Genomic DNA, 144,179 nt, shown 5'->3' on the forward strand with positions numbered 1-144,179 from the left:
AAATACATGAAATAAAATTTAAAAAATAAAACAGATACATGTATCTATAGGGTGGTGTTACAATTTTTTTGTACTTCAAAATATGAGATTATGTCAAATCTTCTATTAAGATTACACTTTAGGCCAAAAAAAAAAGTATGTGTGGTTCCAGTTACATCTGAAAAAAAGTTAGGGTAGGTAGGTAGGGATTTTTTTTTACATTGAGTCAATGGGAGCAACATTCTGACTTTAACAGTGCTTAATGAAAAATGAAAAAGTAGGGAAGGTAGGGTCACTGGAATCACACATATATTTTTATTTGGCCTTAAACTTAATTTGTCTTAAACAAGTAAAAATAGCCAAGAGCGGCATAACATTACATTACTGTTAAAAATGTAAGAAATGTATACATTTTTATACCTGTTCAAATGTAAAAAAATATGCAAGAAATGCATAGATTTTATATCATTGGTTATTCAGAAACAGCATGAATAAAAACTTCATAAGAACAGATTGTTGTACATAATGAAAAATGAATATTTCTTCCTAATGTATATTTGAGGCTATGTATCAACATCAGGTCGGAAGACTTGTGAAAGTTTCCGTGTGTGGAGTCTTGCTGATATACAATGGAAGTTCTGACAAGTACTCAGCAATTGTTCTATAACTGTCCAACGATTTGTGGCAAAGTCAAGTTTACATACAATGTTATAGCGACATATTCTGGTTAATCGCCTATATTCTACAGTCCCACAACAATAAAGAGCACCGTTTACCATGCTCAGTCCTACATTGTACATCTCGTCTGGTAAATCTGGACCCTGACGCCACTGATTGTCCGATATATTAAATATTTCAACTGATTTCAGAGCTTCTCTACTTATTGTTTGTGAGGCATGTGAGTAAATCTGGCCTCCTGCTACATAAATCTCACCATGCACTAAACATGCACCAAATTTAAATCGTGGAGTTGGCATTCCTGCTCTTGAAATCCAGTTTCCTTTCGTTGGGTGGTACATTACGACTAGATTATGAGCACCAACACCAGTTCTGCCACCTAACAGAAATATATACTCATCATATACAACTGAACATAAGTCTACAAGTGTTGTAGGTAACATACCCTGATAACTCCATCGATTCTTCTCAATGTCATAAACCTCAATAATTTCTGTTGGATGTTGGTTCTCTGTAACTCCACCAAAACAGTAGATTTTCTTGCCTAAGCTTGCCAAAGTAAAGTTTGACTTCGGGAACAGCATTGGTGCCATGGATAGCCATTTGTTGTGATCATTGTCATAGCAATAGAAGTCTTTTCTAACAATTCTCTCCTCTAAATCATCAAAAGAATCGTCAGAATCGAAATGTTCTGAGGGAAAGTCATGATAAATGTAGTTACCTCCCCCTGAGTATAACATTCCTTGTTCCGTAACAACACACGATAAATCTTCTACTTCATAATCTCCTAGGCGTTTGGCAGTTGGATAATCTTCCATATAAAATGTTTCTCTAGTTAATGGATTGTAACAATTGATAGAAGTGTTCCTGCGACCATGATCAGTCCCTCCTACAAAAAGAAGGCAGTGTTCAGGTTTAATCATTCCAGACCTCAAGGCCAAACTGAAGTTGTGTTTCCCACAATAAAGTTCAGGATTACTTTCTAATTTAATCAAACTTTCTAGAAGATTAATACAAGTATCAGAATCCTGAATATATTTATTGTTCATGACATTGTCTTTCAAATACTTAACAGACAGGAGTCCAAGTCTAATATGGGGCAGCAAACCACCAATAAAAGATCGTCTATCTTCTTCTTTCTCGGAAATCCATGTCATAACTGCTTCAAACACAATTTCTTCACGTTCAACGTTTAATTCATCACTTGATATCAAATCTTCTACTTTATCTAATGACAGACATAAAAATTCTTCTCCTCGACAAACTTCTGTGAAATTCTTCTCAATATGTTCTCTAGCCTTTAATCGTAGACTATCGCAATTATGAATATGTGCAAAATTGAATATACCAATACAGTTAGAATTATCAACTTGTGTTTCTAAGAATTTGGCGCAAGCTTTTTGCACTGGTAAAATTTGAAACAGGGAAGCAGCTCCTAATAGATTTTGTACATTATCCTGGTGAATATTTATGGAACCAGTATAAGAATAGTCAACAATAAAACTAACAGATTCAAAATCAATTTCATGTAACTCAATATGTGATTGTTTACTTTCATTTAAATCTAATGTAAACATGGCCTTGAAATATGGACTAGCAGCAGCCAAAACGACCTTGTGACAAGACAATGATTGACCTTGAACACAAAGAGTGATATCCTTCAGCAAATCATCTTCATACAGTAAGTTCATTTCCTTCAGAAAATTCCCAGCATGCATTTCATTTTGGAACATAACAGATCCAACATTTTCATATTGTAGCTGGCATTCAATGTCATCCCTTTCCGAGGTGGACGATTGACCACTGATACTGGTATCCATGATGTACAACTAACTCATGCCTTTTGTTCTTATTTTCTATAGATATTCATCTCCTTATTCTGAAATATAAAAGAAACTGTTTAATTTACAACCTTTTAAAATCTTTCATTGAAATTAAAGTTTATGTCTCATGTTAAAAACTTTTCTGATTTCAGCTGGGCCGAAAAACACCAATAAAAGATTTTTATCTTCTTCTTTCTCTAGACGTTAAAGCCATGTCATAACTGCTACAAAAACAATCTTTTCAAACTAAAGTTAAAACTTTACATTTTGAAAGGAATTTCATCCTTGCCAAAGTATAATTTAAGGAAATTTATTCAGAAAAATTAGTATGATCTATAGGTCCAATGCTAATCCTTTGATGAGGACCAATTGGAGGAACCTGTACCAACCAAAAATGATTTAAAGCTATTTGAATTATATTCAAGGGTGTTCCATATCATGCAATCTATTTACAAGTTTTAATTGGTTGATATAAAGATATCATATCTTCAATCAGTTTTAATATATATGCTTTTGATGCTTCAATATATGAACCTATTTTTGTGTCATTATTAAACAGCCTGAGGCAGACATTATTGTGTCATAACCCACAAACATTATACATTTATTAACTGGCCATGTCAGGACAATAGCAAATGTGTTGTCCTTGGGACATTAACTATTTAACGTAATCATCACAGCTACCACTATCATCACTGACATTCACACTAATAAGCTTTTCTAAGGTTTTTTTAAAAGTCCTATCAAATTTATCAAGAGCATTATCATGTACCTATTTTCTTTTATTACTCTTTAAAAAAATACTTTTAGCCAATTGTTTAGTATATTTGTATTATCATATGCAGATCCAGGGCAGTGGCGGATCCAGGGGGGGTTCTGGGGGTTGGAACCCCCCCTTTTTTTTGGCCGATCAATGCATTTGAATGGGAGCATATAGTTGGAACCCCCCCTTTACTCTGGGTTGGGAACCCCCCTTTTTAAAATGGCTGGATCCGCCACTGCAGGGAGATTTTCGAGGGGACAATTTAAAAAAAATAATAATAGTTATGTAATAGTTTCATGGTGTTCCGGAAGTTTAAATATCTCTTGTCAAGACACATCGAGATACAAATGTAGATTATATATTGACATCATGAATACTATAATATATGGTATTAATGTATGTCATATACTGCTTGCTTGTTTGTTTTAATTGTTTATTTGTAGGCAAATAAACAAACAAATATTTTATTCGCCAATAATAGCGCACAAAATGAGCAAGTATTTTCAAACATAATATAAAAGAAAATGATAAATAGGTTAAACAAAGTACATAATATGATAAATTTTTATCTAATTGATTTACATTAAAATTTAAGGTTTAACTGAAATAAGAAAGCTGTAATAATAAAAATATTTAATGAACTACATGCAAATATGACATGTAACTATATGAGCTGGGCTTCACATAAGATTACTGATTTGAATTACCCTCTTTCAATATAGTATATTAATTATCATTACTACTTGAAGAAAGAAATCCCATCACAACAAAATAATATAGGATTAAACGCCTTTTTAAAGGAATTTATTGTTGTATAAACTCGACCAATTCACTCACAAACAAATAAATGTTTATTATACATGTATGTTATATGTTTGAGAATGACTTGGTCCAGTTTATACACCAATAAATTCCTTTAAAAACATTGAAAAAGGCGTTTAATCCTTATAATTCTTTAAAATTGGAGAAAAGGAATATATATGTTTCCACACTTGTAACCTCTATCACACGAAAATTGCATATATATGTGTCATTGAATAGGCCTGGCACCTGAATATATTTGTTGGTTAACGCAAAAATATGTACGCAATAAAATTTGTTATCTGATAAACAAATAACTACAATCAAAGTGATGGAAATCACTCATGGAAAGATTAGAAGAGTAGTTTGAATTATTTCATATTAAGGTATGGTGGGGAAAAATGAACATTTATAAAGCACTATTGCTGAAAATTGCATTTACAGCAGGTCTTTAGAAGGAAACTTGCTTTTCCAGTATGAGGATAAAATGAGCTAAAATTAAATAATATGGGTTTCTTAATTTGCACAATTTTATTTAAACTGCAGTTTATATCTTATCGAAATTATGTTGCAGGTTCTGAACATGTTTCAAAAAAAACAAAAAAATGCAAAAATTCTTCTAGTAAATGTTACCAACTATCCTTGTAAGACCTAAATCTGGACCAACAGCTAAAACCTTAAAGTGTCAACAAAAAAAATTGAAAAATGTTGTTTTGGGGCATTTTTTAAGTTGAAACAGAGGTTATATGGCATTGAAGATTAAAAGTTTTAGAGTGCCTTTTTATCAATTTTTAAAGTATTTTTCAACACAGGGCATTGAAAATACACTTTTTCAACGTAAACCAATTAAAAAACTTATCTTATTGAAATGTGGATTCTTTCTTGATTGCAAAAATATATATTCACTTCTTATAAAAATTCAAATGACTAAAATAGACATAATGATTGATGGGAAATAAACTAATAAACAATGGTTTGTAATAATTAAAAGTTTTAAAATTTTTAAACTGTTTCAAGCCAATTCCTGATAAAAAAAAAGTGTACTTATTTAATTGTTGATTAATTACAGATGATTATTGGCCTTACTTGAATACCTTTTATTAATTCGCGTCATATTAATATTCATATTTCATTTTTTTTTAGATCTTGTTAATCCATTAATCATTTATCTTTCAGATATAATTTACAGAATCACTTTATGTAATGTAGATCAAAAGGAATTGGCAATAAATAAATCTATCATCCTTATAAATATTAAACATCTAATATACACATTTGCGTATTCAATTATGAGGTCAAATACTTGTGTATTAAGAATTATATGTATAGAGTGGTCTGTATAATTATGTAAGACTGAGGTTGATAGGTAATGTGGTCAATTTGATTGGCAGTTTAGGAGGTGGGGCATTTAATTAAAGGTCCACCTTGTCTCTGATTGTTTAGTGATAATGACAGTTGTCAATCATACTAGTTGAAAATCCGACCGTGCAAGGGCTGTATAGCCAGTCAAGGTCGTTAAAAACTTCCATTTGTTGTTGTTGTGTACTAGTTGAATCAATACCCAGTTACCTAATCAAAATGTTTTTTAAAAAGCCTGCACATCAACACACCTTAATGACATACATTCTTGAATGAACTGCTCCAATAATATACCCAGTTTTTTTCAGTTTATATATGTATTATGTGCACAAACATGAGAACCATAGGGAACTATATTTCAGTGTGAATACATTTAGTAACAGTAGCTAACCTGTCCTGTTGTTAGGGAGGCCAGTGCCTAAGTAAAGATTTAGAACAAGTTCTAATCTTTCCAAAAACTTTTATTGTCATTCAAAGGAATGTTTTTGTGTTTATTATCTAATTTAACAATTAACGTGCAGTGAAAATAAATTTTGTTAACATTGGTGTTATTAATGTCGCCATCTTGTTTACATTCGTTACGAAAAGAAGTTCAGTCAACGTTGTCTATCAAAAAATAAACAACGTCAAGATCAACTACCGGTAGTCCTCTCGACCAATCATATCTATGTATTCCCATATATCATGTATATATATGCAAATCATATAAGAATTATACCTCTATATACTGTAAATTCAGAAGTTATTGCAGTATTTTAATTATTGCGAAAAATGCCACAGGGTAATAATTAAAATATTTTATGTGAATTAAACAGGATTTTTCTCACTATAGCAATTTTTAAATTAAAATCACATTTTAGTCTCAAAAGAAAATCGCAATAATAAACTGCAGTAATAATAATAAAAATCCCAAAATCGCAATTATAAACTGCAATAGTTTCTGAATTTACAGTAATATATCCAACAAACTAGCAAAACATTTAAAAATTTTTTGCAACATTCAATAACTAGTTATATTTTAAATTGAAGTAAGTAAGTAAGTACATTTGAAGTAAGTAATGACTTTATTTAAAGAGGGTGACTCTATTAGCTTTGGCTAATGTACCTTGAGGCCCTCAAGCTTGCTTGTAATCACATTAAAACCCCATCACAACATGCAAAGAATATTCATCTCTTTTACTCAGTAGCCATTACAGAGGGGGATAAGACCTTTATCGGGACTCCAGGATCAGGTGTTTTTAAGCTCGGGATTTCAGGATTGACCCTTTTGGGGTTCAAATTTCTGGACCTAAGGATTTGTGTTTTTAAGGCCGGGATTTCGTGTTTATAAGCCCGGATTTCGGGATCATGACCCCTCCTATCCCCCCTCATTACAGAAACACCTCTATTCTCTATCTGTCCACTCATAAATTTAATTTTGATACTTGAGTCGACTGCATCATGCACACTACTTTTTTGGGAATAAAGTGTTATTGCAAATTTTTACTGCATGAACACATATCTGTTTAAACAAAATGTCTAAATCATTAAATGATAATAAAAGGGGGAGGGGTTCATTCTAAAAATTATGGTCATCAAAACCATAATCTTCGATTTTTACCTTCTGTTTTTGTTAGGTCATGATGTATTTTCTCACTCTTTATAATAAATATTGATGTTAAATGCTTATTACAAGTAAGTTTTTGAGTTGACATTTCATCCTGTTGTCATCCAACAGTTTGTACAGAGTTGTCTCCCTTTTGAATACATTTTTATTTCCGGAACTTTGTTGTAGGTGCACTGAAAGTGAAAGTTGCAAATATCCCTCCTGGTTAGCTTAAATTTCACTGTATTTGTCATAGCTACACAACCAATTAATATGCATAGTTAAAAATATCTAAAGAACTGCAAAGGGTTCGAAATTGAGTGACTTACTTTTTGCCAGTCTGCCAGTCGACCGGCATCACGTTTTCCCACAGTAAATACCGTTGTTTTCAGTACATTCAAAGAAAAAACAACTTACTTAAAGTCAAATTAGATATGAATACAAATAAATATACCCCGCTTATACCACCGCTTTGAAAAATGGGGGTATACTGTTTTACCTCTTGTCTGTCCATCCATACACCCATCAGTCCGTCTGTCCCATGAATATTTTTCGTTGCTTTTTTCTCAGGATCTACAATACAAGGATTTCTGAAAATTTGGTTTCAGGGTTTGTTTATGTCAGATTTACCGTGTGATGCGTTTTCAGATTCATCACTCACCAAATTCCTGTTTACCGAACACTTGCATCATTTTACACATGATAGCAAAGTTGAAAATATCGTCACATTCTCATGAACTACAATACAAGCATTTCTGAAATTTGTTTTCAGAGTTTATACAAGTCAGCTATACAGTGTGATGCATTTTCAGATTCATCACTCAACAACTTCCTGTTTAAAGAACACTTTTACACTATTTAAATTATTCCCTTACAGCAGGGGTATCATCAGTGAGTAGTAGCAATGAGCGCTGCAAAGGAGCAGAAATATAAATTCCAATCCAAACACAAATTATACAAAACACAAAATTCAATATGGATTGGTACAATATTGATAAAGTTATTAACATTGATATAGAATAGCATAGGGAAGGGAACATGAGAACAGGTGCATGTAACAATAAAATATTTTTATATTACAAAGTAAAATGCTTCATTCTAAGTATTCAACAATTTTAACTTTTCATTCTTTAAGTTGCATACATGTATTAATGTATATAATTGATCATATTATATATGGTTAATGTCCTCTGAAGATCATTATATATATATATATATGGACCATAATTTGGTATTCGGCCTTTGGTTTCTTTTTGTATCCTTTTTTTATAAATTCTAAAATTTTAACTTTTATTTTGTGGATTGTGTTGGTGTTAGAATAGTATGAATTGAACAATTGAGTTTTTCGAGAAAAAATTAATACATTTTGATTCACCGTTTACGTGACAGGAAACCAAACAGGAAACCAATCTTTATTTTCTTTATTTTGCACAATATAATTCAAAAGGCATACATAAACACCATTACTAGTGTTACTTGCTTCATGTTAATATTTAAAATCTATTTTCAATGTTATATTAAAGTTTTTTTTAAACATGACAGGAAACCATAAGAAACCGAAAGCATTTTTTTAGTTTTATTTTATTGCAAAATCTGCTTAAAATAATCTGAACAGTATACTTTTTCTTAAAATCCATCTTAAATGTAACAGTATTATAAAACTCCTAAATATGTGCTTGTTTTGAAAACAATTAGTACAATTTATTCAGAATTTTCCATATTTTCTTCATTGATACAGGATACCATAATCGTTGTATCTTGATGTTTTGGCCAAAAAAATATATTTATATTTGGTTTTGAAATTCCAGTTATATAAAATTTATTCCAAATCATTGGCAATGTAAAATTCTTTAAATCCAGTAAAGAAAAAAACTTTTAACTTGGAATTAAAATCTTTAAAATAGGCACCATGTGATATTTGTGACCTGTACACCATCTACATGGTTTCCACATTTTAACCTACTTTAGTGGGCTAAAATCAATAAAGTACTTCCTTTCAAGTCATGCCTGGTAAAAGTTTACTTTTCCTTTGACAAGTTTATTGCGTTTCTGAAAAGTGTTTGCAGAACATGAATAAAAAAAAATAATTAAAAATTGTGACAAAGTTACCAACTTTGTACATTCCTAGTGTAACAGTATATTAACATGCATTTTTCATTTAATTATCTTTATTCACCTAAAATATCCAGTAATATTTACTGCTGAAGCAAAATCAATCCAACGAACATCGGCACCATGATAAGAGACGTAATTTCGATTGAATTTTCCAAGGACCCTTTACATCGTTATTGGGAAACGTAGTGTGTTTAAACGTCGGTCAAATTTGAAATCGATTTTGTCAAGTCATTGGGCATTTATTTTCACACAAGATCGTATGTAACATTATGCACATAGGAATAATAATAGACCCCCGGCGCAATCTCTTTGAAAATTGTATTTTCCTTTTTTAAACAAGTCGAAACAAGTCTACAGATTATGTTTGCTAACATCCCGTTGGAAACAAAAACAATGTTTAGAACTAGTATATCGTATGTCCGGCTGTAAGGGCGTGATCACATGTTAGTCACATGTTTCACGTATGACCGGAAATGATTAGAACTTAAGGACAAAAACAATTTTAATAAATAACTGGACTTCTGTTTCGTGTGAAATGTAACACATAACGATAACGTCATTTTCTTACTTAATTATTACGAAGATCAAAACAAGAATGTAAATCATCTCTGATTTACCTGTTTGAACATCTCGCGAGAGTTCATATTTGCATATTGTTTTTAAGAATTCTATTACAACAAAGCAGATTACATCATCTAAAATTTGCGTTACGAAATCAGACACAAAAATCACGCCACTGTTCTTACATCTGCTACATAAACACTTATAGTTCTCGGCATTTTCTTCTCACTATTCTTATTGGTCGATGTTCTTTGTTATTTGAAAGCAAAAGTTACGAATTTTCCGGTGACGATTATCTATAAATCAGTCAGCGTTATGCTCTTCGGAAGCAAAAAGTAACGCGAGAAACGACACAAAAATACGGTTGTAGAATCTTTGAAATTCGTATATTTCAATTTTTTTTCTAGGGAAGAGTAGCATACACTTGTATGTTAATAAAAATAATGGCATCTTTAGATGTAGTTACAACTTTTCTTACAGTAATTCAAATTTTATCACTTTTCTATAGTTATAGGAAACGGAGCCCAATAGCAAATTGTGTTCCATATATATAATGATCTTTAGAGGACATTAACCATATAAATTTTTCATCGCATTTTAGCTGGGGTAAAATGTAGATTTGGGCTAATATCTCTGAAAACAAAGCATTAAGAGTAAATCTCACACGGGTAAAATTGTTTATCAGGTTAAGATCTTTCTGTCCTGAAATTTTCAGACGAATTGGACTAACCGTTGTTGGGTTGCTGCCCCTGAATTGGTACTTTTAAGGAAATTTTGCAGTTTTTGGTTATTATCTTGAATATTATTATAGATACTAAGAGATAAACTGTAAACAACAGTAATGTTCAGCAAAGTAAGATTTACAAATAAATCAACATGGCCAAAATGGTTAAGGAGTCATTGTCCTTGTGTCCATGTAGTGTCTTTCTACAGACTATAACCTTGTGGATTATACTTTAAAAAATATCAGCTAAGCTTGTTTTACCACATTAAATTCTTTGTTCAGTGTAAAAATATTCGAACTATTTTTGATAAAAGATGTTTTTGTTATATTTTCAGCAGTAGAATGAGTACAGACATATCTCAGTATATTATCCCCAATGACACAGGGGTCTGTCTGTTGGACTGTATCACAGCCTTTGAGGGTCTGACACCAAAAGAAAGACTGTATGCTCATTACATAGCACAGGCATCATGGTATGGTGGACTTATAGTTCTGGTCCAGGTAAAGTAATAGATCTGTGAACATGGGTCTGTCTAGAAAGGACTGCGTTCATTGTAAAATTTACCTCCATTGTTAGGTGGACTGATTAAAATGTCCTGTTCCAGGTATTATAATCTGTCAACATAGTTCTGCCAAAGAGGGGACTTTCTCCATTGTAAAACTTTGACACCAAGTGAACCAATAACACATGCACAAGTCCAAAACAATAAAGAATTGTGCCTTAGGTATTGTTATGTGATGACTGAATAAAAGTGAGGAATGTTATTTGTCAGTTTTGTTACTCGAGAAATGCTGACTTCTTGATTAGATATAAGCATATAACATACAATATATTTTATTTTTAAAATAAGATCCCCCTGTCATCCAGGTTTGTGGGGTGAGGGTGGATGCACATACACAGAATATAATCTTTACAACATACAGAAGAATTTTACACGACATTCACATATTTTAAACCTAAAATATTGATATACAATGATACAGGCTATTATATGTTGAATGAATAAAGTATTTAAGAGATAAATGTCATCTCAGTTGATATTGCAGTTGTGTTTATTTTATTTTTAATGTTTTTGCAGGAAATGTCAATAAATGTATCTGTCTTCAGCCTACCATCTGAGCACTCATTATTTTATCTTTTTATTTAACAGACATCTCCAGAATCTCCTGGCATCTTTATTTTACTGCAGAAGGTATTTAGAACACAGCCAATCAGTGAGGTGAAATCTCTGGCACTAAAACAAGGGATAACAGAAGAGGAATGGCAGGTATAAACCCATTAGAGATGCATTGATTCTTTGATCTATTAGTTTGATTTATTGACTTTTCCATATGATAAATTAAAGAAAAAACATTTTGATTTTTATACGACCGCAAAATTTGAAAAATTTTTCGTCGTATATTGCTATCACGTTGGCGTCTTCGTCTGCGTCGTCGTCGTCGTCGTCCGAATACTTTTAGTTTTCGCACTCTAACTTGAGTAAAAGTGAATAGAAATCTATGAAATTTTAACACAAGGTTTATGACCACAAAAGGAAGGTTGGGATTGATTTTGGGAGTTTTGGTCCCAACATTCTAGGAATTAGGGGCCAAAAAGGGCCCAAATAAGCATTTTCTTGGTTTTTGCACAATAACCAGTCAGGGGTGCTACTTAAACAAGTGATTTCAAAATCACTCCTTTGAGTGATTTTGGCTGTGAAATATTTAAAAAAATTTGCACAGACTTTTCAAAATCACTGAAACAAGTAATTTGAGAAGTTAAAATTTAATCACTTCAATAAGTGTTTATAACAATTTTTGGATAATTTTCACACAAGCTTGATTTTTTTATTGGTAAAAAGACCAGAATTCCATTGAAAAAACAACTATGTACATGCAGAAATTGTCATTTGCTTGATAAGTTTTTACAGTTTATTTGAATATGCAAAAACTAGAATAATTTGTAGATCAGGACATAACTTCAAAATAAATCATTCTAATTCTAAAGGAAACCAATCAGGTCACCTAATATTGTTGACCTTTGTCTGATAGTAAGAGTAGTTAATGAATATTTGATTACAGAACAATTCCCAAGGGTATTTTTAAAAGCTTTAGCGCACTAACTTACTGCCCAAGCGCACTGGTGAAACTGATATATGAAGATAAAGGGATAATTGATTTATGTACGAAAATTACAGAAAAGTGTGTGAAAATATGGAAAATCACTGAAATTAGCATTTGAAGATCAAAGAAAACACCAAAATCACTTAAATAGGTGATAACTGAATAAAAAAAATCACTGAAATAGGTGATACATTGTAATGAAATCACTTGTTTAAGTAGCACCCCTGACTGATAACTTTAGTTTAAGTTAATAGAAATCTATGAAATTTTGACACAAGGTTTATGACCACAAAAGAAAGGTTGGTATTGATTTTGGGAGTTTTGGTTCCAACAGTTTAGGAATTAGGGGCCAAAAAGGGACCCAAATAAGCATTTTTCTTGGTTTTCGCACCATAACTTTAGTATAAGTAAATAGAAATCTATGAAATTTAAACACAAGGTTTATGACCATAAAAGGAAGGTTGGTATTGATTTTGGGAGTTTTGGTCCCAACAGTTTAGGAATAAAGGGCCCACAGGGTCCAAAATTAAACTTTGTTTGATTTCATCAAAAATTGAATAATTGGGGTTCTTTGATATGCCGAATCTAACTGTGTATGTAGATTCTTAATTTTTGGTCCCGTTTTCAAATTGGTCTACATTAAGGTCCAAAGGGTCCAAAATTAAACTTAGTTTGATTTTAACAAAAATTGAATCCTTGGGGTTCTTTGATATGCTGAATCTAAAAATGTACTTAGATTTTTTATTATTGGCCCAGTTTTCAAGTGGTCCAAATCGGGGTCCAAAATTAAACTTTGTTTGATTTCATCAAAAAATTGAATAATTGGGGTTCTTTGATATGCCAAATCTAACTGTGTATGTAGATTCTTAATTTTTGGTCCCTTTTTAAAATTGGTCTACATTAAAGTTCAAAGGGTCCAAAATTAAACTAAGTATGATATTAACAAAAATTGAATTCTTGGGCCTCTTTGATATGCTGAATCTAAACATGTACTAAGATTTTTGATTATGGGCCCAGTTTTCAAGTTGGTCCAAATCAGGATAGAAATTATTATATTAAGTATTGTGCAATAGCAAGAAATTTTCAATTGCACAGTATTCAGCAATAGCAAGAAATCTTCAATTGCACAGTATTGTGCAATAGCAAGAAATCTTCAATTGCACAGTATTGTGCAATAGCAAATATTTTCAATTGCACAGTATTGCACAATAGCAAGAAATATCTAATTGCACAATATTGTGCAGTAGCAAGAAATTCCAATTGGATTTCAATTGGAGTTATCTTTCTTTGTCCAGAATAGTAGTTGAATCAACTTAAATCATTGTTTTATACAATATACAATGTATATTCACTTTTACTACCAACTGATAGATTAAAACAATCTTTACCATTCAGTGATAGCAAGCACTTTTTTATGATGTATTTAAATGAGTAGTTATTGTTGCAAACTTCATTAGAAATTTGAATTGAGATCAGTTTTGAAATAAGGGAAAGGGGGATGTGAAAAAAAAATTGGAGGGTCAATTTTTTTCATTTCAGATTTCATAAATAAAAAGAAAATTTTCTTCAAACATTTTTTTGAGAGGATTAATATTCAACAGCATAGTGAATTGCTCAAAGGCAAAAAAATTTTTTTAAGTTCATTAGACCACATTCATTCTGTGTCAGAAACCTATGCTGTGTCAACTATTTAATCACAGTCCAAATTTAGAGCTGAATCCAGCTTGAATGTTGTGTCCATACTTGCCCCAATCGTTCAGGGTTCAACCTCTGCGGTCGTATAAAGCTGCGCCCTGCGGAGCATCTGGTTTATGTGTGTATTAGATCTCTTTGTCAGCTATAACTCTTTCTCAATATTTATGTACATATGTATTTATATTGTTCATTTTATGCTCTTTGTGAGTTTTCTTGAATAAAATAATTTGAATTTGAATTTAAGAAATAGTTCAAATTATATTTTTGATAAAATAACTAAATCATAACTTTTTAATTATGATATTTTAATTCTATTTGAATTATTTGATTGTAATATTTAAACCTATGATGTAACCAAGACTAGTTTTATCAATTAATTCTGTGTGTTGTTGATTATCAGACGGCTGTGGTAACAGATTGTCATCCTAATGTATTTGTCATCTTATTGAACAATGTGATGATCTAATCAAATATTTACAATGTCAACTAATACATGAATGAGTTGGTTTAAAGTAAAGAAGTTGTAGAAGTTGAGGTACTGTTTTATATTTTCTGATCTTTAATGCAACTTGTTCAATTTGACAAAAACATTTAATGTTTGGACCCAACATGCCCAATAAGTTATTCATACTCATGGAAATATCAATGTTTAACTTTCAAGTTATGTTTGATGAATGAGTATAACATAATCAATTTGCAGTTCACAATATGCATTATTAGCATACTGCCACGTGTGCTTAAGGGAGAAAATCTTCATTTCAGTCCAGCTTCATGTTCCAAGAGGAGATAATCTTCATTCTACCCCAGCATCATGTTCCAAGGGGGATCTTCCTCATTCCAACCTAGCATCATGTTCCAAGGGGAGATAATCGTGGTTCCAACCTAGCTTCATATTCCAAGGGGGGATAATCACCATTCCAACCTAGCTTCATATTCCAAAGGGAGATAATCATCATTCCAACCTAGCTTCATATTCCGAGGGGGATAATCACCATTCCAACCCAGCATCATATTCCATGGGGAGATAATCCTCATTCCACCCAAGCATCATGGTTCAAGGGGAGATAATCCTTATTCCAACCAAGCTTCATATTCCTAGGGGAGATATACATCATTCCATCCCAGCTTCATATTCCAAGGGGAGATATACACCTTTCCAACCTAGCTTCATATTCCAAGGGGAGATAATCACCGTTCAACTTAGCTTCATACAAAAGTTATATCAATTCACAACAAATCTGCTGGTGTTATTATTGATTATAGATCTACATTAATTAACAACTAATCACTGTCAAGTTAGTGTGTCATTAGGGTCATTCTAACATTAGAAGTTGTCTCCCTTGTTCCACCCAGTATTTTGTCATGTATGTTGAGATAGAGGCACATTGATTCACAATAATCATTGGTCAGCCTGGTCAGAAGTTCAATAAGGACAGTATTTCAATATATCACCTGATCAATCTGATAACTGGTCATTTCCTGAGACAACTTGATTCTTGTCTTTGGACATTTGACAACTAAATAAATAATGTTTTGATGCATGCCTTGTCCAATTTCTGTTAATGAAAGTAAATGTTTGAGTAGAAACAGAAAAATATATCGCCACCTTTCAGTTGCCTTCTGACAAAGTTATTTACAAACAACTATTTCTCTTGAGCACAAGTGTGTGACTTTAGAGATTTAATTTCAAGTAAATACAACTCAACTTTTACTCAAAAACACTGAATATTGCCTCCAGATGCTGGTTTTATACGACCGCAAAAATTGAAAATGTTTTGGTCGTATATTGGTATCACGTTGGCGTTGTCGTCGTCCAAAGACATTTGGTTTCGCACTCTAACTTTAGTATAAGTTAATAGAAATCTATGAAATTTTAACACAAGGTTTATGACCACAAAAGGAAGGTTTGGATTGATTTTGGGAGTTTTGGTCCAATTGAATTAGGGGCCAAAAGGGTCCAAAATTAAACTTTGTTTAATTTCATAAAAAAATGAATTATTGGGGTTCTTTGATATGCCAAATCAAACCGTGTATTCAGATTCTTAATTTTTGATCCTGTTTTCAATTTGGTCTACATTAAGGTCCAAAGGGTCCCAAATTAAACTTAGCTTGATTTTAACAAAAATTGAATTCTTGGGGTTCTTTATGGGCCCAGTTTTCAAGTTGGTCCAAATCGGGGTCCAAAATTATTATATTAAGTATTGTGCAATAGCAAGAAATTTTCAACTGCACAGTATTCAGCAATAGCAAGAAATCTTCAATTGCACAGTATTGTGCAATAGCAAGAAATTTTCAATTGCACGGTTTTGCGCAATAGCAAGAAATCTCCAATTGAACCGTATTGTGCAAAAGCAAGAAATCCATGTGCAATAACAAAAAATATCTAATTGCACAATATTGCACAATAGCAAGAAATTTTCAATAGCACAGTTTTGCGCAATAGCAAGAAATATTAAATTGCACAGTATTGTCCCGTTTTCAAATTGTTCTACATTAAGGTCCGAAGGGTCAAAAATTAAACTTTGTATGATTTCAACAAAAATTGAATATATGGGGTTCTTCAATATGCTGAATCTAACCATGTATATTTGGGCCTGGTTATCAAATTTGTCCACATTAAGTTCTACAGGGTCTAAAATTGAACATTATTTGATTTCATCAAAAATTAAATTCTTGGGTTTCTATGATATGCTGAATCTAACCATGTATTTAGATATTGGATATTGGACCATAATAGGTAAATGTCTAATTTGAAATTTTTAAGTTTTTAAGTTTAAGTTCTTAGACCACATTCATTCTGTGTCAGAAACCTATGTTGTGTCAACTATTTAATCACAATCCAAATTTAGAGCTGTATCAAGCTTAAATGTTGTGTCCATACTTGCCCCAACTGTTCAGGGTTCAACCTCTGTGGTCGTATAAAGCTGCGCCCTGCGGAGCATCTGGTTTTTTATACCACCGCAAAAAAAAATTTGGTATCGTATATTGGTATGATGATGTTGTCGTCCGAAGACACATTGGTTTCCAGACAAAAACCTTAGTTTACGTAAATGAATCTCTTTGATATTTAATAACAAGGTTCTGTACCACAAAAGGAAGGTTGTTCAGGGTTCAACCTTTGCGATCATATCCGGCTGCACACAGCGAAGCAATTTATTTCAACCTGGCTCATTCAGTTGTAAAGGTCATTTTCTTCATTGAAGAGAACATATTTTTACATTTGGTGAAGTGAAAATTGTTTTACATTTGTACCAGTATTGAACTGTAGATATTCTCTTGCTTGATAATATCTGTCATTTATGTAATAGAAGAATTTTAGATGTGAAACCCTTTTCAGATTAATAAATGGGGAACTAAAAATTTAAAGAAATCATAAAAAATACCTCCAATAAAATTCATTTACTAGACTTGTTTGGAAATTTATAAATAGAAATCTAATTCATATCGAAACTTGAAGAAGCAGTTATGCTTAAAAAAAAGACCTACAAACAAATGAAATACTTCTGGTGGCAAAAAATATCTAAACAAATTTGGACAAATATTCTGTTCAAAGTGCAAAAATGAAAATGAAAAAGTTGCATTTAATTTGATATCAAATTCTAGATTTCAAGATTTGGTAAGAGTTCCAATGAGACCATACTCTATCCAAATCACAATGTGTAAAAAAAAACCAATTATAGTTCAAAGTACGACCTTCAACTCAGACCCTTGACCCTCACTGAACAGCAAGCTATAAAGGGCCCTGAAATGACTAGTGTATGACAATTCAGACAGGAAAACAAATGATTTATAGATATAAGAACATGTGGTATGAGTGCCAATGAGACAACTCTCCATCCAAGTCACAATTTTTTAAAGTAAAATAATCTATATGTAAAGGATGAGAAACAAGGTACATTTATGAACATGACTTTTCATTTCAGGCCATAATGATATATAGTGCTGCTTTCCATGCCAACTCGGGAAACTACAAATCATTTGGAGATACCAAGTTTATTCCTAATGTGCCTAAAGTAAGTATTGTAAATGCAGTCGTCTTTCTTTGCTTCAAATTTGGTTGACTAGCAAGTTTAACTAACCAGAAATTATCTTACTATCTAGATGATGAATTACAGTTATTTATATAAACTTACTCTGTTTGAATCCAATTTTGATCAGTTAAAATTTAATGTGATTTATACTGAATCTACATTCTGAAAGATAAAAAAGAAACTTTGTAAATTTTGTTCATTATATTGAAAGGTTAAAATTCATTTGTTTATTCGTGGATTTAGTGAAAACATATTTTTCAAAGTAACCACAACGTTCATTGTTAAAGACTAAGATGATCTATCATTGCTTACTCCACATCATTTGGACTCTGGTATATAGCTCAATCATTTAAAATCTTGCCACCTACTTATTTTGACATTATAAGCAGAATTTGTCAAAAAAACAGAATTAACTATATACCAATGATTTGTTTCGTCTTAGTATTAAAACAGCGTTCAATATATATTAATTGAATCTATCTCTTTACAGGACAAATTTGAATCCTTGATATTGTGCTGTAAAGCAGCAGTTGATGACCCAAAAGGTATTAAGGCATTATGGGATAGCGTGTCAGACAGAATGTTTTCATTGGTTACTAGACAGAAAGAATTAGGTTTGGGAGAAAAGGTTAGTATGCTTACCTTTCTGGGATTTATTTATGCTGTGGTGTAATAAATGGTTTTGAAAAGTATTTCAGTGTCAGTTCATAAGATGTCCAATACAAAATTGTCAGATTTAATTCCGAAAATTTTAATGTCAAATTAGACAGGAACATTTAAAGATAGTTATTTAGATTACATAATTTTTCTACAAAAAGTTCCTGCTATGACAGGAATCTTTGATAATTAATTTGAATCAAAAATTGGATAGTTAAATAAGAGAAGGTTTTTTTTCTCTAGTATTGATAAAAAAAGACTTGCTTACAAGTTATAAGAATATACCTGAAGTTTTATTTTTTGCATGATTTTGGATTGAAATTGATAAAACATAATTATTATAACTGGTTAATACTTAAAAGATAGCTTGTTATCAATTTTTTTAATGGTTTTTCAACTTTTATTTGTTTTCCTAATATGGCTTACAAGTTATAAGAATATACCTGAAGTTTTATTTTTTGCATGATTTTGGATTGAAATTGATAAAACATAATTATTATAACTGGTTAATACTTAAAAGATAGCTTGTTATCAATTTTTTTAGTGGTTTTTCAACTTTTATTTGTTTTCCTAATATGGCATTAACTTTGAAATTGATATTCTCTTGTATTAAAATTCCTAAATATTACTTTAAATGCAATGCAACAGGTAAACCAAGTTGTCCATATGCAATAATTTGCTCTTGTTTATCGATGTGACTTTTATCCAGTTAGAATCAAATGTTGCACTCTTTCTGATTTTAGGGAACCACAACCTATTTTTCAAGTAACTGCAATCTAGATGATGCAAAGCTGTGTCAAGAATTTATGGATAGCAAAGTAAGTAATTTATACTTTTTATTTGATTTACACAATTTTGTCCATCTATAGGGCTTGGGTTTGAACTTTAGATATATAATCTTTCCTTTAGGCCATCTAAATTCATTTTAGTATGAGGTCTTCCTTTTTACCAAATTTTAACAGCGGAAGTTTTGAAAGAAAAAGTAATATTACGGCAAATTCTTAAGATAATAACACATTCATGGTAATTTATATTTGAGAAGAAAGATCAATTTTTCTGAGGTTATAATTAGTATAGACAAGAAATTGGAACTCTAATATATATGCTGATTTTTAAAAAAAATGTTATGATTGTCCTGTAAGATGATTTTAAATTAAGACATATTTGGTATACATCAACTTTATATTTTTAGACTTGTAAGTTTATTGTACTCCGATAACTGGAACACCTTTTTTTCCCCTTCATTTCTATAAATAGATATCAGAAGATGTGGTATGAGTGCCAATGAGACAACTCTCCATCCAAATAACAATTTATAAATGTAAACCATTATAGGTCAATATATGGCCTTCAACACGGAGCCTTAGCTCACACTGAACAACATGCTATAAAGGGCCCCAAAAATTACTGGTGTAAAACCATTCAAACCGTAAAACCAACAGTCTAATCTTAAATGTATATATATACTCACTTCTAAAATGTAATAATTCTCTATTATTGGTTGAGAGAAAGCTAGCAAATTTATTAAAATGTGAATTAATCTATATTTTAACAGGATCTTAGTGCCTATAATACCAGATTATTTAAGACAGAAAAGAATGGACAAACCTGTTATGAAGTTCGTTTAGCCAGTGCATTAACAGAAGGTAAAACTATTTCAGATGTGTTCTTGCTGGGTTCATTCATGTGTCAAATCCAATATTTGTGGGTTGAAAAAAAAACAGCATTTGATATCTTGTTTCTATAGTTTATACAAATTTGGCATGCAGGAAATTTGTACATTGTGACAACTGAATCTATGGTTAATTTTAACTAATAAATTACTCATAAAGTGGTACCCTACAAAAGATATAGAATTTACAGTAGTTGTTGCAGTTGAGTTAATATTTAATAAATATATAACTTCATCTCTTTCTTTCTGTATATAAAACAGCATTTCTCATTGAATAAATCAGTTCAATTCTCTGCACAGTAAATTTACACTGTTTTCTTTATTTTTCTAAGGTTAAGTTGAGATTGATTTAGAATTTTAAAAGTACTGTAAACCAACTTATTTTCGCGGATACTTAATTTCGCATTTTACCCTTTTTAGACCAATTCGCGGCTATTTAATTTCCCGATTTTCTGAAGTTCAATAAGAAATGATCCATGTATAACATATTAGGGACGATTAACATTCTCGTTATTTTTCTATTTGCGAAGGTTGCGAAAATAAATCGCTTGCATAATATGTTGGTTTACAGTAATTGAAGTAAATTTAATTTTGACATTTAAACCTATCAAAGGTTGTGGAAAGAATCTTTAATTTCAAGAAGAAGGGCTTGGGATCACCTTAGAGAGGCAGCAGTTCAACAAAAAATACAGTAGACATGTAAGTTCAATGGTTCTAATTGACTCAAGTTGACTAGAAAAGTTGATATTGATTAGTTAAATTAAAGAGTTTAATTGTGAGTGTAATTTTGTACAATTAACATTATTTTTCTAGGAGATTCCATTGAGGGTTGCCCTGAGGGAATATTAGGTACACACCAGTTCACATCATCAACATCAAAGTCCTACTCATTTACAGTAACAAGGGGAGATTACTCTAAACTCATGGCAAAGGTTGCTGAGAATCTTGGAAAGGCCAAGGTAGGTTTTCTGTACTTGAAATTCCTTATAGGTTTCATTTTAATAAATAATTCAAAACTTGTCTTCAGTGGGATGTTAACTATACATTAAAATCCAGCTCATTCCTAGAGTACACATATTATTTTTGTATTTCATCCTAACCATTTGAATTACTGTACAAATATTTTTATACGACCGCAAAAATCAAAAAAATTTGGTCGTATATTGGTATGACGTTGGCGTTGTCGTCGTTGTCGTCCGAATACTTTTAGTTTTTGCACTCTAACTTTAGTAAAAGTGAATAGAAATCTATGAAATTTTAACACAAGGTTTATGACCACAAAAGGAAGGTTGGGATTGATTTTGGGAGTTTTGGTCCCAACATTTTAGGAATTGGGGGCCAAAAAGGGCCCAAATAAACATTTTCTTGGTTTTCACACTATAACTTTAATTTAAGTATATAGAAATCTATGAAATTTTGACACAAGGTTTATGACCACAAAAGGAAGGTTGGGATTGATTTTGGGAGTTTTGGTTCCAACAGTTTAGGAATTAGGGGCCAAAAAAGGGCCCAAATAAGCAATATTCTTTTTTTTGCACAAAAACCTTAGTATAAGAAAATAGAAATCAATGAAATTTAAACACAAGGTTTATGACCACAAAAGGAAGGTTGGGATTGATTTTGGAGTTGAGGTCCCAACAGTTTAGGAATAAGGGGCCAAATAAGGGCCCAAATAAGCATTATTCTTGGTTTTCGCACCATAACTTTAATAAAAGTTAATAGAAATCTATGAAAAATTAAACACAAGGTTTATGTCCATAAAAGGAAGGTTGGGATTGATTTTGGGAGTTTTGGTCCCAACAGTTTAGGAATAAGGGGCCAAAAGGGTCCAAAATTAAACTTTGTTTGATTTCATCAAAAATTGAATAATTGGGGTTCTTTGATATGCCAAATCTAACTGTGTATATAGATTCTTAATTTTTGGTCCCGTTTTCAAATTGGTCTACATTAAAGTCCAAAGGGTCCAAAATTAAACTTAGTTTGATTTTAACAAAAATTGAATCCTTGAGCTTCTTTGATATGCTGAATCTAAACATGTACTTAGATTTTTTATTATTGGCCCAGTTTTCAAGTTGGTCCAAATCGGGGTCCAAAATTAAACTTTGTTTGATTTCATCAAAAATTGAATAATTGGGATTCTTTGATATGCCAAATCTAACTGTGTATGTAGATTCTTAATTTTTGGTCCCGTTTTCAAATTGGTCTACATTAAAGTCCAAAGGGTCCAAAATTAAACTAAGTTTGATTTTAACAAAAATTGAATTCTTGGGCTTCTTTGATATGCTGAATCTAAACATGTACTTAGATTTTTGATTATGAGCCCAGTTTTCAAGTTGGTCCAAATCAGGATCCAAAATTATTATACTAAGTATTGTGCAATAGCAAGAAATTTTCAATTGCACAGTATTCAGCAATAGCAAGAAATCTTCAATTGCCCAGTATTGTACAATAGCAAGAAATTTTCAATTGCACAGTATTGCGCAATAGCAAGAAATCTTCAATTGCACAGTATTGTGCAATAGCAAATATTTTCAATTGCACAGTATTGCGCAATAGCAAGAAATATCTAATTGCACAATATTGTGCAATAGCAAGAAATTTTCAATTGGAGTTATCTTTCTTTGTCCAGAATAGTAGTTGAATCAACTTAAATCCTTGTTTTATACAATATACAATGTATATTCACTTTTACTACCAACTGATAAATTAAAACAATCTTTACCATTCAGTGATAACAAGCACTTTTTTTACATTTTAATATTTTGTGCTGTATTTAAATGAGTAGTTATTGTTGCAAACTCCATTAGAAATTTGAATTGAGATCAGTTTTGGAAAAAGGGAAAGGGGGATGTGAAAAAAAAATTGGGGGGGGGGGGGGGTTTCAATTTTTCTCATTTCAGATTTTATAAATAAAAAGAAAATTTCTTCAAACATTTTTTGAGAGGATTAATATTCAACAGCATAGTGAATTAGTTCATTAGACCACATTCATTCTGTGTCAGAAACCTATGCTGTGTCAACTATTTAATCACAATCCAAATTTAGAGCTGAATCCAGCTTGAATGTTGTGTCCATACTTGCCCCAACCGTTCAGGGTTCAACCTCTGCGGTCGTATAAAGCTGCACCCTGCAGAGCATCTGGTTAATTTTTTTTTTCAATAGCTGTGATTTAATTTGAGTGGGAAAGAGTGGTGAGTAAGTGAAAATTGCAAAATCTAAGCAATCTGTAGTGTATCATTAATTTGATTTAATTTAATTTTTTCTGCCCCATTTATGGGCATAATGCTTTCTGGTCTGTTAGTCCATTCATCCCTCTGTCTGTCCTGCTTCAGGTTAAAATTTTTGGTCAAGGAAGTTTTTGATGAAGTTGAATCAACTTGATACTTAGTACACATGTTCCCTATGATATGATCTTTCTAATTTTAGCGACAAATTACAGTTTTGACCACAATTTCACGGTCCATTACACATAGAAAATGATAGTGAGAGTGGGGCATCCGTGTACTATGCACACATTCTTGTTTTCTTTTAACTTGTATTTTTGTCCATTTGATGAGTTATGCCTTTTTCAGCTGATTTTTATAGTTCGTTCTTATGTTGTACTGTTATACCACTGTCCCAGGATAGGGGGAGGGTTGGGATCCCCCTAACTTGTTTAACCCCGCCACATTATTTATGTATGTGCCTGTCCCAAGTCAGGAGCCTGTAATTCAGTGGTTGTCGTTTGTTTATGTGTTACATATTTGTTTCTCATTCATTTTTTTATTTGAATAAGGCCGTTAGTTTTCTCGTTTGAATTGTTTTACATTGTTTTACATTGTCATATCGGGGCCTTTTATAGCTGACTATGCGGTATGGGCTTTGCTCATTGTTGAAGGCGGTATGGTGACCTATAGTTGTTAATGTCTGTGTCATTTTGGTCTCTTGTGGACAGTTGTCTCATTGGCAATCATACCACATCTTCTTTTTTATAATTGGCAATCATACCAAATCATCTTATATTTAATTAAAATTATATCTCTACTTATAATTTACCTATATTTTACTTGTTATTTTTAGGAACATGCAGCAAACGACTTTGAAAAACAGATGTTGACAGAATATATCAAAAGTTTTACTACAGGGTCCATCCCAGCTCATAAAGATGGGTCCAGGCACTGGATTAAAAATATAGGTCCAATTGTGGAAACGTAAGTTTATACCTAACCAAAGGGCCAATCCCAGCTCATAAAAATGGGTCCAGACACTGGATTAAAAATATCGATCCAATTGTAGAATCTTAAGTTTATACCTAACCAAAGGGCCAATCCAAGCTCATAAAGATAGGTCCAGACACTGGATTAAAAATATCGGTCCAATTGTAGAAACTTAAGTTTACTAACTGGGTTCATACCAATACTACAGTTAAGGTAGTATGGGAGTCTTTCACCATCTTGGATTGTAAATAACAGAGAACTTAAGTTCCATATTTTCAATCTGAAGTAATCTACATGAAATTTTGTTAATTTATATTTTAGCAGGAAAAAACGTCAAGGTGACCCTAAATTTTTTCTTTTGATACTCTCAAAGCATTCTTTAAAAGCTATCTTCTTGTAAATTATTTAAATTAAGCTTCTAATCACAAAATGATGTGTTTCCTGTATGATCCATACAAACTGTGTCATTTTCCTGTAGTTTAATAAAATGCTCTGTGACCTATAATTTTTATTATGTTTTTGAACATATCATAATATATAATACGTTTGGGCAAAGTATGAACAAATTCTATCAATTTAATTTATACTCCCATACCACCTTAACTGCAAACATTGATTCAAAGGAACAATTTTCAAAAATGTTGATGTTAATTACAGACATACTCATTAGAATATAAGACATTTGAGCTTCCACTTGGTTAATTTTACTAGCATATAATTTAAACTGGTAAATTTTGTTTTATATTGCAGTTATATAGGTTTTATAGAATCATACAGAGATCCTTTTGGTGTTAGAGGTGAATTTGAAGGTATGTTTACAATCCCTATCCCATTGTTAAGTAAAGTAAAAAAATAAAACAAAGTACATTTGCATAAAGTTTGGTTTTGTTTTTCTATAATGTTTGCCTTCAGGAAACGAACTGCGGTTTGTCCTACATCCTTGAAAAATTTTGTCAGAAAAGCTAGATATAGTGATTTTACATTTTGTCTATGGCAGGCATAACACAGAGTTCCACAGAAACTAAAAGAGTTTGTTGTTTTGACAGTAGCACAAATTTTAATGAAACACTAGTTCAAGTTACTGTTCATTATTAAAGACATATATATAACAAGTATCTCTTTCAAAGAAATAGAAACAAAACAAAAAATAATCTTTTAATTGTGAGTGAAATCCAAACAGTTGTGCCTCATTGTTAGTACACAAACTTTTAAAATCTATAATCAATAATGTATGTGTAAGTTTGATAATATTGATGAACCGATGAATTTATTATATAATTTTTTTTAAAGAAGTCTGGGATAGGAAATCCTAAGAATCTAATACTAAGACAACTAAATGCTTTTATTTGGCAGGCAATACATTCAAGTGTGTCCACTCTTGTTTTCTTTGACAGGTTTTGCAGCAGTAGTTAACAAGGAAATGAGTAAAAAGTTTACTGAGTTAGTGAACAATGCTGAACATCTGTTGGCATTACTCCCATGGCCAGCAGCGTACGAGAAAGATACATTTTTGAAACCTGATTTCACATCTCTGGATGTTTTAGCATTTGGAGGATCAGGAATTCCTGCTGGAATTAATATTCCTAATTGTAAGCATGAATCAATGGAAAAAGATTTAATCTTCCAAAACACTTCAGAGTGTGTATAGATGAGGGGTTTATTATCTTATTGTTAAACATGTTCTCCTCGATATGACTGAAATATTTACACCTAAGAAATATATAGGTTCATCCCTAATAAGAAATTGAAAAAAACAAAACAAAGGTATACATAATGGATAACTTCTCAATGACACAAAACTTTAAAATATATCTAGAGGTCAAGATAGTAATTTCAACAACCGTTACTTGTTTCTTGGAGGTTAAAAGGAAAAAGATTCATAGCAAATCTCATTTTTTATCATAAGTGCAAATAATTAAATGTTCATTTTTAGCTCACCTGGCCCAAAGGGCCAAGTGAGCTTTTCTCATCACTTGGCGTCCGGCGTCCGGCGTCCGTCGTCCGGCGTCCGTCGTCCGTCGTCGTCGTCGTCGTCGTCCGTCGTTAGCTTTTACAAAAATCTTCTCCTCTGAAACTACTGGGCCAATTTTTACCAAACTTGGCCACAATCATTATTAGGGTATCTAGTTTAAAAATTGTGTCCGGTGACCCAGCCAACCAACCAAGATGGCCGCCATGGCTAAAAATAGAACATAGGGGTAAAATGCAGTTTTTGGCTTATAACTCAAAAACCAAAGCATTTAGAGCAAATCTGACATGGGGTAAAATTGTTAATCAGGTCAAGATCTATCTGCCCTGAAATTTTTAGATGAATCGGACAACCCGTTGATAGGTTGCTGCCCCTGAATTGGTAATTTTAAGGAAATTTTGCTGTTTTTGGTTATTATCTTGAATATTATCATAGATAGAGATAAACTGTAAACAGCAAAAATGTTCAGTAAAGTAAGATCTACAAATAAGTCAACAGGACAAAAATGGTCTGTTGACCCCTTTAGGAGTTATTGCCCTTTATAGTCAATTTTTAACCATTTTTCGTAAATCTTAGTCATCTTTTACAAAAATCTTCTCCTCTGAAACTACTGGGCCAAATTAAACCAAACTTGACCACAATCATCATTGGGGTATCTAGTTAAAAAATTGTGTCCCGTGATCTGGCCAACCAACCAAGATGGCCGCCATGGCAAAAATAGAACATAAGAGTGAAATGTAGATTTTGGCTTATAACTCTGAAACCACAGCCTTTAGACTATATGGGCCAAGTTCATTATAGATAGAGATAATTGTAAGTAGCAAGAATGTTCAGTAAAGTAAGATGTACAAACACATCACCATCTCAAAACACAATTTTGTCATGAATCCATCTGCTTCCTTTGTTTAATATTCACATAGACCAAGGTGAGCGACACAGGCTCTTTAGAGCCTCTAGTTGAGGAAAGCCCTCTCTCCTAGAAGTTCTCAGGATACTAAAAATTGATTATCTAAGAATAATGTAATGTAATAACATTTGCCGATTTTATCATACAGATGATGACATCAGACAATCAGAAGGTTTTAAGAATGTGTCATTAGGGAATGTATTAACAGCTGCTTATAAAGATACTAAAGTCAGTTTCCTTGACGAAGAAGATACAGTAAGTTAACCTACATGACCTCGGGTAGAATACAACAAAACAGGATTGATAGATCTAATAAAATTTATGGAAGTGATAGATAATGATTAAAATGTTTGTGGATTATTTTGATAAAACACTTTCATGGCAAAAGAAAAGAAATATCATTTCTTGAAAGTACTTTTCTGGATTTTTGCTCATCAAGAAAAATTTCTCACCAAATTTAAACTATAATTTTATGTTATCTCCCTTGGATAAATAGGAGATATATTTCATGCTGAAGTCTAGAACAAAAATTTCGAATAAAATAATTAAAAATTCTAGAAAATATATGGTTTGTTACTAATTGATTTAGCTTAATATGGAAACACTGTCAATGAAATACCAGTTGATTTTTTTTACATAGGAGCAGTTGTAGAACAATGTTATTAATACTGATAGATTTCTTTTTTAAATTACATCAAACAAAATTTGACAGTAATTCACACATTGCAATAATATTATATTTGAACTAAGAACGGTGTTGGTAAATGCCAAGAGACAGCAACACAACAACACAGCTTTATCAACACAGAGATCTTACATTATGAAAATATGTTGAGCATATTTAAGTCCATTTAAAGTATGATTGTAAAGAATGTTTCCTTCTTTTTAGGAGCTGTTTATTAAGTTAAAGGTACCATCTTTTGAGGTTCAAGTTGGTCTTCATGAACTTCTTGGACATGGCAGTGGAAAGTTATTTATAAAGGTAAATATAAATAAACTTTGAAATTTTTTTTTATACCATTTTTAAAAATTCTTCTTCTACAAACGGGGAGGGTGTGAATTTTTTTAGTCCCGTCTGTTTATCCTGATTGATTGTTCTCAGAAGCTGTGAATCAGAGCACCTTGACTGATATCAGCATTCATATTAGCATGATTATCTGTGTATACGGGTAATGAGTTTTCATATTCATTGCTCTTCCATTTTCTGTTTTAAATACTTAATACTAGTAACGGGCACTAGTGAGCATTATCCCACAGTTCGAAAAGTTATTAAAATGTTATTTGTATAAAAAACACAATAAATGGAACATCTTTTCTATATATTTTCAAGTGTGCAGGTTTCCTGTAAATACAATCGATGAATCTCGTTTTTCATCTAGATACAAATTAATGGAGATTTGGCTGACTATGCGTTAATGTGACTGCAATTTTCAGTGTGGCAGCAACCTCACAACATGATTTATACAAATATATGTTCACCATATGATCTTCTATGCTAGATTGAAGTTCACACTAGATTACAAGCTCTATGCAAATCTTAATTGAATTCCACTGAAAATCATGCAATATCTAACAATAGTCAAATGTGGCTAAATCTAAATCGCCTCAGGTCCTCTAATAACAAATCATGTTTTAAAAAATATTTATTGTAGGGAGAAGATGGCAAATTTAACTTTGATGTTGATACTGTAGAACATACAGAAACTAAAGATAAGGTTGGTTTTTAGTAATTATTATTAATGCTTTTTCAAATATATCTAGTATTTACATAGATTAGATTCGTTTTTCTGTTTGAATTGTTTTACACTATTCATTTTGGTGCCCTTTATATCTTGCTGTTCAGTGTGATCCGAGGCTCCGTCATGAAGGCCGTACTTTGACCTATTATTGTTTACTTTTTACACATTCTGACTTTGATTAAGAGTTGCCTCACTGGCACTCATACCACATTTTCTTATTTCTATAGTCTAATATATAGTAGTATTTTAACACACCTTATCAAGGATTAATTTGGTTTATATGTTAGCATGTGTAAAGTCTCTTAAATTCAGTTGTATAGTCCCTCAACCAATAACCAATAAGACCAAATCTCAAAGGGATGAAAATTGGTTATTTTCTAGTATGATGGTATAAACAGATTGACTTAGAATTGTTAGTTTTAAAAGGAAACTGATTTAATATAGAATACAGGACCAAACTTTAAAGGGGCACTAGCTGTACAAATCATGTTCACCAATTTGTCTCAAATTCTCTTATTTGATTTATAACATACTAAAACACATATTCAAATTACAGCAAGTCTGAATTACCGTTAACAATTCATAAACTAGATTAAATTGAGAATGGAAATGGGGAATGTGTCAAAGAGACCAAAGAGACAACTACACGACCATAGAAAAAACAACAGCAGAAGGTCACTGACAGGTCTTCAATGTAGCGAGAAATAGATAATATACATAAGAATTTTGTGTGTGAAGGTCTTGATGCATGAAATTGGTTTATTGTTTCTAGTATAAATGGTACATGTAACAATGTTTGATTTATATTTAGATAACCAAATGGTACAATCAAAATGAGACTTGGGACAGCAAGTTTACAACCTTAGCCTCTACTTATGAAGAATGTAGAGCTGAATGTGTTGGCATCTATCTGTGTTTGTCTGCTGATGCACTCAGGTAAGGCCATTGTTTTACTTATAAATTTACAACCTTAGCCTCAACCTGACGTACTGTAGATTCATTTAAAATTGTGGGTACCAGTTTTCTTTGATGAAAGCAACATTGTATTTTCGTTAATATTTTATTCAACCGACACCTGCATACAAACCAATAGAAAAGGTGTGCTTTGTTAAACATTTATTTGTGTGGCATACCTTTATCCTATTAATCCATGAAAATTGGTATCCATGAATAATAGATGCCATTTTTTGCCATTATTTGCTGTCAACCTTTTTTTTTAAAAAGCTGTTGAAGAAACAATTTGTTTAAAAAAGTTATTGCTTATTTGAGTGTTTCAAACCAATGATATTTTACCACTGAGTTAGAAAAATTGAGTTAATATATATTTGTCTGACAATTTCAGAATATTTGGGCACAAGGAAGATACTGCTGATGATTTAATCTATGTTAACTGGTTAAACATGGCTAGAGCTGGTTTACTGGCATTAGAATTCTACTCCCCTGATACTGGATCGTGGAGACAGGTAGGTTAACTGGTTAAACATGGCTAGAGCTGGTTTACTGGCGTTAGAATTCTACTCTCCGGATACTGGATCTTGGAGACAGGTATATGCCTATTTGATATTCTTATATTCAAAAACAATGGGAGCTTGTTAAATCTGTGCAGTTTAAATTGCGAGAAATTTTAAAATGGAAGACCATTTCGATGGTCTGATTAATGAGTGAATATACACAGTCCTGTGGTAAGCTGAACAATGCCATAAGTGAATAATGGGCCATAGAATTGTTTCAGTTGATCTAATTATACTGCATTAATATCTGAATAATCTTTTATTTAAATTTATAAAAAAATAACTTTGTTAGTCCACATCAATTAATCAATGATGTAGTTTTAAGGACTGAAAGCTTCAAAGCTTCAAAAGTATTTATATACTGTATATATAGTTAAGTAAGGGGGTGGGGGATTGTTCCATGGATTATCTTTAGCTGTTTATATTTGTGTCCTATGGTCTTTGGTGAAAAGTTATCTCATTTGCAATCATTCCTCACTCACTTATTTTTATTATGATGATGACATCAGCGTATCATTTAATGCAGTCTCCAAGACAATTGATAATGATGGGGAGAAATTGACCTTTAACCTCTCTGTTGTAGGCTCATATGAACGGCCGATATGTTATATTACGAGTAATGATAGAAGCTGGACAAGGACTAATAACAATCACCAAAACAACAGGGGATGATGGGAAAGAAGATATACATTTAAAACTGGATCGTACTAAAATTTTACCAGTTGGAAAACCCGCCATTGGAAATTTCCTCAGAAAACTACAGGTAAATATTTTTATGCCCCATTTAGGGGCATTATGTTTTCTGGTCTGTGCGTCCGTTCGTCCGTCTGTTCGTTCGTCCGTCTGTTCGTTCGTCCGTTCGTTCGTTCGTCCGTCTGTCCCGCTTCAGGTTAAAGTTTTTGGTCGAGGTAGTTTTTGATGAAGTTGAAGTCCAATCAACTTGAAACTTAGTACACATGTTCCTTATGATATGATCTTTCTAATTTAAATGCCAAATTAGAGTTTTGACCCCAATTTTACGGTTCACTGATAGAAAATGATAGTGCAAATTTCAGGTTAAAGTTTTTGGTCAAGGTAGTTTTTGATGAAGTTGAAGTCCAATCAACTTGAAACTTAGTATACATGTGCCCTATGATATGATCTTTCTAATTTAAATGCCAAATTAGAGTTTTGACCCCAATTTTACGGTTCACTGAACATAGAAAATGATAGTGCAAATTTCAGGTTAAAGTTTTTGGCTTCAGGTTAAAGTTTTTGGTCTAGGTAGTTTTTGATGAAGTTGAAGTCTAATCAACTTGAAACTTAGTATACATGTGCCCTATGATATGATCTTTCTAATTTAAATGCCAAATTAGAGTTTTGACCCCCAATTTTACGGTTCACTGAACATAGAAAATGATAGTGCAAATTTCAGGTTAAAGTTTTTGGTCAAGGTAGTTTTTGATGAAGTTGAAGTCCAATCAACTTGAAACTTAGTATACATGTGCCCTATGATATGATCTTTCTAATTTAAATGCCAAATTAGAGTTTTGACCCCCAATTTTACGGTTCACTGAACATAGAAAATGATAGTGCAAATTTCAGGTTAAAGTTTTTGGTCAAGGTAGTTTTTGATGAAGTTGAAGTCCAATCAACTTGAAACTTAGTATACATGTGCCCTATGATATGATCTTTCTAATTTAAATGCCAAATTAGAGTTTTGACCCCAATTTTACGGTTCACTGAACATAGAAAATGATAGTGCAAATTTCAGGTTAAAGTTTTTGGTCAAGGTAGTTTTTGATAAAGTAGAAGTCCAATCAACTTGAAACTTAGTATACATGTTTCCTTTGATAAGATCATTCTAATTTTAATGCCAAATTAGAGAATTTATTCCAATTTCACAGTCCTTTAAACATAGAAAATGATAGTGTGAGTGGGGCATCCGTGTACTGTGGACACATTCTTGTTTAAAGATACTGTGGATTCATTTCTTTTAGTAGATATCAATTTTCATAGATTGAGGAAAAGTTGCATTTTCATGGATATTTGATTTCGTGGTTTTACCAATGTCTCGATTCAAGCCTATATAGAATTTAACAATTAAATGTGTGGTTCACTGATAGCCATAAAACCAACTAAAATCGATATCCAACAATGAACAAATATCAATGAATCCACAATGCATGATATTATGCTTTAATATTATAAATCATTGTGCTGAAACTAGGCTTAAAGAAATATAAATCGTTCAGGAAAACCCTTTTTCTTAAGTCTAGAGGTCTGCATAATAATTTATATTACATTGATTTATGACGAAATTTTCACACTTACCCTCCACAATGGTGAAGAAGGGAAGAAACTTGCTCAAGTTGTGTCAATTTAAACATATCAAAGTTGTGCTCCAAATTGGGGAAACAAGTCTACATGTGATGTGGAGGGTTATCTGTGATTATTAGATCACTTATTATACCCCACGCAACGAAGTTGCGGAGGGTATAATGTTTTTGACCCGTCCGTCTGTCAGTCAGTCCGTCCGTCCGTCAGTCCGTCCGTCCATCAGTAATCCTGTTTCTTGTCATTGCAACTCCTCTCAAACCACACAACAGAATTTCACGAAACCTTTTCAGATAATAAGGACATACTATGTAGTTGTGCATATCAACGGGAAATTGAGATTCAATTTTTTTTCTAGGAGTTACACCCCTTTGAACTTATTTACTTTAATGTACTACTGCAACAGTTTGTCATCGCAACTCCTCTCAAACCACACAACAGAATTTCACGAAACCTTTTCAGATAATAAGGACATACTATGTAGTTGTGCATATCGACGGGAAATTGAGATTCAATTTTTTTTCTAGGAGTTACGCCCCTTTGAACTTATTTACTTTAATGTACTACTGCAACAGTTTGTCATCGCAACTCCTCTCAAACCACACAACAGAATTTCGCGAAACCTTTTCAGATAATAAGGACATACTATGTAGTTGTGCATATCAACGGGAAATTACGATTCAATTTTTTTTCTAGGAGTTATGCCCCTTTGAACTTATTTGCTTCAATGTACTTCTGCAACAGTTTGTCATCTCAACTCCTCTGAAAACACACAACAGAATTTCATGAAATTTTGTAGATAATAAGGACATACTATGTAGATGTGTATATTGACAGGAATTTATTATTCAGTATTTTTTCTTATACAATTTTTTTTTCTTATACTTATTTCATTTCTCCAATGACAATGTGGGGACATGGGGTATGTGAGCGTGCTCACTAAGGTTCTTTAATTTTAGCATCCTTTGTTTACAGGTATACAAGTCTACCGGTGATGTTGAGGCAGCTACTGCTATGTATGGTCATTACTCTGAAGTCCACGATGATGAAGAACCACATTTCCTCAGTTTAAGAAGTGTAGTGTTAGCTCGTAAAACTCCAAGGAAAATGATGGTTCAGCATAATACCACAGTAGAAGGTAAGTAAGCTTTTACCTAATTTAGCTAAAAAAAGTGCCAAAATATTCATTAAGAATTGATACTTGCAGGCAGAGTTCAAAATTTGGACACTGAGACTAAGTCAATTACTGTTTTAGAGTTATGCCCCTTTTTTAACTTTGAAAATAATTTTTACATTATTGTTCATTGATTGAAAACTACCAATACAATTTTGAATGAAAAATTAAGATACATCAACAGTAAGGTAACAGGGATTTGCAATATTTTCTAATATTTTCTTTTTGTTTGCTTCTCTTATCTTGATATAAACCTTTATCCTCAAGCATTATTTTTTTTATTCATTACACTTTTTCGAGTTCAAAAAAAATCTATATAGCAATCATTCTGTTTTAAATTTTTGACATTGCAGTTTCTTAATTTAAATGAAAATAAATTACCAAAATTCTTAATTTTATTGGTTTGTCAAAATTCAATCAGAGTTATCTTCCATCTACAATGATGGAATTGTTTCAATTCTAATGTAACAAAGTGCAATAATAAACTATTTTCTACACTTTAGAAAGGAGTAGGTCCGGAAAGGGCCGATTTTGGCCTCAAATTTCAGGTTCATCTGATGGAAGATTTTGGACACTTTTTAAACACTTAAGTGTCTATTTCAGTTGTTTCAATTAGTTTATGTGAACGATTTTAACTGATTGACTCATTAAAAAAGCTCCGATTCAAGCTTAAATATGAAAAATCTATCAAATATGCAAAAAAATGTCACTTTTCAGATGGTTTTTGCCAAAAATGAAAGTGGCCACATTCGTGTTCATCCTCAACCTTTTTATATGTTATGTATTATCATTGAATACAACTTACATTTCAATATTAAGAATGAACACAAATGCGGCCACTTTCATTTAAGAAGGCAACCGTCTAAAATTTAACTAAAATTCTAATAATGTGAAGATTTCAGTAATTTAACATGACTTAATGATGCTAGTACCTGTTGTATGTGCATTGTATTGTCAAATCAGCCCATTTTTGTGTAGCAGAAGCATTCTACTTTCCAATAAATAACTAAAATTTTACATTTTAACAATTTTGTAAAACTGTTATATTTTGGGACCAAAAAGGGGTCTTACTGGACTTACTCCTTTCAATGATTCATTCTGTGGAACCATTTACCTATATTTTGTTATGTTTGTAATTACTGGGACTCCTTTTTCTCTAATTTCATGCTAATTTCAAGTGTCCTGATCGGTGTGAGAAAAATATTTCTCCTCTCTAAGATAACTTTGTTCTCTGTAAACGATAGGTTAAAATTTCAATTACGACATCAAATATTCTTTATTCATTCTGATTTTCCTATTGTGATGTCATGAATAAAGATGACCATGTCTGATGACATCACATTCAAAGATGTTGCTTCTCTTCCTTCCACAATATATTATTCATCATGCCATTGTGTCCTATAGGTGCCATGCATAGTCACATTTGCCATCCTTGCTGAGGATTATACAGATTGGGTTATTTTAGGAGAAAAGCGAATATAGTTTCTGTCATCAGATGGACTTTTAACTGGTCATGGACAACAAATTGAAGTTTTTAACCACCATGACTGGCTATATTATTGACAAGACTTCCATTTTGGACTGTTTTAAAATTACACATCATTTTCATAAGTACTTTGGGACAGCAATAATTATTTCGCATTTTTCAGTATATTAATTGTGATCATTTATACTATAAATAAAGTGTATTTGATATTCCAATTCCAAGTTTACAATCTGTGGCTGTCACATATATATTAAATAGAGAGTCTCCATAATAACTAGATCGCCTAGGATAGTAAACTTGGAATTGATAGTAAATAGCAAATTCACTTTATGTATAGTAAATGTTTCTTCATAGTATACAGAAAAACAGAAAAAAATTAACGGACTTTAGAAAAAAAGGGGGAGGTATAAATCAAATTAATTAAAAACTAATTAAAGTTTGTGTTATGTTCTTCTGGGTATCTCATTCATGAATTGTATCAGGAAATATGCTTAGTCAGCAACCATGACTACTGTTGCTAAAAATAGAAGGAAAAACAAACACAAGCTGCTTTTTTTTAGTTATAAAAACCAGATTAAAAATGATGAGCAAGTCAAGATTTGTGTAGTGGTTTAATTAAAAGTGTGCACAATTTTTGGGGTTATTTCAAAGCGACTGAAAATATTAAAGCCATTCCTAAATATGATTTAATTCTAAATTACATTTTTTAAAGAGTAAATCATGAAAAAAATGTTGATGACATTGTCTAGGAGCTGATAGATAAAAAAACTTCCTGCCAATCTGAAGACATGTTACATTCAAAATTGAATTATATAGTGAAAGGGAGTCTTTACATTCACTCCATCTTCTGTCCATCTTGCAATTAATTCAACATTCTACCCTACTTTTGTACTGCTACTGAAATACCGATAACTCTCGTTATCTAGAACTCTGTTGACTAGAAATTTTTGGATGAGTTGAAGTTATCTTATGGTCCTGAGCTTTGTACAATATTAATATATGTACTTAGACTCCTGATGAGTCCCAATTTTGGTTGACTCGAACTATAATTACGGTTCCAAATTTGAAATAATTCAAATTGCATTATTTATCTCAAACTAATACACATATGTCAAAACATCACCTCAGAGATTTAATTAAATTGATTGGAGAGTTCACCTGCTAATACATGTGTACTTAAATTTCCAGTCACTGACCACTGCAAGGTCTTAATCTACTAGTGTTTACCTGAGATAATATTTAATCACATGATGAATAATTACTATTAATGATACATTGATATAGTTTAGAAAAAAATATTCATAAAGTTTGTAAAATTTAATTATAAGTTCTTGGAATCTTCATCTTTGAATACCCTTTTGTTTTGTGGTCCAAAATGTTACAGGGTTTCTCTGATCAAATAACAAACTTTAAATTGCTTCATTTGAGGAAACCCATTATGTATCTACAACTCTCATCAGAAGTAACTTGATGATAAAACCATATGTCTAATATTCGATTAACTAATTAAAAAAACCTGATGTCTAATATCCCACAAACTAGTGGAATTCGTAAATCATGAAAAGTAATGTCCAATGGCCTAACCCTGTTTCCTGAAATTTTTGGTTTTATTCTAAAGTTTAATATACAAATTTTAAATCATCTAAAATTAATGTCCAATGGCCTAACCCTGTTTCCTGAAATATTTGGTTTTATTCTAGCAGCTTTAATATAAGAATTCTAAATTATCAATCATCAAAAGATGAAAAGAAACAAAAACCTACTTCCTATTCAAACACAAGTCAAAACAAATCATTTCGCGAAAAAGATCACTTCAATGTTCTAACCTTATTTCTAGAAATGTTTTTTTCTGACAATTTGATATAAGAATTATGAAATAGATTAACTACATGTGGAAAAACTATATTAAACATTTCAAGCACTTAAAATAACTGCTGATGAATTACAATTTACACAATATGTTCAGATATTAATGAAATCATTAGGCTAATTTATTGCAGTGTCAGTATTGATGATATAATAAACTGTTTTAAAATTGATTTCATATTTTTATGATAATGACTATTAATTATGTCTATATTCACTCTTATAAATTCTCCTTGTCTAAAAGTGCTCTGTCCTCATTTTTTGGCACTCTAAATATAGATAATCACCCCTTCAGTAAAGTTTATTGAATGGTAAGAATGGGATATAAGAAATAAACTGAACTCCAAAGTACTTTACACTGCAAAGGCGTAAACATCAATGAATAATTTAATTTTGGATGTAACGCGTCTTTTGATGGGCTGACGTTATCCCATAGACATAATTTAGTCATGTGACCGTGACGTCAATAACGTTTTTTCATGGTTTTCTACGGTTTAAAATGGAATTTAGAATTAAATTATAAAAAATGACTGTAATATTTTTTCTGTCTATTCGAAATAACATAAAAAATGTAGTGCACACTGTTAAATAACTCGCTACACGCGTTATTCAGTGTGCACCACATTTTTTATGATATTTCTTCATAGACAGAAAAAATATTACAGTCATTCCTTAAATAACAAATTTATAGTCCGAAAATTTTAAATATACCTGCCTTATTTCATTTTTTTTCTTCTTCAATCATGCTTTGAATTTTCTCATTTGAATTGTTTTACCATTGCTATGTCAGAGCCTTTTATAGCTTGCTAAGCAGAATAGGTTTTGCTCATTGTTGGAGGTCACTGTGAACAAAATTGTGATTATCAAAGTGATCCATCAGAAACTTTTCTAGTGCTCATCAAAGCCCATCCTAGTTTCCAAAAAAATTAGATGAGGCTCTTTTCTGTCAAAATCTTATTCATTGTTTTTTATTAAAGCTTTCTTGTGTCATACAAGGTAAATTATATTCAGGTGATTTTCAACATGTTCAATAAACGTATTTCAAGTCTTAAAATATAGAAAAAAAACTAAACTAAAAAGCTTTCTTTCATGGTTGTCACTATCAAAAATCCTTCAAAAAGTTTTTTTGGATCAAAGTAAACTTTTGGCAGTGACAACAGGCCATATTTGAGAGTATATTATGATATAAACATTATAAGAAATGAGTCAATTGATTTGTAACTATGATGATCACAGAAACCAACAGATCGTATATCTTATAATTATACAAATCTTATTTTATTTTCATGGAAACTTATTTTTGTGGCTTCTTGAAAAATGTATTCTTATGATTTCTTTGTTTAATGATAGTCAAAGCCTAAGTTATAAACCTGCATCATTGTACAGGAAATTTGAAGGTTCAATAAAGCCATAAAATGTCCCCTGTTCTACCAATAATTGTCCCTTGTATAACGAGTTATGGTGGACATGGAACTGTCAGGCGTCTGTCTGTCAGTCTGTCTTGTTAGCGCTCTCACAGGTACAATTCTTGCTAGATTTTTATAAAACTCAAACTATAGGTTATTATCAGCAATATCTCATGCTAGTTTTCTAAGGGTGGACTATAAAACTTTTTTAAGAGTTATGTCCCTTGGAAATAAAAATTATGGAAAATGGCTTCTTTAGCGCTCTCTCTGGTACACATTTTATCAAATTTACACTATATGTTAATATCAGCAATATCTCAGACAAGTTCTATAATGGTGGATGATTGACTTTTTAAAAAAGAGTTTTGCCCCTTGGAAATACATGTATTAAATATGTGAAATGTGGGGGATATTGGAACTCTGTTCTTATTTTCAAATTAGGATTTATTGACCAATATCACAATGAAACATAGCTAACAGAATGACTAGATAAAAAATATGTCTTTTAATTGAAAATTTCCAAACTTGTATTCAATTCATGTGATTCTTGTGTAAACTTTGTTTGTATTTATCCTTTTCAAATTGTTTCATTTAAATAATTGATTCCCCAACTGATCATTCCTTTAATTGATTGATTGGTTGTTGGTTTTTTAGCCACTTTAAGCACTACTTTTGGGCTTATTTGTGGCAGACAGTTTTTATTGGTGGAGGAAGCTGGAGTGCCTGAGGAAAACTGACAATGTTAGTCAATTCAGGTCGGCTTCTAACTGACAACCTCTTTTACTGGCTATTGATTACAGTAGTAGAACTACATAGACCACTTGGCCACCGAGGCCCCAAGATTCCTTTAAAAAAAACTTTTTTTTAAATAAGAACTAATTCATTTTTTGTGAAAATAATTAGAAGGGAATGTCAGAAACATCCATACTACACTCCCTCAGTGATATATGAAATTTATCAATCAATAAATACAAGCACTCACTAGGTTCTAGAATTTAGACTGGTACATAGCTATACTTTCTATTTGACCATAAAATAATAAAACTTCTATAAACAAGCACTTTCATATGCGGATCCAGTGTGGGCCCTGGGGGTCCCGGGCCCCCCCCCTTTCGTGGGAAAAATTTGGTTGATTATATAGGGAATCATTTAAGCATGACTGGAGCGGGCCCCCCTTAGAAAAAGTGCTGGATCTGCCACTGACTTTCACTTTTCTATGTTACATATCCTTACGTTACCAAAAGGTTATGTGCACTTTTACTAGTGATTATTTTTACATTTAATTCTCTGATATCAATAAAATAAATGACCCCAAGTGGCCAATTTGTTTGATTACGATATCAAAGGTCATATTTGTATATATAGTTTTGGCTTGCTTTTCCATATCTTGGTCAAGGTTATATATACTAAAAAAACATCCTTTCAAAAACATGTGTTTATGATTAAAGCCTCTCATGTTTTACCATATTTTTATTTAGCAAGTTATAACAACAAGTTAATAAATTAGAAAAGTGGAAAATATAAACAACATATCTTTATATATACGTTTATTTTTAACTGACCTTGTAGGAAAGTTGATATTGTTATAAAGTAGATAGATCACATGGTTTTCTTGTTTATATATCAGAGGTGTGCTCTCTGATACATGGGCAGTATTTTGAAATATGGTACATTGTATTACAAAATATGAATTTGTACATCAGTAGTGATTTTCTTGTTTCATACTAGACCTTTTACCAAACTTTTAGGACTTATTCTTATTTATGCATAAGAATGTTTCTTACCTCTCCTTTGATTCAGTTTTTTTGTATCTCTCTATTTAGAAGTTAGCCATTATTCATTATGTGACCATTATGTTTTTGTAATTTACAGTTTTTTTTCTATTTTAATAAATTAAAATGTCCATCACAGTAAATTTTTTATTATTTTTTATATTTAATCATTCATTGAAGATTTTATGATTTGACCTACACCCCCAAAAGGCTAGAGAAGGTCTGGTAACCACTCCAATCCATATGTTCATATACGTGAAAGACCTTTTGTAGAAAACTTTCGTTAAACATTTCCTGACTTCCATGGGGGAGTGATTTACTTTCAGTCTGAATTTGAAAAATTTGAGTTATAGTGTGTAAGCAATTCTAGAATCAAAGTTGATCAATAGTTTGAAATTTTACAACACTCACTGCACAACATGTACAAGGAATATTTTGATTTAACTATCTTTCTTATGCTTATTTTTTCCAAGTTTACCAGATTTTATTATTTTATACACATGTTATTGCCTTGAACTGTCAGTCTTCTAAAACATCAATCACTTTCCATCTCCATCAAGACAATTACAACTGATTCTAAAACAATCATTCAAAATACAAAATAATACAAAGATAAGAGATGCACAATGTCATTACATAAGAAACAAAAGAAAATGGTAAAAAGTAGTAGTCAGCACAATACAATGAGTATTGCTAGACAACAAAATGGTCACAATTATAACTATACACCCTTTCCACTTCAGTTGTGACTTAACCTAGGTTTAGAACTTCAAGAAAATTAAGCTAAATGATGGCTTCAAAACCCTTTTTTAGCTCACCTGGCCCGAAGGGCCAAGTGAGCTTTTCTCATCACTTGGCGTCCGGCGTCCGTCGTCCGTCGTCGTCCGTCGTCCGTCGTCCGTCGTCGTCCGTCGTCGTTAACTTTTACAAAAATCTTCTCCTCTGAAACTACTGGCCCAAATTAAACTAAACTTGGCCACAATCATCATTGGGGTATCTAGTTTAAAAAATGTGTGGCGTGACCCGGCCAACCAACCAAGATGGCCGCCATGGCTAAAAATAGAACATAGGGGTAAAATGCAGTTTTTGGCTTATAACTCAAAAACCAAAGCATTTAGAGCAAATCTGACATGGGGTAAAATTGTTTATCAGGTGAAGATCTATCATCCCTCAAATTTTCAGATGAATTCAACAACCCGTTGTTGGGTTGCTGCCCCTGAATTGGTAATTTTAGGGAATTTTTGCTGTTTTTGGTTATTATCTTGAATATTATTATAGATAGAGATAAACTGTAAACAGCAATAATGTTCAGCAAAGTAAGATTTACAAATAAGTCAATGTGACCAAAATGGTCAGTTGACCCCTTTAGGAGGTATTGACCTTTATAGTCAATTTTTAACCATTTTTCGTAAATCTTAGTAATCTTTTACAAAAATCTTCTTCTCTGAAACTACTGGGCCAAAATAATCCAAACTTGGCCACAATCATCTTTGGGGTATTTAGGTTAAAAAATGTGTGGCGTGACCTGGCCAACCTACCAAGATGGCCGCCATGGCTAAAAATAGAACATAGGGGTAAAATGCAGTTTTTGGCTTATAACTCAAAAACCACAGCATTTAGAGCAAATCTGACATGGGTTAAAAGTGTTTATCAGGTCAAAATCTATCTGCCCTGAAATTTTCAGATGAATCGGACAACTGGTTGTTGGGTTGCTGCCCCTGAATTGGTAATTTTAAGGAAATTTTGCCGTTTTACGTTATTATCTTGAATATTATTATAGATAGAGATAAACTGTAAACAGCAATAATGTTCAACAAAGTAAGATCTACAAATAAGTCAACATGACCAAAATGGTCAATTGACCTTTTGAGGAGTCATTGCCCTTTATAGTCATTTTTTACAAATTTTTCGTAAATTTTTGTAATCTTTTACAAAAATCTTCTTCTCTGAAACTATTGGGTCAAATTTAACCAATCTTATCTACAATCATCATTAGGGTATCTTGTTTAAAAAATGTGTGCTGTGACCAAGCCAACCAATCAAGATGGCTGCCATGGCTTAAAATAGAACATAGGGGTTAAATGTAAATTTTGGCTTATAACTCTGAAACCAAAGCATTTAGAACAAATCTGACTGCTTTTAAATTGTTTATCAGGTTAAGATCTATCTGCCCTGGAATTTTTAGATGGATCGAACAACATGTTGTTAGGTTGCTGCCCCAAAATTGGTAATTTTTAGAGAAATTTTGCTGTTTTTGGTTATTATATTGAATATTTATATTATAGATAGAGATAAACTGTAAACAGCAATAATGTTCAGCGTAATAAGATCTTAATATAAGTCAACATGACCAAAATGGTCAGTTGACCACTTAAGGGGTTATTGCCCATTAAAGTCAATTTTCAACAATTTTCCTCTGTATCTAAAGGGCCAAGTTTAGAAAATTGTAAGTTTTTTAAATATTATTATAGATAGAGATAAAATTTAAACAGCAATAATGTAAGTATTTTGGTTTCTTGTTCAACAGATTCTGAAGTTTGAATGTCAATTTCGAATTCCAAAAATTATTTATATATATTTTGTCCCCTTTCACAAGTAATAATTATATGCATGTGTCAGGGGCAGATCCAGACATTTAAAAAAGGGGTGTGTGTGTGTTCCAACTTTAAGTCCTGATTCAAATGCATTGATCATTAAAAAAAGGGGGTGTTCCAACCCCTGGAACCCTCCCCCTGAACCCTCCCCTGGAATCACCACTGTGTGTGCCTCATATTATTGTTTAAAACTTTAATAGAATAACAGAAATTTTGAAAGCTAGATTTTTCAACAACACAGGATCTTAAAATTAATTTATATTGTTGAAAATATCAATTTACTATTAAAAGACATTTTTTCTCATAAAAATAAAAGAAAGAATATAGTTCATCATTTTATATTTTATTGCAAGTTTAGGGTATTTTTTATAAATAAATATAATTGTGTCCATTGTTCTCATTTCATAGGATAAATCCAATATAAAGTATTGGTATTGAATTGATATTTAAGAAATGATTATACTTAATATAAAAATATAACTTTACAAGAAAATCATACATGTGAAAAGTAAAATCACAAAAATACTGAACTCAGAGGAAAATCATTTCGGAAAGTCCATAATCACATGGCAAAATAAAATAACAAAACGCATCAAAAACGAATGGACAAGAACTGTCATATTCCTGACTTGGTACAGGGATTTTCAAATGTAGAAAATGGTGGATTGAACCTGGTTCTAAAGCTAGCTAAACCTCCCACTTGTATGACAGTCGCATCAAATTCCATTATATTATCACCGATGCGTGAACAAAACAAACAGACATAATAGGTAAAAATGTCAAAAATAGGGGTACAGCAGTCAACATTGTGTTATTATCTTAATCACTATAAAAACAACAAATGTAACGAAGAAGCACAAATGGACTGTGAAACTCAGATCAGGAGATTGGGAAATTTTGGTCAGGAGATAAGGAGGTTTTTTATCAAGATAATTTTGTCATAAATGTATACCGTGGGATGTAGATATTGTCTTTAATAAAAGTGATTTGTTTTTCAAATTTCCATCAGAAAGTAATGTTTATCATGTTTATAGTACCCTTGTTGCCTTTCTATTTGAATGATACCACTTTTAATCATTAAGTAAACAATATTCAGTTTCTATAAGTGTAAAATATTTTGTTATATTTAGTTAAATGTAACAATATTCTGTAAGGATTTATATGAATATAACAATATTCTTAAAATCAAATTCAAGGTTATGCTCCTTGAAGATTATAACACAATAAATACTATTACTTAATCAGATTTTGAATATAATTTTCAATTTAATCCTTGAAAAGAAGTCTAGATTCCTAAAATAATTTATAAATTTATGTTTTTTTATTTGTCCCAAAACATTTAAATTCATTTAATTACCACCCTTTTATGATTATTTTATTAAAATATAACTAATTTATATTCTTTTTACAATTTACATTTTTAGAGAAAAATAACTTAAAAAAGGATAATTCAAAGGGAAGTAACACTTTTTTCAATACACAAAAGTTTTTATTACACATGATACACAAAGGCAGTTAGCCAGAGGTAAACATTGTTGACTACCAGTATGTTCGACACCCAAGCTGTCAAGTGAAGCCATATAATTATACATCTTCTTTGATTTACAGGTAAAATTTAATACCCTACTGTAGTCATAAAAGTAAGAAATTATCAAAAATGGCAGCTGAAAATGTTCATTCATGAAATATTTCATACAGAGGAATTTTTTTCTCCTTAACAGGAGGAGACCCTTAAAAATGAGATTATTGTACTCTCGTTGGGAGGTTCACATTCTTAGAATAAAGACCCATGTTTTCAGTGTCATTGGTTTCAGTCATCATATTTATTGGACTTTGTTGTTTAAGTTTTTTTTGTGGTATTAAGATATAGGCAAAAAGAAACTCTTCAATGAAAAGTCAGAATTCTTCCATGGTCAACTTCTTGAAGGTACAGTAATGGAACAGTTTGCTCAAGTTTAAAACTAAAATAGGGGCACATAAACTGCTTTGTATTTTCGGATATAATATAGATGAATATGATCAACATAGTTAAATGAAAAATTTGATTAGCTAGCATTCTAAATTTAGAATGAAAGAAGCTAGATAACGATGAACAGGTTGGGAACACATGATCACAAATCCTCTATATGGTGATTACATTGTATTCCTAAGCTAAACAATAGATTGCATGTTTTGTCACTTTTTGCATATTATGCTAGAGATTGTAGCCAATAAAACTAGAAAATGACATTCTGCCCTAATTTGTTTTAAATCCAATCTAAACAAAAATACCCCTCTATAGATGGATAATTGTATGCCTCTTTAAAAGAAGTACCTCTATACAGGTATAATCGCCATATAGAGGGTTTGTTCCCAACCTGATGAAAGGGAAGAAATTATACAGATTTATAAATGACAGCAAATAATATTACCTGATGAAAATAGTTTACACATTATTTTGCTGTTAATATTTATTTTACTGCGTTGTGCAGTTGAAAATATAGTAGCATACAACTAAATGTATCTAATTTGCAAACCCTTATACATATTCTCAAATTATGATGTTGTCGTGAAAACATATTCTGGCTAAAGACTTAAAAGAGAAGGATGAAGCGAAAAACAAGTTTTCAATGGAAATATTAAATTCATTAAAAATATTTTAACCATTTGAGTTTTGTTTGTTGGAACTTGTGTACTGATATACTTTATTTGTAATTCTACAAAATAACAATTGAAACATCTGTTATCAGACTTGCCAACTATCCCGATTTTTGCCGTATCATCCTGATTTTCATACCTTTACCCGAATCCTGATATCAGGATCATAAATCAGGTCAAAATCCCAATTATTGGTTTCCAATTTTATTTTTTTCTGGTCCATTCAAATGAATGTTTAATTTAATATAATGACAAGTTTAAGACCCTACGCTAATCAACAGTCACAACAGGTGTCATAATTTGTTGTTGCATGTAATTGGATTACCTGATGGGTCAACAATCCTCACTAATTAATATTTGCTGGGACTATTATACTTTCCTTTAGTATAATATATACCCGGTGCCCACCCGTCCAGATATTTGTAAACAGAAATTTGTTCATACAGCCTTTCATATTAAATGAATTTATCATATGAGCACAATTTGCACCGTTTACCGTATGTGTAAGCCTACTCTGGTAAGAGCACCTCTGAATACAACATACTTTTTATGCCCCACCTACAATAGTAGAGAGGCATTAGGTTTTCTGGTCTGTCCGTCCGTTTGTCTTATTTCAGGTTAATTTTTTTGGTCAAGGTAGTTTTTGATGAAGTTGAAGTCCAATCCACTTGAAACATAGTACACATGTTCCCCATGATATGATCTTTCTAATTGTAATGCCAAATTATAGTTTTGAACCCAATTTCATGGTCCACTGATCATGAACATAGAAAATGAAAGTGCAAAATTCAGCTTAAAGTTTTTGGTCAAGGTAGTTTTTGATGAAGTTAAAGTACGTCACGTCTACTTGAAACTTAGTACACATGTTCCCTATGATATGATCTTTCTAATTTTAAATCCAAATTAAAGTTTTGACTCCAATTTCACAATCCAGTGAACATAGAAAATTATAGTGCGAGTGGGGCATCCATGTACTATGAACACATTCTTGTTTTCTAAATGCCTTCAGATGTTGGCCTGATTTTTAGTATGTGAGTTAACCGTGATGAGTTAAGTTTAACTTTTGTTCCGCCCTGCTAATTATTGCAGAAATTATGTACTTTGGACTTCTATAAATTGTTGAAAATAACAGTTATACAGACTTTTTATACGACCACAAAAATTGAAAATTTTTTGGTCGTATATTGGTATAACGTTGGCGTCGTCATCGTACGAATACTTTTAGTTTTCGCACTCTAACTTTAGTAAAAGTGAATAGAAATCTATGAAATTTTAACACAAGGTTTATGACCACAAAAGGAAAGTTGGGATTGATTTTGGGAGTTTTGGTCTCAACATTTTAGGAATTGGGGGGCCAAAATAAGCATTTTCTTGGTTTTCGCACTATAACTTTAGTTTAGGTAAATAGGAATCTATGAAATTTTGACACAAGGTTTATGACCACAAAAGGAAAGTTGGGATTGATTTTGGGAGTTTTGGTTCAAACAGTTTAGGAATTAGGGGCCAAAAAAGGGCCCAGATAAGCATTATTCTTGGTTTTTCGTACAATAACTTTAGTATAAGTAAATAGAAATCAATAATTAAAACACAAGGTTAATGACCTCAAAAGGAAGGTTGGGATAGATTTTGGGAGTTGAGGTCCCAACAGTTTAGGAATTAGGGGCCAAAAAGGGGCCCAAATAAGCATTATTCTTGGTTTTCGCACCATAACTTTAGTATAAGTAAATAGAAATCTATGAAATTTAAACACAAGGTTTATGACCATAAAAGGAAGGTTGGGTTTGATTTTGGGAGTTCTGGTCCCAACAGTTTAGGAATAAGGGGCCCAAAGGGTCCAAAATTGAACTTTGTTTGATTTCATCAAAAATTGAATAATTGGGGTTCTTTGATATGGCAAATCTAACTGTGTATGTAGATTCTTAATTTTTGGTCCCGTTTTCAAATTGGTCTACATTAAGGTCCAAAGGGTCCAAAATTAAACTTAATTTGATTTTAACAAAAAATGAATCCTTGGGGTTCTTTGATATGCTGAATCTAAAAATATACTTAGATTTTTGATTATTGACCCAGTTTTCAAGTTGGTCCAAATCGGGGTCCAAAATTAAACTTTGTTTGATTTCATCAAAAATTGAATAATTGGGGTTCTTTGATATGCCAAATCTAACTGTGTATGTAGATTCTTAATTTTTGGTCCCGTTTTTTAGTTTTTTGGTCTACATTAAAGTCCAAAGGGTCCAAAATTAAACTAAGTTTGATTTTAACAAAAATTGAATTCTTGTTCTATTTTAGTTTAAACATATTTATTTATAGTGGATTAGGAAACAAGTTTTGCAACTTATATTAATCCCTTTCCACTTTGCGGGTGTGAGTGCTGCCTTGTAGCGCCATTAGCCTGCTCTTTTTCGAAATCTACCAGGGTGTCTTTAACATGCAAGAGATATGGCTTTCTCTTAACACTGGTCAGCCATTTATCGTCCCCTTCTGACGGACTATCATCGTTTCCTCGAGACCATACACTCGCAAATGGCGTCAAGGGAGAGCCAAAAATTCAGTTCCTGAAATTTTCATCCCAGACAGGAATTGAACCAGGAACCTTTGTGTTAGTAGTCCGATGCACTAACTACTACACCACGGCTCTCTTAATATTGGGCTATTTTGATATGCTGAATCTAAACATGTACTTAGATTTTTGATTATGGGCCCAGTTTTCAAGTTGGTTCAAATCAGGATCCAAAATTATTATATTAAGTATTGTGCAATAGCAAGAAATTTTCAATTGCACAGTATTCAGCAATAGCAAGAAATCTTCAATTGCACAGTATTGCGCAATAGCAAGAAATCTTCAATTGCACAGTATTGTGCAATAGCAAATATTTTCAATTGCACAGTATTGCGCAATAGCAAGAAATATCTAATTGCACAATATTGTGCAATAGCAAGAAATTTTCAAATGGAGTTATCTTTCTTTGTCCAGAATAGTAGTTGAATCAACTTAAATCATTGTTTTATACAACATACAATGTATATTCACTTTTACTACCAACTGATAAATTAAAACAATCTTTACCATTCAGTGATAACAAGCACTTTATTTTATATTTTAATATTTTATTATGTATTTAAATGAGTAGTTATTGTTGCAAACTCCATTATTAAATTTGAATTGAGATCAGTTTTGGAAAAAGGGAAAGGGGGATGTGAAAAAAAAAATGAGGGGGGGGGGTTAAATTTTTCTCATTTCAGATTTCATTAAAAAAAAGAAAATTTCTTCAAACATTTTTTTTGAGAGAGGATTAATATTCAACAGCATAGTGAATTGCTCAAAGGCAAAAAAAATTTTTTAAGTTCACTAGACCACATTCATTCTGTATCAGAAACCTATTCTGTCTCAACAATTTAATCACAATCCAAATTTAGAGCTGAATCCAGCTTGAAAGTTGTGTCCATACTTGCCCCAACCGTTCAGGGTTCAACCTCTGCGGTTGTATAAAGCTGCGCCATGCACTAGCAATACCAATTTCTAAAATGTTCATTTTTTTACATGCAAAAAAAAAAAAAAAAAGGACATAATATTAATCATGATAACAAGGACATAATATTAATCATGACAAAAAGGACATAACATAACTTTTCCTTATTTAACCAAAGGCTACATGTTTAGAAACTATAAATGCACTTTTATAAATTATTTATTCAAATACACGAAGCATAAAATATTCTAGACACATATATAGATATAGCTATAAATATGTCTGAACAAGTGACCACTCTATGGCAGAAAACACATATTATATTCATGATATATATAAAGGTACTATGTCTACCCCAATCATATTAGCTCTCATTATGTAATTGTTCATCTAGCCTTTCTTTTATCACATTATGCATTTATAACATTTTGTCCTCATTATTGTACATTGTTTGCATATATATGTATTTTTAGATTTTTAAAGATGCCAAGAAGAAAAAATTGGAGGGCAGCTGAGGCTAAACGTGGTGGGAAAAACCCAAAGAAACAGAGACTGACGGACTTGACTAGGGATACTGGCCCCATTAACAGTACAGAGTTAGACCTTGACATAGGTGATACTGACACCCTCAACAACAGTAACTCAAATAATATGGGGGATACTGACCTCCACACAAATATAAACAACAGTAACTCAAATAACATGGGGGATACTGACCTCCACACAAATATAAACAACAGTAACTCAAATAATATGGGGGATACTGACCTCCACACAAATATAAACAACAGTAACTCAAATAATATGGGGGATACTGACCTCCACTCAAATGCAAACAACAGTAACTTGAAACTACTTGAACAATCTGAATTGAAAACACTTGAAATATCTGAACTGAATATACTTGAAAAATCTGAATTGAATAAACTTGAAATATCTGAACTGAATATACTTGAAATATCTGAATTGAATGAACATGAACTATCTGATTTGAATCAAAACAGTAACAATAACTGTGCAAAAGAATTGAATCAAAACAGTAACAATTGCTGTGCAAAAGAAACTTGTCAAATACAAACAGATATTCTGTCAAATGAATCAAACAATAGTTATGCAAGAAAAGATTCTCATAGTAATATCCAAACTGATCTGTTGCAAGACCAAAATGAACAATCTAAAAATAATTTAGAAGAGATATCTGATTATTCCAATACACCTTATCGCTATTTGTCCGCCATTGCTGGAAATCACACAGGTTCCCGTAAAATTTTGACGTCATAAAACAAAATATCTGACGCCACAATGGAAAAGTGATTGTTGTTGACGTCAAAAGTTCAAGCGGGCGGGTCAGCCGGGATTAGCGATAAGGTGTATTCTTTTAATGCAAAATTTCTGAAATTTGGAACTTTTGACCAATATGCCACAAAATTTGCTGATCAAAGCAGGGGAAACCAATGTACTTGTAATTGCTTAGTTTTCTTGTCACTTTCTACATCAAATTTTGATTCAAACACACTGAACCTGGATTACATTTTGAATAAAGGTGATGAAATTTACAGGAAGCATGTTCAAGAATTAACAACACAGGGATTATTTAAAAATATGCTTTTAAATTTTGATGAAATTCCCATCAAAATAGAAATTCCTGAAGGGACTTTTATAATTAACAAACAAAATATTCTGTTTGGTCTAGCTTTACAGTACCAAGAGTTGACTGGATTTCTAACATTACAAGAAGCAATTCAAAGTTGTATAAAGCAGTCTAACAAATTTCTTATATTGATTGGAGCCATATGTTCGGCAGTTTATTATTTTAATCATACATACTATTTTTTTGACACTCATTCTCATTCAGAATGTACACTGAATAATCCATTAGATTCCTCTGGCAAAAGTATTTTGATTGGATTTGCTGACTTGCATGACCTCCTCAGTTACTTATATGCTTTTTACGCAAGTTTACAAATTGATTTAGACTCTCAATTTGAAATTTTACCTGTATGTATCAGTAGTAAAGATACTGACAAAGATGTGACCAAGCAGATTAAGAATTATTTCGATGATCAGAAACTAAGGAACACAAAACAAAAAAAAGTTTCCTACCAGTATATGAAGGTACCCAAATTTGTATATATGAAAAACTACATGCAAAATAGAAGAAAAAATAAAACATTCAAGGAAAAAGAATTAAATGCAAAAAGATATTCCAGAAAAGATAAAAATTATAGAAAAACTGAAGCAGATAAAAAAAAGTCTCAGAGAGATGATTCTGATATAAGGCAGAGAGAGAGACAAAGAGAACTTTCTTCTAAAAGAGAGGCTAGAAAGAATGAAGATTTCAAAAAAAGAGAACTTGCTGCGAAAAGAAAAGTTAGAAAGGATGAAAATTATAGAAGGGCTGAAGCGGAAAGTAAGAAGTCTCAAAGAGATAATTCTGATATAAGACAGATGGAAAGACAAAGAGAACTTGCTTCTAAAAGAGAGGCTAGAAAGGATGAAAATTATAGAAGGGCTGAAGCAGAAAGTAAGAAGTCTCAAAGAGATAATTCTGATATAAGACAGATGGAAAGACAAAGAGAACTTGCTGCGAAAAGAGAGGCTAGAAAGGATGAAAATTATAGAAGGGCTGAAGCAGAAAGTAAGAAGTCTCAAAGAGATAATTCTGATATAAGACAGATGGAAAGACAAAGAGAACTTGCTGCGAAAAGAGAGGCTAGAAAGGATGAAAATTATAGAAGGGCTGAAGCAGAAAGTAAGAAGTCTCAAAGAGATAATTCTGATATAAGACAGATGGAAAGACAAAGAGAACTTGCTTCTAAAAGAGAGGCTAGAAAAAATGAAGATTTCAATAAAAGAGAACTTGCTGCTAAAAGAAAAGTTAGAAAGGATGAAAATTATAGAAGGGCTGAAGCGGAAAGTAAGAAGTCTCAAAGAGATAATTCTGATATAAGACAGATGGAAAGACAAAGAGAACTTGCTTCTAAAAGAGAGGCTAGAAAGAGTGAAGATTTCAAAAGAAACGAAACAGAAAAGAAAAAAATTGCCAGACAAGATGAAGACTACAGAAAACATGAGTCTGAACGAGACTTCCACAGAAAAAAAGAATATAGGTCAAATCCAGAAAATTTAGAAAATGAGCGTTTGAAGAAACAAAGTTCTAGACAGAAAAACCTAGATATAGACAGATGTTATGAAAAGACAGCCAAAAGTACTAAAAGAAAAAACATTGATTTTACAGATCATGAAAAAGACCTGAAAAAGAAAAGAACTCAGGGTATAACCCTTGATGCTTGCATAAGAAATTTTAAAACAAAAATAAATCAAGGTCCTACATATATATGTACTTCATGTCATCAAACTTGGTTCTGTGATTCTGTAGTAAATTCTAAAACTGTCAAAACGAACACTCCTGCTAACATGACTCATTGTTTTACTAATTTTAAATCTGTACAGCACATAGAATGGATATGCCACACTTGTCTAAATGCAATTAAAAGAGGAAAAATACCTCGTTTTGCAATAGTAAATAAAATGGGATTTCCTCAAAAACCAAAAGAATTAAATTTGTATCCTTTAGAAGAGAGACTATTATCATTAAGAATTCCTTTTATGCAGATTCGACAGTTGCCTAGAGGTGGACAGTTATCAGTTAAAGGCAATGTTGTAAATGTACCTGTTGAAGTTCAACCTACAATAAATTCTCTTCCACATACAATAGAGAAATCAGGTACAATATCAGTCAAATTGAAGAAAAAGCTTGAATTCAAAAAATGTGATTTTAGTGAAAATGTCAGACCATTTGCTGTCGTTTGTGCATTACATTATTTAATGAGAACAAGTGACTTGTACAAGTCTTCTGGGATTGAAATAAATGATAATTGGATTACAGAAATAGCAAAAATAAATGAAGAAGAAACACAAAATGAAAACAATAGTACAGAACAAGAGAATGACCAAGATGAAAATGATTCAGACGATGACTCCGATCATTTCAGTGAAGTAGATGAAAGTGAAACGCATGTTGGAAACACAGATACACTGTTAGATCACATTCCAGACGACAATCCACTATGTGATACAGGTTTAACTTTTGCTCCTGGTGAAGGTCAACGACCAATTAGTCTCTACAGTGATCCTGATGCAGAGTACTTATCTTTTCCAACTATATTTTGTGGTCAAAGAAGGCCAGATAACAAAGACAGGTCTGTTTCTGTTCACTATACTGATATTGTTAAATGGGAACTAAGGTCCATGGATAGGAGAGTAGCACAGTCTGTACCAAACATTTTTTTTAAGTTAAAGAAAATTCAGTTAAAAAACATAAGTGATAAGGTCAATCTTGCTCTGAGAAGGTGTCAATCAGAAGGAAAACAATGGACAGCAAAAGATGTACTGAATCCTAACACTGTGAATGATCTTGTAAGATTGGATGAAGGTTATTATATCTTTAGAAGTTTAAGAAACTCTCCAGTTTACCTTGAAAAGAGGAAAAAAGATTTGTTTGCAATGATTAGACAGTTGGGTCTTCCAACATGGTTTGGCTCTCTTTCATCTGCAGACACTAACTGGAAAGATTTGTTACGAATTCTTGGCAAATTAAATGATGGCAAAGAGTATACTGACAACGAATTGGAAGAAATGGATTGGAATCAGAAATCTAAACTTGTTCAGAAAGACCCTGTGACGTGCTCTAGATATTTTGATTATCGTGTCCAACAGTTTATCAACTTGGTGTTGAAAAGTGATCATGATCCTATTGGAAAATTGACAGATTTTTTTTATAGGGTTGAATTTCAACAGAGAGGTTCACCACATATTCATATCTTAATTTGGATTGAAAATGCACCAGTGTATGAAAGTGATTCAAATGAAGATGTTGTAGCATTTATTGATAAATATGTCTCCTGTTCACTTGTAGAAAATGACAGTTTAGTCAATTTGCAAGTTCATAAACATTCAAAAACGTGCAGAAAAAAAGGTCACCCAATTTGTCGTTTTGGTTTTCCCCTTCCACCTATGAAAGCAACAGTAATTTTAGAACCTTTGGGAGAAAATGATGACATAGAAAAATACAAGGCTATATATAAAGAAATACAAAACGAAATTAATACACTTCACAATTTTGAAGATATAGACCAGATGACATATGACATGTTTTTAGATGACGTGTTACAAATGAATGATGAAAATTACATTAAAGCCATTAGAAGCAACTTGAATGGTCCAAAAGTTTTTCTCAAACGAAAACCATCTGAAGTCCGTGTTAATGGTTACATGAAAACTGTGTTGGTAGCCTGGCAAGCCAATCATGATTTACAGTTTGTTTTAGATGCATTTGCATGTGCAGTGTATATTGTTTCATACATAAGTAAGTCACAAAAAGGTATGAGTGCATTACTAGACCAAGCAGCAAAAGAAGCACGACAGGGAAATTTAGACTTGAAGCATCAAGTAAGACACATTGGGAATTACTTTTCAAATTCTGTTGAAACAAGCGCACAAGAAGCAACCTACTTAACACTACAGATGCCTTTAACAAAAGCTACAAGACAAGTTGTATTCATTAACACATCTCCACGTCACAAAAGAACTTTCCTCCTAAAGCAATCATCAGCCCTAGAAAAACTAGGCCCAGACTCTACTGAAATAGAATCAGACAATGATATTAAAAGATACTCGCGTAGACCAAAACAACTGGAGAACTGGTGTCTAGCAGACTATGTATCTGAACTTGAATTGCAGTATCCTAAAACTTCAGAGTCCTCAGATCATGAAACAGAACAGCAGGACAATGGATCTGAAAGTGAAAATGAAGAGGCAAATACAGATGTTATAGAAGAAAACAATAACAAAATTGACTTAACTCTGAAGAATGGTATTAGAATATACCAAAGAAAAACACCTAAGGTTATAAGATATGTTAAATACAATTACAAGACTGACTCTGAAAACTTCTACAGAGAACGCTTAATGTTATTTTATCCATGGAGAAATGAACTTTCAGATTTGCAATGTGGACATGAAACATTTGAAAAAATGTACTTGACTGTTGCAAGACTATTAGAAAAAAAAGCCAAGCAATATGAGGGTAAAGTAATAGATCTAGAGAAAGCTATAGAAGAGGCAGAAAATGAATGTAATGAGAATGATCAAATAGCACCTGCCACACAGCAAGTAGAAATGGAAGATGCTGAAATAGGCCCAACAGAATCTGAACAGTATGTTCATTTCAATCCAGATAGACCAACATAACATAGACTGTATGATATGTCCCGTGAAGTTGGAATAGAAGCAAGAACAGTAGAATTGACAAATCATGCCAACAGAATAAGTGAGAGTGATTATTTTGCATTGATAAGATCCTTGAATAAAAAGCAGTGGGAATTTTTCCAACATGTTGTCACATGGGTTAAAACAAAACATGAACCATTTTATACATTTTTGACAGGTGGAGCAGGGTGCGGAAAATCTGTAGTTGTCAGAGCAATATTTCAAGCTTTACATAGACACTTATGTTCTATTGAAGGTGAGGACCCTGACGATATAAGAATTCTTCTTTGTGCTCCTACTGGAAAGGCAGCTTACAATATAAATGGTCTGACTATTCACAATGCTTTCCAGATACAACCAAATAAAGGACTTGACCAGTCACTGTCATGTGATGTTCTCAATACACTCAGAATGAAATACAGAAATTTGTCTCTGATTTTGATTGATGAAATTTCAATGGTTGGAAACAAAATGTTCTCTTTACTGGAGAGAAGGCTGAAAAAAATCAAGGGAAGCAACTGTTCATTTGGTGGCGTCAGTATCATAGCTATTGGTGACTTTTTCCAACTCCAGCCTGTATTTGACAGCTGGATTTTCAATGATCTTAGCAAAGGATTAACAGCATTAGCCCCTAATTACTGGAAATTATTATTTTCTTTTCATGAACTTACTGAAATAATGAGACAAAAAGATGATTTAGAATTTGCTCTTCTACTAAATAGGTTGAGACAAAATCAGCTGACTGAAAATGATTTTGCAGTTTTAAGTACAAGAACTGTTTCAATCAGTGATACAACATACAGAACTAATGCTACACATTTGTTTGTTGAAAATGCTTTAGTGGATAATTTTAATTTGCAATACATATCTAAATTATGCTCACCAAAAGTTAAAGTTAAAGCAGTTGACACAGTTTGTGGGGATTTACCAACATCTGTAAAAACAAAATTACTTAGTTCTTTACCAGAAAAACAGTCTGATACAGCCAATCTTGCAAAAGAAGTAGTACTAGCAATTGGGATGAAATATGATCTTACAGCTAATATTGAAGTCACTGATGGTCTCACAAATGGTTCAACATGTGAACTTAAATTGATTGAGTGCAAAACTACATCTTTAAGACCAAGTATCATATGGGTTAAGTTTGAAGATGCCAGAATAGGTGCTAACAATAGAAAAAAATATTCACACTTGTACGGAAAAGATGTTGAAAAAACATGGACTCCAATGTTTGACATTAAAAGATCATTTACTTATAAATATAAGACCTTTGAAAGAATTCAGTTTCCTCTTCGCCCAGCAGCCGGAAAAACAATACATAAATCGCAAGGAGATACATTACACGAGGTTGTTGTTAGTCTGAAATCAAAACGTAAAGGGAAAATACCACATATTCACTATGTTGCACTAAGCAGAGTAACATCTTTAACTGGATTACAGATATTAGATCTTAATCAAGAAGCAATAGCTGTAGCAGATTGTGTTCGACAAGAATTACACAGACTAAGGACAGATGCAACTCTACAGTTGTGCTTTAAGCCATTGTATAACTTATCAAGTAACTATTTTAAAGTAGTTTTTCACAACTCAAGGTCATTGCATGCTCACTTTAATGATCTTAAATCAGATCCTAACATCTTGGATGCTGATGTTATTGGTATTGCTGAATCAAGACTTATTTCAACAGATGAAAATGATGATTTTCATGTACCTGGTTTTGAACCACCAATTCGATTAGACCAAAAGCAAACAAACTTTAATACAAGACCACCTCATGGATTGGTATTATATTATCGAAATGATTGTATTCTTCACAATACAGTCACTTTCTCAACTCCATCTTTAGAGTTTGTTATAGCAGACATAATATCACCCAGCAAAGGTCTTTTTCAGGTTGTCTTTGTTTACAAAGCACCAAACTGCAAATTGCAACAACTTAAAGATACTTTCCTTGCAAGCCTTCTTCCTGACGTGTATTTAAGACATCCAAAAATTATCCTAATGGGAGACTTTAATATTGATTTAAACACTGGGAACACTTCTTTTTTAAAGTTCATGAGAGATTCATTTTGCTGTTCACAAATTGTGTCTAAACCTACTACATCTTATGGTACATTGTTGGACTTAATTTTCCTAAATTTTGATAGTAAGGTAAATTTTGAAACAGAAGTTCTTGATTCCTATTGGTCCGATCATAAAGTTATATATGTAGCCATTGAAACTCAATGATTCAGTGTCATAATTATTTTATATGCCGAAACCAGCTTTGTTTGAAACAATGAAAATTAAACCCGCTGAAAAACATGACACATTTGCGGTTGCTGAAAATGCAACCTCAAATGTGCAGGAGTGGTTTTAAAGGAAAATGGGTTTCCACTCCAACAGATTTGCCTTTTTTTTAGTAGGAATAGAAATGAGTTGGCTTCAAGGCTCTTGATATCCAGTTTTACCTGTTTAGAAGAAAGCTTCTTTACAAAGCTTTCTTCTTTATAGGTACACTGGATTAAAGGTAGCAGAGGTAAAGAAATTTGAAACTGTGTTGCTTTGACTTCCATAAAGCAGAAAGGCCATTGGTGATTAGTCCACTATTTGCTATGGAAGAAAAGTAGAATTCCATTCATTTCAAGTCAGTAATGATTGGAGACATCAAATTTTACTACCTGAATGCTCATTGTATCAGTGGAGAGTTGTGTGCACTTCGCATGTGAACACTCCTGATATTTACTTATTATAAATGTATATATATATAATTCTTGAAATATTTGTTTTTGAATACAATCAAAAGCCATTGCTTTAATATAGATGTAAAAAGGGAGTTTTGAAGACCACAAGTTCCATGCCTCATTTCTCTTCCTACAAAATTATTAAATTTAACTGGCTGTTTGATGAACTATGATTAAATAATCAAAATGTTTATGAATGTTGAAATCCTTGCTGTTATATACATATATTCATTGTAATTTTTCATATAGATAACTTGATACAATTTACAATACTTTTGTTCACTATATATATATATGATATACTAAACATTTATCATGATTAAGTATGTACAGTTTACTTTTTGTAATGCCAAATTAATCTGTATATTTATCTCATCCAATATTCATTGACTTTTCTGTTTAAGAAATGCTCTCATGTTCATGTCAGACATAATAAATCAGTTTCTGTACAAATACCACATATTTTATTATAATATTATAATTACTTCGAGTTCTCCAAATTGAAAAACAATCCATAAATCCAACATTTTTGATTTCTTATGATTTCAATTATGTCTTATTCTAAGTACACGTTTATCAAAATGTGTAAATCATTAATTTATGCAAAGGGTTAAATGTTGAGAAAAAAAATCAAATATTGCATTAATTTGTCATTCTGCTCAACTATGTGGTTGCATTTTTGCTTATACATTTGATAAATATGTAGAAGTCATTTATAAAACAGAAACTAATGAACAATTCATGTAAACATTTGCTTCATAGAGAAAAAAATTGTGAACATTTGCTTAATAGAGAAGAAATTTGTGACATTTGCCTATTAAAGAAGAATTTGTGAACATTTGCTTTCATAGAGCAGAAATTTGTTACATTTGCCTATTAGAAAAGAATTTGTAAACATTTGCTTAATAGAGTAGAAATTTGTGAACATTTGCTTAATAGAGCAGAAATTTGTGAACATTTGCTTAATAGAGCAGAAATTTGTGAACATTTGCTTAATAGAGCAGAAATTTGTGAACATTTGCTTAATAGAGAAGAAATTTGAGAACATTTAATGACTGTTTTATAATAAGCCAATGTAAAGTGAATAGTAAACTAATTGCTGAAGAAAATAAGAATTATATAGATTGTTTCAGTAACATCATACAACAATTAATAAACGTATGGAGTAAACTCTTGAATCTTGCATTAAAGCAAATCCACCAGAACTGATATGAATAAAGTTTAATACAGAGATACTATGGTACAACTCAGTATACCATGATTAGAAATGAAACAACAATGACAATTACTTTGACAGATAGTTGTTAAATGCTCAAGAGAAAATAAATTATATATAGAATCTAAACTCTTTAAGTTGTAAAAAACTGTTAAATATTCTTCTCAACAAGTCCTTACAAATTACCTTCAAGAAATTTTGAAGGTCAAGTTATGGAAACAATAATCATATCATAATATAATCTCTGTGTTGCTTTTTATATATACTGTTTTTACTGTCATATTTTGACTTTGAATATGTGTTGTTATAGAATGTAAATATTGTTCTATAAGTGAACTGTTTTAATGCACATATATAAAAAAAAATGTATAAGACAATGAATATTATAATGCATTATTTGAAGTATTTGATGTGTTCAAATTTTTCGTAATAAACAATTAAATTTGATGTCTTTTATTATTTTTCACACCCCTTGAAATTGATAAGAACAAAACTTCCAGTCAAGAAGAGAAATAAAAATGAGTCACAACCCAAAAATGACAAACAAATAGCAGCTTCACACATGTTAGAACTACTATAAAGGTCGTCTCTATTTAAGCTAGCAAAAACTTAGTTCTCTGTGTCTACCTTGTTCAATTCAAGTAATACCTATTCACTTTGAATCTTAATTTAAAGGTCAGGTCACCACTCATAAAAGATGATAATCTTGGGTCCAGTAAAAAGATTGATACAGTTGATCTGTTGCCATTCTCCATAATGATCAGTTACTTTGCTGTCATAACTAATTGAACAACTTATATATATTGAACAAATCAATTAAAGTTTCCTTAATGGTCCTTGACCAGTAATGATAACGTCTGGCGTATATACAAAATGTAGTCTTGGTATCGATGATGAGTTTATATAGAACAAATATATAAACATGTATGTTCATGAGAGAACAACACAATACTTGAAAAGTGTGTTTTATACCTCAAAACTGAAAATAATAAACTTGTTGAAAGTGGTTCAATCACAAGAAAGATTAGATTTTGGTTCACAAAGTTTCCTTTAACAAAAAGTATTACTGTTATTTCATGCATCAAATGTCAACAAAAATCTAAGGTGAGCGACACAGGGTCCTTGGACCCTCTAGTCTTGTTCCTTAGTGATTTGATGTTACAAGGTTTTTTTTTAATCCTGGTATCTAGACTATGATGAGTTTATTCAAATTTATCATCCACATCTTTTATACTCTGGGCTATTTGAAGCTTGCGACATAAGGTATAGCTCAATCTTAAAATATAATATTATCATATAATTGGAACAAAAAAAACAAAAAAAATATGATGAGTTTATTCAAAATTATCCACATCTTTTATACTCTGGGCTATTTCAAGCTTGTGACATAAGGAATAGCTCAATCTTAAAATATAATATTATCATAAAATTGGAACAAAAATAAGTTATAATGACAAATTCCTACTTCACAGAAAGACACATGATTACAATAGGTTTACAAATTATTTTCCCTTTTATACTTAAATATATTTAGGCGTAAGTGTAGATTTTTTCCCTACTCTTTACTTCAAAGATATTAAGGTGTGAGAAATTGGGGAAGTTTTTCAGTGATTCAGCGGTATAAGTAGCTGGTATTTTTAGCAGTACAAGTTGTCATAAGTGCCACTCAAACAAACATGTATTTCCTTATTATGTCTTGTCACTAAAGATTAGATAGCCACATATTTTATTAATCAAGTTTTGATGTACACAGTTAGGTTTACAAAGTATTACATAAGTACAAAGGGTTGGTCTTTCCTGTAAATATAGATCATATTATTCATAAGTTTTAAAATAGAATCTGCTTTTTATTCATAGACATTCTCCAAATGTCTGCAATTTCCAAAAGATAAAAATGATCTCATTATCATGTGATTCACAAATCATCTAATCAGAGGTGAATGTAATTAGTTCGACTTGCCAGAATCTTACAATCAGACTAGTAGAAGTTAATTCTGGTGTACAGTAAAAAGTTACAATTGTTGTTCTTTAACAACTACAACTGACATCATGAACGTTTTTATCAAATTTTCTGCAAAAAGGTCACTTTTATTTAATTTACTGAAGACCCGTTTCATACCACACATATTTCTGAGGTAAAAAAAATTAGGTGGTCAAAATTTTCTGCCAAATGGTCAATTCTATCTTGAGATTATGAAGACACAATTTATACAACATATAAGAAGTGAGACCAAAATTCTAAGGTTAAATTCAGATGGACCTTAAGTTCAATTTTGTTTTAACTTTGTGGAGGCCTAATTTATACAAGATTTTAGTGTTTTGACCAAAATTGTTAGGCCAAATTTAAGTGTAAATATAAAGTAAAGCTTATTAAACCCTATATAACTCATTTAATGTATACATATAGCCTGATTACAAATTTTTGTCCTAGTTTTACCCTTTCTGATACATATAAAAGGACAAATCAAATATACATTGAAAAAACAGCAACCCAGTGACAAAAACAAATAATGAGGTCAACACATAGTGTGAAACAATATCCAAGTGTACAAAATTTTCTCACTGTGCTGCTTTGAAGACCTACATGATTGTGACCTTTGAATGCTTTCTCTCTTTGGTTTGGTTATTGTCTCTTTTGACATATTCTACTCTTCCATTCTTTATTCCAAATACCTATGCAAATTTTCAATCCCCATATTACTTAAGTCCCGGAAATCTTCAATGAATTGAACAGATAAACAAAATGTGCTATCACTTTGTCTGTGTAATCTGAAATATTGGTTTAAAGGTCAAAAGAATATCAGTTATATACTTTAATATAGATGCATCATAATTTTTGATAATCAGAATTTTATATATTTTTTTTTTTTAAGTTGTGCATTTTGTGATTAAAACTAGTTTTACTGAACAATTACAGACTTTTTGTTTAGGGGCCAGATGAAGCCCGCCTCTGGGTGTGGGATTTTCTCAATGTGTTGAGGACCAATAGGTGGCTTTTGGTTGTTTTCTGTTCTTTTGCTGGGTTTTTGTCTCTTGTATATTCCTAATTTTCATTATCCATTTTTATAATTTTATATTCCAGGACCTACGGTAAAGTTACAAAGTTACGAATCATCAGCAGATGGACTGGTTCAATCATTTATCGACAGATTTCCTACATCAGAAGTAGATGACATTCTAAAGGAATTAATGGAAAAAGATCAGCCGTATTTCACCACTTAAAATATGACCATGTGTTAAATAGACAGGACCAGATATAGACATTCCATCCTAATACAGTGAAATCAATTGTCAAATTATCCAAGATAATTACTTGAAATCAATAGTCAAATTATCCAAGATAATTACAAATACAATCTCACAGAACTAGAAAAATTTGAAACAGTCATTTATAATGATTAAATTATTCTAGAAATCCTGATGCTTCTTTTAGTTATTTTTGTTGTTGGGTAACTGTGCTAATTGATGTAAAGCTTTTCTCATCACTTGGCGTCCGTTGTTGGCAGCGGCGGTGTAAACTTTTTACAATTTGAACTTCTTCTAGAGAACCACTGAATGGATTGAAACTAAACATGGCATGAATGTTCCTTATGAGGTGCTGACCAAGTGTTGTTACTTTGTAGCCGATCCATCATTCAAGATGGCCACCAGAGGGGGACTAAGTTTAACATAGGACCCTATGGGAAATACATACAAATGTCTTCTTTTAGAGAACCACTGAATGGAATGAAACCAAACATGGCATGAATCTTTCCTATGAGGTGCTGACCAAGTGTTGTTACTTTGTAGCCAATCTATTATCTAAGATGGCCGCCAGTAGAGACTTAGTTTAACATAGGACCCTAAGGGAAATACATACAAATGTCTTCTTTAATAGAACTACTGAATAAATGAAATCAAACATAACTATATTAAACCAAATTTCGCCTAAAACATCATTATAAGTATCTGTTACAATTTTTTACATTTTTTAATTTTATTTCAAAATCCCAAGTATAGAATCCAGGGGCGTAGCTAGAAAGAAACAATGTGCAAGCAACTAAATTTTTGGGAACCTTTTATGCAGAAAAATATTTTCTTTTCCGGTTTTTGGTCATAGGACGGTTAAAAGAGGAGCTATATGTAGATAGGACTTATAAAAAATTTATGAATGTAAAACTATTAATAAATCATCTGAATAGAGTAATACATAAATAACACATATTTGTGATACAGAATTTACTCAAAATTGTCCAAAATCTGCTCTTCGGGTCTTGGCAGAAACAAACTTCTCTATTACTTTAATTGTCAATATTCACACTGAAATGCCGATGAATATGCAGTAATGCTAGTAGCTGTCGTCGTTCATTGTTGATCGTACATTTGTTTTCAACATACGCAAAAAATAATGAGACTTTCCAATACTGTTTTGGCGTGTTTGCAGGGTGAATGGCTCTGGTAGTCTGTCGACCACATCGCCTCGTCATATTTTCAACGATATCGAAGGGTTCTGATAATTCTAATGCCGATTGGTACATCTCATTCCAAACTGATGAACCGTACACTGTAAAATGTGCTCCAAAAACTACATGTCTTAGACTGAGTATTACAAATTCAAATCTTGTAAAAGATACAAGTTACTGTCCGATTTTGTCATAATATCCAATACATGTAACACTTTTATTTTGAAACCAAATGCCATTATTTAATGATATTTCATCAATTAAAAAAGTGACAACATAGGTGTTTCCTTTAACATTCAATCTATAAATTTTTATTTTGCCATTTTTTTTTTTTACATACCGAATCGATGTGCACGCAACTGCGTGTTAGCATATAGAAAGCTACGCGCCTGGAATCAGGTGAGCCACACAGGCTCTTGAGAGCCTCTAGAGTTCATATTGTAATTTGGTTTGCTTTCTTCTTGATGTTTACTCCTCATCCTTTTATTCTACCACAAAATATTTTACGTTCATATGTATTGGTATCACTTCCTCATCATCTGTAGTCTTCAACTTCGTCCAAAGACACTTAGTTTCCGGACAATGACTTAAGTTTAAGTGAATGAATCTCTATGAAATTTAAACACAAGGTTTGAAACCACAAAAGAAAGGGGTCAAAATTAGTATTTTCTAGTTTCCAGACAATAACTTGTGTTTAAGTGTATGGATCTTTCTGAAGTTATACCACAAGGTTCCATACCAAAAAAAGGAAGGTTGGGATTGATTTTAGGGGTTATGGCCCAAACTGTTTAGGAATTAGTTGCCAAAAACAATACTTTTCTTATACTTTGTATAAATTGCTTAATTCTTGACCAATTTCAATGGGGTTTGATTTCTTAATTCTTGGGGTTCTTTAATATGATGAATCTAACTGCGTAATAAGTTTTTGGAATTTGGTCCCCATTTTTAAATTGGTCCACATGAGGTTCAAAGAGTCTAAAATTTAACTTCATTTGATTCTAGCAAAAATTGAACTCTTGTGGTTCTTTGATATGCTTAATCTAACCATGTATTTAGATTTTTGATTTTTGGGCCCTGTTATCAAATTGGTTCACATTGAGGTTAAAAGGGTCCAAAATTAAACTTTGTTTGATTTCATCAAATATTGAATTCTTGGGATTGTTTGATATGCTGAATCAATCCATGGCCATGTATTTAGATATTGGATATTGGACCATAATAGGTAAATTTATTTTTTTTAAGTTCATTAGACCACATTCATTCTGTGTCAGAAACCTATGCTGTATCAACTACTTAATCACAATTCAAATTCAGAGCTGTATCAAGCTTGAATGTTGTGTCCATACTGGTCCCAATTGTTCAGAGTTTGACCTCTGCTGTCATATCAAGGTGAGCCCTGCAGAGCATCTGGTTTTAAATATGTTATTGTTTACTGCTTTTCCACAACTGATTATCATATGATTATTGACGTTAGAAAAGTGACATGAAACCCACCAAAAATCAGTATAGTTAGATCAGTTATATTGGAAGGATAAGGAATACCTGCTTCATTTTGTGGCACCTGTCATGCTACTCATTTCAAGTTTTAGTGATTAGTGATCTTTAGTAATTTCATACCCCAGAGTATGAGAAAGGAGTTGTGTCAATGTATATGATTTAGTCAAGCAGGATTTAAAATTATAACACATCAACTTTTTATGTCCTGAAATCCATGTAATATTTGCCACTGGACATAGAATACTAATCCATCCATGTCAATAGAACTAAACTTAAACATGGCCTATAGATTTGTATACGGAGGTAGGGCAGTTATGATTGATATGAGGTTAAAACATATTTTTTTTACTTTCAATTAATAAAGGTATTAACATTAATGTTGAGATATCAAGGTTAATATTTGTGTTCTATAGATGTGGTTGATCTACTTTGTGTAGATAGTAATGAGACAAATACCTAGCAATTTAACTCATCATGTACACCAGTGTATGTAAATGATTATGTTGTCACACTATCAGTGGCGGATCCAGGAGAGGGGGGGGGGGTTCCAGGGGTTGGAACCCCCCTTTTTTTTGGCCGATCAATGCATTTGAATGGGAGCATATAGTTGGAACACCCCCTTTACTCTGGGTTGGGAACCCCTTTTAAAAATGGCTGGATCCGCCACTGCACTATTGATTCGTTGACTTAATTTCAGGAGAGGGGTAGAATTGTGAAAGATAATTTGTAAGTTTCTATATACAGGCTTTCAACATATAAAAGAAACCTTCAATAATGTATGGTCTATATATCCTTACCTCATTTTCAGTTGTAATAGAAATGTTATCTTTCATCCCGATCGCTCATTTTATTATATAGTGCATTAATAGTTTGTTTTTTCTTGTCATAAATATGCTTGCTGTTGTCTGCTCTATGATTGGGCTTTTGTCTCTTTGACACATTCCCCGGTCTCAGTGGCGGATCCAGGGGGGGGGGGGGGGGTCCGGGGGTTGGAACCCCACTTTTTTTGGGCCGATCAATGCATTTGAATGGGAGCATATAGTTGGAACCCCCCTTTTTACTCTGGGTTGGGAACCCCCCCCCCCTTTTTAAAATGGCTGGATCCACCACTGGGTCATTTCCATTCTCAATTTTATTGAAATATTTGCCACTGGTTGATTTGCAAACAAAAATTAATCAATTTGTCTCCCGGCCTCTTATCAATTATCCTGATCGTCGGTTTTAGCATGCAGAAAAACTTAAGAAAAGCACCAAATCTGATATTCATTTCTCGATATAACATTGAGAAATATAAAACTTTGTCTTTGAATTAAATTAAGATGAAAACATAACCGTACATTCCTTATTTTGTTGTTGGGCTATGCGTATATAAGTACATATTACGTTGTATAGTGTATATACTATAGTAAACCTTAGTCATGTATAGTAGTTTAATGGCTATAAATCAAAGAATTATTACGCGTGCGATACTCTATCTTTTCTCCATGTAAATAATTGCCATAAAAATATGGCAGTTTTATTAACTGCTTTGGGAAATTTAATTGAATATTAACTTCGTGGAATTTAGAAAATTTCAGGTATTCAATTAAAGGTTATTCTTAATCCGTAATTTATTGGAGATCCTGTCATCTATAAAGTTAATGTAAAAATTGATAGAATTCTTTATTAACCACAAAATCTAAACAAGAAATCTGCACATTTGTAAATTTTTATGTCTAACCATGAAGCATTGATACATCGGGTCTGATACAATCTGATAGAGATGTTGATTAGGTAGATAGATTTGTGTGACTGTCTAGTCTATAGTGAATAATAAGAAAGCGACAGACCCCTTAACGTACTTATTGCTATGCATTGATTTAGTCAAAGTTATTGTATGTAAGGAGCTCCTTGGATATTCATGGACCACCTTAAAATGAATTAAGGATGTCTATAAATTATTGAGGGCATCCTGCAATAGTTTAGGACCTTCACCATTCGATTTAATATTTTATGATATCTAGAGGTCCTGGAATATTTCAGAATATTATGTCACAAAAGTTCAAATGCATAAATATTGCTTAAGAGCAACTATAGTAAACTTTTTGCAAATCTAGTGTTATCGAAAAATGAACTCTTGTATGGTCTTCAAGTTCAGAAACAAATCAATTCCTGCATGTTTGTAAAAAAAACCCTAGCTTCATTTTTTACGAAACTGTTCTGACTGAAATAGCAAGATCTTTATGATAATAAAATGATATCGGTAAAAATTTGGCAATATATAAAATGTTTATTACTAGTTTTTAGACTCCTAAATATTGTTTTATGGCTGCTCTACAGTTGGGGCTATATTGAAATCATCACCCGTACTTCCGTCCGTATACACGTTCGTCCGACAAATATTTCGTCCGTATTTTCTAATACTCGACAGGGGTGAGCTGTAATGTATAAGCATAAAAAAGCATAAAAGATTTATTTAAAGTCGGTTATACATATAACAATACAACATATGATGTGTGATCACTTTTCAGATACTTAGTACCTACTCCGTTTTTGCCTGACTTTAAAGTCGTCAATATTTTGAATGAACCTAAACTTTGATGTCACATATTTCTCCGATACCATTGAACCACATGTCAATGATTTCAGAGATCAATCTTTTTTTTTTTTTTTCGGATTAGTCAGACACATAGTTCCTGATTTCGGATACTTTAAATTATGAGTGGATGTACACATCACGTGCATTCTTGTTCAAATTCCAGTAGGTCTTAACAAATTTCGGATGCTTATCTACACGTGAAAGAAATTTGGAAATTGGCTCTTCCTCCTGCATTGGCAAATGTCGTCATATTTTTCATTTAACCGTAATCCAAAATCTGATGTCAAACATAGTTCTGTAGGCGGACAGAATTCGTCTGAAGATTCAAGCAGCGCTGAACTCCGAATTGTCTTATTTAATGCTTACTTTGTCTCTCTTTTGATCTATAAATTTGCCGACATGGTAATTATATTAGGCTTTCATACAAAAAGAATTTTGTAGTATTTTTCATATGCCGGATTATGATAGTATCAAGAGCGGATGTTTATATATTAAACAATTTTAAGTGCAATGAAGGGGAGGTTTTAATGAGAATTACATCAAATTAAACTCTAGGATATACACATGCCAAGATTCTTCAAAATCGTAACGCGAAATTCTATGAAATTATTTTGTTTACGAATTTGGCATTCAAGTGTGAAGGTCTTGGTCAACAAGAAAAAAAACATGTTATTTTAGTTCACCCCGATGTCATGGACTTCGGTATCGCTAATTGTTTTGACTCCACAACCTATCACGGTAAATCAGATTAAAAAAATAAACGTACTTTTAAGTTCAGATAACTGAGAACAGGTGCGAGCGGAACAGGATACCAGGGTATACTGACCCTGCACCCTTCAAGTCGGTACAAGTGATCTTTGTGGAGGCGTAGGAACTGATGAATGATAAGAACTTCATTTAACTTGATAGAGTCAAGTGCAAGTATTTCCCCTACAATCTTAATTTAAAAATGCATTTAGTTTATTATCTTAATGATGTTGACGTTACGTGAAATTGTTCATGCCACAATTCGCCAAATATAGTGAAGGTTTTATGCCGATGTCACAGGCATGCATGGTAAAATCTTCATTTTGGCAAATTATAAGAAGATTTTGTCTCTTCTGTCTCTAAAAGTCTATACTAATGATCTACCTTCATTTTGAATGTGCTTTTAACAAAGTGTCCCCTGCTCAGTTTTGAATGTGCTTTTGATAAAGTGTCCCCTGCTCAGTTTTGAATGTGCTTTTGATAAAGTGTCCCCTGCTCAGTTTTGAATGTGCTTTTAACAAAGTGTCCCCTGTTCAGTTTTGAATGTGCTTTTAACAAAGTGTCCCCTGCTCAGTTTTGAATGTGCTTTTGATAAAGTGTCTCCTACTCAGTTTTGAATGTGCTTTTGAAAAAGTGTCTCCTGCTCAGTTTTGAATGTGCTCTTTAACAAAGTGTCCCCTGCTCAGTTTTGAATGTGCTTTTTAACAAAGTGTCCCCTGCTCAATTTTGAATGTGCTTTTAACAAAGTGTCCCCTGTTCTGTTTTGAATGTGCTTTTAACAAAGTGTCCCCTGTTCAGTTTTGAATGTGCTTTTTAACAAAGTGCCCCCTGCTCAGTTTTGAATGTACTTTTTAACAAAGTGCCCCCTGCTCAGTTTTGAATGTGATTTTGATAAAGTGTCCCTTGCTCAATTTTGAATGTGCTTTTGATAAAATGTCCCCTGCTCGATTTTGAATGTGCTTTTGACAAAGTGTCTCCTACTCAGTTTGAATGTGCTTTTGACAAAGTGTCCCTTGCTCAATTTTGAATGTGCTTTTGATAAAGTGTTCCTTGCTCAACTTTTTTGCAATAAAGATATATGCATAACCCTCAAACAAATGCTTTTCTATCTCAAGTAATAACAGTCAGTGTATATCGAAATATTTGAAGGCTAGAAATTTCATGCTAAATCTACTATAAAATTACAGCACATTTAAACAATCTTATACGTAAAGGTTAATTATATCAAGAATATTTGATAACTCGATTCCATCATTTCATTTATAATAATTTGCTAATAGTTTAACGTTTGGGTGCCTTTTTATTCATTGGGAGTGTATGGGTGGTAAACTACAACCACATGTCCGTCAGTTCGTATTCATTCGTCAGTGTCTGTATTAGAAATAATTTTGTATTTGGTCTAGTACTTCACGAATTTGAGTTTTACCGTATTAGCAATAATAGATATATGTAAAAATGTAAACCAATAAACCGTAATAACAAAGGCCTTATTTATGTACAAAAAAATAACCGAATATCAAATTTTGTTAATGTATAAAACCGAGAGCGATATACCGTTCGTCAATTGATTGTAAATGAAAGTTATTTAAAAATTGAATGCTTCTTTTTAAAATTTATTGGGGTGTAAAAGCGTTTACCGAAGTACATTTTGTATGAAACGCTTCCCATTCTAAAATTGTATTCGTTCAGTGTATGTTCATTTGTGTTAATATGTTTTTTGACTGAGTAGCCATTTCAATTGATATTTTATAGTGCTTCTTTCATTATTGTGATGTTACACTATTGTTTCAGATAAGGGTGAAGGTTGGTATCTATTAAATGTTTAAACCCGCTACATTTGTTTGCACCTTTCCTTAATCAGGAATCTGATGTTTGTCGTTTGTTGATATAGATTAAACCGTTGGTTTCCCCGTTTGAATGGTTTTACATATGTTTATTTTTGGGCCCATTTTAAGCTTGCTGTTCGGTGTGAGCCTAGGCTTTGTGTTACAGACCGTATTTTGATATATAATGGTTCACGTTTACAAATTGTGACTTGGATGAAGAGTTGTCTCATTGGAACTCAAACCACATCTCCTTAAATCTACGTAAATGTATAATAATAATAATGTCTCCTTTCTAGGAAAGCTAGTACATCAACTCGGTAGTCCTTTCAGTGACATGATGATGCCCTATGTTCGATTTTTCCTATGTAGATATAGGAAGATGTGGTGTGAGTGCCAATGAGACAACTCTCCATCCAAACAACAATTTATAAAAGTAAACCATTATAGATCAATGTACGGCCTTCAACACGGAGCCTTGGCTCACACCGAACAACAAGCTATAAAGGGCCCCAAAATTACTAGTGTAAAACCATTCGAACGGGAAAAACCTACGGTCTAATCTATTTAAAAAACGAGAAACGAGAAACACGTATAAATTACATAAACAAAAGACAACTACTGTACATCAGATTCCTGACTAAGGACAGGTGCAAACATTTGCAGCGGGATTAAACGTTTTAATGGTACCAAACCTTCTTCCTTTTTCTGAAACAATAGCATAACATCACAACATAGAAAAACACACGATAAAATATCAATCGAAAGGCTTTACTCAATCAAAAAACGTAAATTAACACAATATGATAGAATAAATTTGATCTGCGATACCTGAATGCAAATGCACAGTTAATAAAAATATAAGGGGCAAACATTGAATGTTAAAAGCAAACAAACAATGACCTATAGTTGTTAATGTCTGTGTCATTTTGGTCTTTTGTGGATAGTTGTCTCTTTGGCAATCATACCACATCTTCTTTTTTATAAACAAGTATGTACATGATACGAGTTTGTCTCATAGGCAATAACTGCATATTCTATAATAATACAACCGTGCTAAAAGTACACCTCATCAGATAGAATTCCATTTTAACGCTTAATTTAGAACAACAGTATCGTGCATTTCTTTGATTTATATATATCGCGTGCATAAAACAGAGGATCGTAGTAAAGTATCGAGTTTCTCAGTGATCTACAAACTTGCCAATTGGATTATTAATGTTGATACAGAAAAAACTCTCACTCCACAAGATGGACTATCCCGCTCCACAAGATTGACTATCCCGCTCCACAAGATGGACTATCCCACTCCACAAGATGGACTATCCCGTAAACGATGGTAAACATCAACTGTTTCTAAGTACCATCCTTTAGAAGAGTAGTGAGGAAAGAAACTGCAATACAATTAATTTTAGCATATATACACCAAGCCGTTGGTTTTATCTCTTGGACCGTTCACGTTGTGTCATCTTGTACATTCGTACATAGCTGTTTATAAACGGTACTGGTTTTGCTCATTGTTGAAGGTTGTTTGTTGTCCTGAAGATTTACACATCCGTAACCTTTAGCTATTTGGGTGAATAGTTGTTGTACTGGTCATAATACCACATCTGAGTTTTATATGAAAACTGAAACCCTTTGTCAAATTACCGTAACATTGAGAATGGAAATGGGGAATATGTTAAAGAGACAACAACCCGACCTGAGAGCAGACAACAGCCAAAGGCCACCTCCGGCTCTTCAACGAAGCTAATAAATTTCGCACCCAGAGGTGGACCTCAGCTGGCCCCTAAATAATGCTTAAACAGTATTGAATGTTTATATACAGATCAGTGCATGTTGTTGAACCTTTCGATAGTTGTGGCCTTTTCCTCGTCATTTGGTCATCTTCCGATATCGGTTTTCATGAGGGGAATATCTTCTTATCATGTATGAACAGTAAAAAAATAGAACTTCGTTCAATGTTACCTTGAGATATATATATAGTGGCAAAATAAACAATATAATTGATGCTTTAAATCACAATGCATTGTGACTTGTAATACCATATCTTATTGGGTGACGTCTGCCGTCAATCATATCATTGAGTCCTTGTCAACAACGCTGCGTCATCAGAGACGTTTTCGAGATGTTTCAAATGAAAAATATTGTTACGTACATTTGTTAGTTGGAATAACATTACTGTATTTGGAAAAAAATGTCAATATAAGATTTTGTTTTTCGTATTTGACGGTCGTAAATATTCGTTTTGTCAGACGGTCCTAGTCTTATAACATTAAATTTTGTGATTGTCAACTAATTGGAACTTTCAAATACTGTGCTGTAATTCCTCAAATAAACTTCCAGTGGTATTTTTAGACGACATGTATAATTGAAAAATCTATTATCGCAACATAAAATATTCATTTGTTGTATTCTCGAAACTGATTTATCATTTTTTTTTTTCTAGTAAGAAATGTCATTTGTGTGGTATACATTTCTATTATGTACGACAAGACACAGAATGAATAACAATAATAGAGGGGGAGTGCCAAGGATATAAAAATAGCTTGGATAGTTGTCAGAAATCTCTGTCTAAATGGATTTAGTATTTTCGAGTGATTTACATAAATATCAAACAATAATTATCACATTTTATTACAAAAATACAGTAAATAAATAAGTCAAAAATAACAATAGAGTAAAAAAAATTATCACTGAAGTACGCCCTTCATTGTTTATGTGGAATTTCACAGTAGCTGCTCTCGTAAATACAGGATCCCTGCTCCTGTCTCCGATTCATAGAATCAAATGGACTCTGTGTCCGTTTTATATTCCGCCATGATGACGTTCGTCGTCGTACATTTCAAATGTACATTTTGGTTTGTGTGACATCAAGTCGGGACAATGGTCAATGTCGTGAATTGTAACCCCTTCATGTAGTTCGTGTATTCTGCAAAAATAATTCCAATATGTAAACAAAGGTTAAACTAGATGTAGAAATACGTCCTTAAATTCAGAAAATGAAAAAGTAATGATAACAGTACAATCTCAGGCCTCCGTCAATTGGAAATTTGATGTTCGTATAGATGTGGTCAAATATGAATTTGACGTTCGGAGATGTGGTCAAATATATAATTGACGATAACGCCGTGACATTTCCAACCGTCAAAGACCATGAAACAACACATAACTAAAAAGGTGATAGATCAGAACGGTATCCCCATATCTCGGTTAATAATGTTTTTTTCTTTCTTCTAGAAGTCACAACACAAGCTACACTATCATCCTTTTACAGGATTTTCACCATTTATAAAATCTGTAACATACGCATTTCTTAATATCTATGGTATATAGGCTATTTAACTTTAAAAAGTAATTGACGACTCGAACAGTATGCAATGTCCCTTGTATTTTTTTTATTTTTTTTTTTTGGCGTGTGTTTTTCATTGTTTATTACTAGTATTTACGACATTACAGTGATCTAAAAAAAACTTAGCTCACCTAACTTACAAATCTAATTCTCTGTTTTCTTTGCTGTTTCTTTGATTTTCTTCTATTACAAGTATTTTTACATTGACTTCTCTTCTTAAAACTGTTTCCTGTGTAATGACAACCTCTTGACTTTACACAACGTCCTTTTCTACTATCAAAATACCACACTCGCCTTTGCCTCGTGCATTGTGAATTGTCAGGTGGAGTAAGCGTACATACTTTATTCCGTATTTTCAGATTGTGTAATTCTGTGGATAAAAATATATATCGTGTTATACACATTCATGTATACAAAAAAGAAGATGTGGTATGCTGCCTACAAGACCAACTCAATTATATGTCACCGTAAGGCCTTCAACAATGAGCAAAACCAACCCATACCGCATAATCAGCGTATAAAAGACCCCGAAATCACAAGTGTAAAACAACTCCATCGAGAAAACTGTATGCATACTGGTAATACAGGACCGAAAAGAGTGAAAAATAAGATAAAAATCCCCCCCCCCCCCCTAAAATTAAATGGTAGTTGCTTAGTTTTTAAAAGTATTAATAAATTTCCTTTAATTTTCTGTCTTTCAATCTGAGTTAGAAGGATGGTAGTAATAAAGTTTATAAATACTATCCGTTAATTGCTTCTAGTATTTTAATATTAAAATTTACTTGTATGATAATCAGACTAGTATCCAATATCTAGTATTTTTGTGATAATTGGAGAGATAAAAACATTATAGATGAGAGTGCATTAAAGAGTTGTTTTTGTTGACCACTGGTCTAAAAAGGTGTGAACTATCTTATAAGTAAATAGAAACATCTGTCAAGAGTTGTTGAAAACAAATATTTCATTAAATTGTTACGTTCCTAGTTTGGCCTCTGGTGTTTATTTCTATACAAGGGCAATGTTTATCATGTTTACGGATGATAACTTCATCTAAACAGTTGTATAAACAGAAATGACGAAGCACAGGGTCAGAATTGATTTGTCATTCTGTCGTATATATTTTTATCAGGGGTGTAATTTGCATACTTTCCTCGTTTTTCAATACAACGATCAGCTTTAAAAGAGGGACGAAAGATACCAGAGGGACAGTCAAACTCATAGATTCAAAATGATTGATTCCCACCCCTCACCCTCGCTTATCATATATGTCCCCTCAATTCCTGAATCTGATTTCCTTTAAAGGCAGCTGGTTTCGGTCTCGCTTGGCTCTGTTAAAATGTACATATACATACATTTTGACAGAGACAAGTTATTTGATAAGTTTGCCGCTTTGAGTTTATTTGCAAATATTTCATGCATATTCGAACCTACTTTTTCGGACATTTTATTTGTATGGAAATTTCTAATGTACTTTTGAAGAAATATCGATTTTCTTGTGAAAATTCCAAATGGCTTATTTTCACATGACTGGAATCATCTGAGGGAATCATATAGCAATTCATTGGCGGGTCGGCCAGATGGGGAAAAAAGGGGGGGGGCTTCTTCGTTATAGCCGAAGAATTTGTGTTTTCACTAAATTAGTCTTTCATTACACAACTAGATCCCCTTTATTACAGTGCACTCATCAAGAGCCCCCGTTACCAAAATCTTGGATCTACAAGTAGTCATGCATGTGAAATCAAGATCGATGAGATTGCAATGCGACAACAAATGTTATCTCGCGTCTGATGAGTAACGGAAATTCTTTGTTTTTATGCCCTATGTATTTTTCTTAATGATTCATATTGATATTAGGCTGACTTTGGTCTACGTGTTATTTTACGGAAAATTATCAATCGCACAAGATATTTGACCCAACTAGCGTGCTTTTTATAAGTGACGATCTACACACATGTCATGTTGTGAACATATTCTTTCGATGTTCACTACATCATATACATGATATTATAGACTACTCATTCATACTGTTCTATTCCTGACATGACATACTTCCCACGCAAGTTTCTCTGTTCTTGATAAAAAAAATCGCAAAGAGTTTCCCCCCAACATAAGTGTAAAACAACATTTACAAGACTAAATAGCTTCCTATCAGCATACGAATTTGAACATTGTAGGTGTTATGACGCGGAAGGTACGGCTCATTTTATTGTATTAAAACTTGTCAATATCAGAACTCCTGTTTCTACGTCTGCCCTGCACAACCCGGCGTTCCCAAGCAGGGGCGGATTCAGGCGTCCCCCTTTAAATTTGCAAAGCATGCGTTGTGTAGCCTTTTTATATAATATTCAAGTTTGAGCCCCCTCCACACCCCCCACCCCCCATCCCCCCCCCCAACCTCATCTAAACTCATGGATCCGTCCCTTCCAATAGCCACAAAATAAGTACATTTTGAAACTCACGATCTAAAATTTGTTTAAATGACCACCTATTGAATTTTCGATCGTCATACTAGTAAAAAAGGGAATTATCAGGTCTATTGGGATGGGGAAAAAGTAAAATAACGAAAATAAACCGAACTCCGAGGAAAATTCAAAACATGTATCCCCTAAGCAAATGGCAAAATCAAAAGCTAATAAACATCAAACGAATGGATAACAACTGTAATATTCGTGGCTTGGTACAGGCTACTCCCGGTCCAATTGTTTTTCAAAACCAAATTTAGAGGCGACACTGTAAAGGTGCTTCCAATCGTCCAGAAGGCAAAAACTAAGAAAACCATGACCATTAAAAATGAATTGGGTGAATTTCAATGTACAGTTATGTTTACCTGTGAAATTGTCTTTTTTCATACAGGCCCTTTTACAATCTTTTCTTCTGCCGAAGAAGTCCCCTGTTTGGTGACACCCTTTAAAACGAACACACGCGTCTTTTAATCCATCATAATAATATCCCTTTTGTTTACGATCACAGCTATATCTACTGTTTATGGAAGGCTGTCGGGAACATAAATTTGTCACACTTGTATCACTGCTATCTCTCTGTAGTTCGTAGTACACTTCATTTTTGTATTTGTTTAATCTATATCTGTTTAGTTTTTGTAGCTTCTTCCGTCTTTGATTGGAAACTGAAATTAAAGTATCCAATAATATTAGATTAGAGGCGTAAGTTAACATAGTTAATAGGGTTTGTTTGGGACACTTTATCATGTTTACTCTGAATTTAAAGATACCATTACAGATTGACGATGTGAATCTACTAAATTACTTCCTGCTTGATGAGATTTAACACTTTTGAATAGTCAATCGAAATGTTGGTCGACAGTTGTCTTATGGAGCAATAGCATGTATAGATACCCTTCCACAATGAGCAAAACCTATACCGTATAGTATATTATAATGATACGAAATGACAAAATATGAAATAATTCAAAACCAATCCGGTTTCATCGGTAGTTTTAAACACAGTGTATTTCGTTTCAAATACGTTTTAAGATTATCTATGTCTTGTGACAAACAATGACTTTTTATAGTGATAATACGATAGATTAAAGTCGACATGTTGCACCTTTGCGGAGATTATAACTCTATGTTGTCGTTGTGAGATTTTAGTGCATGCTTCATTAAAAGCAATCGGTATCTGTGCACAGAAAACTGGTGACAACATGAACTATAAAACTAAACTAAGGTCAATGTACTGATGTACTAATTCCTACGGAGCCTTTATTGGAAAGTTTTCTTTATAAACATCAGTTCAAATAAATTAGTTTTTTCACATAAAAATGTAGGTGGTTACCAACTGATGGTCGATAAACATTTCCCATTGGTGTCCTAGCAACCGTATTAGCCGAACTGACGCCTTAATGTACCCTGGGACAAATACGTAATAGTATTTATCAATATAAAATCAAATAGATTCTCAAGCAGTCCATTTCTTTACTTGGAAGAAACAAGACCGACGCCTTTCGCCACCTATCAATAGATATTACAACAATTAAATTGATATCAGAACTTTTTTCTGATTTCCTATTTTTGTCATTCCTAACGTTTTAACATGAATAGACGTTTATCCAAAGTACTTGCCACTGGACATTAAGCAATGTCACAGTTTTGTACATATTAAAAGTTAATACAAAATAAACGAAAACTAGATGAACTAGTTAATTCTATAGACTGCAATGATGAATGAAAATATTTTGAGAAATATCCTCCCAGTGAGACTATATTTACCTGTTCTGCATGTTGCCTCGTATTTACATTGACCATGGACACAAAATTGGTCTGTCCTACGTACGACACATTTTGTTCCTTCAAACGGACAATAAATATGCTGAAGAGAAATAAAGAAGATAATAAGACATAGACAGATATGACTTGACATTAAGTGCCTAAAGATTAACTCGTCATCTTTTCTAATTTGAAAATGGATCGACATTTTACGTGTAAAGTGAGTTAAACATCGATATCGTGTTTCTATACACCTGCTAAATAATTACGTTTCTACATAAAAATCACTGCCAAATGCCGCCAGTGTCATAATTATCCTATTAAAGCTATTTTATGTGAAATAGAATAGCTGTAATTATCAATTAATATGAACATTCCTTGGCGAATTGATAAGGTATTCGACGTATTTTACAGGTAAGATCATTGAAGATGTTAATCCCATCATTAACCCAGACTAATATTTTGTAAACAATTTTAATTTTCCCTGACATAATAGCTAAAATTTGACAGAGTAATATAGTGTGGGTGTAGAGATTGGAAAGTATCCAGCGAAAACATGTGATTCAAACAAAGTAAGGTCAAGGTCTTTTAAAAAAAAAATATCAAGGCCATTGGTTGATGCAGTGCAAACTGACAATTCATTTGTTTTCATCGAAAATCTCCATTATGTCTATTTCATGTGCTTTTAATGACATATTTACTTTCTCTCCTTCTGTTTGGTGACAAGATTTTATGTAATTAGGCGAACTTCTGATTTTAGATCCTGATAACATGGGGTCAAGGACTTACCGCGCATGGATCTAAACATTGACACATTGTGTTTCCTTCTACATCAGCTTCGTAACCATATTTACATTTCTTTGCACAAGGACTTTCTGCAGTGTCCCATATTCCAGTTTTAGGTCTAATATCAATCACCAGAGAACTCACACAACCTCTTATCAGCAACTGTACAAAGAAAACATTCATTTATTTGGGAGAAAGTTTTGATAAAACTTAAAAGGTGTCAGAAGTGTCAATGTTCCCTACACAGTTTAATCTTGTTTTTGTTTACAAAACGAGAATAACAGTCCAACATGAAGTGTCCACCCTGGGTGTTGTAGCGAAAAACAAGCAAAGAATTTTATTATTTTAACTAATGTACTATTACGTAATACGTAAATGCCTTTTAATTGAATAAAGCGACAGAGAAAATATTTAACATACATATAAGCAAGTTGTGCGAAGATTTTAAATCAATGCAGAATTTCATAACTATTTATGCTTATTTTTAAAATTTTAGAAATTAATTTGTTTACTATAATTTTGTCTAGAAATTTATGTTTACTATAATTTTGTTATGTGTGAAATAATTTACTCACGGTTAAAGAATAAATTCCTAAGACAAACTGAATAGCATCCATTCTTGTGAACATTTTTCGTCAACATTGGCAGATTTTTTTCGGTGCAGTTATTTATATACGTCCTAACATTACGCACATATTTTTTTACTTCGCTAAGAATGCGGAGGTCACGCAATAAACAGACGAAATGTTTATTACTTTTCGGGACAACCCACTCTAACTTTCATTCACTATTTCTTCCATATATGTAAGATGGGTTGTTACATTTATCTTCACATGATTTCATTGGTTTTCTATTTTAAGGGGCGGAGCTTTATAGACCATTGAGAAAAACATGTGAATCAACAATGTATTGAAAACAGATAATAACGACAGCATTACACATCACTTTTGAATGTTTATAATCGAAAAGCATTAACACAGTTAGATCTTAGGTCAAAACATCTTTTAATAGATACTTTTATTTTCAAGTAGAAACTATGCAGCTGTCTTAATTGGATACATTTTATACATATACCAAATAATTTTGCACATATTGAAAAGATTAGTGATAAATTCTTTAGAAAGAGGGAAAGAGCGTCGAGTGATTACGTTAATTAATAAAACATTTTTTTTTCAAAAACATAAATTTTTCTTCAACGATTTTGCTTCGGAAACAGCTTTTCTAAAATGTAAATTGGATAAGATAAACTAATAATTAACATTGCTATAATTTATCTTGAATAAATCACATTTTTGAATTGGTTTAATTTACTATTAGTCCCAAAAGATTTAAATTTGATGGGTAATTTGTATCCAGACGGAGGTATTTCGATTATTTTCTGCCGTATTATTTAATGTGATATCGTTTTATCCTGTTATGTTCTGGTTTTGGCGCGCTTAATAAGTTAGTTGTAGCTAGCTAGCTCATTTGACAGAAGTAACTCGACCATAGCACATATATAAGTACCGTATGAGTCTGTTTGGAGTTTATAGTTATCCGAATTGATGTCAATGATTAGACTAGAGATCACCCGGGCCATCGAACGCTCTTGTACATTTGAGACTTTGAAAAACATGTCTGTTACGAGTGGTGAAAAAAAGTTGGTCTTATCAAGGATTTGTGTACTATACAAATTGTAGCCTGTCCAATATATTTTGTTTTGCTTGGAATTGATACAAGTTAAAAGAGGAGAAAGCTGAAAACTTTAGTCACACGCCCTGGTGAAATCAACAAAGCATATAATGTACTAAGTGTACTTAACTGTCTTGAAGACTACATGAATGCAGCCAATCTCGACATAACAAAGTCGCAGAGGCGTCCGAAGCGCTTTTCTGGATTTAATTTCATCAGGAATGCTCAAATGCAAACATTTGAAATCCGATGAATGTATAAGTACCGAAATAGTTGAAGAGCTATATGGAAAAAAAACTAAAACGAATGGACAAATTCATCTAAGGTCAACTTTGCCTTAAATGATTGTTGTTTTTTGCATAATTTACGCGTAAAGTTTGTTATAAGGTCAGTTGACAATCAACGTAATGCATAGTGATTCGATAGTACTTAGTATGCAGTTGTATTAACAACTGGCCTTTGTCGGGACCTCGGTAACTGCATGGTCTAAGTAGTTTTATCACTGTACCAATAGCCTGTCCACACTGAGACTTAGTGTTCGATCCTCACACACGCAAGTGCGACTCTAATTTTAATTCAATTTGGTTAGCAGTGCTAATGTTCCTGTCTAATGACGCTGGTTTTCTTCGAGCACCACGGCTTCCCGTAGATATATATAAAACTTGGTGCCGCTTACCGAAATAGGCTAATAGAGCTAAAAGTGGCGTTGAAACACCATAAATGTATCAACCAACCTTATTAATATTCATTTATCGTCCAATCAAACGACACAAGAATCGATTTGAAATAAAATAAGCTCGACCCCCGTAGATAGTGCTGGATGTAATAAATATTCATTCAACACCCCAAGAGTGACTGAGGTATAGAAATATGGTCACTTGGTCTTCTCCCGACCGACAGTAAAACGCTTGCCGAAGTGGGGCGTCCGTTTGGCTGTGCGGGATGTATCAAGTTTGCAGTCACGTCCGGTCAGAAGGGGGACGTTAAATCCGATGCCTCGTGTAAATAAAGTGCCACGTCTTTGCACGTTTTAAGAACCCTTGCAACAACTCTCTGAGGGGTCTGTAGATGACCTGTTGCAAGGCAAAATTTCTGTCTATATCCAATATACCTTCATTTTCCAGTGGCAGTCCAAATTTTCCGACCATCATCCTCTATTATAACAACCTACCTATTGTGTTTATTGTGAACTTGTTCTCGTCTTGAATATGCATGGAATATTTTCCACAGGACGTTAAGCAACCAACAATCAATCAATCATATTAATATTCATTTATCGTCCAATCAAACGCCACAAGAATCGATTTGAAATGAAATAAGCTTGACCCCCCCCCTTAGATAGTGCTGGATGTTTTCGTACCAGGGCAACCCCCCCCCCCCCCCCACACACACACACACACACACACTGTTTTTAACAGCATTACAGCTTCGTGTAGTTACGTTGCGATCGTCAAACCTGCATATCGACCGAAGTCGATTTTGCACTTTTCAGTGAACAAATGTATTTCGATTATTGGTCATACATCATTCCTGGCAAATTTGTTAACCATGTGGTGTACTTTTATTTACAACGTTTTTGCATTTTTAAGTTAAACTGTTGACCTTTCGTTGTACACAGGGTGAGAGTTTATAGTTAATATATCTATTTATCACAGAATTAAAAATCAGTTAAAGGTAAGGAAATACTTGAACTATAGCAACGTCAAAAAACGCATACAACTGAAAATTAGCCGACATGCAGTCTACAATCAATTAGAATACTTCTTTTGGTGGATAATTTGCTAATTGCAGAGTAAATTATCCTTAAATATTTTATTCTTGTCAGTAATCACTTGTAATGACTATCTGTCGACAGGTGTTATTAAAATAGCAAGAGATCGTCTGGTATCTGACAGAATGACCAATCAATTGTAAGACGATACTGGTTGTTAAGGTCAAAGTTTGACTGAAATGTCTGGAGCTCTCGTAAACAACAGTGTTCTTGTAGATGGGAACTTTAAGGAAACGTTTTTGATCAAAGTACGTCAACGAAATTATTTTATTTCTTGGGGTGCAATTTAAATACACCGACGACTGAACATTTTTGGCTAAGAGCTTAATTTTGCCACTTTTCTAAAAAGGAAATGTGGCTTAACCGAAGTATCTGTAAATTGTAAACACTATTTAGATGGTAGGATATGAATGACCCTTTATGGTTTCAGAGTTCTATAAAAGCAACCGCGTATTTTACCGTAAACCAATGTTTTTACGATCATGTATGCTGATGCTTTACGTAATACCGATTTTTGCCGTTGTAATTTTCTGAAATATAGTTTTATATAATGGCTGAAAGGCCGGACGGTCTAACCAATGTTCTTAAATAACCATGAAGATTGAACGATTGCATGGTGTTGATTCACTAAAGAACAGAAGTTCACTTTAACTGATCATGACTTTAAAGACAAAAAGTACAGAGTTTGTTTCTGTTGCTGTGTAGAGCTGTATTCCGATATATAGGGACAATGCAAGAGCTCAATGGTTCGTGTCATTTTGGCGATATATGGCGGATTGAAACGCTTAACGCACCATCGAAATGTTCGTCTTCGGCGGGAAATAAATTTATATTACTGTCTGTCGATACCCATATTTTGGCATTGCACACGGTTATGTGTTCTCTGACTTTTAATGACGTCCTTCAACTAAATCCTTTGGATGTTGGAAGTGCACTGATTGGTCAACATTATAGTTCTAGAATTTAGTTGTTATTGACTGTCAGTAACTACGATCGCTTTCAGTTCTGTATTTTGTGTCTGTTTAGTTGTGATGATGAAAAAGTATACTGCCAAGTGCTGTCAGTGTTTTTGTTACATGTTTTGTATCGACCAGGAACCGATAAGTTAAGACCTTTTTAAATGTTTTTTTATTGTTCTTATGTTTACTGTAACACAATTGTTCCAGTTTAACGTATTCAAACGTGTTTGACCCGTCACATTATTTAGGAGTCTGCCTCAAATTCAGTGATTGTCTTTGGTTCATGTCTGTCATATTTGATTTTCGTAAAACGTTTTTTTTTTTTTAAATATGCCGGTATTTTTCAGTAACACTTAATAACAATTTTAAATAGATCAATGTAGAAATATAAGCTGTCTAATTTGTTTGTTAAAATCACTGAGTATTTTTAACTTTTTTGGATTCGAGCGTCACTGATGAGTCTTGTGTAGACGAAACGCGCGTCTGGCGTATATACTAAATTTAGTCCTGGTATCTATGATGAGTTTATTTACAACCATTGGGTCGATGCCACTGCTGGTGGAGATTTATTTCCGCGAGGGTATCACAAGCCGAGTAGTCAGCACTTTTTGTGCTGACATGAATTGTCATTGATATGGTTATATTTATAAATTTACTGTTTACAAAGGCGTTTCTACCTCATGCATAGATTACCTTAGCTGTATTTGGCAAAGCTTTTAGGAATTTTGGTCCTCAATGCTCTTCAACTTCGTAACTTATTTGGCCTTTTTAACTTTTTTGGATTCGAGCTTCACTGATGAGTCTTTTGTAGACGAAACGCGCGTCTGGCGTATATTCTAAATTTAGTCCTGGTATCTATGATCAGTTTATTCATGCATCATTCACCATATGTTCACATTTTTCAATAAAAAGGAAAAAAAAAACAATTACGGTACATACTAAAAAAGAAAAAAACAACACACACATGCACGTGTCTTGTAGACTGAACTTGATATCACGTTTCCAAACTTGTTATTTTGCGCAGGTTTATATCTCTTTATATCATACTAATGCAGAAACAGTATAGTTATAGAACACGATGTAGTCCAATACAGATAAGTGATTCTCATAAAATGTGTCAAAATATTACAAAAATCTTGGTAAACATACTACAAATTATCTTAGTTATTGTTTTAATTAGCTATATGAGTGATTGTGATGTATAGTTTCCGTTTATATAACGATAAATCATTACTACCATGATTTCAGCATTTTTCTTGCGCTGCGGTTCATATGAAGGTCGTGAATAGAAAGGGTAGATTTTCTTGCACTGCGGTTCATATGAAGGTCGTGAATAGAAAGGGTAAATTTCAGTGGCGAATCCAGAACTTTTCATAAGGGGGCCCGCTGATTGACCTGAAAAGGGGGGGGGGTGCTGACGGACCTAAAAAGGGGGGGTGCTGACGGACCTAAAAGGGGGGTCCGCTTCAGTCATGCTTCGGTGATTCTCTTTACAATCAACCAAATTTTCCCACTTTATTTGATCTTATTGGTTTGTGCTTCAACATGTCATTTATCATTTAAAGTGGAGGGGTTAAAACATACCATCCATTTATTGCATCACCATTTTCTGGTCATTTGTGTCTCTTTAGGAAGCTACATGCAGCTTTTTTCTCAGTGGTAGTACTTATGTCATAATGAGTAACAATCCAAAACACTTATTGTATAAAATGACTTTCCAATATGGTAACATGGCACAAATGAATAACAACCAATCAATCGGCGGGAGATATATTGAACAATTTTTTTCCAACCAAAAAGGCCGACATGGTTTAAATAGAAAATAATGAAGTGTACTCTTTTTCAAGTCTTTGCTTATTATATAAAAAATTATAAAAGCTAGACAGAAACTTAAAACACTAAACATGATCAGCAAGACAATATATATACAAATGACTCATCATTGCCGAAATCTTCAGCCGAATCCATATATTAGAGTAATGTCCAATAGCGACATTTTTTACCTTTGAGATGCATTTTTGCCTGATATCTTAAAAATTATTTTAGATAGATAGAAACTTTATAAAAGAGAAAAAATGATCATCAAGACAAGATCAACAAATAACCAGATGCTCCGCAGGTCGCAGCTTGATACGACCGCAGAGATCGAACCCTGAACAGTTGGGGCAAGTATTAACACAACATTCAAGCTTGTTACAGTTCTGAACTTGGATTGTGATTAAATAGTTGACATAGAATGAATGTGGTTTCAGACCTTAAAAAAAATTAAATTGGACATTTACCTATTATGGTCCAATATCCAAAATCTAAATACATGGTTAGATTCAGAATATCAAAGAACGACAAGAATTCAATTTTCGTTAAAATCAAACCAAGTTAAATTTTGGATCCTTTGGACCTTAATGTACCCCAATTTGAAAACAGGAACAAAAATTAAGAATCTATATACACGGTTAGATTCGGCATATCAAAGAAACCCAATAATTCAATTTTTGATGAAAAAAGTTTAATTCTGTGTACCCTTTGGCTCCTAATTCCTAAACTGTTGGGACTCAAACTCCCAAAATCAATCCCAACCTTCATTTCGTGGTCATAAACCTTGTGTTTAAATTTTATAGATTTCTAATTAAGAAATAATTAATGCAAGCTATACTTTATTGTACTTTATTTGAATAACACGAATATAATGCATACCCATCAATTATTTTGATTCTGATTAGGACAATTCTTCTACGAACCTCCCTTTTTTGTTACTAAAGAATCAAACGGCTGGCACTGTGATTTTTCAAAGGGAGGAGTTTGAACAGCAAGCATGTACGGTTGTCGTATCTAGGTCAAATATGTCAATTTCGGAATGCAACACATTACAGTCTTAATAAATGAATTAGTAACATTAAGTGCACCATATAAGAGTTTGAAATTGTTTTTAAGTTAAGGAAATATATTAAGTGCATGATAATTTGATAAAATTCATTATTCTGAAAAAGTCAGTATACGCATGTGCAAACAATTGTTATTGGATTTAGAGCATGGGTTTGTTCACAAAGCGAAAGAAGCACGTCATATTAGAATTACCGTTATACTAAGTTATTGTGCAAAAACCAAGAAAAATGCTTATTTTTTTCCCTTTTTGGTCCTTTGATTCCTAAACTGGTGGGACCAAAACCCCGAAAATCAATCCCAACCATCCAAACTTTGTCTCTATGGGAAATTAAAAACTAATTGTCAGTCTTAGGAATATCTAACCCGTAATAATTTTATACATAGACAGTTACTCTCAAAATTCAGAATTTGTGATCATTCCCTAGGCATTGAATAGGGAATGCACAGAAACATTCCAAGAGCACAAATATTATGTAAAAAATAAAAGAGGGACGAAAGATACCAAAGGGACAGTCAAACTCATAAATCTAAATCAAACTGACAACGCCATGGCTAAAAATGAAAAAGACAAACAGAAAAACTATAGTACACATGACACAACATAGAAAACTAAAGAATAAACAACACGAACCCCACCAAAAACTAGGGGTGATCTCAGGTGCTCCGGAAGGGTAAACAGATCCTGCTCCACATGTGGAACCCGTCGTGTTGCTTATGTGATTACAAATCCGGTAAATAGTCTAATTCGGTAGGTCACATTCATGAAAGGGAAGGGGATTGTAGTTACGACGTAAGGAACATATCCGATATCATTTGTGAAACGGTTATTCCATAACGGTCAACCAACTCGTGATGGCGTCCGTAAAATTTACGAAGGGATGATTTCAACTTCACCATTTGGAACTCTTGGTTTAATAGCTTCCTTGTGAACAGTAACCCTCTATCAAGAAAATCATGATAGGAAATGCAGGCACGGGAATATCGTATCAATTGGGAGATATAGAGCACTAGAAGACGAATTTCATTTCTTGTTGTATTGTGACATTAACATATCATTTCGTTCTAATTTATTGGCTTATCTAAAAGACTATGTACCATCATTTCAACATCTTGATGAATTTAATAAACTAAAACACATTCTGAACCCCATTCCTGAACTTGTTTGTCATATTGGAGTCTTCATTAAGCAGTCTTTTAAACTGAGGGGGTCAGACCCATGTCAGACAAGCTCATGATTGTGTTTTATACATAAATTTATATAATTGAACTTTTAAAATATGTTCTATTATATTGTATTGTTTTTCATTGTATTCCATTGTATTCAAAATGTATATTTGTTTGTTTGTATTGCTTGACCCTTATGGGTGTAATTTTGCAATAAAGATTATTATAAACCTTATGTTAAAGTTTTGTTGATTTCTATTTACTTATACTAAAGTTAATATCCAGAAATCACCCGTCTTCGGACGACGCTGACGACGACGACGACGACGACGATGTGATACCAATATACGACCAACATATTTTTTAATTTTTGCGGTTGTATAAAAATCGGCCATTTCTGTTAAGGATGATGGTTGGCTCTAAAGAGCTTCAGTCTAGTTTTTTATTTTCAGATTTAGTTTTTATCTTCGAACACTTTGTTTGAATTAATGCCGACTTAAAGTAATGTTGAATTCACATATTAATGTTCTCATAATAAATATATATATTTATATTATGAGAACCTTATTTTACTGATTAAATACCATGATAACAACGGACACTTTATTGATATAACACACGTCATATCGCACCAACTTTTGACGTTAAATAGATTTTGTGGCGTCTTGTTTGTTTAAAGGTTCTAAATAAGTATAACAGGGTCTAGTTAGTAAATATTATTGTCATTAAGTGTCGTGTTATAAGCGTGTGACGTGAGCAACAGACCGAGTGACGTTTACGTCTCCTAATTATGACTTGACGGATGAAGTGACAGGTTAATTGTCACTTTATATTTTTATATATGACTATCATTAATTTTATTTTTGCACGATGAAAAACACCACTTAGCAGCCAATATTTCATATAATATTCTATTATATATGTTTTCTTTGACATACTGTATTCAGTATTTAAAATGATCTTTAATCGGTTATGCCTTTACCATAGTCGGATCCAGAGGGAATGGGGGCCTGGCGGATTTTCTTGCTGGACAAACTTGTTTTTCGCCTTTTTTTGGCGACGATTCGAAAACATTTTTTTCTTTCAATTTCAGCATTATATAGTGGCATCTGAAGGTGAAACAAACATTTTTTTCTCAGGATCAAAAACAAATTATTTTTATCTCCAAAACCAGGAAACAAACTTTTTTCTAAAAAAAATCCATAGCCCCCCCCCCCCCCCCCCCCCAGTCACCACATGGCCTTTAAATGTGTGCAAACCCCATATACCTGTAGCGGAGTTAAACTAATTATGGCAAGCCGTTTTGCTATTTATTCATACTCCAAGATATTTCATACAAGGCGACAATATCCCTCTCCTAAGCTAGGACAGTGGTGTTACAGTACAACACAAGCAAAAACGATAAAAATCAGTTGAAATACATGTTTGTGAGCGCTAAAACCATTCTTAACATTGGACAGTGTATAAGCACAAAAAAAAACCTGTAACAATCATGTTTGTCAGGTTTCAAACTTTGGACGGTGGTGTTAGAGCTCAACAAATACAATACAATACAATATTTTCATTTTCCAAATTAAAGGGCCCATTAAGAGCATAACATTAATTACAACATGCGTCCGTAGCGCTTTTCTTGTTATACTTTCATTAGGAAAGCTCAACGCCGAATATTTGAAAGTCAAGGATGTATAAGAAATTAAACAGTTAGTTGATGTCTGTTATGATCACCAGGCTTATCAAAACGAGCGAACTGTATATAGTTATAAAAAGCGGCAGTTATACGTGTACTTTCGTAGACTAGACTGAAAAATGGTATTTCAGAACACTCTTTTATACCACTATAACATTATTATTCTAGACTACAAACAATTTTAGTCGATATGTGAATTGTTTTCCAGTTGTTATCTTTTTTTGTCAGAACTTTTTTTAAATTTAAACTGAAGCAACTGAGATCAAATGGACTTATTCCATAGGATGGTCCATTATTTCAGTCAACTGGCGATTTCAGCAATATTGCCTTACCATGGTAGATCTTGTCCTGCTAATCTTTTTAATTTTTGAAAGTTATTATGCATCTATCGACAGTTTTCTAGGTGATAGGTACATAAATTTACACCAAAAAAAAAAAAAAAATGGTAAAAAATGTCATTCAAGTTGAGCCGATAACTTTAATAAGGAACAGACTAACAATTTCAGCAAATTTGAATTATTAGGAAACATTGTCTTGCTCATAATTTATGCTGTCCATAGTTTCTATCTATTTATTTTAGTTCTCCTCAAGATGATAGACAAAAACACATATTTGGCGTAAAACTCTTCATTTAAGGTTAATAATTCTGTAAAAGTCATCTGAAATTAATTTAAACATTCACGCAAGACAAAATTGTACGCGCAATAAGTGTAAAGAGTTTCAAATCTGCTCTCGCGAAACGTCAGTAAAAAACCAGTATTGGTAACTACAACATGCCCCAGATACAGATAAGTTGGCAGTGGGAGTAGGGAGGGGGTTAAGTCAGACAATGAACGATAGACGACGAAGACAGACGGCAGACGACAGATGCAATGTGATGTGACGGGAAAAATCTTACAATGGTCCTTTGCGCAGGATTTACCAGAATCGTTACAGTGAATACGTTTTGAGAATCTCTTATTAAGAAATATGAGCTAATACACATATTTGTTCAAAAATCACAATAAAAAAAAACAGAAAAAGAGATCAATAAACGGACTCAAAATGGTAAAAAAAACTTATCAGAAAGAAAAACAATATTTTAACTTAACCATTGTTGAAATACACACTTGTAAATGTAGCGTTCATTATCACTGAACTAGTATATATATTTGTTCTCACGGAAGGACTCCTCTGGGTACGGGAATTTCTCGCTGCATTGAAGACCTGTTGGTGACCTTCTGCTATTGTCTGCTCTATGGTAGGGTAGTTGTCTCTTTGACACATTCCCCATTTCCATTCTCAATTTTACCATGTATGTACATCGTACTGGTGTGTCAAGTCAATGAAGAATGAACGAAAGTTGGGTTGCAAATGAAGACAAAGTAAACACTCTCCTAGTGTCACATTTAAACAGCCCATGCAAGTCACCTCTTAAGATAAAAAGAGTTACATTTTGGTAATTTATTATCAATGAAATATGTTATTATGCACCACTTTAATGCACGAACTGCACACGTAGGAATTATCGTTCACGCCCTATCTGATTCAGTGCTTAATCACAGATCAATACGGAATTCCTAGCTAATCGTTGCCAATTATTGAAATTGTAACTTTTCGTATTATCGTCATATCGGAGTGAGTGTGCATTAGATGACTAACTTAGAATGTTTCTAAACCCTCACTTTTGAAAAAGAAAGGAACAAATATGCTAAGAAATGCAGAATGATTCAGATTAGGTTCTCGAAATGATTTTTGTTTGATAGTGTTGTGGATTTGCCTAATTAAGTCTCCCAAACAAAGTTTGGAGACTTATTGTTTTTGGTCAGTTCTTATTATTAAGTCTCCCAAACAAAGTTTGGAGACTTATTGTTTTTGGTCAGTTCTTATTATGGCACCCTCAACGGAGTTGGGGTGACATATTGTTATTCTACGTTTCTTTTTATGGCACCCTCAACGGAGTTGGGGTGACATATTGTTATTCTACGTTTCTTTTTTTTCTTATTATTATTATGGCACCCTCAACGGAGTTGGGGTGACGTATTGTTATTCTACGTTTCTTTTTTTTTTCTTATTATTATGGCACCCTCAACGGAGTTGGGGTGACATATTGTTATTGTACGTTTCTTTTTATGGCACCCTCAACGGAGTTGGGGTGACATATTGTTATTCTACGTTTCTTTTTTTTCTTTTTATTATGGCACCCTAAACGGAGTTTGGGTGACATATTGTTATTCTACGTTTCTTTTTGTTTTTTTTATTTTTACTTATTATTTTTCTTCCACACTTTTTTGTCCAGTCTGGAACTCTTATATGAATGGACCAAAGACGATGGAACTATACCATAATGTTAACCACCAAGTGAAGATTTGCTTTTTGGGGTTGGCACTTTCAAGATGTCCACCGTTACCATGGAAACAGAACAACTGTGAAAAAATTCACGTTTTGGTTTTGGTGAATAATTTGGAGATGCTTACACTCAGATTCCTTATATTTTAACACAATGTAGGTGCCAGCCATATACTGGTTTTGGATGATTTTGGTAATTATTGGAACTACTATGTTGCCATGGAAACTACACCAAAAAATTACAAAATTTTCAAAATTCTCCAAACTTCAGGAAACTTCACAGTAACGATGAGCAACATTGGAAGATGTGGCGTTTGGCGTTGGAATTTCCAAAATATCTGTTGTTACCATGGAAACAATGCAAAAAGGTAAAAAAAAATAAAAATGCTGCAAACTTAATGAAATTTTACAGGAATGGTCAATAGCATAAGCAGGGATGACTTTTGAAGTTGGAATTTTCAAAATGGCCGCCGTAACCATGGAAACAGCAAATATTTCCTAAATTTCAAATCCTCCAAACTTAATGAAACTTAACAAAAATGATAATTTGAATGTGTAGATGCACTCTTTTACATTGGAATCTTCAAGATTGCTGCCGCTCGCCTGGCAATGGGGGAAGGGTGACATCCGCTATTGCTTGCAATGGCAAATCTAGTTATTATTATTTTTATTCTTCCACACATTTTGTCCATGCTATTTCTCGGAATTGGTCAAACCCATGTTGATGGAACTATACCATAATATGAACCGCCATGTGAAGTTGTGCAAGAGACATTGGAATGGTAAAAAATGGCTGCCGTTACCATGGAAACAGAACAAATGTGAAAAAATACAGTTTTTAGTTTCGGTGAACTGTATGGTAATGCTTTAACTCAGAATCATCATATTTTAATACAATGTAGGTGCCCACTATATACAGGTGTTGGATGATTTTGGCACTCATTGGAACTACTATGTCGCCATGGGAACTACACCAAAAATTTCAAAAATCTCAAAATGCTCCAAACTTCGCGAAACTTCACAGTAACGATGAGCAACATTGGAAGATGTGGCATTTGGAGTTGGAATTTCCAAAATCGCTGTTGTTACCATGGAAACAATGCAAAAAGGTCAAAACTTTGAATTTTTACAGAACATTCCAGAACATTAATGTTAAATTTATTCTAGAGACATTAAATGGTATATGATTATGGAGGGAAAAAAATGCAGCGGGGGTTTGACTTTGGAATATTCAAAATGGCCGCCGTTACCATGGAAACAGCAAAAATATGAAAAACTTCAAATTGCTTTAAATTTAATGAAACTTATAACAAATGTTGCCTAGCTTATGTAGACTTGACTTTTGAGTTTGGAATTTTCAAAATGGCCGCCGTAACCATGGAAACAGCAAAATTGTCCAAAATTTCAAAATGCTTCAAACTTGATGAAACTTTACAAAAATGATAATTTGAATGTGTAGATGCACTCTTTCACTTTGAAATCTTTTAGATTGCTGCCGCTCACCTGGCAATAGGGGAAGGGTGCCATCCGCTATTGCTTGCAATGGCAAATCTAGTTTTTCTTATTTTTATTCTTCCACACATTTTGTCCACGTTATTTCTCGGAATTGGTCAGACCAATGTTGATGGAACTATACCATAATATAAATCGCCATGTGAAGTTGTGCAAGAGACATTGGAATGGTACAAAATGGCCGCCGTTACCATGGAAACTAAAAAAATGTAAAAAAAAATCAAATTTCTAAATCTTTCGTTATAAGAGCCAACCTAATGAAACTTTATGTATATGTTGGCAGTGGTGCTCTGAGGTACCAACAGTACTTAGCTTCTGCAAAATCTCTACCATTGCCATGGAAACTGGAGAAAAGTTTAACATTGAACCTATGGGAAAAAACATCAAACCAGCCTTTTCTAAAGGAATATACGATCAAATTCAAAGAAACTTTATGAATATATAACATGGCATTAGTCGATGTTGAAACTGTTGTTGGAATTTTCAAAATAGACACCGTTACCATGGAAACAGCTAAAATGTCAAAATATCTCAAAATGCGCCAATATTAAGAAAATCATTATAAATGACTAATGGCAAGTAAAGGTAAGAAATTGGACTTCAGAATTTCCAAAATGGCCGCCGTTGCCATGGAAACTACAAAAATTTCAAAATTTTCAAAATGCTCCAAAATTGAGGAAACTTTACAACAATGTTAACAGAAATCTGTAGATGTGGACTTTGACTTGGGAGTTTTCAAAATGGCAGCTGCTCACCTGGCAATAGGGGAAGGGTGCCATCCGCTATTGCTTGCAATGGCAAATCTAGTTATGGCACCCTCAACGGAGTTGGGGTGACGTATTGTTATTCTACGTTTCTTTTTTTTCTTATTATGGCACCCTCAACGGAGTTGGGGTGACGTATTGTTATTCTACGTTTCTTTTTTTTCTTATTATTATTATTTTTCTTGCAACAAATTTTGTCCAGGTGATTTCTCGAAATCAAATGGACCAATGTTGTTGGAACTCTACTATAGTAAGGACCACCAGGTGCAGAGTTGCAGGAAGCATGGAATGGTTCAAGATGGCTACCGTTTCCATGGAAACAGAACAAATGTGAAAAAATCCAGTTTTTTGTTTTGGTGAACTGTTTGGATATGCTTTATCTCAGAATCATTATATTTTAATACAATGTAGGTGCCCACTATATACAGGTGTTGGATGATTTTGGTGATCATTGGAACTACTATGTTGCCATGGAAACTACACCAAAAATTTCGAAATTCTCAAAATGCTCCAAACTTCAGGAAACTTCACAGTAACGATGAGCAACATTGGAAGATGTGGAATTTGGCGTTGGAATTTCCAAAATATCTGTTGTTACCTTGGAAACAATGCAAAAAGGTCAAAACTTTGAATTTTCACAGAACATTCCAGAACATCAATGTTAAATTTATTCTAGAGACATTAAATGGTATATGATTATGGAGGGCAAAAAATGCAGCAGGGGTTTGACTTTGGAATATTCAAAATGGCCGCCGTTACCATGGAAACAGCAAAAATATGAAAAACTTCAAAATGCTTCCAATTTAAGGAAACTTATAACAAATGTTGCCTAGCTTATGTAGACTTGACTTTTGAGTTTGGAATTTTCTAAATGGCCGCCGCTCACCTGGCAATAGGGGAAGGGTGCCATCCGTTATTGCTTGCAATTACAAATCTAGTTATGGCACCCTCAACGAAGTTGGGGTGACATATTGTTATTCTACGTTTCTTTTTTTTCTTATTTTTCTTCCACACATTTTGTCTGCGCGAGTTCTAGGAATCCAATGGACCAATGTTGATGGAACTCTTCTATAATGAGGACCCCCATGTGAAGTTGTGCACCTTGCTATGGAATGGTAAAAAATGGCCGCTGTTTCCATGGAAACAGCAAAAATGCGAAAAAAATCAAAGTGTTCCAAACTGGAAGAAACTCCACAGGAATGGTAACTGGCATGTGCTGATTTGCAGTTTGACTTTGGAATTTTCAAAATGGCTGCCGTTACCATGGAAACAGCTAAAATATCAAAAATTCTAACTCTTTCGTTATAAGATCCAATTGGATGAATATTCATAAAAATGTTCTCCAGTATGCCAAGATGTCATGACAATATTTGGATAGTTCAAAATGGCCGCCGTTGTCATGGAAACTGGGGCCAAGTTTTGCATTGACCCTATGGAAAAATGCATAAAATCAGAATTTCTCAAAGAGTATTGCACCAAAGTAAATGAAACTGTATCGATATATAACATGACATGTGGCAATGAGATGTCTGCTTTTAGAATTTTGGAATTATCTACTGTAACCATGGTTGCAGCACAAATGTTCAAAATTTCCAAAAAACACAAAGTGCTGCAAACTGGATGAAACTTTACAGGAATAGTGGCTGACAAGTGCGGAGTTGCATTTTGAAGTTGGAATTTCCAAAATGGCCGCCGTAACCATGGAAACAGCAAAATTGTCCAAAATTTCAAAAGGCTCCAAACTGAATGAAATTTTACAAAAATGATAACTTGCATGTGTAAATGCACCCTTTTAATTTGGAATTTTCAAAATGGCTGCTGCTCGCCTGGCAATGGGGGACGAGGGTGCCATCCGTTATTGCTAGCAATTACAAATCTAGTTATTATTATGGCACCCTCAACGGAGTTGGGGTGACGTATTGTTATTCTACGTTTCTTTTTTTTCTTATTATTATGGCACCCTCAACGGATGTTGGGGTGACATATTGTTATTCTACGTTTCTTTTTTTTCTTATTATGTCACCCGATCGACAATGTCGGGTGACATATTGCTTTTCCTCTGTTTCTTTACTATTATTATTATTATTCTTCCAATGATTTTGTCCGGCAGTTTTCTTGGAGACAATGGAACCAATCTTAATGATAGTTGACTATAATGAGGAACACAAAATTCCGGGTTGCAGTAGGTCATAAGACCATTAAAAATGGCTGCCGTTACCATGGAAACGGAACAAATGTGAAAAATTAAATTTTTGGCTTTTGGTGAATAATTTGGAGATGCTTAAACTCAGAATCATTATATTTTGATACAATGTAGGTGCCCACTATATACTTCTTTTGGATGATTTTTGGCACTCATTGGAACTACTATGTTGCCATGGATACTACACCAAAAATTTCAAAAATATCAAAATGCTCCAAAATGCTTTTGAAACTTTAGCATAACGATGAGCAACTTTGGTAAATGTGGAATTTGGCGTTGGAATTTCGAAAATGTCTTGTGTTACCATGGAAACAAGGCAAAAATGGTCAAAACGCTTTAAAAACCTTAAAAAGTGGCATTTACTTCCTTAAAATGGTAGGTCAAATCCATTGAAACTCTTATGGTATGTTCCCTCCCATGTACCAATGTAGAATCTGCCATTAGAAATTTGGAATGGTCTGTGTTACCATAGAAACCAGCCAAAAAGTCAAAAATTTCAAAAATTTCAAAATGCTCAAAAAATAATGAAACTTAATATGATTGTTGACTGCCAAGTCTGCATGAAATTTTTGGAGTTGGAATTTCCAAAATGGCCACCGTTGCCATGGAAACTGCAGAAATGTTAAATATTTGCAAAATGCTCCAAACTTAATGAAACTTAATATTATTGTCAACTGGCATGTTTAGATGAGACTTTTGACTTTGGAATTTTCAAAATGGCTGCCGTTGCCATGGAAACAGCAGAAATGTGAAACTTTTGACAATGATCTTATTATACTGAAAATTTAAAGAAAGATATATCGCAATTCATAGATCTGCATTTACTGTTAAGTTGTTTTGAAATAGCTGCCGCTTAGTGGCAATGAGGGGAAGGGTGACATCCGCTATTGCTTGCAATGGCAATTCTAGTTATGGCACCCTCAACGGAGTTGGGGTGACATACTGTTATTCTACGTTTCTTTTTTTTTTTCTTATTATTATGTCACCCGATCGACAATGTCGGGTGACATATTGCTTTTCCTCTGTTTCTTTGTTATTATTATTATTCTTCCAACTATTTTGTCCGCCACTTTTCTCGAAGCCAATGGAACCAATCTTAATGATAGTTAAGTATAATAGGGAACACAAAATTTCGGGTTGCAGTAGGGTCTAAGACCATAAAAAATGGCTGCCGTTTCCATGGAAACGGATCAATTATGAAAAATTCCAGTTTTTGGTTTTTGTGAATAATTTGGAGATGCTTAAACTCAGAATCATTATATTTTGCTACAATGAAGGTGCCACCCATATACTGGTTTTGGATGATTTTGGCAATCATTGGAACTACTATGTTGCCATGGAAACTACACCAAAAATTTCAAAATTATGAAAATGCTCCAAATTTTTTGAAACTTTAGCATAACGATGAGCAACTTTGGTAGATGTGGAATTTGGCGTTGGAATTTCCAAAATGTCTGCCGTTTCCATGGAAACAATGCAAAAAGGTCAAAATGCTCCAAAAACTTCCGGGTTTGGTGAATAACTTTGGTATGCTTGAACTTAAAATCATCAAATTTTAATGCAATATAGTTGTCCACTTTATCCAGGTTTTGAATGATTTTGACAATCATTGGAACTACTATGTTACCATGGATACAGGATCAAATATTTCAAAAATTTCAAAATGCTCCAAAATTAATGAAACTTAATATGATTGTTGACTGTCAAGACTGCATCAGACTTTTGAAGTTGGAATTTCCTAAATGGCCACCGTTGCCATGGAAACTGCAAAAATGTCAAATATTTTCGAAATGCTCCAAACTTAATCAAACTTAATATTATCGTTAGCTGGCATGTATAGATGAGATTTTTGACTTTGGAATTTTCAAAATGGCTGCCGTTGCCATGGAAACAGCAGAAATATGAAACTTTTTACAATGGTCTAAATGTACTGAAAATTTATAGAAAGATATATCGCAATTCATAGATCTGCATTCATTGTTAAATTGTTTTGAAATGGCTGCTGCTTAGTGGCAATGGGGGAAGGGTGACATCCGCTATTGCTTGCAATGGCAATTCTAGTTATGGCACCCTCAACGGAGTTGGGGTGACATATTGTTATTCTACGTTTCTTTTTTTTCTTATTTTTCTTATTCTTCTTCCACACATTTTGTCCATCGTGTTTCTAGGAATCCTATGGACCAATGTTGATGGAACTTTACTATAATGAGGACCCCCATGTAAAGTTGTGCACCTTGGTATGGAATGGTAAAAGATGGCCGCCGTTTCCATGGAAACAGCAAAAATGCGAAAAAAATCAAAGTGTTCCAAACTGGAAGAAACTCCACAGGAATGTTGACTGGCATGTGCTGATTTCCAGTTTGACTTTGGAATTTTCAAAATGGCTGCCGTTACCATGGAAACAGCTAAAATATCAAAAATTCTAACTCTTTCGTTATAAGATCCAACTGGATGAAACTTTATGAAAATGTTCTCCAGTATGCCAAGATATCAAGACAATATTTGGATAGTTCAAAATGGCCGCCGTTGTCATGGAAACTGGGGCCAAGTTTTGCATTGACCCTATGGAAAAATGCATAAAATCAGCATTTTCTCAGAGAGTATTTCACCAAAATAAATGAAACTGTATTGATATATAACATGACATGTGGCAATGAGATGTACGCTTTTAGAATTTTGGAATTATCTACTGTAACCATGGTTGCAGCACAAATGTTCAAAATTTCCAAAAAAAATAAAGTGCTGCAAACTGGATGAAACTTAACAGGAATAGTGACTGACACGTGCGGAGTTGCATTTTGAAGTTGGAATTTTCAAAATGGCCGCCGTAACCATGGAAACAGCAAAAATATCAAAAATTTCAAAATGCTTCAAACTTAATAAAACTTTGCAAAAATGTTACTAGACATCTGTAAATGCATTCTTCGACTTTGGAATTTTCAAAATGGCTGCCGCTCACCTGGCAATGAGGGGAAGGGTGCCATCCGTTATTGCTAGCAATTACAAATCTAGTTATTTTTATTTTTCTTCCACACATTTTGTCCGCGCGAGTTCTCAGAATTGAACGGACCAATGTTTATGGAACTCAACTATAAGGAGGAACCCCATTTGAAGATGTGCACCTTGCTATGGAATGGTAACAAATGGCCGCCGTTTCCATGGAAACAGCACAAATGCGAAAAAAATCAAAGTGTTCCAAACTGGAAGAAACTCCACAGGAATGTTAACTGGCATCTCCTGATTTCCAGTTTGACTTTGGAATTTTCAAAATGGCTGCTGTTACCATGGAAACAGCTAAAATATCAAAAATTCGAACTCTTTCGTTATAAGATCCAGCTGGATGAAACTTTATGAAAATGTTCTCCAGTAGGCCAAGATGTCAAGACAATATTTGGATAGTTCAAAATGGCCGCCGTTGTCATGGAAACTGGGGCCAAGTTTTGCATTGACCCTATGGAAAAATGCATAAAATCAGCATTTTCTCAGAGAGTAGTGCACCAAAGTAAATGAAACTGTACTGATATATAACATGACATGTGGCAATGAGACGTACGCTTTTAGAATTTTGGAATTATCTACTGTAACCATGGTTGCAGCACAAATGTTCAAAATTTCCAAAAAAAATTAAGTGCTGCAAACTGGATGAAACTTTACAGGAATAGTGACTGACATGTGCGGAGTTCCATTTTGAAGTTGGAATTTCCAAAATGGCCGCCGTAACCATGGAAACAGCAAAAATATCAAAATTTTCAAAATGCTTCAAACTTAATGAAATTTTGCAAAAATGATGACTTGCATGTGTAGATGCACTCTTTGACTTTGAAATTTTCAAAATGGCTGCCGCTCGCCTGGCAATGGGGGGACGAGGGTGCCATCCGTTATTGCTAGCAATTACAAATCTAGTTATTATTATTTTTCTTGCAACAAATTTTGTCCAGGTGATTTCTCGAAATCAAATGGACCAATGTTGATGGAACTCTACTATAGTAAGGACCCCCAGGTGCAGAGTTGCAGGAAGCATGGAATGGTTCAAGATGGCTACCGTTACCATGGAAACAGAACAAATGTGAAAAAATCCAGTTTTTTGTTTTGGTGAACTGTTTGGATATGCTTTATCTCAGAATCATTATATTTTAATACAATGTAGGTGCCCACTATATACAGGTGTTGGATGATTTTGATGATCATTGGAACTACTATATTGCCATGGAAACTACACCAAAAATTTCGAAATTCTCAAAATGCTCCAAACTTCAGGAAACTTCACAGTAACGATGAGCAACATTGGAAGATGTGGAATTTGGCGTTGGAATTTCCAAAATATCTGTTGTTACCTTGGAAACAATGCAAAAAGGTGAAAACTTTGAATTTTCACAGAACATTCCAGAACATCAATGTTAAATTTAGTCTAGAGACATTAAATGGTATATTATTATGGAGGGCAAAAAATGCAGCATGGGTTTGACTTTGGAATATTCAAAATGGCCGCCGTTACCATGGAAACAGCAAAAATATGAAAAACTTCAAAATGCTTCAAATTTAAGGAAACTTATAACAAATGTTGCCTAGCTTATGTAGACTTGACTTTTGAGTTTGGAATTTTCTAAATGGCCGCCGCTCACCTGGCAATAGGGGAAGGGTGCCATCCGTTATTGCTAGCAATTACAAATCTAGTTATTTTTCTTCTTGCAACAAATTTTGTCCAGGTGATTTCTCGAAATCCAGTGGACCAATGTTGATGGAACTCTACTATAGTAAGGACCCCCAGGTGCAGAGTTGCAGGAAGCATGGAATGGTTCAAGATGGCTACCGTTTCCATGGAAACAGAACAAATGTGAAAAAATCCAGTTTTTTGTTTTGGTGAACTGTTTGGATATGCTTTATCTCAGAATCATTATATTTTAATACAATGTAGGTGCCCACTATATACAGGTGTTGGATGATTTTGGTGATCATTGGAACTACTATGTTGCCATGGAAACTACACCAAAAATTTCGAAATTCTCAAAATGCTCCAAACTTCAGGAAACTTCACAGTAACGATGAGCAACATTGGAAGATGTGGAATTTGGCGTTGGAATTTCCAAAATATCTGTTGTTACCTTGGAAACAATGCAAAAAGGTCAAAACTTTGAATTTTCACAGAACATTCCAGAACATCAATGTTAAATTTATTCTAGAGACATTAAATGGTATATGTTTATGGAGGGCAAAAAATTGCAGCGGGGGTTTGACTTTGGAATATTCAAAATGGCTGCCGTTACCATGGAAACAGCAAAAATATGAAAAACTTCAAAATGCTTCAAATTTAAGGAAACTTATAACAAATGTTGCCTAGCTTATGTAGACTTGACTTTTGAGTTTGGAATTTTCAAAATGGCCGCCGTTACCATGGAAACAGCAAAATTATCCAAAATTTCAAAATGCTTCAAACTTAATGAAACTTTGCAAAAATGTTACTAGACATCTGTAGATGCACTATTTGACTTTGGAATTTTCAAAATGGCTGCCGCTCACCTGGCAATGGGGGAAGGGTGCCATCCGTTATTGCTAGCAATTACAAATCTAGTTATGGCACCCTCAACGGAGTTGGGGTGACATATTGTTATTCTACGTTTCTTTTTTTTCTTTTTATTATTTTTATTCTTCCACACATTTTGTCCATGCTATTTCTCGGAATTGGTCAAACCCATATTGATGGAACTATACCATAATATGAACCGCCATGTGAAGTTGTGCAAGAGACATTGGAATGGTAAAAAATGGCTGCCGTTACCATGGAAACAGAACAAATGTGAAAAAATACAGTTTTTAGTTTCGGTGAACTGTATGGTAATGCTTTAACTCAGAATCATCCTATTTTAATACAATGTAGGTGCCCACTATATGGTTACAAGAGCGCAATTATTTGTTTACATTTTACCGGCAGGTTTTTTACCCCAAGATGGTACTCAGAATAGAATCCTATACGGCTTCTGATTGGTTGATACAGGATTGGAATTATATTTAATCGAAAGCTTATCCAATTAGGTTTTAAAATTGCCGAAAATCATATTCACATTTTACGAAGTATAGAAAATATCTTCAATTTCTGCACGTCGGAGCCATTAAAAATATGCCTTTTTCATTAAGCGAAAAAAGTAGACGATTTTTTTCAACTGCATTTTAAGTCAATTTGAGCCGCATGACCCTATATTTCTTTTTGGTTGTAATGCAACACTGGCATTTGTACTAACAGGAACTGCCACCCGTTTTTCCCTAGTTTGTGTAGTCTTCGAGAAAAAAAATACGGAACACTAGTGGTACCCTATGGAAAATGCATTACGAATAATTGCGCTCTTGTAACCATATACAGGTGTTGGATGATTTTGGCACTCATTGGAACTACTATGTCGCCATGGGAACTATACCAAAAATTTCAAAAATCTCAAAATGCTCAAAACTTCACGAAACTTCACAGTAACGATGAGCAACATTGGAAGATGTGGCATTTGGAGTTGGAATTTCCAAAATAGCTGTTGTTACCATGGAAACAATGCAAAAAGGTCAAAACTTTGAATTTTCACAGAACATTCCAGAACATTAATGTTAAATTTATTCTAGAGACATTAAATGGTATATGATTAAGGAGGGCAAAAATTGCAGCGGGGGTTTGACTTTGGAATATTCAAAATGGCCGCCGTTACCATGGAAACAGCAAAAATATGAAAAACTTCAAAATGCTTTAAATTTAATGAAACTTATAACAAATGTTGCCTAGCTTATGTAGTCTTGACTTTTGAGTTTGGAATTTTCAAAATGGCCGCTGTTGCCATGGAATCAGCAAAAAACTTTCTAAATTGCTGCCGCTGGCCTGGCAATGGGGGAAGGGTGCCATCCGCTATTGCTTGCAATGGCAAATCTAGTTAAGTCACCAAAACGGAGTTTTGGGGACTTATTGTTTTTGTATCGTTTCTTATTATTATGGCACCCTCAACGGAGTTGGGGTGACATATTGTTATTGTTCGATTCTTTTTTTCTGCTTATTATTATATTTATTCTTCCACACTTTTTTGTCCATTCTATTTCTCAGAATTGACTTGAACAATATTGATGGAACTATACCATAATGTTGACCACCACATTCTATAGTGCAGTGGGGTATGGCATCATCAAGATGGTTGCCGTTACCATGGAAACGAAACAAATGTGAAAAAATCCTGTTTTTTGTTTTGGTGAACTGTTTTGATATGCTTAAACTCAGAAACATTATATTTTGATACAATGTAGGTGCCGGCCATATACAGGTGTTGGATGATTTTGGCACTCATTGGAACTACTATGTTGCCATGGAAACTACACCAAAAATTTCAAAAATATCAAAATGTTCCAAACTTCATGAAACCTCACAGTAACGATGAGCAACATTGGAAGATGTGGAATTTGGCGTTGGAATTTCCAAAATATCTGTTGTTACCATGGAAACAATGCAAAAAGGTCAAAACTGAATTTTCACAGAACATTCCAGAACATCAATGTTAAATTTATTCTAGAGACATTAACTGGTATATGATTATGGAGGGCAAAAATTGCAGCGGGGGTTTGACTTTGGAATATTCAAAATGGCCGCCGTTACCATGGGAACAGCAAAATTATGAAAAACTTTAAAATACTTTAAATTTAATGAAACTTATAACAAATTTTGCCTAGCTAATGTAGACTTAACTTTTGAGTTTCGAATTTTTAAAATGGCCGCCGTTGCCATGGAAACAGCAAAAATTTTCTAAATGGCTGCCGCTGGCCAGGTAATGGGGAAAGGGTGCCATCCGCTATTGCTTGCAATGGCAAATCTAGTTATGGCACCCTCAACGGAGTTGGGGTGACGTATTGTTATTCTACGTTTCTTTTTTTCTTATTATTATTTTTATTTTTCTTCCACGCTTTTTGTCCAGGCCATATCTTGGCACTGTATGATGGAATGGTCATGAAACTATACTATAATGTTACCCAGCATATGAAGTTTTGCAAACAGGGTATGGCATCATCAAGATGGCTGCTGTTGCCATGGAAACTGATAAAATGTGAAAAAAAATGCAAATTCTAAATCTTTCATTATAAGACCTAGCTGGATGAAACTTTATGGTAATGTTCCTTGGTATGTCTAGATGTTGTGACAATATTAAGAAATTCCAAAATGGCCGCCATTGTCATGGAAACAGGGCGAAAGTTTAACATTGGCCTTATGGGAAAACACATTGAAGCTGCATTTCCTGCAAAAATAAAAGATCAAACCTTCTACAACTTCATGGATATGTAACATGGCATGTCCCAAAGTGGCACCTGTCTTTGGAATGTTTGAAATGGTAGCCGTTACCATGGAAATAGCAAAAATTTCAAAAATTTCAAAATGCTCCAAAATTGATGAAACTTTACAAGAATGTTTATAGACATCTGTAGATGAGCTCTTTGACTTTGGAATTTTCAAAATGGCTGCCGCTCACCTGGCAATTGGGGAAGGGTGCCATCCGCTATTGCTTGCAATGGCAAATCTAGTTATGGCACCCTCAACGGAGTTGGGGTGACATATTGTTATTGTTCGTTTCTTTTTTTTCTTATTATGATGGCACCCTCAACGGAGTTGGGGTGACATCTTGTTATTGTTCGTTTCTTTTTTTTCTTTTTATTATTATTATTATTTTTATTCTTCCACACATTTTGTCCATACTATTTCTCAGAATTGGGCAGACCAATGTTGATGGAACTATACCATAATATGAACCGCCATGTGGAGTTGTGCAAGAGACATTGGAATGGTAAAAAATGGCTGCCGTTACCATGGAAACAGAACAAATGTGAAAAAATACAGTTTTTAGTTTTGGTGAACTGTATGGTAATGCTTTAACTCAGAATCATCATATTTTAATACAATGTAGGTGCCCACTATATACAGGTGTTGGATGATTTTGGCACTCATTGGAACTACTATGTCGCCATGGGAACTACACCAAAAATTTCAAAAATCTCAAAATGCTCCAAACTTCACGAAACTTCACAGTAACGATGAGCAACATTGGAAGATGTGGCATTTGGAGTTGGAATTTCCAAAATAGCTTTTGTTACCAAGGAAACAATGCAAAAAGGTCAAAACTTTGAATTTTCACAGAACATTCCAGAACATTAATGTTAAATTTATTCTAGAGACATTAAATGGTATATGATTATGGAGGGAAAAAAATGCAGCGGGGGTTTGACATTGGAATATTCAAAATGGCCGCCGTTACCATGGAAACAGCAAAAATATGAAAAACTTCAAAATGCTTTAAATTTAATGAAACTTATAACAAATGTTGCCTAGCTTATGTAGACTTGACTTTTGAGTTTGGAATTTTCAAAATGGCTGCGTTACCATGGAAACAGCAAAAAATTCAAAATTTTCAAAATGCTCCAAACTTAATGAAACTTTACAAAAATGATGTTTTGCATGTGTAGATGCACTCTTTGACTTTGAAGTTTTCAAAATGGCTGCCGCTAGCCTGGCAATGGGGGAAGGGTGCCATCCGCTATTGCTTGCAATGGCAAATCTAGTTATTATTTTTATTCTTCCACACATTTTGTCCATACTATTTCTCGGAATTGGCCAGACCCATGTTGATAGAACTATACCATAATATGAACCGCCATGTGAAGTTGTGCAAGAGACATTGGAATGGTAAAAAATGGCCGCCGTTACCATGGAAACTGCAAAAATGTAAAAAAAAATCAAAATTCTAATTCTTTCGTTATAAGAGGCAACCTCTTGAAAGTTTATGTAAATGTTGGCAGTGGTGCCCTGAGGTACCAACAGTTCTTGGAATTTTCAAAATACCTGCCATTGCCATGGAAACAGCAAAAATGTCCAAAATTTCAAAATAATCAAAATGCTGCAAACTGGATGAAACTTTACAGAAATGGTACCTGACTTGGCCAGAGTTGGATTTTGAAGTTGGAATTTCTAAAATGGCCGCCGTTACCATGGAAACAGAAAAATTGTCAAAAATTTCAAAATGCTCCAAACTTTATGAAACTTAACAAAAATGATAATTTGCATGTGTAGATTCACTCTTTGACTTAGGAAATTTCAAAATGGCGGCTGCTCGCCTGGCAATGGGGGAAGGGTGCCATCCGCTATTGCTTGCAATGGCAAATCTAGTTATTATTCTTATTCTTCTCTTTCTGACCCCTTAAACTGTCCTACCATTTTTTGGGAAGCAGTAGAGGATGGAAACTTTATATTTTTTCTGGGTATGGGTCTGCATCATGGGGGTTGCAGAACCCAATGTCCGTGATACCAGGGTGTCATCTTGGCATAATTAGGGGGGCTCAAAGATGGGTGGGGTCAATTTTTTTTTACATTTCTTAAATTTCCTACTGTATGTAGAGTAGATGGAATAATGATTACTTCTATGAATATTAAGAGACACATGTCTGCTTCAACATGGAACTTTTTTTATTTCAGTAGGGGGTCTCCTGGCATAATTTTAGGGGGGTGAATTTTCATGGAACATTCCAGAACATCAAAGTTAAATTTATTCTAGACACATTTAATGGTATATGATGGTATATAATTATGGAGAGAACAATTTGCAGCAGCACTTTGTCTGTGGAATATTCAAAATGGCCGCCGTTACCATGGAAACAGCAAAAATATGAAAAACTTCAAAATGCTTCAAATTTAATGAAACTTATAACTAATGTTGACTAACTTGTGTAGAATTGACTTTTGAGTTTGGAATTTTCAAAATGGCCGCCGTTACCATGGAAACAGCAAAAATATGAAAAACTTCAAAATGCTTCAAATTTAATGAAACTTATAACTAATGTTGACTAACTTGTGTAGAATTGACTTTTGAGTTTGGAATTTTCAAAATGGCCGCCGTTACCATGGAAACAGCAAAAATATTAAAAAAATCAAAATGCTTCAAATTTAATGAAACTTATAACAAATGTTGCCTAACTTGTGTAGACTTTAATTTTGAGTTTGAAATTTTCAAAATGGCCGCCGTTGCCATGGAAACAGCTAAAATGTCCAAAAAAAATTTAATTCTTCATATTGAATTAAACTTTACACACACATTATTTGGCATCAATGATACCGCAGAACAATGATGTGGGGTCCGTTTTGGTGACTTTTGTGTTAGCATCCTAACACAGGATTACTTGTTATGTCACCCTGACGGAGGTCGGGTGACATATTGTTATTGTACGATTCTTTTTTATGGCACCCTCAACGGAGTTGGGGTGACATATTGTTATTGTTCGTTTCTTTTTTTTCTTATTATTTTTATTATTTTTATTCTTCCACACTTTTTGTCCAAGACAGTTCTCGGAATTGGATGGACCAATCTTGATGGAACTATGCTATAATGTTGTCCACCATGTGAAGTTGTGCACCTGACTTTGGAATGTGCAAGATGGCCGCGGTTACCATGGAAACTCAAAAAATGTAAAAAAAAATAAAAATTCTAACTCTTTCGTTATAAGAGCCAACCTTATGAAACTTTTTGGAAATGTTGGTGGTGGGGCCCCGAGGTACCAACAATACTTAGAAATTCCGAAATGGCTGCCATTGCCATGGAAACAGGCGAAATGTTTAACATAGAACATTCCAGAACATCTATGTTGAATTTATTCCAGAGACATTTTATGTTAAATGATGGCATATAATTATGGTGAGAACAAATTGCAGGAGCAGGTTGACTTTGGAATTTTCAAAATGGCCGCCGTTACCATGGAAACAGCAAAAATACGAAAAACTTCAAAATGTTTCAAATTTATTGAAACTTTTAACAAATGTTGCTTAGCTAATGTAGAATTGACTTTTGAGTTTTGAATTTCCAAAATGGCCACCGTTACCATGGCTACCGCTCACCTGGCAATAGGGAAAGGGTGCCATCCGCTATTGCTTGCAATCGCAAATCTAGTTTCTTATTATTTTTATTCCACACTTTTTGTCCGGCTTAGTTCTCAGAATTGAATGGACCAATGTTGATGGAACTATAACATAATGTTAATCACCATGTGCAGTTTTGCACCTTACCTTGGAATTAAAAAAATGGCTGCCATTGCCATGGAAACAGCAAAAATATGAAAAATAGAAATGTGTTCCAATTAATATGAAACTTCTATGATATTAAGAGACTCATGCACACTGCAACATGGTACATTTTTTTTTCAACTGGGGGGTCTCTTGACATAATTTGAGGGGGGTGAAATTTTCATGGAACATTCCAGAACATAAGTGTTAAATTTATTCTAGAGACATTAAATGGTATATGATGGTATATAATTATGGAGAGATCAATTTGCAGAAGAAGTTAGACTTTGGAATTTTCAAAATGGCAGCCGTTACCATGGAAACAGCAAAAGTATGAAAAAAACTCCAAAATGCTTCAAATTTAATGAAACTTAAAACAAATGTTGCCTAGCTAATGTAGACTTGACTTTTGAGTTCTGAATTTCCAAAATGGCCGCCGTTGCCATGGAAACGGCACAATTGTTAACAACAGAAAAACGTACATAAAGCTATGAAAACTGAAAGAAAAATCTTTTGTTATGGATATATCTACATTTACTGATGGAACATTTCGAAATGGCTGTCGTTTAGTGGCAATTGGGGAACCAGGGTGACATCCGCTATTGCTTGCAATGGCAATTCTAGTTTTTATTATTTTTCTTCCACACATTTTGTCCAGGAGATTTCTGGAAATCCAATGGACCAAAGTTGATGGAACTCTACTATATTGAAGACCCTTAGGTGGAGAGTTGCAGTCACCATGGAATGGTTCAAGATGGCTACCGTTTCCATGGAAACTGCAAAAATGTGAAAAATTTTCAAAATTGCAAATCCTTCATTATAAGACCCAAGTGAATGAAACTTTATGGAAGTGTTACCTGATATGCTTAGATGTGCTTAGATGTGCATGCAATATCAAGAAGTTCCAAAATGGCCGCCATTGTCATGGAAACAGTGCGAAAGTTTAACATTGACCCTATGGGTAAACACATTAAAGCTTCAATTTCTTGAAGAATATAGCATCAATCCCAATGAAACTTTATAGATATGTAACATGGCATGTACCAATGTGGCACCTGTCTTTGGGATTTTGGAAATGGTACCCGTTACCATGGAAATACCAAAAATTTCAAAAATTTCAAAATGCTCCAAAATTAACGAAACTTTACAACAATCTTTATAAACATCTGTAGATGCGGTCTTTGATTTTGGAATTTTCAAAATGGCTGCCGCTCACCTGGCAATAAGGGAAGGGTGCCATCCGTTATTGCTAGCAATTACAAATCTAGTTTTTCTTATTTTTCTTCTTGCAACAAATTTTGTCCAGGTGATTTCTCGAAATCCAATGGACCAATGTTGATGGAACTCTACTATAGTAAGGACCCCCAAATGCAGAGTTGCAGTAAGCATGGAATGGTTCAAGATGGCTACCGTTTCCATGGAAACAGAACAAATGTGAAAAAATCCAGTTTTTTCTTTTGGTGAACTGTTTGGAAATGCTTTCACTCAGAAACATTATATTTTGATACAATGTAGGTGCCGGCCATATACAGGTGTTGGATGATTTTGGCACTCATTGGAACTACTATGTTGCCATGGAAACTACACCAAAAATTTCAAAAATATCAAAATGCTCCAAACTTCATGAAACTTCACAGTAACGATGAGCAACATTGGAAGATGTTGAATTTGGCGTTGGAATTTCCAAAATATCTGTTGTTACCATGGAAACAATGCAAAAAGGTCAAAACTTTGAATTTTCACAGAACATTCCAGAACATCAATGTTAAATTTATTCTAGAGACATGAAACTTTATGAAAATGTTCTCCAGTATGCCAAGATGTCAAGACAATATTTTGATAGTTCAAAATGGCCGCCGTTGTCACGGAAACTAGGGCCAAGTTTTGCATTGACCCTATGGAAAAATGCATAAAATCTGCATTTTCTCAGAGAGTAGTGCACCAAAGTTAATGACACTGTATTGATATATAACATGACATGTGGCAATGAGATGTCTGCTTTTAGAATTTTGGAATTATCTACTGTAACTATGGTTGCAGCACAAATGTTCAAAATTTCCAAAAAAAATTATGTGCTGCAAACTGGATGAAACTTTACAGGAATAGTGACTGTCATGTGCGGAGTTGCATTTTGAAGCTGGAATTTCCAAAATGGCCGCCGTAACCATGGAAACAGCAAAATTGTCCAAAATTTCAAAATGCTCAAAACTTAATGAAATGTTGCAAAAATGATAACCTGCAGGTGTAGACGCACTCTTTGACTTTGGAATTTCCAAAATGGCTGTCGCTCGCCTGGCAATGGAGGTACGAGGGTGCCATCCGTTATTGCTAGCAATTACAAATCTAGTTTTTTTATGTCACCCTGACTGAGGTCGGGTGACATATTGTTATTGTACGATTCTTTTTTTTATTATTATTCCACACTTTTTTGTCCAGACTATTTCTGAGAATAGGATGGACCAATTGTTATGGAACTTTACCAAAATGTTAAAGACCATGTGCAGAAGTGCAGTCGAGGGTTGGCATATCCAACATGGCTGCCGTTGTCAAGGAAACAGAAAGAATGTAAAAATGTAATAGAACATTCTAGAACATTGGTGTTAAAGTAAATCTACGACCATTAAATGTTATATAATGGTATTATATTATGGGGAGCACAATATAAAGCAGCAGTATGACTTTGGAATTTTCAAATGTTGCCATGGAAACTGTGCAAAAAATGCAAAATTTTGAAAATTCTTCAAATCTGTATGAAACGTTACAGAAATGTTAACTTGTTAATCTAGATGCGGCTTTCAACTTTGGAATTTTCAAAATGGCTGCCGTTAACATGGCTGCTGTTTAGTGGCAATTGGTGGAGCAGGGTGACATCCGCTATTGCTTGCAATGGCAATTCTAGTTATGTCACCCGATCGACAATGTCGGGTGACATATTGCTTTTCCTCTGTTTCTTTTTCTGTATTATTATGGCACCCTCAACGGAGTTGGGGTGACATATTGTTATTCTACGTTTCTTTTTTTTCTTATTATGGCACCCTCAACGGAGTTGGGGTGACATATTGTTATTCTACGTTTCTTTTTTTTCTTATTTTTCTTCTTGCAACAAATTTTGTCCAGGTGATTTCTCGAAATCCAATGGACCAATATTGATGGAACTCTACTATAGTAAGGACCCCCAAATGCAGAGTTGCAGTAAGCATGGAATGGTTCAAGATGGCTACCGTTTCCATGGAAACAGAACAAATGTGAAAAAATCCAGTTTTTTCTTTTGGTGAACTGTTTGGAAATGCTTTCACTCAGAAACATTATATTTTGATACAATGTAGGTGCCGGCCATATACAGGTGTTGGATGATTTTGGCACTCATTGGAACTACTATGTTGCCATGGAAACTACACCAAAAATTTCAAAAATATCAAAATGCTCCAAACTTCATGAAACTTCACAGTAACGATGAGCAACATTGGAAGATGTTGAATTTGGCGTTGGAATTTCCAAAATATCTGTTGTTACCATGGAAACAATGCAAAAAGGTCAAAACTTTGAATTTTCACAGAACATTCCAGAACATCAATGTTAAATTTATTCTAGAGACATGAAACTTTATGAAAATGTTCTCCAGTATGCCAAGATGTCAAGACAATATTTTGATAGTTCAAAATGGCCGCCGTTGTCACGGAAACTAGGGCCAAGTTTTGCATTGACCCTATGGAAAAATGCATAAAATCTGCATTTTCTCAGAGAGTAGTGCACCAAAGTTAATGAAACTGTATTGATATATAACATGACATGTGGCAATGAGATGTCTGCTTTTAGAATTTTGGAATTATCTACTGTAACTATGGTTGCAGCACAAATGTTCAAAATTTCCAAAAAAAATTATGTGCTGCAAACTGGATGAAACTTTACAGGAATAGTGACTGTCATGTGCGGAGTTGCATTTTGAAGTTGGAATTTCCAAAATGGCCGCCGTAACCATGGAAACAGCAAAATTGTCCAAAATTTCAAAATGCTCAAAACTTAATGAAATTTTGCAAAAATGATAACCTGCAGGTGTAGACGCACTCTTTGACTTTGGAATTTCCAAAATGGCTGTCGCTCGCCTGGCAATGGAGGTACGAGGGTGCCATCCGTTATTGCTAGCAATTACAAATCTAGTTATTTTTATTATTCTTCCACACATTTTGTCCATCGTGTTTCTAAGAATTGAGTGATCCAATATTGTTGGAACTATAACATAATGATGACCCCCATTTGAAGTTGTGCACCTTGCTATGGAATGGTAAAAGATGGCCGCCGTTTCCATGGAAACAGCACAAATGCGAAAAAAATCAAAGTGGTCCAATCTGGAAGAAACTCCACAGGAATGTTAACTGGCATGTGCTGATTTCCAGTTTGACTTTGGAATTTTCAAAATGGCTGCCGTTACCATGGAAACAGCTAAAATATCAAAAATTCTAACTCTTTCCTTATAACATCCAACTGCATGAAACTTTATGAAAATGTTCTCCGGTATGCCAAGATGTCAAGACAATATATGGATAGTTCAAAATGGCCGCCGTTGTCATGGAAACTGGGGCCAAGTTTTGCATTGACCCTATGGAAAAATGCATAAAATCAGCCTATTCTCAGAGAGTAGTGCACCAAAGTCAATGAAACTGTATTGATATATAACATGACATGTGGCAATGAGATGTACGCTTTTAGAATTTTGGAATTATCCACTGTAACCATGGTTGCAGCACAAATGTTCAAAATTTCCAAAAAAAAATAAGTGCTGCAAACTGGATGAAACTTTACAGGAATAATGACTGACATGTGCGGAGTTGCATTTTGAAGTTGGAATTTCCAAAATGGCCGCCGTAACCATGGAAACAGCAAAACTGTCAAAAATTTCAAAATGCTTCAAACTTAATGAAATTTTGCAAAAATGATAATTTGCAGGTGTAGATGCACTCTTTGACTTTGGAATTTCCAAAATGGCTGCTGCTCGCCTGGCAATGGGGGGACGAGGGTGCCATCCGTTATTGCTAGCAATTACAAATCTAGTTATTATGTCACCCGATCGACAATGTCGGGTGACATATTGCTATTCCTCTGTTTCTTTTTCACTATTATTATTATTATTATTATTATTATTCTTCCACCTAGTTTTGTCCGGCAGTTTTCTCAGAGCCAAAGGAACCAATCTGAATGATGGTGCACTATAACAAGGAACCCTGACTCTCCAGTTGCAGTGCAACTTTGGAACTAAAAAATGGCTGCCATCACCATGGAAACCGAAAAATAATGGAAAATTCCAGTTTTTGGTTTTGATGAATTATTTGGAAATGCTTTAACTTAGAATCATTATATTTTGATACAATGTAGGTGCCGGGCATATACTGCTTTGGGATGATTTTGGCAATCATTGGAACTGCTATGTTGCCATGGATACTACACCAAAAATTTCCAAAATATGGAAATGCTCCAAATTTTATAAAACTTCACAGTAACGATGAGCAACATTGGTAGAGGTGAAATTTGGAGTTGGAATTTCGAAAATATCTGCCGTTACCATGGAAACAATGCAAAACAGGTCAAAATGGTCCAAAAACCTTAAAGTGGCATTTACTTTCTTAATATGGTAGGTCAAATTGATCGAAACTTTGATGGTATGGTCCCTCCCATGTACCAATGTGGTAGATGCCATTAAATTTTGGGAATGGTCTCTGTTGCCATAGGAACGATCACAAATGTCAAAAATTTCAAAAATTTCAGAATGCTTCAAATTTGATGAAACTTCATATGATTGTAGACTGTCAAGTCTGCATGAGACTTTTGAAGTTGGAATTTCCAAAATGGCTACTGTTGCCATGGAAACTGCAAAAATGTCAAATATTTTCAAAATGCTCCAAACTTAATGAAACTTAATATTATTGTAAACTGGCATGTAAAGATGAGACTTTTGACTTTGAAATTTTCAAAATGGCTCCCGTTGCCATGGAAACAGAGCAAAAATGTCATATTTTTAAAAATGATCTAAATGTACTGAAAATTTACAGAAAAATGTATAGCCATGCAAATATGTGCATTCACTGTTTAAAGTTTTTGAAATGGCTGCCGCTTAGTGGCAATGGGGGGAAGGGTGACATCCGCTATTGCTTGCAATGGCAATTCTAGTTATTATTATACTTCCACCTAGTTTTGTCCGCCCGCTTTCTCAGAGCCAAAAGTACCAATCCGAATGATGGTGCACTATAACAAAGAACCCCGACTCCCCAGAGTCTGGGCAACTTTGGAACTAAAAAATGGCTGCCATCACCATGGAAACGGAAAAATGGTGAAAAAATATAATTTTGGAGTTCCTTGAATTATTTGAGAATGCTTAAGCTTAAAATCTTTAGATTTTAATACAATGAAGGTGCCCACTATATACTGGTTTTGGATGATTTTGGCACATTTTGGAACTGCTATGTTGCCATGGAAACTACACCAAAAATTTCAAAAATATGGAAATGCTCCAATTTTTTTGAAACTTTAGCATAACGATGAGCAACTTTGGTAGATGTGGAATTTGGCGTTGGAATTTCCAAAATGTCTGCCGTTTCCATGGAAACAATGCAAAAAGGTCAAAATGCTCCAAAAACTTCCAGGTTTGGTGAATAACTTTGGTATGCTTGAACTTAAAATCATCAAATTTTTATGCAATATAGTTGTCCACTATATACAGGTTTTGAATGATTTTGATAATCATTGGAACTACTATGTTACCATGGATACAGGAGCAAAAATTTCAGAATGCTTCAAAATTGATGAAACTTGATATGATTGTTAACTGTCAAGTCTAGATATGACTTTTGAAGTTGGAATTTCCAAAATGGCCACGGTTGCCATGGAAACTGCAAAAATGTCAAAAATTCTCAAAATGGTTTTAACTTAATGAAATTTGATATTATTGGTAACTGACAAGTTAAGATGAGACTTTTGACTTTGAAATTTTCAAAATGGCTGCCGTTGCCATGGAAACGGTATAAATGTGAAATACTTTAAAATGCTCTGAATATACTGAAAATTTACAAAAAGATGAATAGCCATGCATATTTGTGCATTTACTGTTAAACAAGTTTGAAATGGCTGCCGCTTAGTGGCAATAGGGGGAAGGGTGACATCCGCTATTGCTTGCAATGGCAATTCTAGTTATGTCACCCGATCGACAATGTCGGGTGACATATTGCTTTTCCTCTGTTTCTTTGTTATTATTATTATTCTTCCAACTATTTTGTCCGCCACTTTTCTCGGAGCCAATGGAACCAATCTTAATGATAGTTAAGTATAATAGGGAACACAAAATTGCGGGTTGCAGTAGGGTCTAAGACCTTAAAAAATGGCTGCCGTTTCCATGGAAACGGAACAATTGTGAAAAATTCCACTTTTTGTTTTTTTGGAATAATTTGGAGATGCTTAAACTCAGAATCTTCATATTTGAATACAAAGAAGGTGCCACCCATATACTGGTTTTGGATGATTTTGGCAAACATTGGAACTACTATGTTGCCATGGAAACTACACCAAAAATGTCAAAAATATGAAAATGCTCCAAATTTTTTGAAACTTTACCATAACGATGAGCAACTTTAGTAGATGTGGAATTTGGCGTTGGAATTTCCAAAATGTCTGCCGTTTCCATGGAAACAATGCAAAAAGGTCAAAATGCTCTAAAAACTTCCGGGTTTGGTGAATAACTTTGGTATGCTTGAACTTAAAATTATCAAATTTTTACACAATATAGTTATCCACTATATACAGGTTTTGATTGATTTTGACAATCATTGGAACTACTCTGTTACCATGGATACAGGATCAAATATCTCAAAAATTTCAAAATGCTCCAAAATTGATCAAACTTAATATGATTGTTGACTGGCAAGTCTGGATGAGACTTTTGACTTTGGAATTTCCAAAATGGCCACCGTTGCCATGGAAACTGCAAAAAAGTCAAAATTTCTCAAAATGCTTTGAACTTAATGAAACTTGATTTTATTGTTAACTGCCAAGTACAGATGAGACTTTTGATATTGAAATTTTCAAAATGGCTGCCGTTGCCATGGAAACAGCAGAAATGTGAATTTTTTTAAAATGCTCTGAATGTACTGAAAATTTACAGAAAGATGTATTGCCATAAATATATGTGCATTCACTGTTAAACAATTCTGAAATGGCTGTAACTTAGTGGCAATTGGGGAAGGGTGACATCCGCTATTGCTTGCAATGGCAATTCTAGTTATGTCACCCGATCGACAATGTCGGGTGACATATTGCTTTTCCTCTGTTTCTTTTTCTGTATTATTATTATTATTATACTTCCACCTAATTTTGTCCGCCAGCTTTCTCAGAGCCAAAAGTACCAATCCGAATGGTGGTGCACTATAACAAGGAACCCTGACTCCCCAGAGTCTGTGAAACTTTGGAACTAAAAAATGGCTGCCATCACCATGGAAACGGAAAAATGGTGAAAAAATATAATTTTGGAGTTCTTTGAATTGTTTGAGAATGCTTAACCTTAAAATCTTTAGATTTTAATACAATGTAGGTGCCCACTATATACTGCTTTGGGATGATTTTGGCAATCATTGGAACTGCTATGTTGCCATGGATACTACACCAAAAATTTCAAAAATATGAAAATGCTCCAAATTTTTTGAAATTCTAGCATAACGATGAGCAACTTTGGTAGATGTGGAATTTGGCGTTGGAATTTCCAAAATGTCTGCCGTTTCCATGGAAACAATGCAAAAAGGTCAAAATGCTCCAAAAACTTCAGGGTTTGGTGAATAACTTTGGTATGCTTGAACTTAAAATCATCAAATTTTTATACACTATAGTTGTCCACTATATACAGGTTTTGAATGATTATGACAATCATTGGAACTACTCTGTTACCATGGATACAGGATCAAATATTTCAAAAATTTCAAAATGCTGCAAAATTGATGAAACTTAATATTATTGTTAACTACCAAGTCTGGATGAGACTTCTGACTTTGGAATTTCCAAAATGGCCACCGTTGCCATGGAAACTGCAAAAAAGTCAAAATTCTCAAAATGCTTTGAACTTAATAAAACTTGATATTATTGTTAACTGACAAGTAATAATGAGGCTTTTGACTTTGAAATTTTCAAAATGGCTGCCGTTGCCATGGAAACGGCAGAAATGTGAAATACTTTAAAATGCTCAAAATATACTGAAAATTTACAGAAAGATGAATAGCCATGCATATTTGTGCATTTACTGTTAAACAAGTTTGAAATGGCTGCCGCTTAGTGGCAATAGGGGGGAGGGTGACATCCGCTATTGCTTGCAATGGCAATTCTAGTTATATTTATTCTTCCACACTTTTTTGTCCATACTATTTCTCAGAATTGGCTTATACAATATTGATGGAACTATACCATAATGTTGACCACCACATTAAAAAGTGCAGTGAGATATGGCACCATCAAGATGGCTGCAGTTGCCATGGAAACGAAACAAATGTGAAAAATTTCTGTTTTTTGTTTTGGTGAACTGTTTGAATATGCTTACACTCAGAATCATCATATTTTGATACAATGTAGGTACCCACTATATACAGGTGTTGGATGATTTTGGCACTCATTGGACCTGCTATGTTGCCATGGAAACTACACCAAAAATTTCAAAAATATCAAAATGCTCAAAACTTCATGAAACTTCACAGTAACGATAAGCAACATTGGAAGATGTGGCATTTGGCGTTGGAATTTCCAAAATATCTGTAGTTACCATGGAAACAATGCAAAAAGGTCAAAACTTTGAATTTTCACAGAACATTCCAGAACATCAATGTTAAATTTATTCTAGAGACATTAAATGGTATATATGATTATGGAGGGAAACAATTGCAGCGGGGGTTTGACTTTGGAAATTAAAAATGGCCGCCGTTACCATGGGAACAGCAAAATTATGAAAAACTTCAAAATGTTTTAAATTTAATGAAACTTATAACAAATTTTGCCTACCTTATGTATATTTAACTTTTGAGTTTCGAATTTTCAAAATGGCCGTCGTTGCCATGGAAACAACAAAAAATTTCTAAATGGCTGCCGCTGGCCTGGCAATGGGGAAAGGGTGCCATCCGCTATTGCTTGCAATGGCAAATCTAGTTATGGCACCCTCAACGGAGTTGGGGTGACGTATTGTTATTCTACGTTTCTTTTTTTTCTTATTATTATTTTTCTTGCAACAAATTTTGTCCAGATGATTTCTCGAAATCCAATGGACCAATGTTGATGGAACTCTACTATAGTAAGGACCCCCAGGTGCAGAGTTGCAGGAAGCATGGAATGGTTCAAGATGGCTACCGTTACCATGGAAACAGAACAAATGTGAAAAAATCCAGTTTTTTGTTTTGGTGAACTGTTTGGATATGCTTTATCTCAGAATAATTATATTTTAATACAATGTAGGTGCCCACTATATACAGGTGTTGGATGATTTTGGTGATCATTGGAACTACTATGTTGCCATGGTAACTACACCAAAAATTTCGAAATTCTCAAAATGCTCCAAACTTCAGGAAACTTCACAGTAACGATGAGCAACATTGGAAGATGTGGAATTTGGCGTTGGAATTTCCAAAATATCTGTTGTTACCTTGGAAACAATGCAAAAAGGTCAAAACTTTGAATTTTCACAGAACATTCCAGAACATCAATGTTAAATTTAGTCTAGATACATTAAATGGTATATTATTATGGAGGGCAAAAAATGCAGCATGGGTTTGACTTTGGAATATTCAAAATGGCCGCCGTTACCATGGAAACAGCAAAAATATGAAAAACTTCAAAATGCTTCAAATTTAAGGAAACTTATAACAAATGTTGCCTAGCTTATGTAGACTTGACTTTTGAGTTTGGAATTTTCTAAATGGCCGCCGCTCACCTGGCAATAGGGGAAGGGTGCCATCCGTTATTGCTAGCAATTACAAATCTAGTTTATTATTCTTCTTCTTCCGCCACTTTAAAAAATGAACTTGTCCGCAGCGTTTCTCCAAAACCGCTTGTCAGATTGACTTAGGATTTCACAAAATGGTAGACTAATATGTCTAGGTGAGCCATCAATCTTTCATGTGTGCATTGGGGTCTATTAAGGGGTATTTTGGGGGGTAGAAAGATGGGAGGGGTTTACTATAGAACCCTATAGGATTTTATTTTCTAAAATTTTCAAATGAATATAACTTGATAACTGTATGTGATAGATACATGCAGTCTTCAGAAATGATTATAGGACAATAAAACAAATCACAAGAAATATAGGGGGAGTCCCTGGGAGTTCATCCCCACCCCCTTCAATTTGAGAATATGCTTATTTCTTGTAACCGATCCAGATCCCCACCCCTAAACCATATATATTCCTGATTGGGACAATAAAACAAATCAAATGCAATTAAAGGGAGGTCCCTGGGGGTCATCTCCACCCCGTTCAATTTCATAATGTGCTATTATCTTGTAAACGGTCCAGATCCCCACCCCTAAACCATATATATTCTTGTAGGGGACAATAAAACAAATGAAATGAAATAAGAGGGAAGTCCCTAGGGGGTCACCCCACCCCCTCTTGTTTGAAAACTTGTGAACGGTCAACATCCCCACCCCTAAACCATATATATTCTTGTATGGGACAATAAAACAAATCACATGAAATTAAATGGAAGTTCCTGGGGGTCATCCCCACCCCGTTCAATTTGAGAATGTACTATTATCTTTTAAGCGGTCCAGATCCCCACCCCTAAACCATATATATTCTTGTAGGGGACAATAAAACAAATGAAATGAAATAAAAGAGAACATCTGGAGGGGGTCACCCCACCCCCTCTTGTTTGAAAACTTGTGAACGGTCAACATCCCCACCCCTAAACCATATATATTCTTGTAGGGGACAATAAAACAAATGAAATGAAATTAAAGGGAATTTCCTGGGGGTCGCCCCACCCCGTTCAATTTGAGAATGTGCTATTATCTTGTAAACAGTCCAGATCCCTACCCTTAAACCATATATATTCTTGTAGGGGACAATAAAACAAATCAAATGAAATGTAGGTAACTTCCCTGGGGGTCACCACCACCCCCTCCTGTTTGAATACTTGTAAATGGAGGAGATCCCTACTCCTAAGCCATATATATTCTTGTACAGGACAAAAAATCAAATCAAATGAACATATGAATGGCGAGTTATGGGAGCTTTGTTTGGGAGACTTCGTAACAGCATCCTGTTACAATTACTTCTTGTTTTTATTATTCTTCCTCTTCCTCTTCTTCTTCTTCTTCCACCACTTTAAAAATGAACTTGTCCGCAGCGGTTCTCCTAAACGGCTTGTCAGATTTACTTAGGATTTTACAATATGTTAGACTAACATGTCTAGGTGAGCCATCAATGTTTCGTTTGTGCATTGGGGTCTATTAAGGGGTATTTTGGGGGGTAGAAAGGAGGGAGGGGTTTACTATAGAACCCTATGGGATTTTATTTTCTAAAATTTTCAAATGAATATAACTTGAAAACTGTAAGTGATAGATACATGCAGTCTTCAGAAATGATTATAGGACAATAAAACAAATCATATGAAATATAGGGGGAGTCCCTGGGGGGTCATCCCCACTCCCTTCAATTTGAGAATATGCTTTTATCTTGTAAACGGTCCAGATCCCCACCCCTAAACCATATATATTCTTTAATGGGACGATAAAACAAATCAAATGAAATTAAAGGGAAGTCCCCGGGGGTCATCCCCACCCCGTTCATTTTGAGAATGTGCTATTACCTTGTAAACAGTCCAGATCCCTACCCCTAAACCATATATATTCTTGTAGGGGACAATAAAACAAATGAAATGAAATAAAAGTGATGTCCCTAGGGGCTCACCCCACCCCCTCTTGTTTGAAAACTTGTAAACGGTCAACATCCCCACCCCTAAACCATATCTATTCTTGTATGAGACAATAAAACTAATCAAATGAAATTAAATGGAAGTTCCTGGGGGTCACCCCCACCCCGTTCAATTTGAGAATGTACTACTTAGTATTATCTTGTAAACGGTCCAGATCCCCGCCCCTAAACCATATATATTCTTGTAGGGGACAATAAAACAAATGAAATGAAATAAAAGGGAAGTCCCGAGGGGGTCACCCCACCCCCTCTTGTTTGAAAACTTGTAAACGGTCAACATCCCCACCCCTAAACCACATATATTCTTGTATGGGACAATAAAACAAATCAAATGAAATGTAGGTAAAGTCTCTGGGGGTTACCACCCCCCCTCCTGTTTGAATACTTGTAAATGGTGGAGATCCCCACCCGTAAACCATATATTTTCTTGTATTGAACAAAAAATCAAATCAAATGAACATGGGACGATATAAATGGCGAGTTATGGGAGCTTTGTTTGGGAGACTTCGTAACAGCATCCTGTTACAATTACTTCTTGTTATTAATGTTTTACACTTTTATAAGTCAAAACATCATTTAAACAAAACAGCAAATCATTACGAAATATACCCCCCAAAAAGACAGATATTTTATCTTTACAAGAGTAGCCTCATTGATAGCATCAACCTCTTTTTAAGAAAAAAAATACTGTTAAAATCTATAGCAGCGGAATACTGGAAATATTTATATGATATAAAAAGAAAGTTGTCACTTGTTTAGACGTACTTATCAAATAATTATTTTTGTACTAAAAATATCAAGTACTGTGTTACAACTCTATATTCTACTGATGGGGAAATGTAACACTAGGCCACTGGAAGCTGCATTTTTAGTTCGGTTTAGGTGGCCTAGTGGTCTAGAGCACAATACAATGCAGGCGAGGGAAGAACAAAATTTTTGCTTACACAAATTCGCAGATTTGACATGTTTTTAAGATAGTTTTTTATTAGCTTTATTAACTTTTGGAAAATTGCAACGTAAAAATGTAAAGTTCACTTTTGGGAAAAGGGAAGCCCTCTTCTTTTCCTGTCATATACAGATTTGTTATGATAAAAAAACCAAAACAAATGAAAAAATATTTCCTTTGGGTATCTCCATCGTACATTTACTTTTTTTCTGTAGAAATTGCAATTTAAGTAACGGTGTATTAAAAAAAGCTTTGTGCAAACGGGCCCTCCAACCTTTTAATTTCGATAGAATCCTTAAACTGAACTTTATAAAAAATAAGGAGATGTAGAATATTGCCAACGAGACAACTATCCGCCAGAGTTCAAATGCAGTGGATGTTAGCAAATTCATAAAGATATATATGAGCAAACTGGACCAAGAAAGATTTTGACAGAAAAAAATCTTTGACTTTGGAATTTTAAGGTCACAAACGAAAAAAAAAAAAAAAATAGACCGAATATGATAGCAGGGCAGTTCTTTTTTTAAATTAAAAAATATTCCATAACTTGAGTCAAGAAAAGAAAATCTAAGATTTGAAATGTAGCAAAAGTTATGTTGAATGAAACGATACATTCGATTATTCCATAAAGCGTGCATGGGGAATAGTGTAAACGGTAGAATAAATCAAAAGTTTTGATCTTTCTTCAAAATAGCAACGAATGATATTGAAGATTTGGAGTAGAGCTTTAGATTATGTAAGGATCTAAATAGGTTTGAATATAAAACAATATTGTTAGAGTCTCGGTATCAATTTTCATAGGCGTATCCAAAAGGAGGGGGTACCTAGGGGACAATCCGCCACCCCTTTTTGTTGGAAAAATTTTGTTGATTATATAGGGAATCTCTGAAGCATTACTGGAGCCAATTCCACATTACGATAATTTTTGACTATGAAAAAACAATTTATTTTTATTTTTATTTGAGTACGTTAATTCCTTAGTTTTAATAAAAAAAAAAGTTTGCTTTTAAATCAATTCTCGCTTTAAAAAAACCCGCCTAAAGCTAGAAATGTAAAATATGACGTGATGAATGATGATGATGATAATGACGATGCATGATGGTGATGATGCATGATGATGAAAATTCTGAAAGCTACGCCTAATCAGCATATTATAGGTGCAATTTAAAACGCCTTTTAATATAATGTTATCTTACTTTAGGAAACGACTTTTTACTTCAGGGGTTGTTTTTCTTTCCTAAAACAATGTTCTGAACCCCAATTTGACGAAGAAAAAATATTGTAGTCAAGCAGATGATAAAAAAAACCTGAATCTAGATTTTCACGGGCGATATCTTTTTGCGCCAAAAAGTAACTCATTTGCGCCACAACTTAATTGCGCCAGTACTTCTTTTGCGCCACCTAATTTTCTAAACTATAGGTATCATTAGCGCCAATAAAATCATCATTCAATTTTGCCAATTTTATTTATTTTTATTTATATATAACAACTAAATGATTGACTCTCCTCTTCCTTTATGATTGACTGCCCTCTTTCTTTATCCGGGCTTGGGACCGGCAGTTCTTGCAACTTTCACCAAGTCAGGAAAACATTTTCTTGTAACAAGCTTTTGATTTTGACGGCAACAGACAAAATACTAAAGGGAATATAATGTCCATTCTTAAAGTCATGTGTAGTATAAAGTTGTTTGAAATATTTTGGACAACACTTAAAGGTACCATCAACATCTTTTTTTGTAACAACAACAATATCATCCAACATTCTGTGAAATTCTGCTTGACTTTTTAGCCAAGTTGAGCCGGATACAGTTTTCTTCTCTCTCTTTATTCATTGACTGACGCACATATTTTAAATCTTTCCTTTCTAAATTTTCTTCTTTAATTTTGAAGAGCTATGAATTTGTTATTTTTGAAGGTCGCTCTGACAAGTAAAACATGGTCCAACATGTACAGGTATGATACAGGTAAAATAATATTGATAGGTAAATGTGGCGCAATTTCATTTCATTTATTGGCGCAATTAATACCATCAAAATAAAAGAGAGTGGCGCAATTAGTACCTTTTCAAAACTACAATTGGCGCAAATTGATTCTGCCCATTTTCACCATACTTTATAGTGTTCAATTTTGAAAGAAAATAATTTGAAAAACAAAATTAAATGTTTGGCGGCTTTTTTGCGCGAAAACAAATTTCTGACTCAGACAAACATTCATAAACCCACCCTTTTTTGTATAAGTTAAATGGTTGCTCCCTTTAACCAGTTTCAAGGGTTAGGGTTAGGGTAATTTTGTTCAGTATTTTTGTGATTTTACTTTTTCTTTTCATGAAACTTTGATGCGATTAATTACAATAAAATAATATAGTACTAGTACATGTTTCTGGAGTATATAGATTATAGGAAGATGTGATGTGAGTGCCAATGAGACAACTCTCCATACATAGTCGAGTCCATAGTCTTTTTATATAGATGAGAAAATCAGTGAAGGAACGCGGTTCCAAAATAGTTTTATAATGAAATAAAAGACGACTAACCACATCAACCCTTCTTAGTTATGACAGGAACATATATATATATTGACACCAGTTTCAATGGTTAGGGTTAGGGTTAGGGTATTTTTGTTATTTATTTTGAATTTCACTGATAACAACAGGATCTTGTAATACTTTCCGGAATGTTTCAATTCCCCGTTATTACTTTGTATTTTATATGGAAAGCACTGCTTCCTGTTATTAAAAATCTGTCAACAAACACTTTGTCAGATCATTAGATGTATTTAAACATGTAAAACCAACATTAGATCGTTACTTGTGTAATGGGTATACTTTAGACAATCATTATTCATGGTAAAAACCTTTATATCAGAAATGTAACCAAACATCACTACCACAGCGAGCCATAGGGACTTGTTTCTATCCAGGGGCATGGGAACATTTAGTCCTATAACATATGACTTCGCATTCTTATTCAATTTTTAACGTTTTTATACTGATATTTTCATTTATTTTTTTTGAATGCGGCTGGCACATTGATAGTAAAAAAAATTTATCAGAACAGTAAATAGAAATAGTAAATAATGCCCCCGAGGTCAAATGTTATAGGACAAGGGAACATTGGGATCACAGGCACTTGTTTCTATACGTTGATAGTGGGTCTTCCCTTGGATAGAAACAAGTGCCTGTTCCTGGTATACACATATAATTATATAGTCGAATTTCTCATGGAGAGAAACAAGCTTGTGTACCATATACATGATATAGTCAACAGCAAATTTCCTGTAAGTTTTCTATTTCTGGGGCAATTGATTGATTCGGGCAATCAGAAAATAATTCAATATTAAAACAAACATAATGTCGATACATGCAGTGATTTTGCTAGCACTTGTGACGTCACTTTCGTAATTTACGAAATGATTATCGCATTGACCATGTTGACGAAAGTGTTTCAAACCGATTTCATCACTAGAATTTTGAAAATGTAAAAATATTTTCACATTAGAATACTATAAATTTACCTGTCTTTATGTTTTTGACAAGTTTATGACCCCCAGGTAATTAACAATTGCAACAGGTGTTACAAGTTATGATTACAACTAATCAGCTTATCGCCATCGGATGGGTCACTAATCCGTTAATTATTATTAAACCTCATAATTGACCATCATAATCATTTCCCCAGGAAAATCGGTCAGTCAGCATTTCAACAACCAGGAGTATAGTTTCGTCATTTTATCAAAATTGTTACCCCCAGACAGTTCGCATTTGCATATTTCTCAAACGATCACAAATTGAAGTTCGTTTGTTGTAGATTTGTCATTTCGAAAGCATTTTCGTCATATTTGATATAAATGTTAATCAGAAACTTTCAACAGTTTCTGTTTAAAATATAGAACTTTATTCAAAACGTTCAATGTTTTCACGAATCAGCAGGTGCTTCCTGTACTGCATGTTACGCATGCATGAAAGTATTTCTTTAACTATTTATAGACACCAAAAACGTAAAATACAAAATCATTAAGTATCAATTAAACAAGAGAGACAAATATATATCTCTCACTTAAGGAATTTAAATAAAAAAATTACAATTTCCTGATGAATCCGGACTTGTTTTGAATTTATTATCCACGTGTCACTTCGCGTTTTCATTTCATTTTAAAACCATAAGTAGAAAAACTTGATTTATTGACTATTCTTGATTTGTTTACAACTTTCATACAGTCATTAAATCGTTCCAAAAAGGATTTAATATATAGTTCCAAGTTCCAACTTCATAGAAATGTTATCCAAATATCACTTAGACGTTTTATAAGAATAATATGATTATGCAGTGGGATAAATATATCATTGCAAGTTAATTTCTGCTGAGATTCCTTGTTTAAAAAAGGTGAAATCCAACTTTAGTTGATCAGGAATTTCCCCTGTAACACACTGAAGAGAAATGGTGAACTAAATGTCTGGATCCCATATCAGAATCTTTCATAATAATGGCCAATACAGTCAAATCATACAAGAACTGCCAATCATTCATAAGTCCTTTAAACTTGTTAAAAGTCAAAGATGAAGCTAGACTTAGATAGTAATATATACATAATTGGTCCCTTGCTGTTACACAAAAATAGGTTGAATTAAATAGCGCGCAAAGTGACTAAAGCCCTCAAAATCCTAGCTTAAACCCTGACATGAGATGGTCTGGTTTGTATTTAAATTCCCGAATCAAAATACATGTATACTGAACCCTCCTCTCAGGATCATGGTTTCTTCGTTCATAGTCCTAGATATAAGATGTTTAAAAAAAAAAAAGATTTGGTATGAGTGCCAATTCACAATGAGACAACTCTCCATCCAAGTCACAATTTGTAAAAATAAACCATTAAAGGTAAAAGTACAAGGTTGGGTGGTAAATACCACCCTGGTATTTACCAACTTGGTATTTGCCGGTATTTACCGCCCCGGACAATACTCCGCAGTGGTTAATACTGGCAAATACTGGTCAATTGAAATTTTCATGGTTGTTTCTACTATTAATTGAAGTAAAAACTTGATAAAAAGTCAAATATCACTTAAACTTTAATCTTTATGCATGTGTCAGCTTATAAAATTAATGAATTGGATATGTTTTATTCATTTATAACACTTATTCTTACTGATTTAAAATTTAGTTATTATGAATTATGATATTGCATACTTAAGATATATATATGTTCCAGACCGTATGAGTATTTGGACCGTACGCGTACGGTCTGGACCGTATGCGTACTTTTTCAAAATACTCATACGGTCGGACCGTATGCGTACGGTCTGACCGTATGCGTACGGTCTGACTAATATTAAAAAGTTGGTCAAGTTTATTAGTTACAAATGCATAAAGCAGATCAACATAACTTAACTATCAAATTAATCTAAAAAAGTTCAATTGTAATTGAAACAAAAACTTTATATTTTAACTTTTTTTAAATTCACGCTAATTAAATCTGTTAGTCTCTTGTATTAAGCATGTCGATCAGTAATACATTAATTGAATTATGATCACTGAAATTGAAGATATCGGAAGTAAACATAATGTTGGAGGTCAATTGTTTTAGAATATTTAGCAACTGCATACATGAAAATGTAAAAAATATTACGTTACTTGAATTGTGTCACCTTGGGCGAGAGTACCAAAATGGGATTCAGATATAAAATTAAACAAATACTTAATTTCAATTGTTCGTTTGTTCATTTTATCTATCTAATTGTAATAAATTATCAATAACAATTTGTAAAACTAAAAATAAAGATTGTGATAAATGCTTGTTTCAATTTAACCCATATGATCAAATAACATGTATGGTCAGCTCGTACTGGACCGTACGCGTATGGTCGGACCATACGAGTATACGTATACGGTCCGGACCGTACGCGTACGGTCCAAATAATCATATGGTCTGGAACATATATACAAATTTACATTTTATTTCAACATTTTTAAATTTATATATTTTTATTCAAATGTATGATTTTACAGGTAATTAAAATTAAAGGTAAATTAAACTACAGGTAAATGAAGTTACATGGGTCTTTTTGGTGTGTTCTCATCTCGCCTTAGCTGTGAATTCCAGGTAAAAAAGGTAAAAAATATACTAAGGCCAAATGGGAATTGAACTAAGGCGAAATGTGAATTTAGATAAAAATATTAAATAGACAAATTCAACCTCTGTGTTTTTATAGCATTTTAACAACATTTAATTAGGGAATTGTTCCTCTTGAATTATTATTTTTAACAAAAGTGACAATTTTTATGATCTTAAAAGAAAAAAAATCCACAATAAAACATATGAGTCAGTAGGAAAGTTGCTTCTTTTATGCTTAATTTAATATAAGTTTCAATTGTATAAATTTTATGCAATTAGAAAGTTCTTAATAATCAGTCAATTATCCTTACATTGTGCATCACAAAGAGTTAAAAAAAAGAAAGAAAAAAGTGTATTCCGACAAACTTGTTTACATATATTACAGAAACTTTAATAAAATAATATTTTTTTTAAAAATTGTGTTATTATATAGAGAATAATACATGGCAAAATCCGTATCATATGTCGTATCATCAAGAGACACTGATATCACCCAAGGGCCTTTAGGCCCGAGGAATGATACGGAATGTGATACAGATTTTGCCATGTTTTTATATGCTTTATCATATATTTCAACAGGAGAGTTAAAAAAATGTATATTATTTGAACTGTTTTCTGATCCATAGCACTTGGTTACCTTCAGTTCTACTAAAATCTGAAAAGAACTGCTCAATTACTTATCCAAAGCACCTAGGTTACCTTACAATTTGCGTGCTGTTGTTTTAAAAATATTTTGTTTATTATTGTATTTTTTGAGCCGAGCGAAGCAAGGCGAAAATTTTTTTGGACCATTTTATGATGAAAATGATAAATACTCTATCTGTTTCTCACTATACCATATTTCAAGAAACGATAGTAACATCCTAGTGGGTTTCGTAATTTGGAAACCCGGGAACAGATAAGACACAAAATGACAAGCAAAAACTTTCAACATTGAAAACTAACTACAGATGAAAAACACGGACCCCGAAAAAATGTGGCGACCTCCGGTGCTCCGAAGGTAAGCAGGTCCTGCTTCTTGCAAGACACCCGTGGTGTTTCTCACGAGGGTCATTTTAAAATCATATTTTCTTTTTCAAATCGTCCTGTGAAAATGAAGACCCTTGTGTTCATGTGCAAAATGTAAATTCTTTGTATATACATGTATATCCGAAGCCGACTAAGTTACTACAGAAAGCCAGGAAGGGGTGGGGTATTTATATCATAACATATAAAAGTAATATTGTTTTTTTCATATTCTAATTACCTAGATGGGAAAGAGTAGTTTCCATACGAGTTTGGCTCCCATTTTTGCTGCAGTAGGTTGACTTTTGTTTCATGTTTTGACAACTCATCATTTGTTAGGCTAGACATATCTGGATAAGGGGGGTCAAACAATGTTATTTTCTTTGCAGTAACGTCTTGTGAAAACGATGTACATGGCTCATTTACATCTTTGCTGGACGAATTAGATAAAACGTTTTGGCTTTCGTTATCCGCTGCCTTCTTGCTAAAATAAAAATCTAGCTTCTTCATTTTTATTTTGATTTCTACCGGGGTTAAACTTTGTGTCGTGATTGTAGTTGCAAGTACAGACACCGCCAGACACGATAATCCGGAAAGACTAAAGACTATCCGAAATTCAATTTCAGGATTTTTTTTTTTTTTTTTTTTTGTGAAAAACATGTGCAAGCAAATGATTTTTTGCGTAAAGGCAGCTACGCGCCTGGCGATTAAGAAGATGTGGTATAATTGCCAATGAGACAACTCTCCACAAGAGACCAAAATGACACAGATATCAACAACAAAAGGTCAACATACAGCCTTAAACAATGAGCAAAGCCCATACTGCATGGTCAGCTATAACAGGCCCCGAAATGACAATGTAAAACAATTCAAACGAGAAAACTAACAGCCTTATTTATGTACAAATAATGAACAAAAAAGAAATATGTAACGCATAAACAAACGACAACCACTGAATTTTATGGTATACTATGACTTGACTTCTTCAAGCTTCGTGCAAATTATATAAGATTCTTCGATCTCCTGGAAAACATCGCCAACCAACATATTAACCTCAGTATGGTGATGGTACGGGCCCCCTCCTTTTTGGGAAAAAAATTGGTTGCTTATATAGGGAATCACTGAAGCATGACTCGAGCGGCCCCCTCTTAGGTCAGTCAGTGGGCCCCCAATTTCTGGATCCGCCACTGCTTACATCCTCAATCTTGGAAACTAGATGAACTTTGAACATTCAAATGTGTACATCAGTGCCTTGTTTTTAATAATATGAACTATATGGAAATAATTCTTATGTCATATGTATTAGAGCTTTTTTCTCATGCTATTATTTATAACCTGTACATTTTCTATATTTAATTTTAGTATGCAAATTTAAAACTGGGGTTTGAATTCAGTGCTGATTCAGAGATGAAATATTTGTAAAGATAGTATATTTGTCTTTAAATTTATTTATTCATTGAAATATGAAATATCCATAGACAATTTGTCATATCAAATAAGACTTTATTTACAAAATATAACACATGAGTAAAAAAATCAGAAAAAGAAGAGCAGCTATAAAAAAGAATTATTTAAAAAGTGGGACACCAAACATAAATAATATTTCTTGGTAGAATTTAACATCAATATAACAAATAATAACTAATTGCAATACTAACAAAACATAATTTAATTACAATGTTTACAGAAGCTCCCATTTCGCCTTAGTTAATTCTTATGTACCTGAAAATTTGTACTAAGGCAAACTGGGATTAATTTTATATAATTATTTTGACAGCTAAGGCGAAATGAGAATAAGCCGTCTTTTTACCTATCACCTGGCATTGCTAGGTGTGAAAATTTAATTACTTAAACAACAGCCTCCAATAAAAGTTGACAGTGCATGGGTTGAAGGTAATAAAATTCTGGCGAGTGACGTTTGCGCTTTTTCATAGCCTTTTAGGACATTTTCGCTTTTTATTTTGGACACTTGCGCTTCAAATCATAGGACATTTGCGCTTTTTAATAAAGGACATTTGCGCTTTTTACATAGGACATATGCGCTTTTGCAATAATTGACCTTATTAAAAGAGTTAAAATCATAATTTTCTTTATGGGTTAAAAGTTTAAAATCATTTCGTAGCACATTTCATAGCACATTGATATATGTTTTAAAGTTTATATACAGCTCAAACATGTCAAAATTAAAAAGACATAAAACATGTGTAGTCATCACAGGTCAGGTCAGATTAGCTTAATAACGGAAGCCCAAGAAAAATTCAATGATCAAATTTAGCTCTTGTTGTTCTGACTGGTATTTCGCTCGCATTTCAAATAAATAATCAAGTTATTTTTTTCTCAATTCCAGACCGGGGTGCCTGTTCATCAATGTAAAGAATCTTTATGTAATTCACCGACTGTTGTTCAATGGTACTCTTCAAAAAGATATAAAAAAAATAGCAACTGTTCATTATAGTTGGCATGGAAGGATTCTGGACAATTTGTCGTATCAATATAAATTAAATTTATTGACGTAATGATTACTTCTGAATTACAGGTAGGCTAGAGGTAAAAAGCGCAAATGCCCGGTCAAATTAATACAGGCCTAGTGAATCAAAATTTAAAGCGCAAATGTCCTATCGTTTTACAGGTAAAAAAGTGCAATCGTCCTGTGCCCTAAAATTCATATATGAAGACTCCCTTAAACAATAAATTATTTCCTGTCTATTTAACTGTGAGATAAAAACCTTCTTCATACTGGAAATGGAAATTTGAAGAAGGGACAAAAAGTTTTTCTTTTACTATAATATTATGTACACATTGATCAATGTAGATCCCTATTTGAATTTACAATAGAATAAGAAATAAAACCATTAAAAATGATTTGAACACTTTCTTTATAAATTAATTATTAATAGTAATTATAAATGACCAAGTAGATAGTGGTTTTTATAGTAATGACCACTCAAAATTCAATCCACCAGTATTTGCCGGTATTTCCCGGTATTTGCCAGTATTTACTGGTATTTACCACTGGCATGGTCAATACTAGTATTGACCGCTTTTTTGCCAACCTTGTAAAAGTACTGTCTTCAACATGAAAGTTAGTCCTGTAAATATATATGCCTTTCACACAATTATATTTTCAGTATTTTAAAAACGTTTTCATGCTGATTTTATCTCAATCATGTCAATGATAAAACTGCACATGGATATACATTTTCAGGTCCAAGGTACCCTGTGCAGCTTCTCTCTTTTACTGCAATACTTATAAGAGTAATATAAGTTAATGGAAGCTTCAAAAGTGTTTACTTCTTAGATTTATCCAGCTGTTCACAATAAACATGATTGTAAAACACTCATACCAATCATACGACATCTTTTTTATATCATCAAATATACCAGGATCAATTGATGATTTTTCTACATACAATACATACCTGCCAGCATTTTCAAATGACCATGGGGGCCTGGGGGTTTTACTTGCAAAATGGCTCTGAGCCTCTCATAGTCCTACAATACCTGTTAAGGGGCATTCAAATGCATTTTAATGTTGTTTTTATGCTTCTGCGTAGTTTTACAATCTCAGAGTCATGGTAAATTGATTGATTTGTTTTAAATTGTGGATAAAATTGCTGTTTCAAAATTTCAAATTTGAAGCCTCTATGGCTGAAATCCCACGCATATTGGGAAGTATGCAATGTAAGACTCATCAGTGGTGCTTGAATCTAAAAAGTGGGTAGACTGAATCAAGTTATGAAGTTGAGGAGTATTGAAAACCCTCCAAAAATGGTTCCAAATCACCCTAATATGCCATGCAAATTTGCCTAGGGTAGAAAAACTTATTGTGTTTTGAACAATTATAACATTCGTTGAAGAGTAAAAATGGCAGTTTTAGTCAATATGGTTGTATCCCCACTAACAATGAAGTTATCTTTTCCATTTATTAAGAATATTTTTTCTCTTTTGCAGAGAAAAAAAGAGGATGATTTGAATGTGACATGAGTCAGATATCTCGGACAAAGTGTAAAGAAGCCACACCCAGGTGTGGACATGTTGCTGCTAGTTACGGCCAGTATATGATTGTGTGGGGTGGATATTCTGTATGTATACAAGTTTTTACTGAATATTTTATACATTTTTTGTAAGTAATAAGTTTTGGATATTAAACAAAACAAATAAAACAAAACAAATAAGGACATTAATTTTTAGAAAACAATGTGCAGAAAGAAAGATAAGATATGTTTACATTCTGTGATAAAAACACAAACAGATTTTAGCATCCCTCTTGTTTTGTTTGCAATAAGCCATAGAAAAATAAGTACCTTGTGTATCAATGCATATGTTATGGCTTTATGGCTAAAGGGGGATAATTCTAGTTAAAATATCTGTTATATGATTGACAATGCAATAAAAAAAAAGTATTACAGTGTCATGCACATAATGAATGCAGGTGCGGATCCAGAGGGGGGGTTCCGGGGGTTGGAACCCCCCTTTTTTTTGGACGATCAATGCATTTGAATGGGGACATGTAATTGGAACCCCCCCTTTGTCCTGGGTTAGGAACCCCCTCTTTTTTAAATGGCTGGATCCGCCCCTGGAATGAATGTATAATTGAAGTCTGAACCCATATTACCACATTTGTTTCATTATCTTATATTTTAGAAAGCTTGTTATTTATTGTTCCCTAAAATCTACATACACATCATACATGTATTTGATCATATATTTTTCAGATAGAAAATAATTTTCAGTATTACTTAGCAGCCAAAGAATTGTGGATTTACAACACAGAAAATAAAGTTTGGTAGGTTAGCTTGTATTATTTTAAACAAACAATTTTTGTTTTTATTTTCAGTCTGTTAATAATTTTGAGTTTTATCTGCCAGCTAATGAATTGTGGGTTTACAGTACAGAGAATAACATCTGGTAGGTTCTTAAAAGTGGTAAACAAACAGAATGTCACAGGACAAAATACAGGACAGAATGTCACAGGACAGAAAGTCTCAAAGGAGTAGGGGCATTAAGGCTTGGATTTTGCCCCAAAAAAATAAATGTTTGATATCTATTTCCAATTGGCACATAATGTTTAGAAATGCATAGGTTCAAGAAATATAAAAGAAAAACATAAAGATTTTTATCTGATGACGTCACAAATACGTCATTATATGTACTATTTTCCCAAAAACGATGAAAAATACAGATTTTATGCATTTTTCCATCTTTATTCTGTTATGGAAACATCGTGCCCAGGCAAGAAACAACAAAATGATTTAAAAGAAGCTTTATTATTACTATTGACATGATCCCACCAAATATAAAGTTGTTTTCTTGGGTGTGCACATACTTTTTCAATCTAAAATATGCATCAAATTTGATGAAAAACAAGGAAAACATGAAATTTTACAAAATATGCAAAATAAATCATGATTTGTTGCCATGGAAACTTGTTCAATTTCAAATTTGCTTTGTTTCTCTGAGTACCTTGTACTGTAGTACAGTTTTCAGTTAATTAAGAATACATATATGATAACTTTAAAATTTGCAGTAATTTTTGGGCCAAAAAAGGGCCTTTATGCCTCTACTCCTTTGATAGGACAAAAAGTCACAGGACAAATGTTACAAATAAATTGTTGAAAATTGTTTGAATATATTTAAGAAAAAATCTTGAAATATTTCCATTTTATTACATATATATATATATATATATATATATATTTATTTTACAGTTTAGGAAATTTCTTTGTACCATGAAGCCATAAAAGTACCTAGCCACTTTGACATTTTTTTTTCTTAACAATTTTTTTATCATCTTTGATAATTTAGAAATTAATTTGGTTTACAAAGTTGGTTTATATACATAAGTTTAAATAATCTCAAAACTGAATTGTGACTTTTGACTGTGACTTTTTGTCTTGCATTCCTTAAAAGCTATATATATAGCATTAGTCAAGGATTTTTTTTTTTTTGTTATGGATCACCATTACTGTTTGTAGGAGCACTAGGCTTAAATTTTCCTGTGCCACCTTTATTTAATATTCAAACACCATGTTTATTATGTCCTCCACCACGTTTCAAAAGTAAACAGATTGCAGTAACATATTTTACATTTGATGAAAAGCTCATTATGTTTGTGAAATATGGTGAATCCAAAGAAAGTTTTACTTACTTACTTACTTACTTACTGGATACCCGCAACACAATTATGTCATCAGCAATTCAGAAATCTTATTAATGTTATCAGCAGAGCCTACTGGGATGTGCATAGACAGCTGATTTCATTATCTACCTTGTTAATGTAGGGACTTACACAAAATACAAAATATTTAATATTGGAAATGAAAAATTGCTATACCACCCATAATTTAAAATTTATAAAGACTTAACTCTGAATAATTTTTTTTACCTCCAAGAGAAAAAAAGATGTTTGATAATACATGTATGATTATATAGAGTTACCTCCCTTTTAAGTTTTTTATCAATTTTATTATTTTAGGCATTGTATGAAAACTGACCCTCAACTATGCCCATTTGAACTCTCAGGTGCCTGTGCTTGTTGCTATGGAGATTCTATGTATGTATTTGGAGGTCACAACAGCTTTGGAAACAGCAATGAGCTATACAGACTAGATTTAAAGACATATACATGGCACCTTCTTGAATCTGACCAATCACCAAGTCCGAGAGATAAAGCTGTGGCCTGGTTCTATAATCAAAAGTAAGAATACCTCAAATAAACAGTTGCCATGCCTGCATATGAATTATCATTAAGTTTGCCCGTTTTATAACAAGGATTTTGAGCTGTTATGCATGAGAGTGTTACCTTCTTAAATATTGAAAAAAAAATCTTTCCATAGTTTTTTTTTTTATGTTTTACTTGAATCTGAAAAGATGAAATGACTCAATGCACAAGCTTATTTTGCTGGCATGAATTCCATCACAAACAAACTTATATGTGGCACTTCATTTTATTATAAATGCTGTAACTATTAATATATTTTTTCCTGAACATGCATGAAATATTATCCACTGGAAGCAAACAACAATCAATTGATATTTATCAGTTGAGTTTTAGAAAGTGTTGTTTCTTTTTGAAGACTGCTCTTTGATGTATTGTCATTGATGACAGATGTTTTGTTGAAAACATAATACATGTCTTAATTTCATGTCAATGTTATTTTTCAGGTTTTATTGCTTCAGTGGATTTGGTCCATCTATGAGTGGTCACATGACAGATAATGGGGCATATGTTGAGGATTCAGAGAATACTGTAGTAAGTACCAGTAGAAGTTAAGTAGTGGGTACCAGTCTAAAAGTGAAAATGTGACTTCAGGTTCTTCCCCACAGTTTGGTACCAGTCTCAGCTCTAGTAGAGGTTGCATATGAAGTCTTTGCATTTAGCTGACAGTTTCTATAGAATTCACAACTGATCAAGCTAAAAATCACTCTTGTCTTGTTGGTTGAATCACTTTTGATCAGGTTGATATCTGGTAATTAAAGGTGACGGTGATTTATGAACATATATATCAAATGATGAAAATGGGAAATTTTAGAAGGGGACTTTATTTGCAACAATTTTTTATCTGGAAAGGATAGCAGATAGCTGGAAAATAAAATGTAAGCATTATTTGACAAAAAGTATATCAGATAGCTGGAAAATAAAATGTAAGCATTATTTGACAAACAGTATATCAGATAGATGGAAAATGGAAGCATGAACATTACAATCAATAGAAGAATTTAAGATGTACCAAAATGCCACTGAGAAAGATTTACAAATAAGAAAACATAGAACAGTAATTCCATTACACAATACTAATTGCATTACAGGTAAAAATGAAAATATAAAAATGGAATGCAAGTTTTACTAGGTGAGCCATTCAAGGCTCTTATGAGACTCTTGTTCTCAATTTATCTTGTCAAGAATTGTTTTCCATTGTAGTTTCCAAGGAGAGGTTGGAACAATCAGCTATGTGTATATGACACAGTAAATAAAGAATGGACAAATCCTAAGTGCAAGGTAATAACTATAACTTATTGGTTAATATATGGGAGAGGGGTAAATCTAATCTGGGACAATCTTAGACCTAAATGACTATATATATATATATATAAAAATAAGGAGAGGTGCCAATGAGACAACTATTCACCAAAGTTCAAATGTAGTTGATGAAAGTAATAAAAGGGCAACCATATGGCCTTCAACTATGAGAAAAACCCATACCATATGGTCAGCTTTTAAAGCCATGGCATGAAACATATAAAATAATTCAATTGAGAAAACTAATGGCCTAATTAATAACAAAACAATTTACCAAAATCAAATATGACATACATGAACAAATGACAACCACTGAACTAGACACATGCACACAAGGACTACTCAGGTGTAGATGAATGTATTTATAAATAATAGTTACATGGATTTGAGTAAATCTGAAATATTTTCTATATTTAGAAAGAAAAAGTGAAACACACGCTCTATTGATTTTTTGTCTGAATATTTCCACTTACACATAAATGATAACATTTTAACAGTAGCACAAGTTCAAAGTAACATACATATAAATTACCTAAAAGCAGTTTGTTTAATGGGAAAAGTTAAGATTTAAAGAATTATACATATTGCATATATGCATTTAAATGCAAATGTTAATACACTGAAAAACACTATGATTCACAATAAGCAATATCTCATTTGTAGCATTAATTCTTTGCACTTTATTACCAGGGTGATGTCCCTTTACCAAGAGCAGCTTCATCAGCAGCTAGAATAGGTTCTGATGTGTACTTATTTGGAGGAAGACATAAAACCACACGGATGAATGATCTTCATTGTCTAGACTTAGAAACCTTGACATGTTCGGGAGAGTAAGTGATTTTAAATAATAGGTTTTGAAACATAAGTTCTGATTGGACATGGTCAGGAAAGTAAGTGGTAATAAACTATAGTGTTTGTAACATAAGTTCTGATTGAACATTCAACATTGTCAGGAGAGTAAGTGGTTCTAAAATAAAGGGTTTGTAACATAAGTTCTGATTGGACATTGTCAGGAGAGTAAGTGGCAATATGTTAAAGGGTTTGTAACATTTAATTTGATTGGAGTCAAGAGATTAAGTGGTAGTAAAGTATAATGTTTGTAATATTAGATCTGATTTGCCATGTTTCTCAAGAGTACAAAATTGTTTAAAAAACTATCTTTAATATTATTTTTGATTGGACATCATCAAATGATGTCATCATGAGTAAGAGGACATTAATTAAAAGCTGTTTGTTACTAAAGAAGACATTTGGTTTTCGCACTTTATGAAATTTAAACACAAGGTTTATGACCATAAAAGGAAGGTTGGGATTGATTTTGTGAGTTTTGGTCCCAACAGTTGGGTCAGGATCACTAATAGACCTTGAGATGAGGAACTCAGATGACGTAATTAAAAAAAATATTAGTCTGCCATACAATTGTGGATGCTGTGATTTTAAAAATGGACATAAATGAACAATAAGAACTGTTTTATAGAGCTGGTGTGATGAGAAAAGAAAGATGTAGATTTGACCTGAAATAAATTATTAGAAAGGACAATTTTTTTATTGAATTTTATGATCAGAATTTTGGGATTATTTCATGAGGAGAGTGACATTTTTCAACATCTTCCGGGGTCCATCAATTTGCGAAAAAAGTAATCTCACTTGCCACCCCGAAAATTTAACCAGACATGTATAAATGTATCAGCTTCGATATGAGCCATCATACATGTTCAAGTAAACGATATGGACTGAGCAACATAGGAAAACGTTACCATTACCGCCTATGGAGAATTAATTGTAAATGTATACCCAGTTAAGGAATTAGGGGCCAAAAAGGGCCCAAATAAGCATTTTTCTTGTTTTTTTCGCACAATAACTTTAGTACAAGAAAACAGAAATCTATGAAATTTTAAAATAAGGTTTATGACCACAAAAGAAAGGTTGGGATTGATTTTGGGAGTTTTGGTCCCAACAGTTTAGGAATTAGGGGCAAAAAAAAGGTCCCAAATAAGCATTTTTCTTGGTTTTTGCACAATAACTTTAGTATAGGTAAATACAAATCTGAAATTTTAACACAAGGTTTATGACCACAAAAGGAAGGTTTGGATTGATTTGGGGAATTTTTGCTCCAACAGTTTAGATTCAACAAAAAATGTATGTATTGGGTTCTTCAATATGCTGAATCTAACCATGTATTTAGATTTTTGTCGAGCCTTCGACTTTAGTCGAAAAAACGAGACTAAGCGATCCTACATTCCGTCGTCGTCGGCGGCGTCCACAAATATTCACTCTGTGGTTAAAGTTTTTGAAATTTTAATAACTTTCTTAAACTATACTGAATTTCTACCAAACTTAAACAGAAGCTTGTTTATGATCATAAGAAAGTATCCAGAAGTAAATTTTGTAAAAATAAAATTCCATTTTTTCGGTAGTTTACTTATAAATGGACTTAGTTTTTCTGCGAGGAAACATTACATTCACTCTGTGGTTAAAGTTTTTAAAAAATTTTAAAATAACTTTCACAAACTATCCTTGATTTGTACCAAACTTGGACAGAAGCTTGTTTATGATCTTAAGATAGTATCAAGAAGAAAATTTTGTAAAAATAAATTTCAACTTTTCCGTATTTTACTTATAAATGGACTTAGTTTTTCTGCAAGGAAACATTACATTCACTCTGTGGTTAAAGTTTTTAAAATTTTAATAACTTTCATAAACTATCCTTTATTTGTACCAAACTTGTACAGAAGCTTGTTTATGATCATAAGATAGTATCAAGAAGAAAATTTTGTAAAAATAAATTTCAACTTTTCCGTATTTTACTTATAAATGGACTTAGTTTTTCTTTCAGTTAACATTACATACAGTCTGCAGTTAAAGTTTATAAAACATTTATTAGATTCATAAACTATCCTTGATTTTTTTACCAAACTTGGAAGCTTCTTTCAATCAAAAGACAGTATCGACAGGGAAATTTTTATTGATGTTTTTCCTCATTTTTGTTGAGTCTGCAATTAACAGCAAAAGTATGCGAGACACTGGGTTCCATGGAACCCTTACGAATTTTTAATATTTGGGCCCGGATATCAAATTGGTCCACATTGAGGTCTAAAGGGTCTAAAATCGAACATTATTTGATTTCATCAAAAATTGAATTCTTAGGGTTCTATGATATGCTGAATCTAACCATGTATTTCGATTTTGAATATTGGACCATAAAAGGTAAATGTCCAATTTAAAATTTTTAAGTTTTTAAGTTTAAGTTCTAAGACCACATTCATTCTGTGTCAGAAACCTATGTTGTGTCAACTATTTAATCACAATCCAAATTCAGAGCTGTATCAAGCTTAAATGTTTTGTCCATACTTGCCCCAACTGTTCAGGGTTCGACCTCTGCGGTCATATAAGCTGCGCCCTGCGGAGCATCTGGTTTATTATGAAACTTAATTTTCAAATTATAGTTTATAGAGCTGAAACTGTCTAGTTTGTATTTTATCGAAAACCAGAAATATTTGTCAATGAACGAAATATGTTTTTTATTTGTAGGTTGAGGACAGAGGGTTGTCTTCCTTGTGGAAGGTCATGGCATACATTGACTGCAATACCAAATAATAGGTTATTTTTATATGGAGGCTTTGATCAAAATAATACACCTCTTAGTAAGTGATCTTTATATGAAGGCAACAGTATATATACAGCTGTTCAATATTCATAAATAAATTAAGCGAAAACAAATTTGGGTCACAAATCAAGACCGAGGGAAACACATCAACTTTAAGAGGAAAACAATGGAACAGCAGAAACAATGATGAGGGTGAATTCGTCAAAGCCCTTCATAAACAGAAATTAAAATTTTATAACGTAAATTATACCAAAATTTATCTAGAGGTCAACAGAATATCCTGAGCAATAGACAAGTGTATATATACTAATGTGTCAAGCAATATATTGCCCCTAGTCTTGGAATTTGTTTATGAATACAGTGACTATCAAATTCCTATCACCAGTACCAAATTCTGTGACAAGAACAATAAGATGTACAAGGTTCTGTGTTTCTGTATTTTCTTGCCTTTGAAAAGGGTTATGTAGAAATCATATTATCAGTACTATTAACTTTTAGATTCTTGAAATTGAGTTGGTCCTTGTTTTTTTTTTATTAGAATGCAAAACAAAATATCAAATTCTAAAGGCAGAGTGATGATTTTTTTTATTGATTTTTTTCTTAGTAAAACTGTATCAAGTAAAGTAAATATCCCAAATAGATTAGATTACACATAATTTTTATTTTTATATCTAGCAAAAGAGTATCTCATGTTGAACTACATTTTAAGTAATTTCTAATGCTAAGAGACACCTTTTTGATAATGATAATGATTATGATGAGAAATGGTTGGCTAGAAGAACTTTTGAATATTTTATAAAATGTCTGCCAAGATTTTTTTTGCTAAAAAATCGTGTCAACTAATTGCCTGTGATCTCCTCTTAGGTGATGGGTGGATACTAGATACTATTACACTGTCATGGTGCCACTTAGATTATCTACCTTCAAACCAGCCACGTCTGTGGCACACATCAACTTTATCAACTGCTGGAGAAATTATTATCTTTGGTGGCTGCTGCAATAACATTTTAGATTATTCTCTAGAAAATGTAAGTATTATCTACCTTTAATTAAAAATGATATCTTCTTCTTCTTATCATTTGCCTTTACACTTGATTACCAGTCTCCTCAACAAATCTGGTGGTCTTCTGTAGGGGTCTGTATAGTTTCTCTTTGAGTGTTGTTTCTGAGTTGAGGTAGCATGTCGTTCTTCAAAGCTTGTAGCACAGAGAGGGCATCAGTCAGGAATACTACTTGAGTTGTATTATTGATTTTGTTTTTGATGGAGTGTGCAGCATGAATAAGGGCTTCTTCTTCAGCTTTTTAGTTTGAACAATGTAGGCCTGTTGGTATTGCCTCTGACTGTTGATCTCTATTGGAGTACTTAATGTATATACCAGCCCCTCCTTTTGTTGTTGCATTTGTGGCTGACCCATCTGTATGTTCTCTTACCCAGGTTTCTGAAGGGTACTCTTCTTCAAGCATGCTCATTGTCAGTGTATTCTTTACATTGCTAGTCTGTTCATCTTTGGTGGTAATGAGCGGAACTGAGGTCTGGATGGTGACATTTCAAAGTTTATCTTCAAACGGGTTGTTATTCATTGTGAAATATATTTAGGTAGAGCTTCCTGGTGTTTAAAAATTATGTGATTCTTTAGATAGTAAGGCTTCTGTCTGTATAAAATTGAGAATAGAAATGGGGAATGTGTCAAAGAGACAACAGCCAAAGGCCACCAATGGGTCTTCAATGCAACGTTTAATGTGTACCTTGAAATACCAATTCTAGCTTTTATTTGCCATGAGAGAGATATTGACGGTGTTGGAGAGCTGCCATGAAGCTCTAAACTGTAATTGTGCATACCATACTGTCTTCCAGTTGGTGCCAATATATTATGCTCTTGACAAAGAGAGAGTTCTTATATGGATGGCTTATTCTTAACTGATCTTTGAATAGTGTTGAAGAAACTTTAAGCTATATTTATGGACATCCAATGATTTGAAAATTAGTATTTACTGCTTCTTTACAATGGAATTGATGAATTAATTAGCATCACCACGGAAACCCTGTTTGAGTCCAATTTGACTCAGGTTCTTTATGATATATTTGCATTAGATCATCCAGTGAAAAACAATTGAGGCTTTGGGGACTTTTGTTTTAGCCAAGCACAAGCATACATGTAAGAGGGATGGCTACTTTGATAATTACCATTGTGAGAAGATGCAGAAAAAATATTGTTTTTTGTCTCACTTGACTGAGTGAACCCGAGTCATAGGTAGGCTGTTTCTGGCATCAGCAGTGGTGGTGTCAACAATGTATAAGTTTCCGCTAAGGTCTAGTTTATGGTGAACCACTAGTAGTAAGTCAAAGATATTTGGTATGCAGTTGTATTAGTATTGGCACATCTCATTAACATGAAGATTATTAGGCCCTGCCCCCTCAGTTATTGTCTATTGACTTTGAAACTTTTGCTTAGTTTTCATGTATTAGTTTGTGATTAGGTTGGTTTATTGGGAACCACTAGTGTTAAGTTAATGATAATTGGTATGCAGTTGTCTTAGCATTAGCATATCTCATTTCCATGGAGTTCATTTGGCAAAGCCCCCTCAGTCATGGTCTATTGACTTTGAAACTTTTGCTTAGTTTTTATGTATTAGTTTGTGATTATGTCGGTTTATGGGGAACCACTAGCTATATATATATAGTGGTAGGTCAGTGATATCTGGAATACAGTTGTATTAGCATTAGCACATCTCATTACCATGGAGATTATTTGACCTTGCCCCTCAGTAATGGTTTTTTTACTTTTAAATTTTGCTTCGTTTACATGTATAAGTTTGTGTTTAGGTTTGTTTAAAGGGAACTACTTATGATAAGTCAATGGTATTTGGAATGCAGTTGTATTAGCATGGGCACACATCATTTCCATGGAGATTGTTTAGCTATGTACCTTCAGTCATGGTTCATTGACTTTGAACATTTGCAAAACTTATATGTTAAAGTGTTGATATTTTAATTTCAACATTTGCCATATGAAAATTACAAAAAACGAGACATATATTTGTGATAACAGTTTATCTAGATTTTAAAAAAGATGAAATTTTATATTTTTCAGAAAATTAGTGGAGAAGTATTAACCATACAACTACAGCCATATTCTCTATTAAGGTAATTATATCATCTTGTAAAATAACGAATTCAGAGAAGCAAAGAAGAAAAACTTATTCAGTAGTGCTAATTTGACTTAAAATTATAAATTATATGATTTTACTTGAAAAAATCAACATCACAGTTGAAATGAAAATCATTAAAAGAGTGGATAAGTGTGAAGAT

The 144,179-nt window shown here is 33.2% G+C and overlaps 4 protein-coding genes across 7 annotated transcripts in view; 2 read left to right on the top strand and 2 right to left on the bottom strand.

The window, feature by feature from the left end:
- Positions 1 to 352: 352 nt before the first annotated feature.
- LOC143069533 (kelch repeat and BTB domain-containing protein 12-like) lies at positions 353 to 7,123 on the bottom strand. Its single transcript, XM_076244215.1, has 2 exons — positions 7,004 to 7,123; positions 353 to 2,536 (listed from the first exon to the last, which is right to left on the bottom strand). The coding sequence occupies exon 2, from the start codon at positions 2,475 to 2,477 to the stop codon at positions 543 to 545; it is 1,935 nt and encodes a 644-aa protein (XP_076100330.1). The 5' UTR covers positions 2,478 to 2,536; positions 7,004 to 7,123; the 3' UTR covers positions 353 to 542.
- Positions 7,124 to 7,139: 16 nt separating this feature from the next.
- On the top strand, positions 7,140 to 63,219 carry LOC143069532 (dipeptidyl peptidase 3-like). 2 transcript variants are annotated; one of them, XM_076244214.1, is made up of 20 exons: positions 7,140 to 7,213; positions 10,724 to 10,889; positions 11,540 to 11,656; positions 18,110 to 18,199; positions 18,708 to 18,845; positions 19,618 to 19,692; positions 20,430 to 20,520; positions 21,360 to 21,505; positions 24,606 to 24,736; positions 25,493 to 25,551; positions 26,137 to 26,331; positions 27,767 to 27,873; positions 28,508 to 28,600; positions 29,271 to 29,333; positions 30,169 to 30,293; positions 30,700 to 30,742; positions 30,825 to 30,902; positions 31,452 to 31,631; positions 34,160 to 34,322; positions 62,881 to 63,219. In XM_076244214.1, the coding sequence occupies exons 2-20, from the start codon at positions 10,731 to 10,733 to the stop codon at positions 63,018 to 63,020; spliced, it is 2,193 nt and encodes a 730-aa protein (XP_076100329.1). In that variant the 5' UTR covers positions 7,140 to 7,213; positions 10,724 to 10,730; the 3' UTR covers positions 63,021 to 63,219. The 2 variants fall into 2 exon arrangements, with proteins under 2 accessions (XP_076100329.1, XP_076100328.1); XM_076244213.1 differs by lacking the exon at positions 30,825 to 30,902 and having other exon boundaries at positions 30,700 to 30,820.
- Positions 63,220 to 73,505: 10,286 nt separating this feature from the next.
- LOC143069535 (uncharacterized) lies at positions 73,506 to 80,021 on the bottom strand. 2 transcript variants are annotated; one of them, XM_076244218.1, is made up of 6 exons: positions 79,822 to 80,021; positions 79,250 to 79,408; positions 78,464 to 78,563; positions 77,065 to 77,361; positions 74,378 to 74,607; positions 73,506 to 73,817 (listed from the first exon to the last, which is right to left on the bottom strand). In XM_076244218.1, exons 1-6 carry the CDS (start codon positions 79,873 to 79,875, stop codon positions 73,800 to 73,802), a joined length of 858 nt encoding a protein of 285 aa, XP_076100333.1. In that variant the 5' UTR covers positions 79,876 to 80,021; the 3' UTR covers positions 73,506 to 73,799. The 2 variants fall into 2 exon arrangements, with proteins under 2 accessions (XP_076100333.1, XP_076100334.1); XM_076244219.1 differs by having other exon boundaries at positions 74,369 to 74,607.
- A 44,818-nt stretch (positions 80,022 to 124,839) lies between these two features.
- Positions 124,840 to 144,179, top strand: part of LOC143069536 (kelch domain-containing protein 1-like) — a 21,241-nt gene continuing 1,901 nt past the window's right edge. Inside the window, exons 1-10 of one of the 2 annotated variants that reach the window (XM_076244220.1) lie at positions 124,840 to 124,974; positions 133,194 to 133,324; positions 133,958 to 134,028; positions 135,718 to 135,939; positions 136,407 to 136,494; positions 137,164 to 137,241; positions 137,953 to 138,092; positions 140,794 to 140,906; positions 141,734 to 141,897; positions 143,962 to 144,014. In XM_076244220.1, the coding sequence (XP_076100335.1) occupies positions 133,223 to 133,324; positions 133,958 to 134,028; positions 135,718 to 135,939; positions 136,407 to 136,494; positions 137,164 to 137,241; positions 137,953 to 138,092; positions 140,794 to 140,906; positions 141,734 to 141,897; positions 143,962 to 144,014 (1,031 nt within the window). In that variant the 5' untranslated portion in view covers positions 124,840 to 124,974; positions 133,194 to 133,222. Of the gene's footprint in view, positions 124,975 to 133,193; positions 133,325 to 133,957; positions 134,029 to 134,079; positions 134,151 to 135,717; positions 135,940 to 136,406; positions 136,495 to 137,163; positions 137,242 to 137,952; positions 138,093 to 140,793; positions 140,907 to 141,733; positions 141,898 to 143,961; positions 144,015 to 144,179 lie in introns of both variants that reach the window. The other variant, XM_076244221.1, reaches the window with a different exon arrangement.

The sequence above is a fragment of the Mytilus galloprovincialis genome, chromosome 3, assembly GCF_965363235.1.
Source record: "Mytilus galloprovincialis chromosome 3, xbMytGall1.hap1.1, whole genome shotgun sequence".
Taxonomy (NCBI): Eukaryota; Metazoa; Mollusca; class Bivalvia; order Mytilida; family Mytilidae; genus Mytilus; species Mytilus galloprovincialis.

What these genes read in the sequence shown, in the direction of transcription:
- LOC143069535 (XM_076244218.1), bottom strand. Translation starts at nt 79,875, where the DNA reads ATGTTCACAAGAATGGATGCTATTCAGTTTGTCTTAGGAATTTATTCT. An exon ending in TAGGAATTTATTCTTTAACC is followed by an intron (nt 79,409 to 79,821) that starts GTGAGTAAATTA and finishes TTCTTTGTACAG; the next exon opens with TTGCTGATAAGAGGTTGTGT. An exon ending in AATGTTTAGATCCATGCGCG is followed by an intron (nt 78,564 to 79,249) that starts GTAAGTCCTTGA and finishes ATTTCTCTTCAG; the next exon opens with CATATTTATTGTCCGTTTGA.
- LOC143069533 (XM_076244215.1), bottom strand. Translation starts at nt 2,477, where the DNA reads ATGGATACCAGTATCAGTGGTCAATCGTCCACCTCGGAAAGGGATGAC.
- LOC143069532 (XM_076244213.1), top strand. Translation starts at nt 10,731, where the DNA reads ATGAGTACAGACATATCTCAGTATATTATCCCCAATGACACAGGGGTC. An exon ending in TTATTCCTAATGTGCCTAAA is followed by an intron (nt 18,200 to 18,707) that starts GTAAGTATTGTA and finishes ATCTCTTTACAG; the next exon opens with GACAAATTTGAATCCTTGAT. An exon ending in ATACAGAAACTAAAGATAAG is followed by an intron (nt 29,334 to 30,168) that starts GTTGGTTTTTAG and finishes ATTTATATTTAG; the next exon opens with ATAACCAAATGGTACAATCA.